Source organism: Lipophrys pholis (genome assembly GCF_963383615.2).
Source record: "Lipophrys pholis genome assembly, chromosome: 16".
Classification (NCBI taxonomy): Eukaryota; Metazoa; Chordata; class Actinopteri; order Blenniiformes; family Blenniidae; genus Lipophrys; species Lipophrys pholis.
The window spans coordinates 19,847,797-19,991,383 of record NC_137634.1 but is presented as its reverse complement, the minus strand read 5'-3'; the positions used below and the strand labels follow the sequence as shown (position 1 = coordinate 19,991,383).

Below are 143,587 nucleotides of genomic sequence, written 5' to 3'. Positions count from 1 at the left end.
GTCTTTTAGCCTCTGTCAGCACTCTGTGTGCGTGTGTGTGCATGCGTGTGTTTGTACAGACGCACAGAAATCGGAAAACGAGAAAGACAAACACAGACACTGAACCCCCCCCTGCACAGACAGGCTTTACATGAGAAACAGCAGCCCAGGTCTGTGTATAACCAGCAAGTCAGCAGATGACAAACACCCTTTTCGATCCTCTTTTTTTTTTTTTTTTGCTCAACTGCAATTTCCAGAGGCTCAAATGACAAAGACATGTTATCAGGAGCAAACATCTGGTTTTGCCTTGTCTTCCACAGTCAAAGGGCAGAAACAGGGATGCCGATTTCTCAACCAACTGCAGCACCGACACACCATGCTGATAAAACATGCTCCCAACCAGAGGTGGAAAAAGTAATGACATTGTTTATTTGTGTAGAAGTACAAATACTACAATTCAGCATCTTTACTTAAGTTATATTGAAAAAAAATAAAGTGATATTCTCTAATATTTGGCTTTATTGCAACAAATTTTCTTTTAAAAGCTTGTTTATGCACATACATATACACAGTTAGTGTATATTCCAGTGGAACCAAGGAATGATCCAGTTTTATGAATATAAGAAGTAAACAGTGCAGATATTCTTGTTCTAATGTAACGAGTAAAAACATTAAAGAATAAGAACTCACATACAGACGCCTGGAAAATGTACTTTATTAACGTAACAGAGTACAAATACTCAGTTATTTGTTATCCCCGCTTGCGAGCATCATCAAACTCACAGTTGTAATTTTTAATTTGGGGAATTTCTGAATTCTGCATCGTGACCTACTGAAGTGTCAACGTGCTGCAGCAAATTGGCTACTCGACTATTCACTTGTTTGGTGATGGTTTATGAGCTTAATGCGATGAAAATGTTAAGTAACCGCAATGTATGTTTGGGGATTTACCTGTGGTCTTTTTAACATTTGCTTATTGCCAAATAACAAAATGTACAGGTCAACAAAACAAAACATGCAAAGCATTTTAACTTGTGTTTGTCACCATGAGACGTAGTTTTCAGGTTCATCTGATTGCTGTGTTGCATTTGATGTGACAAATACATCCAAGTAGCCCTTTCCGTCATTATAACACCTTTCAACGAAATGAAGAATGCGATGAGTGTAGTACTGAATGTTAATGCATGATTCTTTCCAGAGAGTTGCACTTAATGACTTTAATATGAATTCGTGCTGTTTTTGTCTCTCGTCAAGCTGATTGTTTGTGGCAGACCGAAGCAGCCGGTGTGTCCAATGATCTGTGTGCAGCTGAGGGTGATGGAAATGCCATTAGCTGGTGAGTACTTGATCATTAACTAGTAAAGGACAAAGTCAAATCTGGACTTGATAATAGGGGCGGCTGAAAAGTAAAGTGATCACTACATTCTCTTCGAACCAGGCACAAATTCACCAATTTTCATGGCAATCGTCAAATGAGAAATGATCAAAAGGCTTGATTTTTTTATATATTTTTTTTTTTGACTTGAATCTGGCCACCACTTCCAATCTAGTAACTGTGATCCTGGCTCCTTTCAGCCTGCCGCCCAGCCAGACTCATCAGCCATGGAGAAGTGCCCAGAAGGTAAATGAAACCACTCCGGCTTTAGAGGCACAGTTCCTCAATTGCTTTCACACACACACACACACACACACACACACACACACACACACACACACACACACACACACACACACACACACACACACACACACACACACACACACACACACACACACACACACACACACACACACACACACACACACACACACACACATATGTACGTCTGTGCTCGGTGTTTAATCACACATTCAAACACAAGTCAGACCTTTGCCACGCTGATGCTTGTTTCCAAATTTTGTGCCTAAAATGAGGATGCAGATAAATGAAAACAAGCAGAGTTAAAATCCTTCTGTGTGTGTGTGTGTGTGTGTGTGTGTGTGTGTGTGTGTGTGTGTGTGTGTGTGTGTGTCACTGCAAGTAAATGAACGAACCAGGAACCCAAATGTGACATCACCATGGCAACAACAAGTTCACACTTCGCACGCTGCCACATATAGTACGAGTGACTCAACATACGGGGACGTGGTGAAAGACGATTACAACTTTTGGTGTTGATCCTTGTTCCTCCTTGACCCACTTTCTTCACAGCGAGGGGATCAATAACATTTTGGCTACACCGAGACGCTACATCCAGGCCCCAGTTTGAAATGAAGGTTACATTTTCTTTCATTAGTGGAGTTTCGCACAATTCTTTCTGAACTTTTTTTTTTTTTTTTTTTTTTTTGCAATGATGTGTGCTGTTCCCATTTTATGATCCCAGCTATCACGGGGGCAAAAGTGGATAATCCAGCAGTACTCATTTTCTCTGCCAGTTAAACTAATTATGTTAATGTTGGCAGTCTGCTCTCTGATTTTGCCTCTCCAAATAAAATTGATTTCACTCAGTTTGAATATTATGAAGCAAGTTAGATCTATTTTTTTAATCAATTGTCACATTTTCTTTAATACGGGTAGTTACATCATTGTCGGATAAAGCTGAGGACTGAAAATGAACCAGTCTCAATGTGTTTCCCAGAATCAAAATCTTGAATTTTGAAATGTGTGCTGACAGAGTTAAGCACATATTTGCTCAATCTTGTGTGCACATACAAGCACGCACAACACACACACACACACACACACACACACACACACACACACACACACACACACACACACACACACACACACACACACACACACACACACACACACACACACACACACACACACACACACACAGAAACTCAAAATCAGCCCCCCCAGCTGCTGCTCTGTTGTGATTTATTAGTGCTTTTGTACCCAGAGGAGTCATGAAATCAGCCTGGCTTTTGGTGACACACACACACACACACACACACACACACACACACACACACACACACACACACACACACACACACACACACACACACACACACACACACACACACACACACACACACACACACACACACAACACCGGCCCACTAACCCAGTCAGACCTTTTTGCCTTAATTAGCACCGGATCCCCAGGGGGCGCACACCAGGGTAAAGTACACTGGAAGGATGAATGATGTGAAAGATCTGAGACTATCAGAATAAAGGGGGGAAAAAACACCCAGGAGAATAGATGCTGTGCAAATAAAAACTTGGAAGAGTTGCTTTATTTTTTTAATCATATCTCAAATTCTACTTTTAAGAATGACAATTATCAAGTTAAGATGGATAAATATGACAAACCACCCCAACATCCCATCTCATATCTTTTAAATCTCCAAAGCTGCCCAAGCGTGTGATCGCACTTTCTTTTTTGTTGTGTTGGCAACACATGCAACCTCTTAATATTTCATGTGCCCAAAACCCAATTCACCCAGCTCCGACATAGTGTTTAACCTGCACTGCAACACTCCACATGTAAACATATGTATGTGAACAGATACATAATTCACCCAAGTACAGTTTGTGTCAGGTCGAGACCTTCTATTTCCTAAACACAATTTGTTTTAATATCGATTGGAATGCATTTTCAAGTTTGCACATAAATTATATGCAATTTCTTTTCTTTTTCTTTTTTTTACAAATGAGATTTTAGAATATAAATCACGGAGAGTGGAGTTGTGAACTTGTCTTATGCACATTTGCTCTCAGCAACCTCTGCGCACGCTTGCACTCACAAACACACTGGTGCACTCTGGGACGAATTGCACTATAATCATGCCTAAGGTGGAGGCGATTAATTTTTTAATGGATTCAATGTTTTATTCATCGTACCTATCCAGTCTTGGATATGGCAGAGCACACAGAAAACACACAGCCAGAGAAAGAACACATGGTAAAACTGGCTATTAGCAATTTCATACGCTTAGGCAAATTACACATCTCACTAGCTTTGAACACTGAGGAATTTCAGGCAGCAACGAGACACAGAAATATGGAGCCCATAAATAATTTCATAAATATGTATGTCATTTCCCTTTCTGCTCGGTGCTTTGTTTTTGGGGTTGCGCTGGGCATGGAGAGTCTGATTAAATGAAACAATGCATGTGAATTTGAGACCGCGAGAGTCTGAGAAAAGGGACAGTGGGAGGAGAGGGTGTTGTCTCCTGAGTCGGGCCAGTAAGACCGGTTATTCTGTCCTAGAAATCCATTTGCGGCACCAAAATCTCTGCCTGATCGTCCACCCACTGCGAGAGGAGCACAGGCAAGCGGGAGCACATATAGGACGATCAAACATTACTCCTTCCTCCTGCTGGTTTCGCCCTCCAGTGTATGCACAGGGTTTCACTTGAATACTTTTGTTTGTGGAACAAAACGAGGATTTAAAAGAAGAAAAAAAAGGAGGGCGAAGAAATTGGGGTCAGAAGCAAAAGTAGCGACATGTATAATGGCAGGCGGTGATAGAAAGTGAAACTTTTGTGCTCAGAATGGTTCCACTGATTTAAACAAAGTGCTAAGAAAATTTGCCTTTTTTTGGAAAGTACTATAATCATTATCATCATAAATGATCAAAGACCCGTTACCCGTATATTATTTCAGAGAATATAAAGAGAACTTAGCTTTGGTTCCCTTGATTAGGAATGGATGCAGAACATTAATGACAAGTGCCGAAAGAGGTGGCACATAAAATGATACAATTGACGAATAATTGTTTTATCTGGAAGTGTTTGGGTTTAATGTGCATAATCCACTGCTCATAAAGACATTCCTTATTGTCGTGCAAGTCTTCCCTTTTCATCGGCAAACCCTACAGTTCAAACATTATTTTATCTCCCTGAATGGTTCTATTATCAGACATCTGTGATCAATAGTTTTAATCGGATCACTTTAATCCAATCACCCTATAATCCTGCCAATACCTGCCCCCGTCTTCCTTCTCCTGTCGTCTGCACATCTTTTTTCTGTACGTATTTACGAATGCAGGACACTACAGGCTCTAATTTATCACTCTCTCCCTGCTGGACTTGAAGTGACAGATTTATTAGATAGCCATTTGCGGCAGCATGTAGCGCTGCCAGTTGAGGGTCGGTGAGACGGACGGAGTCAAAGCTGTTTGATGACCTCTCCGTGATAATGACCAATACAGGAGAGAAGGACACCGAGGAGGACAGCGAGGCAGATAAAGAGACGGGGAGAACCGAGTGGGAGGGAGATGAAGGGAGGAAGGTTGGGTGGTCAGTTATCTGGTGGATGAAAGGACGACTAACAGACACATCTCTCTCGTTGGACGGGCTGAGATGTAAATAAAAAAGAGATTTAAAATAGTATCTGTTAAGTAGAGCCGTCAAATAATTCTTGTCACGGTATTATTTGAATATGGGAGGACCTTGTTAATGCTCATGTCTGTCCTATAAATATGAGGCATGAGGTCCGAGTTGCTAAAGCAAGAGAAGCAGCTGCAATTTGATGTATATCTCTATCAATGCCTACTCTCATTTCTGTACTGTATTCCTTTCAGAAGGGCAGTGGTTAGCACGGGTCATCTTTCAACGGAGACGTTGCTGGTTCAATTCCTCATCTCTCCCTGTCCACATGTCAGAATTTCCTTTAGCAAGACTTTAAACCTCAAACTGTTCACATAGGTTGGACAGTGCGTCTCGCATGGCAGCCACATACATTGGTTTATTGGTTGAAAGAAGTTCCCTCTGGGATTGATTAAATAAGATCTATTCTATTCTATTCTATTCTATTCTATTCTATAGAAACTACATGCAGTTACGGCGGGGTGATTGCAAGCACTCGTCCACCAATGCTCGCAGACAGTGGATGAATAAGAGTGACATAAGCCATTGCTTTCGGCTCGGGGTGGGCAACATGTACAAGTTTTCGGAGGTTACGGCGGCAAAAAAACAAATTACAGCAAATAACTCTTTCATGAAAGAAGAAAAAATTGTACTTCCTTGCTGTTATGAATCTTTGCATTTTTGTTTTACAAATAAAACACCTGAAGCAAAACTTGTTAATGTACTGGCACTGATGGGCTGTATTTCTTTAGCGGAGCAGGCCAGCTGCTTCCTACTGTTTCCCGTCTTTAATTAAAGCTACGATAACTGTCTCCCGGGTGTCGCTACATTTAATTGTGTGACACTGGTTTATATTTTGACTTAAGACTGAAAACATTTTTTTTTTTTCTTGCTAAAATGCCCATTACGAGGCAATGTAGATACACACATATAACTGTATTATACTTTGGGGGATAAAATCTAAGAACGAGAATGGGATAGTGTAATGTAGAAACACGCCTCGTTATCCTCTCATGTAGCAAGACAAGATAAAATAGCAAGACTTTAGTTGGTTTACTTGTCTTCACGAAGTTGATTCTAGAATGTGATCTGATGCTCATCCAAGTCACAAGTTTAGATGAGAACAATGTTTTTGACTTAATACCACACAACTCACTCTCACTCACTTTTAGCTCCGGCATATATATATATATATTTTTTTTTTTATCATTTGTTTGGATCTTACGGCTGTGGAGTCGTTAAGAGTTGTGTGATAAATGAGTTCTTCCATGCTAAATGGTAAAAAGGCCTTGAACACTTGAACACTCAAAGTTAGACATGTGTTATGGGTTTAGGGTGTTGTTGTCTGTGTTCTTACCAATAAAACACACATTTGATATGAATCCATGTCGCTTCATTGTCTTTCTTTTGTGAGTGTGTGTGACCTGTGATGGCCTGGCGACCTGTATCCTTCCTTCACATATCACCAGTGGGAAGAGCTTCCATCATTAATCAGATCCTGAGACAAAACTGCAGGGCCAAACATTTTTACGTATGGTTCTCTCTCCCAACGCAGCCAGAGTGAAGGGTTTTATGCACCGTGGTCAACCATTTCTCTCTCCATTGCTCCGCACAGCGACAATGCGAGCATCCATTTTTCAACTCATTTGAGTTTGATCTGTTAGTGGGTGGATGGGTTGAGCAGGTTTGGTGAGCAGCAAACAGAAGCACTCGGTTTGGGTTATTGCATCCAAATTGAGGGTTTATTTCCCAGCAGCAGTGTGGATGCTTAACGACTCTGTTTAATAAGATATGACATTAAAATCAGTTAGGCACGTTGTGTTCAAGGATGCAGCTCACATTTCGAGAGCATGCCATGCAGGAAATTATAATATTTCAGATGCTCTTTGCAACCTCTGTACAACAAGCAGGAAACATGAGCGAGTGCCTCCGTGCAGTGATCTGCCAGTGTAATGTGAAGGCTCATTTATGCTCGACGTTATGATACAAACACAGAAAGCCCTACGTCGTACCCTGAGTTCATTTCGGCTGTTTCTATTTCCAGGAAGCGCTCGGATACAGATCAGGAGTACGATTAGTATTATACACAAGTGTTGAGATTAGAAGAGAGCAACGAACTGGGGAAGTTTTCAAAGAGCGGCCCTGTGACATCTTGAGGTGCTTAATGTCCTCGCAGACCACTGCCTCCACCTGCACATCAGCGGACATCGTTTTCAGGAACGGGAAAGCGTCCTACAAGGCACGCCATCGCAATCCTGTCTGTGATGTTTACACCGTTCAAAGTGCGCTTGTCTGTTTTTGTGAGTACACGGAGCATAAAAGAAAGCAGATGATATTAAAATTAGGGTTGTCTTTAAGTGTAAATCAATACCAAAAACTGCTTCTGATAGGATTGTGCCCAATCAAGCAACAGGAGATCCGAAAGCAGCAGCCAAAGATGTTCTGTTTTCTGAGGCTTTTCCATCTTTCCAAGGTTTTGGGGGGGGGGGGGGGGGTTCTCATCAGTTTTCTCACGACCTGATACGGCTGCATCGTGAAAGGACAGGACCGTGCTGGGAGGAGGTGGAGGAAGAAGAGAAAAGGTTTTTTTTTTACTTAATCTTCCTGACCTCAGTGGGCAGTACTTATGGCTGACATGGCCTGCGTTATTGGCGCACGGCTGTTAAATGATGAAGAAACGGGGCGGGGCCTCTGGGGCCACGGCCTATCGCGTGCCGAGGTGTGGCCCCCGCGGGGGCGTGGCCTCGGCGGGAAGGGTGGCGCTAGAGGCGGAAGCGTGTCTCGGCTGATCTCTCGCTGTCATTCGGCCACGGTCGGTTCCAGGAGAGACGGGCAGCCAAGACGGAGACGAAGAAGAAGAGGCAGCACACAGGGATCCGGCTGCGCTCCGGTTAAAGGACAGGGACAGCCAGCGAGAAAACACACTGGAAGACGCACGGACAATGCAACCGAGCGAGTAGGGCTTGTGACGTGCACCGCGGCCGGGTCGATCTCGCACTTTGCCAACGTTATAACAAAAGCGGTTTTGACGATCCGGCGCAGGTTCGAGGCAGCAGATAGAGAGCTGTGTCATTGAGCAGGCAGGACACGTCAGGAGGAGGCAGATAGAGAGCGAGTGAGAGAGAGAGAGAGAGAGAGAGAAAAGGAGAGAGCGAGAGAGAGAGAGAGAGAGAGAGAGAGAGGCTGACCGACCGCACTGTACGAGTCAGCTATTAAACCGCCGGAGAAAAGCTTCTGCCTGCTCGTCGCTCATTGTTTCAAGGACACCGGCTCGCTCTCAGCCCGACGCGGGGGTCTCGACAAAGACATCGCCGAGGTCGAAGGTGGTGATCAGAAGGTGAAAACGGTTCTTTTCTTTTTTTGTCTTTCCCAATTCCCCTCCGTGTCTCTCTGCCCAAAGGCTGCCCGGCTAGCCTAGCATCCGCTGCTAACGGCTAGCGAGCTAGCGATAGCAGCGGGTGGAAAAGTTAGCTGGCCAGCTAACGTCCTGCTTTATTTTAACCGCTGTGACAGTCGACGGTTTTTCAGTGTTGAAACACAGACGATTCGCGGTTAATCTTAACTATTGCTAAATGTCAATGAACGCAAACTTGATCCAGTTTGAGGGAGGACTCCGACGCAGACTGCTGACAGCTGTCAAACAAGGTCGACTGTTTAATTCCTCAATATGTTACGGCTTTTATTTTTTATTTTTTTTTTATTATTTCCAGCATTTCTTGATTGTTTCCAGTCGTGTTGTTTGATTAGAAATCCGGTCTTCGGTGTGTGGTCGTGTCAGTGGATTTTCGGGGATTCTCAGCGGTGTTTGTGGCTGTTCTGTGTGCTGCCAGCAGCTCAGCTGTAGACTTACAAGCTGACAACGTCACGGGGTTATAATTAGCTAAAGATGTAATGTTAACTGCCTGGCTTTTTTTTTTTTAGCTGCTCACACTAATAAGGATAGGTTGTTTTATTTTTCACCCCCCCCCCACCAAGAGGGAGCTCTGTCATGCCACATTTTCAGTGATTTTGATATGCACAGGATCATGGATGAAACAGAAGACCAACACAGTGTTTTAATTCGTCTTGATTTTCTAATTTTGAAACCTTTTATATCGTGTACTATTAAATGATGGTCCTCGTATAGGCTATGCCGGTAGAGAACAAACTTTAGGCCACATTGAGGCTTAAGATCGGGTGTATGAATGCATGAGTAGTTGCAGATTTTATAGCTTGCTAATTGGATTGCCTACTGAAGAACAAAAAAGGATGGTGTTCTTTTCTTCTGTGCATCTTTTTGTTCAAAATGTGAATGTCTCCTTTTCTGATCAACTGACATTGTACATCATGTGATCAATACTTTCAACAATCTATCACCCAGTTGTTTCTAATTCTCCTCATTCATAAGGCTAACTGCTAACTCAGTGCATACCATCCTCTGTGCTCTTCTCTCAATAGGACCAAACGATCACGGGATAGTATTTGTTTGTGGGGGGAGAAAACAAATGGGGGATTACGGGTTCGGAGTCCTAGTTCAAAACAATACTGGCAACAAGTCTGCATTCCCGGTCCGAATCCACCCGCATCTGCAGCCCCCTCACCACCACCAAAATGTGTCGCAGAGCCCTGCTGCTTTCATAAACAGCACCACAGCCGCAGGGAATGGCACCACGGGAGGCTCTCCGTGGCTCTTCCCTGCCTCTGCCACCCACAACAGCGTGCAAGACGAAATCCTGGGGGGCCCAGAAAAGCCCAAAGCACAGCAGCAACAGGAAATGCAAGAAACGCAAGAAAAGCAGCAGCAGTTGTCTCCCGGGAGTCACCAGGACGGTGGAAGTGGCGGTGGGATAATTTCAGAACTGGAAAAAGCCCGGTCAGAGGACGGCAAGGCGGAGAACGGCACATCCGAAAGCAGCAATGGAAAGGAGAAGCAGCTTCGTCTTGAGTCTCCTGTTCTCACGGGCTTTGATTACCAGGAGACATCTGGTCTCGGAGGAACGGGTCCGGTCCAGTCCAGTACAACCTCATCATCACTCACTGGCTTCAACAACTGGTCGGCTGCTATCCCGCCCGCACCGTCAACAATTATCAACGAGGACGTCAGCTTTTTCAACCCGGCCTCCGCCAACAACGGGCCCCTGCTGTTCCAGAACTTCTCGCACCATGTCAGTCCAGGGTTTGGTGGGAACTTCTCCCCCCAGATCGGGCCAGCAGCGGCCTTGTCCCAGCACCACCCGGCCCCTCCTCCACACCCCCACTTCCAACACCCCCATAGCCAACACCAGCAGCACCGTCGTTCCCCAGCCTCCCCTCACCCTCCGCCGCCCTTCCCGCATAGGAATCCGGCTTTTAGCCAGTTGCCACACTTGTCTAACAGCCTGAACAAGCCTCCGTCCCCCTGGGGTCCGGCTAGCTACCAGAGCCCCTCTCCTTCCCCCGGCTCTTCCACCTCCTGGAGTCCCGGAGGAGGCTACGGCAGTGGTGGCGGCGGCTGGGGAGGCTCTCAAGGCAGAGATTATCGCCGTGGGCTGAACGGCGGCATGACCCCCATCAACTCCATTTCGCCACTAAAGAAGACATTTCCCAACAATCACGTGGCGTCCCAGAAATACCCCCGGAACAGTCCCGCTGGCTTCAACCCCAAGTCCTGGATGGATGATGGAGTTGGCCGCAGTGACAACATCTTCCCCTTTCAGGTAAGTTTCTTTAAACATTTACGTAATGCTTGCTGTATTGTTTAATGTACACGTGATATTTTTTTTTAATGAGTTTTTTTTGTGGGTGTGTATTTGAACATTTTCAGCACAGGCTAGCAGTGTGAACATTGAGCATCTATGTGTCATTCATGTTAGTAGGTAAGATTATTATGGTGTGTGGTGTGGCAGCTATTTTTAGCCTTGGGGGAGGGACTAGATTAACAGAGAGCATTTGTTACTGTGTTATATCTGTCGTAGCGCTCGGTATATCCACAGCTGTATGTCCCTTGATGATGACTAATGTGGCTCTGTCACTGCAGTGGTGTGTGCCACGTTCACGAGATGGGGGGGAGGGGGGGGGGGGGGGGGTGTTGGAGGAGGGGAGGGGGTGGACGTATGGGAGTGGAGGCATCAGTGACGGAGAGAAAAAGATGGGCATGAGGATATGGAAATAGGAGAAGGGGGATAGAGAGAGGAGAACTAAGAATGACAAATTTTAACACACCAGCGAGCGAGAACGCATCGTCCCAGGATTTATTTTATTCCCATCGAAAAAACCACCAAGCACAAAAGCGTCAGTGGGAAATGTTGCAGATTGGCTCTTTTCTCCTTCCACATAACAGGATATCAATCTGTTTTAGTTTGTGAAACGGAGCCTGCTGATTTCTTTCAGGGTTACAGTTTTATTAATCGCCTGTGACACGGCTGCCATGTTCCAGCAACTGCTTTTTTAGAAAGGAGCGTATTCGTGGTGCAAGTCTCAAATCCAGCGCCACGCACTGTGAAGATGCCTCAGATAATTGTATTATCACATGTAGGAACCAGCTGTGATGGAAAGCAGTGGAGGGGAGCATGGAGATAAATTCATTTTATTGATCCCATGTGTGATTGATTGTGTTAGGCATTGTGAGCAGGCGGGGGAGGATGGAGAGAGGCTGCTGTGGACCCGGCTCAGCCTGATGACCTGATGAAAGGTTTCTTTAAGTACTGTGCATGTCCTTTGCCTCCTTACCTTTGGACAGTGTTCATTTATCTATGGACTATCTGCACTGTCAAATCAACCCACGGCACATTTACACTTGGTTGCTACTGGTTGCCAATGTCATTTGGTTAAAAATAGCTAGTGTTCAATTGTACTCACGATTTCTTGTCTTGAAGACCCGATTCGATTGCTTTGAGTTGTGTTCAGTGCTTCTGTTGTCTGTCAATAAAACTATTCCTATTTCCCCGGAAGCCAGTTCCACCTGATATTCTCCTCACCGTCGAATCAAAGTGCTGGGAACAGTAATTGGTTTGAAAATGGCTCATAATTTGGATTGTGGTGGTCTTTTTTTTTTTTTTTTGTTGTTTGCCTTGTATCGGTTAGTGACTCAGCACTCCACTGACAAAACACTTAAGACACTATAGCCGACATGTCTTGACATGTCTGGAGCATTTTTGTTCGATACGTAGCAGCAGAACAAAAGCAAGTACTTAAATCTGAAACAGCACTTCAGATGTTTTAGACAAAGGATCATTTTTGCAGGGAGTCACAGGGTTAGGTTCATAAACTACTCCAAAGCTTTTATTTTGTGCTCACTTGAATGGAAATCCTACAGCAAGATGTTGAGAATGGAACATACAATTGATCTAAAAGACAAGCGAAAAAGGAATAGTGTTTCTGCGTCCGTTTTGTGAGTTCTTGTCAGACTTGAGCTGAGGTGAGACTGACTGAAGCTGCAGTATGTTGTTTTCATCCTCGTGGCTAAATCACATCAACTAAAGTAGCATTGTCCACTTGCCCTCCCGATACTGCAAGGGCAGATGGAGGATGGGCGTAAAATTGTGTGTGTGTGTGTGTGTGTGTGTGTGTGTGTGTGTGTGTGTGTGTGTGTGTGTGTGTGTGTGTGTGTGTGTGTGTGTGTGTGTGTGTGTGTGTGTGTGTGTGTGTGTGTGTGTGTGTGTGTGTGTGTGTGTGTGTGTGTGTGTGTGTGTGTGTGTGTGTGTGTGTGTGTGTGTGTGTGTGTGTGTGTGTGTGTGTGTGTGTGTGTGTGTGTGTGTGTGTGTGAATACAACCCATTTTCAAATAAGAAACGGACAATATCCGTCTAGATTAGAGACAAATGATGAAGCTGGATGTCAAAGTATTAGGATGTACACTGCTGGATTTGTGTTAATTAAACCTGTATTTGTCTCTGTGTAACCCTCTCAAGCTTTTCACAGCTTGCTAAGAACTCCGCTCTCGACTTAAATTCCCTCTACGATGTACTTTTTTATTTTTAGGAGAACTACTCGTGGGCATAATTGCAAATGCTAGCTCAAGTTGAACATTTTCAGCTCCAGCAGGTTTGCTATTGCCTCACTTCTTGCTGCCAAATGTGAATCTACACTGCCTTACCCACAGTCACGTCTTCCACTGATGTCTGGAATAACGCTGTGTGCTGCACACTGAATCCAGCTAGAACCCAGCAATTCTGCTTGTAATGCAGAGATCTGCTTTCGAAGGAATTTTGGAAGTATATCAAATGCTGAAACGTATATCGCGCGTGTTCACAAACTATAGCTTTCCAGTTTCATTTATAAATTGAATTAAATGTGTGAACACATAGATCATGTGGCACTGTTGAAACCCGTTATTACACGACTGCAGCTATTGCACATGCAGCCAATTATCAGGGTTATTCATGTTTTGATTAAAGTCTTTGTTTGTCATTATTTTTTATACTTTAACCATCCACGATTGGATTCGTATGGAATATGAACATCGCCACATCTCACACAGCAGCTGGCTTTGGCCGTTTCTTTTGCTTTCATTCCCATTTTGTTACTGTTGCTGGAGAATTACTGCAGTTAGAATTATCTGTCAAGTCACTTTGTTTTTTGAAAACCACTGAAAACTGTTTTATCAGTGTCTATTGAGATTATGCTCAGCACAGATGACAGATTACGCCTGCTGCAGTACACAAGGCACAGTCAGATTTGTTAAATGGTGTAGTGTAGTTTGTGTAACTCTCAATTTAACAGAACCCAAGATGAACTTTTGCCACCCTTCCACTTCACTCCTCCCAGCTGCCTCGCATAGCTTCCATTTTCACACTAACACGACAGATGACGGATCAATGACTCCTGCTCTTCAATTGCAATTGTTCTGCTTTTTCTACAATTGATGTAACGGCTGTTGTTCAAGATGAGATTGGATTTGTAACTTGAAATGAAAAGGCAATAATTGACCTCTGGAAGGTAGCATTTTTTATCTCATCTGCACTCGGATGGGAAGTTATCATTGGCCTGCTTCGAAAAAGAAGATCCCCTGCATACATAAGCGTAGTTTCGGCCAATCTTGTGATCATTTTGTGCCACTAAATGCAACTGTGAGTCAATGAGCAAATGCAAAGCTGCCTTTTGAGAGTGCCGATGCCATTTGGCAAATAATTTATCCAAAATGGAGTACAGCGCCCTGGCACCCACAGGGAGATGATTTTCCAGTACCGTGGCTATTGCTGCAGCCGGGAGGGCCATTGCTGTATTAGAGCAGCTTTAGTACGGGAGATGGGCTCCCGTCCAAACACACTGCTGCTAACTGCTAGTGCTCGCTTCAGCTAATAGCATGCCTTTCACCAACATTTTTTTTATTTATTTTTTTAAGTTTAGAAAATACCAGGGGAGCCTCTGTTTTCTTTTTCCTCATTATGATTTGTTATCGTCTTGTTCCTCACCTGCAAATCTCAAGGTCAAGAGGCGTGCTGTTGTGTCAGGTGCAGAGGGCTGATTCAGATGGGTAAATTTGGCCTGTGACCAGGTCAAGCCATGCAGGGCCTGAAGGGAGTGTAAGCCAGAACAGGATATTGTCTCAGTGAGCCATCAGGGTAACTGTTGGTTACACTTCCCTCTTCACTGTTTGTGTTGCCTAGAAATGCTCCTGCTTTATGCGGTGCTGTTCTATGAGGGCGTATCGTTCTAGTCTACGCTGGATTTAATTATTGTTCGTGCAGATTAGGATTGGATTATGCAGCACATGCCTACTGAACACGGACGTATTTTCATAGCAGAATCTGACAAAATATATTTGAAATATAGGTTTTAAACATTAATGTGTAATTTTACATAAAACATTGAAATGAAGCAAAAGTAAGACCAGTCCTTATCCAGCTCAGCCAGAATTGTACATACTTTTTGTTTGTGGCTTATCAAAAAGTCAATCAACAATAGAATGTAATCCAAATGGTATATTTTGGGATCCATTACGCCTCTACCAGATACCAAAATCACGTCGTCATCTGAGATTAGCACTCTGAACTGAATTAGAACAGATTTATATAGCTGGTGATTCAGCTTATTTGACTGTTTAGCCTGTTTAGTCTGCGATGAAACGATTCAAAAATATTTCTTTGAAAGGAACAAGTAGCTGTCCTCTTCACGAATTACATACAACACTGAGCCATTAGGTTTTTGAAGTCCAAGGTTTCAGCCACGATTGCCCCTGGTCTTTTTGACAACGGCGTTAAATGAAAAGTGTTTTTGAGACTAATGAGCGTGGCTGAGCTACATTGGCAAGCGCATAACTCCGCTGCTCATACTGCCCCATTGTGCCCTTCTCGCACCCTTGACAGACACTCTGAAAGAGGGAGAGAGAGCATGTGTGTGCGTGCGTGCACACGTCCACGTGTGTAATCTCTAATTAGTGTCTGGCCTCTGTCTTGAGCACGTGTGTCTTCACGAAGAATGAAAAGGATGCAGAGTTTATGTGGAAGTGCCATTTTGTGTTAAAGCTAACTACTATAAAGGAGTCCGTTCAGTCTGAACCCAAAGCAGCAGATAGGATTGGAACTCCTGCCTCTATCGTTCACGTTAAACCCCCGTATGCACACATACTTCCACTTTTGAGTTGTCCAGCCAACACTGAGTAATTGGTTGTTTTTGACAGTTGGGGGTATTTAATGTCACAGTGGGCCTTTGAAATACTTGACCAGGAAGAAAGATAATCGCAGACATCAAAAGCTCAACCTGCTTCCCTTTCCTGCCCTCTTTTCTTCTCTTTTCAGAAGGCTTTCCCTCACCGCCTGTATTCGCCTGCTGCCATTTCCACCTTTCCCCCCCTTTGCTGTGGGCTTCCTCTCCCTTTTTGTTGTCTCAGAGAAGTGATTAGAAGGTCAGCCTCCACGCTGTTGAATGTGAAGGACTAGCCAAAACAGGCTCTACAATCTAACAATCACGGATTACACCTTCTCTGTCCTTCACACCATTGCTTTCTACACCCCTCTACCTTTCCAAAGCTTCCATTTTTCATTAACAGGCAGGTGACGGGGATGATTAATGTCAGAGTTAATCACCCACAGCAGGCTGTATTCAATCATTCTTCGCTACTCTACATGCCGTCAGAACTGGTTGGAGGTTGCTTTATTTTGTGCTGCCCAAGATTGAATCTTGCTTACAGTTTAGAGGCATTTTTGGTGTTTTATTGTTTAGTTTTTTCCACACAGTTTGTTAGAAATTTACAGGTGAGCCTCTTCTATTGCTGATGTGTGACGCCTGTTGACAGTCACTGGTGAGCTGGCACACTGGGCAGGGTTTTTCACAGAAACTGGACCCGAGGCACCAAAGCATTGCTGTTGGTGGTCTCTGCTCAGGATGCAACTGATGTTAGACTTTCCTTGCCGAACAAGTGTTATGGGAAACACTCCAGTGGTGCATGATGTTCAAAATCCTCCTTTGTATCGTTTTCATGTCTAGTCAAGCCTCGACATACATGTGTGTGTGTGTGTATATATATATATATATATATATATATATATATATATCAAGGTCATTTCAGATGTGTCTAATTTATGATAGTACTTTCTACCTGTTGATAATTCAATTATTTTAAGAGCCGTGCCGTCTTTTCGTAAATTTTAAGTGATGAGTGTTTAATCCCACTACAAGTAGATCAGGTCAGCACACAATTTTTAATTCAGGGTCATAAGCCGACAGATGGCAACGGGGCCAGGTTGAGGCTTTTTGCCCTTCTGCATATTAAAAGTCAACCTATCATTTTTATTGAGGAAAAAAAAGGTTTTACTTTTAACCAGTCTGGCTCACAGGGCTTTTATTTCTGCTTCCCTTTGCACCCCAGGCAACATTTCACCGTTGACTGCAAATAATCCAGCATGTTACTGCCATGTGTTTTATATTTATACCTATGGCCTTGGGTTATTGTGGGCAGCTTTCATAGATGTGCATGACACGGACTACCCTATAAATTGTGTATCTTGCTCGTAGCTAATGCGGTTGCGCGTATGTGCCCGCGCACGCCTCACAATCTGTCAGGGATAAGCACTTTGCTGGTCAGCTGGCCAGTTGTTGAGAGAGAAGGATGCACAAATCTGATGATTAATCGCAGTCTGCACCTCTTCAGGCTAACGCTTAGCAACTGCAGAGCAGCAGCGAGACCTCAGGCCCAACACACTCGGTTCGCTCCAGCCGCAAAATGAATTCCCGTTATCAGGAAGCCATATAATGGAATTACCCTGCAATACTACTCCACCTGAAGAAGATGGCATCCAACATGGCACCATAAAAACAACATATGTATTCATACTGGCAGCTTGCTATCTATATGAATATTCCCTGTAATATTTATCTGTGCCAGTAAAATATGGAGTATACCTCATGGTCATAACCGGTCCTGCACTTGTTTCTGCTCCACTTGTCTTTGAATGTTTGGTTTATTTGACCTGAAGCACCAGCCTAAGTCCACACATGATAGTGAAACGGATATGAGAAAATAGTAGACATAGTCTGGCCCATATCCCCACGTTGATATTTGTTTTGAGGGAGAGAGTGTGCTCTGGGTGTGTTCTCGTGCCACAACTTTCTGTTTCAGTAGGTTCCTTCAAGCTTGTGTGGGAAATCTACACCAGCCCAAACACTGGAAATCTTTTGGCCGCAGCCGGGAAGTTTGGCTTTTGGGCTAGCTGGCATGCCAGATATTCGACCACGCTCCCTGGTGGATCAGTCAAACTAGCTGTTGTATTTTGGGAGCCGCTGCAGAGTCCAGACAGTAAAAAGAGAGTTGCCTGCATGGCAGACCCTCGGTCATATGGTTCATTGACGTGTGCGTGTTTTTGTGAACCCAAGCATTTGACCCCTGTGAAGTTCATAGCAGCAGATCATGCTATGCTAAACCTTTTTTTCTTTTTTTCTTTTGGGCTGGTCGACTGCTATGCCTACAAGTTGATGTGAGGCGTTGACCTGGCTTCTGGAAGACTGTAAGAGAGCTCAGTATAGATGCATTTAGGACTGAAGGGTTGACTGACATGTCGGGTAATTCTTGTTGTGCCAGTCCTGTCCGTTATCAGTCAGGATAAGAGCAGAGCTGAGCACACCGTGTTTTTTTCAAATATCCAGAAGAGATACACGCTCTGTTTCCGCGATGTTTTCGAGTGACAACGCAAATCTTCCATTTCGTTTAGGGGGGTTCGTTTACACAACGGCGCTCGAAACCACTGAAAGTGCAACTTCTTGAAAACGAAAACCCCAAAATGCTGTTTTTTCTTTCGAGATGCCGTCGCGTAAACGGGGCCTGAAGTTGGCAAATAGCAGCACATTTATTAACTTCTGTACGTGTTGTGACTGTAAATTACTCACTCTGAATAATTGGTTTTCTGCTGCTGCGTTCCATTCATTTGCCTCCTTTTACTTTTGATTGATAATGAAGAGATTTCAAATATTCACTGTTGCTAAATTAAAGTGCTATTTAATTTTCTCTCCCTGGCCCTGGAAACCTGAGAAACGTGGCGGCCCGCCTATTTGTCTAGCAGGCTTGCAATTGAACTGTCTGCAGGGTTTGCATACACAGTTTTGGTTGTTTAAACTCTACATTGTCTTCAAGGTGTGGAAGTGTGCTCTCTCAAACATTTTGTCAAGTCCAACCAGTTGGAAGTAGTTTTCCAACTTTTAAACATAACTCAGTTTTTTGTTACACTCTAGAGAAATGCAGCCGCCTCATCTTTAGTCAATTCTTACATCTTATTAAGCTTTATTTATTAATTTTTTTAAATACATCTTCTTAAATGAACAAATAGCTCTGGTGTGGTGAAATGATCAAATTTCTCTGCAGTTTTTTGAGGTGATCAACTAGCTGATGGAGAAATTTGTTACATAAAGTTAAAAAAAAAAAAAAAAAGTCGGTGTAAGTCGTGATCAGCCAGTTTACAGAGAATAAACATGACTAAAGCCTTTACTCATAAGTTTCACCTTACTGAAAAAACAAAATGTCGCCAGAAGAGTCGACGACTTTGAGAAGTGTGATTTTGCTTGCGCGTGTATGAGCAATGACAAACTTTATAACTGTGTTTCTGCTTTCAAGGTAAATAAGTTGCAAAATATAGAGGAACAAGAAGAGAATAAGAGAGGGAGGTGGTCCAATATGAACTGACCTCAGAGGGTTCTATCCAAAACGTGTGTCTCTAACAAAAAAAAATATACAGCAACTGAGAGTAACAACCATTCCTAATGGACATGTCATGTTGTGACCAAGCAAGAGTACATTTGATAATGCAGATGGCAGCAACGCTCGTGGCCGAGAGATAAGTGATGCACACTGAAAGCTACAATCTTATCGGTACTAAAAACAGCATTAGCAGTTTTCTGTTTGCCTCTTGTGTGAAATCCAATGAGTCGACCTTGGGATTAAGACGCGTCGTGTCGTGGCCACGTCAGACATTCATAACAACTTTAACATGTTATCAAGAAGGTCACAGGTTTCATTTCGTGCTCCTCATTAGTGTTGGGTTATTTAGGACAGGGGGAAAGCAAAAAAAAAAAGAAGTTATCATCAGTTTGTTGACATGCTGTCGTCATAGGCTGTATAGTTTGTCAGACTGAGGTGGAGTCGAGAAAGAAACCTTATCAGCAAGGCACTCGGAGTATGTGTGTTTGTGAGAACGCGTTTTCACTGCGAGCATATTTTGTGATGCACATTGTGTGTGTGTGTACGCAAATAGATCCAGTGTGGCTGGTATGGCAAGGATGGCCTTATTTTCAGTGACAAAGCTGCCGCGCAGGAATTCACTTGGCTGCTACTTCATTCTTCTTCTCGACTTTCATTATGCTGCCCGACCGAATGAATGCGATTGTTGCTTTGTTGTTTTGTGACCTCTGCAAAAGGACTTGGTAGTTAACGCAAAGAAAAAAAAAAAAAAAAAGAAGTGAGGAAATGAGGTTTGTGGTTAGATTTTAACACAAAAGGAAATAAAAGCTGTTTTTACCAATCAAAAGAAATGAAGGATAGCATTTTTTTTTAACCCAAAAAATTGCTTCAGCAGCTTTATAAACATTTCAAGAAAACCCTCATCTCAGTCCTGGAATATTTTTAGTGATCAACGTTGTAACTCCGGAATGTTTAGCTCTAACTTATTGCATGTGTCAGTCACTATTTAAGCTTCCAAGTTTTCCACTAAGAGCCCATCATACTTCTCGAGGCCATCTGTCGTATCTTTTTTTCCGCATTTATCTCACCGAAAATAAAAAGTGAGAATGAAATAAAAACAAGTGAGGAGAAAGCATCTGGCTGCTCTTTTTGTTTTTTACGCGTCTCTTCGTGCCTCGAGCACAAGTGTTGGGACCATGCGCGAGTTGCTCATAGCAGCAAAACAATATATCTTCTTGTGTAAACCAGGATGAAAGCCGTCTCCTCCGCTTGTGTTTGCGTACTTGGTCGCCATCTTGGGTTAACTGGGCCAATGTTGAAGTTAAGAATGACTGTTTGTGTTCAGTTTAGGCTGCTTTAGCCGCTCTCTGACGAACTGATGAGATGTTTTGGGCTGTGACAGTTTAAACAAAGAAAATTGTGTGTATGACTGTATCTGGTTTACAAAAAAAAAAAAGAAAAAAAAAAAGGAAACTAACGTGTGTTTGTCTTCAATCTCTCTCTCTCTCTCTCCTTCAGGAACGCACCAGGTCATTTGACAGCTTCAACATGAACACACTGGAGAGCTCCCTGATCGACATCATGAGGGCGGAGCAGGATAACCTGAAAGGTGATGACGCTGGCTGTCAATCAGGAGCAGGAAACGCCTAACAGACAAGTAGAAATGCTACCGATTCGTTTGATCTGCTCTTAGTTTGTAGTTTTGGACAGCAAACTCAAAGGACGTGAGAGTCCAGTTCTCTCTAATGAATGTGTATATTTTCAGCAAACCAGTGAAGAGTGTGAGGTAGTAATGTGGAATTCTGACCGTGATCATCTCAGTGCTGCGGCATTTGACTAGCATGCATCACTTTAGTTAAAATCATGTCAGAATTCAGAAATTTGATGATAAAAGAGGAAATATTGTTGATTTCAGGCTGGAGAAGATGGCAAGTACTCAGCAACTGGCATCTATGACGCTGTTATACGACGTTTCACTGAAAAAATGAGTTTTTCATTCCAGAAAAGATTTGCGTTTACGCGGAAACGTTTTGATAGCAATGTCGGTTTACACCGGAATGGCAGAAACGCTGAAAACAATGTCGTTAGCATGCCAGGCCACGAGTTGGTCATGTTGGCTGTTTTTTGCAATGAAACTACACGCATGTACAGAGAATAATATGAGCAGTAATAATTGCGAGTACACAGACATCAGTATGGCCAGGCAATCGAGTTGGATTGCTTTTCCGGCCGAGTCTCAACTATAAAACTCCCACGCCCCAGGAGAATATGGACTGAGAGCCATGACACTCCGGAGGAAACATTGCTCTTATTGTCCATCTACTCGACATGTGCTATTTACAATGGCCGTGGAGCGCATGCACAATAACAGCGTTTCCACAGAGACTGACTTGGAGCATTTTCAAAAAGTTCCACTTTGGCAGTCTTTTTTAAAAAAAATTTCAAAAAGTTGCATTTTCAGTGGCTCCAAGTACACAAATGTCATCGTGTAAACGATCCCCAACATGTTGAACTCTATCGCATGATGAGATGTGCAATGCTCACATGTAGGGTTTGTGGAGAATCTCTTGCGTTCATCAAGTATCTCTCTTGAAAAAAGACAAACCAAATTAAGACAATCTTGTGAACATTCGAGCACATTCTGTTCTTAAATCGGCACCAATTCTCCAGCGTCACGACTATCTCATTCACCACACACACACACACACACACACACACACACACACACACACACACACACACACACACACACACACACACACACACACACACACACACACACACACACACACACACACACACACACACACACACACACACACACACACACACACACACACACACACGTCTTCTCAAGTTAACACCTCAGTTCTCACGTCTCAAGTTTCACGTCCTCCACAGGTCTCGTGAAGTCGTGTTTTTGTGTTGTAATCAACAATATTAGGAAAGGTCAGTGTGCGTAGCAGCCGGATCACACCTCTGTCTTCCTCATGCTTCTCTCTTCTTCCCACTTCAAGTTGTATGAAAAAAAAACAACCCCCACACGCACAAAAGTCTAATTCTTCGCTTTACAGAACATGGTTGGAGAGTGCCTGAGCGCGACGCAGTGAGAATGACCTCCTTTTCTTATCTATCAGTAGATGGAGATGCTGAGAGAGTGATGGTGGAGGCTTAGGCTTTGTGTTTAAGAGGGGATTTATGAGCGAGACGGACGGACTCCCACTGATTTGAACTGAAGTTGTTGGCTGTCATTAGTTTGTAATGATCGCTGCTGCACAGCTTCCCATTCTGAGCAATGATTGATGATGGGAGGTTGTTTCGTCGGGTATATTTGTGTTGAGTACAAATAATGGCTGCTGTTACCTGCAGTTGTGCATGGACTGATCAGAATGAACCAAACTGAATTAAACCTGAAATATTGAACAATAAGGAAAGTATTAGTTTATAGTGCGTAAGAAAATGTTAGTTATTTGTGGACGTACAGCCATCTGTTAATGGTCTTTGATGCTCTCTACAAAGTACTGATTGATGGTTGCTGTTTTTTTTTTTTTTTCTTTCTTTCCCCGCATTAATAGAAAGATGGTTTCGTGTCCAGAAAACCAATCATTGGACTGGACTTGAGCTATTTATTAACCAGGGAGCATGTGCCGTGTGTAATGGGCAGACTGGTGTCAGTCAGTATTAACCTGAATCCTGCAGGTAGTCTGTTTGCTTTATTGTCTGAGGGTGGAACTCACTGAAAAGACATCGAGTTGGCCAACAGAAGACATTGTGGTGAGAATTAGCTGTTGGCCAAGAGGGAGGAGCTGGTAGGAGCAGTTCTGGCAATGATCATTGTTTAAAAGGAAACACCTTTGATTTCTGAAGGCTTTAGCTAACTTTAAAGGATCTGGGAGAGGCACAGTGGGTGACGCTGTCTGACATATTTGTTAGGAGTTAAGCAGATCATGAGGCTCCATTGTAGATAACAGCTGCATTGTGCCTTTGTTGGGTTGGAACAATCCAGTGGGCCGAGCACCAGAAATTGATTAATTTTACTTTCTCTACCAGCTCAATAGGCTGCATGAGAGATCTCAGAATAGAAAATGTTTTTATTTTATCGTTTTCAAGGGATCAGAAAATATTAAAGGGAAACGTATTACATGCATCACTCAAGCAAAAACCGCTTGTTTAATCACATTAATTGTATACATGGCCTCGTGTTTCATAAATGGCAGCACTGTGTCGAACAGACGGGACTCTATATTCCAGTTTCCACTGCCACAACAACAAAATGAGGGCAAACTGTGGGCTTCCAACAATCCACTATCACCTTGTATTTATTTCAGCCTTGAACAAACTGGACTCAGCCGCATCCAGCTGTGATCTAATGCTCTGCTGTCCAACCTCACTACATCTTCCCTCCATAGTCAAAGAGGAAGACTGGACTTTTTCCTTATGAGGCACGTTTTGGTAACTCGGCTCCAGCCATCCTGGCACCAATTCCCACATCAATTTCATCCAACAGTTTGGCACTAGAAGACAAAACACTTTTTTTCAATAGATTTAAAACTTAATTTAATTAATTTTGGAACCACGCAAGATTTTGAAAATATGATGAAATAACTTGGAGTTACTGCAAATTTGACTAAATAGTTAATGTTCTGTCCACTGTTATCTGTATCTGACACAGATGCTTCATGAGGAATTTTATTATGCACATTCAACTTAAAATCATTTTGCATTTCATTTGTTGTCTAGCCTCATTACGTATTTACTTTTCCTATCGTCTGCTCATCACAGCTTTTTTCTTTCATCTGCATCCATTTTTTTAAAAAATTTTTTTAAGATTCCTTGACCTTTTTATGTTTTTAAACCCTTCAGCATAACATGGAATTGAATATTATACTACTTCTTCCTTGTCCAGTGCTGTGCCAGTACAGTCGTAGTGACTTAAGTGAGTGTGTTTCCCCTCACGGCAAAGTAAAAAGAAAAACATAATTACAGCAAATTTCTCATTGAGATGGCGCTCTTCTCCGGGCCAACTCCTATTGTCTTTTGTACTTGGGCACACGCACACACGCACGCACTCGCAAATATAACAAACGCAGACTGCAGGCATACATGAGCACATTTAGATGCACCAATTCCTCATTCCAGCTGAACATATTGAACAAAGTGAGGGCGATGAAGCAGGCGAACGGGCAAGACAAAATGTCTACAGTAGAAGTGGCTTTGAATCGCTTCCAGCATTGTCCTGACTGACAGAAAGGATCCCTCTGTTCAGCCATCGCAAACACACATGCACACCCCGCACCCCGCTGTGGTGTGTGTGCTCGTGCATGCATGGGCTTTAGCTGTTACTGTATGTGTGCATAGCCAGCAGCATGCAAATAAGGTTCACAGAGGGGGCGCACACACACACACACACACACACACACACACACACACACACACACACACACACACACACACTGCAGAGAAACGTGCACTCGGTGCTCCTACGTGCCGGCACACCCGCTCCTCCTGGACTAATAGAGGCTTTTAAAATCTAGCGTGACAAGGTCTTCTCAGGTGGAGTTTGATTTTGGTTGCTGCAACTCTAAAAAGGTGATATTACAGGGCTTAATTACAGAGGGAGGGGAAATTGTTGAATTCAGCAGTGTACTGTGGAGGATTTGTGTCCGTCTGGATAATCTGGCTTTGGTTGGAATGTCTGATTTTATTTTGATTGGACTCAAATGTTCCATTGAAGTGGATGTGTGCTAAGATGCATGGATGTCAACGTTGATATATTCTAGTAGTATAGCCATGGATGGACTCCTCTGGTTTCTGTCAGTGTTTGTGAGTGTTGGTTGTGTTTTCTCTGTGGGGCTCAACAGGCCAAGTATGGGGGAGGGGCTAGCAGATTTCCATGTGACCGAGGCACGGGAATGCACCAATCACAGGGCGGTCCGTACCCGCACAACAATGGCCGTACTATTTCAGCTCTTTCATCTTATTATCCCCTCTGCAAGCAAGCGGGCCTTGCATAACTTTGAGGCTTGTTTGGCATCATAACACATATTTGTGTGGGTGTGTGCGTGTGTCGTGTGATGCGTGCGAGATGGCCCTGGCAAATGGCTCAATGTAAAATGTATGATTTGAGGCTCAGAGAAACGGAGATGTGCAGACAGTGAAATGGAGGTCGATGAGAGGGGGGGGGGGGGGGGTTGTCCCACAGATGTAGCCTCTAATGAGATCTCACAGCCAAAAAAAATAAAAAAATTAGCCACAATAATGCTCTATACAGGAAAACCAACCTTTTCGTGTTTTCTATACAAGTAGTGCTCAATAGCAAGTTAATCCAGCATATGTGGCAATAATCCAAAGAGTCATTGTGTTGTTAGCCATTTGCCAAATTAACAATTACTAAATGATGGCATTAGTGGTGCTATCTTACTTCATACTGTTTATTCAGTGTCGCTTCCATTTGTTGATAAAGCCTCTCGTTACCGAAGGAAGCACAAAGTATCAGCTGCCTCTTTCTTCTTCCAGAAAATATTTTTGTATCGAGTCAGGACAGAACAATGGTCTCATAGATGCCCTGACCCCAGAGTGAAGTCAAAGCATCCATAAATATTCTGTATAATCCATATTTCTGCTCTGTGTCTTTCTGTGTAGGTCGCCTGGGGTTCCCCCACCAAGGAGGGGAAAATCCTCTTCCCCTTAATGGTACGTATGGTAATCTGTGCTCTATAATCAAATGTATATGAAGAAATGATGAACGATCAGAGGTTATGTCCAAATTCCAAATCTAATTTGTTAAACTGATATGTAGTCTTTGGTGTTGAAGGAAGAAACATCAGCTATAATCACACATTAGCCTGAGAAGATGTGTTCATGCAACATTTTAGATTCCTGCGTAAAGCACGCACTCGCTCAGGACGATTATGCTCATTTATCTTTCAGGTGGACAAATATAAGAATGATTCACTCACTTTTAGTGATATTAACGAAAGACAAAGATCTCCCCGTTAGCTCTCGGTGCTGGCCGCTCAAAGCGTAGCAGGTGTAGTGAAGTTGGCCGGTGCAAGGTGACCCTGAGTGTTAGTGTCTGGTGGCTGCGGAGCCTCCTGTTCCCTTTTGCCTGGCCGGGATCGAATCCGGGCACAAAGTTTAGTGCATCTGGTCTGTTCCCGCTTCGCAAACGCCAACATGGAACATCAAACGGCAGCTTCCACACTTGCCCACTTTAAAGTGCTTTTAACCAACAAGCATTTTGTCGGGTTCTTTCCTTTCATTTTTCTGTGTTCACACTGCTCACTCTCTTAAACTTCCAGATGAATGAGGAGGATCGTGTGGGGAGAGAAAGAGAGCGAGAGAGAGAGAAGTAATGGCTTTTGACACCAGACAATAAGTGCATGGGTAAAAGAGACGGAATATGAAAAATAGCTTTTGGTCTGCTTGATAAAATGTTTATTACACTCAAGTGTTGGCAGGTTACAGACGGGGGCTGTGATCTCAGAGGTATGTGTCATAGGCGAGCGTTTTTGAAGCCGTTTATTTTTTTCAATTCCAAGATATTTGTACCAGATCTTATTCTTCATAATGAGAGAATACTAAATATCATGGAGGGCAGTAGCCAGCGGAACAGCTTGGTTAAAAGCAGTGCCTCTGGTTACAGTTTCCGCGCATAAAAGGGAGAAATGTCGGCATATAAGAATAACAATGTGGTACGTACAAGCTGCCACAAAGACTGCTGTGAGGACGTGAATGAACGTTACTCACAGAGAATCAATCTGTCCTCATAGCGATTATGTGCAGGTAAAATGTTTTGTGCCGAAGGAAACAGAGAATTTGCTTTTGATTGTTTTCACATAATTATTTTCAGCTTAATTATCAAATGTATGTAGCAAATGAATAAAGAAAAAAACAACCTCTAGTGACATCAGATTCTGCAACCTGGCATTGATGCTTGAACTGTCATCCGTCACATTATCAGAAAAGGACGGTGCAGTAACATATTCTCTACTTTATATTGCATTTTCTCTTCTACCATGCTTGAACGAGTTAATCTATTTGATAGACAAACATAGAGCAGCAGCAGTTTTCACATTCGGCTACCTTCAGATTTGCTCTTGCCCTGTGCGGTTGTGATGTTATACGTTTGGCCTACTGGTCCTGGGTCAGAATGTGAAACAGGAGAGGCCGGTAGTTTCTCCTGAAGACTCTCGGGTCACATGGGGAGATCACGTGGTCGGGAGCTGTCATCAACCCTGAGACAGATGGTGCCAGCGGATAGGCCTAGGATAGACACCACCTCTCTCTCTCTCTCTCTCTCTCTCTCTCTCTCTCGCTCTCTCTCTCTATCATAAGAATACACAGACTGCATTTCTAATTTTCTTGATCTCTCCATTACTCTCATTTCTCTCCCCCCAACACGGCTTTTTATCCGCTCATGCCGCCATCTCTTTCAATCTTTCTCTCTCTCTCTCTCTCTGCCTCTCCCTCTTTCTTTCTGTCTCCCTCTCTCTCTCACACACATCTTTTTATAGCACTCTCGGCTCTCTTTCAATCTGCTTTCCTCCTCGGCTCACTCTCTCTTCCTCCCTCCCTCCCTCCCTCCCTCCCTCCCTCCCTCCTCTCCCTCTTCGTAGCTCTGTTTGACCTTCCACCCAGAGTTAATGTCCATCTGGGGTTGAAAGTCCACCGAGGGAGGCGAGGATTATTGCTTGTGTGCTCTGGTCGCTTCTTCATCCTCTCCATGTCCTTACAGTGTTAGCTCGATGCTTAAATCTCTCCAGTGTCCACATTTTTAATTCCTTCACTTCAGCTGTGTGCAGAGAGACATTATTTCCCATCCTAAGGTTCATACAGTGGCACTTTCTCTGCACTCGTTTCAGAAAAAAGAAAAAATACTGCCACAGGAAAGTTTGGATTAGTGTGACCGATTGGATCCATTCTGTCTTCATTTTGTTATTGCGACTGCATGGAGACTGATTTGGACCGTAATGATGCCTTGTAGAGTCTTATTCTGATTCATTGACTGCAGCAGTGGGTTTACCAGTCGATCTTACTGCATTATGGTTTCCTCTGATCACCTGTGGTGTGCCTTAAGGTTCCATCACTGGATGATTTCACCTTTTCCTTCTGCTTAGCATCAATCTGGGCCATAATTAGAAGGCGGGGTGTCTCCCTCAGCTCGTACCCCTGATGATGTTCACTCTTTATTTAGTAGTTTTCAGTCAGACTGAGTGAACCGAACATCCGATCAAATCAAATGAAGCTGCTGTCCTCGGCGCTCAGCATGAATCTGAGCATCTAATCTCAGCTGCAGGGATTCTTAACTTCATCACATTAAGCCCACCTTGAGGCTTTTTAACACTGTAATTCATCAGTGATTATCATGATCCAGTAATCCTCAAAGCAGTATATTTACCAGCAAACGGTTAAACTGTTATTTAGTTGAAAAACACACAATTTGCGGAATGGAGACACATTAGATAATAAATTGACAATTATGACAGTTTCAGACATTATATAAAGCTTTACCAGCCTTTTAGGAGTTGTGCTTTTATTTCCTTTGGATCTCATTGAATGATAGGAATTGGATCTTGTAATTGCTAATAATAATAATTCCTTATGACAGAAAAAGATGGTGAAATCTGACTTTATGCTATAAATTACAGTTGAAGTTGTGAACTTTTTTTTGGGGGGGGGGGGCTCATCCAAACACTTGACCTCTCTGTGATAAACTCTTTAGCTCTTTCACTGCTCCAGTTTAATATGCCTCATTTATGAACACCCTCTTTTTTTTTTTTTTTTTTCATTTGTCCTTATTCCACATGCAGCCAGGAATTATAGCAGGAGACGAGGTAAACAACCATAAATATATTATGTCTCGCTGTCAGCCCATTTCCCGCCCTAAAGGTCTTGATGTTCTGACTGATTTTGTCGTCTTCAGCTCAAGTATAGGCCGCCGGTTTGTTGTCACGTTAAGAGGCATATAAGTGTTAGACGAGTCGTTTCTTTTTGTGTAACTTACAGTGAAGTGACATGTTCGTCTGCATGATTGTCTTTGAGTGTCGCGCTTGTTTTAAGTTTGTGAAGTAATCTTATGCATCTTTTATCCCTTTTTTTTTTTTTTTGCTCTCTCGTTACGCCTCGCTCGACTTCATGCTGCTTTTCTCATTTTCGCATACATATTGCAAACTCAAGGCAGACAATATAAATTAGTGCTGCTTTTAGTGAAAATGTAACGAGGCAGCGAGACGCACAGAGTGCAGGACGTGAGTTACACACACTGCAACAGAAGCCAGGCACGTGGCCCGGCGTACTCGCACACAGCTCATATTGTAAGTTAAAGCTAACTGCCTCACATAAATCTTTATAAAGCGGCTCAGGCCCGGTTGTATGGGAACAGGAATGAGCCAGAGAGAGCTTAACCCATCGAACGAGCACGCACGAACACACACAAACAGACACACGCGCACACACACACACACAATGCAATTATTCCGACTTTCCCATTAAGATGATGGTCGTGCTTCTGTGATAGCTTGCATGCATGTTCCGTCCATAAACGTTACATTTTCTGCATGTGTGTGATCCAAGAGAACAGATTACGAGAAGGAATCGTGACTTTTGGATGTGACTCATAAAATGCAGCTTTCAAACTGCAGCATCTCTGTGATACTAACCGATATTAACACAAATATGTGGTTTTGTCTTTCTCTGGTTAAACAACTGCGATAAGGCTGTGTGCTGTGTTCAGGCAGTATCTTCATGATAGTCGGAAGTGATTAATGCATTTTACATCCAGCTCTTGTTACATATGGAGAGCCGCAGTGTGCTCAAATAGAATGACGTAATGCATTCCCTCATGAATCCTAAATGATACTAATCACAGGAGGAAAAAAAAAAGTAGATGACTCAGCATATTGAAAAAGGTGAACTTAGTGTGTAAATGAAGTGCTTCATTCTTCATCTTAGCGTTAATACTCCGACATGAATTATCTTCACAGCCGGTTCTCTTCCTGTGTCTCTCAGGTCACTCCTCTCTCTTCCCCATGGAGGACGGTTTCCCTGATGATGAGCGTGGCGACCAGGGCCTCGCCGGTTTGGGCTCTCCTCACTGCTTCCCGCACCAGAACGGGGAGCGCGTTGAACGCTACTCCCGCAAGGTCTTTGTCGGAGGACTGCCTCCGGATATCGACGAAGGTACATAGTAAAATAAACGTTCGTATTCACTCAAATAAAAGAGAACCTCGGCGAAAAGAAGATACTGTCTTCACATTGAGATAGTTTTTAACACCTGAGGCAGAGCTTCAGCTACAAATGTGCATCAGTGTTTCTTTAAACTTGTTTACTTCCAATAAGCCTCCGTTCTGTTTGCTTGTTTTCAGATGAGATAACAGCCAGTTTCCGGCGTTTTGGACACCTGTTCGTGGACTGGCCTCACAAAGCAGAGAGCAAATCTTATTTCCCTCCCAAAGGTATCTTCGGTTGCCATCTCTGCGTGGCCACACTCTTATTTTCCTGCACAATTGTGAAGCAGTACTTTGGTGTCTTCAGACTGACTTTAACACCTTTTTTTTTTGCGAAAAAAGGAAGCAAGCCTTTTCTCGGTCTGCTGCTAACTAAACGTTTCTATCCGTGCAATCTGGTTTTGTTCGCAGCCCATTATTGAAGCATTTGTTAACCATGTCTTGGCTGTTTGTCTGTTTGTAAAAGCTTTGTGCCCTGCTGCTGTGAATGCAGCGTGTCGTGATCACTCATACAGTCGCAGTAATCAGCGCGCAGAATTCCAGCACGGTTCTTTGTCGATACTTTTGTGGCCCCAGTGGAGTGAATAACTCTGCTGTTTTTTTTCTGTTTTTTGTGTGTGTGTGTGTGTCTGTGTGTGTGTGTGTAGGCTATGCCTTCCTGCTGTTCCAGGATGAGAGCTCAGTGCAGGCTTTGATCGATGCCTGCATCGAGGAGGACGGCAAGCTGTACCTCTGTGTGTCCAGCCCCACCATCAAAGACAAGCCGGTCAGTGGGCGCACACGCACACAAATGCCCCTGTGTGCTTAAATCTCTCACTGTTTGCACTGAACTCAGTGGTGGTGACTTTTACTTGACTTTACCAGCAGCTCAAATGAAGTTGCGGGTTGATTTCTGCAGCTGAAAGCAGCAGTTTTCCTTTTGTGTGTGTGACAGGTCCAGATCCGCCCGTGGAACCTCAATGACAGTGACTTCGTCATGGATGGATCTCAGCCTCTGGACCCCAGGAAAACCATCTTTGTGGGAGGAGTTCCTCGTCCGCTCCGTGCAGGTATCCCCTGCCTTTATGTTTGTCATTGCATACAAAACTCCCGTGTCCACCTGGTGGATTCCAAACACACGAGTGTTTCTAATGCAAACACACACGTTTGAAGTGTAGGCATTACATACAGGTGGTGCACCTGCGGGTCGTTTGTCAGAGCAGGTCGTGCTCCAGTCCCAAGGTTGGAGGTTTGATCCCCCGTGTCCTTGAGTGCTTTAGATTTCTTTACTAATGTCTTCAAATGTGTGAGATCTCAGGATAAACTACAGTTCTCACTGTGACTCTCTTGGAGACACAGTTTCAATCATATATCTATCTGATCGTGTTGGAATCTCTTGGTGCTTCAGTGACTTACGACACCGTCATGTGCTCCTCGGCGCTATCATGAGACTAGAGCGGCACAAGACAAAGACGTCTTTGAAGTGACATTTCTACTGTTTTACTTCTAACCTTTCATTTACAATACGTCATTTTAAATTAAAAACATGGACTGTCGGATCTTTAAAATGCCTTCTTTTTGTTTCCTTTATTGAAAAAAAAATACTAGAATTTCCAATGTTTTATAGCATAAACATTAAATACATAACATTATTTGCTTTCTACCTGATGTCTGAAATGCAAAACGCCCTTATTCTGTAAGACGCAGGAACACGATCCGCCTGTGGTCGTAGTAAAATTAGACCTGCTGGAGCTAAAGAGCCAGTGACCTACACTGGTTATATCAGGAAGTGCTCTCTGTAGCACAATGTGCCGTCCAGAATATTAAATTCCATTTATTCCTGATAGCAATGTTATATGCACCGTGCACCACTGGTAGCCATGTTTCAGACCTCTGTGCTGTAGTTGTGGTAATGACCAAGGTCACCAGGCCCTGCAGCGCTTTAAATATTTTATGACTCTCTCTCTCTCTCTCTGTAATAACAGGGTAAAACTGTCCAAGTTGAAATTCTACATAATAACAATACAGCTCTAAATAAATCTAGACTTTATGCAGTTTTATCCCCTTAATTTGTATATTTGTAACCCATAAAGACTGTGTTGGGGTTTATTGGAGCTTTTTTATTTATATTTGCCCTGTTTAACTTTGATAGGCTTTAATCAACACGTGTTGAAGGTTTAATCTCTCAGATCAACAACCATCATCAACTTTATGTGTGTTTTTTTTCGTGTCCCGGCGACATGAGCAAGAGGTTATATGCGCAAATGTTAGATTAAAAAAAACAACAAAAGTTGGTTATTGTGTGTCAAGTTATATTAGTGTTTTTATTTATTTTGGGTGGAGGTAATTGTGTGTTTCCGTCGTCTCTCCCCTCTGCAGTGGAGCTGGCCATGATCATGGACCGCCTGTACGGAGGAGTTTGCTACGCTGGCATCGACACAGACCCCGAGCTGAAGTACCCCAAGGGAGCAGGGCGGGTCGCCTTCTCTAATCAGCAGAGCTACATTGCTGCTATCAGTGCTCGCTTTGTACAGCTGCAGCATGGAGAAATCGATAAACGGGTGAGTGGAAAGAAAAGAGAGCTCACTGTCCCCCCCCCCCCCCCCCCCCCCCCACAATCTCTCCTTGAGGCCCCTTTCTTCATTAGACAACCCCCACAACCTTGCCCCTGGTTGTCTTCCGCTCAAACTTTGCAGCTTTTGTCCTGTTTCTTCAAGTTGCACAAAAGAGACACGAGGCCTTCGCAGTTCTGTGGCATCAGTAGTATGACAATACATACAGTTTAAGTTCAATTGTCAACATCTTCCGTTAAATTATTCACTATATTAGATTTCTATTGCTTTTTTTTTTTTTTTGCATCATTACCTGTTACAATGAAAAGTAAAAAAAAAAAAAAGGAACACAAAGCCATCTTTTAACAAACTGCAGATTGAATTCACTTTGGTGTGAATGGAGGAACATTATGAGAACGGCGTGAACAAAATTCCAAGCCCTGTAATCGGATGTTTCTCGGTGAAATGCACCTTGGGAGTCATAGTTAACTTCGCCTCTTAAATTTTTATGTTCTCAACCCCACAGCTCTGGAGTTTTTGTCTAAGAACCAGGCGTTTTATGGACGCTGCCGTTAATCATCTGCTCAAGTGATGATTTCCCCACTCTGGCTGCGAGTCGCAAAAACATTTTCTGTGGGAGCCATGAAAGGAAATTTTCAATTTGCAGTCCGAGAGGGCCTGAAATTCCTCCTCCCACTCCGCAACTCTGTTGACTGTTTTGTACCCGGCGGTTACTGCTGGAGACATTTTGTTACCGCGGGAAAGAAGCGCAGGTGTACTTTAGTGTTAACGCCGGACTGTTTCTTGTTGCAGTGAGTTGAGGGCGAGTCGGCGTTTAGATTACCAGGATTACCATGCTATTCAAAGTTTTACATCTGAGATCGAGCATAAAAACGGTGCAGAATAGTCGTGAAAACATAACATAGACTGCTGGAATAATAATAGTATATTTTCTCATTTGCATATGTAGACGGAGTCTCTGGCGACATTGAGCTCGTAGGTGAAACCTTTTCACTGAGCAGTGAGTGAAAGACGGAAGAAATGTTTCAAAATATACTGTTGGCCCGGAAAGGAAGTGAGAAAATTTCAGCACTCGGGCAACACTGGTGAAGTCAGTGGTGCTGTTTGACACAGCTTTGTGATCTGAATCCGACTTAAGAGGCGCCACCATGGTGCTGGCGGCTTTCAGACGATTGTGCAGCATAATGTGATCCCAACCACAATCTGAAAAGCAATGTGTCGACGGTTTTTGAAGTTGAAAGTAAGCTTTTGTGTCGCATCTGGAAATTCCTTGAATTTGTGAAAATTGCTCGTCCAAAGCCAGAAATCTATTTTTTTTTTTTTTTTTTTTTTTTCTTCCACAGCAAATATAACTGATTCTGAAAATATCAGCAATCATTTCTTATTTCTTTTTTTCCTCCACTCACTGATAAATATGTTGCTTCTGCTTTGACGGCGCTTTTATTGCCGAGTACCAGAAGCAGAGAATGTGTTGTTGGTTCGGGGTAACCGGATCCAAATCCAGCAGCAGGAAACGGGTCAGTCAGTGGGATGGAATTACAAATGGACACAGTAAACTCATTTATATCACAAACACCTTTTCCTGTCAATGTCTCATGCACTTGTAAATGGAAGTCTCTGCCAACACTGACCGGAGAGGTGATTATTCATGGAAACGAGCTAAAAAAAAGGACTTTTGAATTTCATTTTGATAAAGGAGAGGAACTATTTACCACAGCGGAAGTGCACATGAGCAGTAATAGCACTCCGTTAAAAAAAATAAAAATCAATGGTTTCTTTGGTCCTCTTGCGTGTCGAGCTTCATGTCCGACACCTCTCCCGTTAAATAATCGCTGCAAACATAAGACGGCGACACGAGTGGCGTGTGGGAGGAAAGTGGAAGAAGGAAAAAGCTTGACCACACCTTGTCCTGGAGGCGGAACGTAAATGAAAAGTAACCCGTCTCCTCCCCGTGTTGCAGGTGGAAGTGAAGCCATATGTGCTGGACGACCAGCTGTGTGACGAGTGCCAGGGAACCCGCTGCGGCGGGAAGTTCGCCCCGTTCTTCTGCGCCAACGTCACCTGCCTGCAGTACTACTGCGAGTACTGCTGGGCGGCCATCCACTCCCGCGCCGGCCGAGAGTTTCACAAGCCCCTGGTGAAGGAGGGCGGCGACCGGCCGCGTCACATCTCCTTCCGCTGGAACTGAGCGGAGGTCAGAGAGGGAGAGGCAACAGAGGAGCAGGAGGGCAGGTAGTGCAGGAGTCGCAAATCATTGTACAAATAAATGCACTTTTCTGTTGCTGGTTCCTTTTTGCTCTAATTTCACCGGACGTTTTTTTTCTTCTTTTTTTTTTTTTTTTTTTAAATTCTTTCTCGTTTTTATTTTTGAAAAGTTAATATATATCAATATTTTGAAGATAGAAAAGAAAAACTGGAACTATATCGAAATATTGTCCAGCAAGGAAAAAAAAAGATGTGTAACATAGTTTTATTTATGCGTTTTTGATTTTTTTTTTTTTTTAAATACTTTTTATTAGTTCTTGGAAAAAACAAAAGAAGAAAAACATATATAGGAAAGGTTGAGGTGTGATTCTGGTACTCTGCTGTTCAATTGGCATATTTTTTCTAAAGCGTGTATTTGATTTTGACGGACGAGGCCCCAAAACAACCTGTTTTCATTTGACACTCGGCTGACTTCTCTTGTAGCAGGGGCTGTTGTCTTTTCCTTTCTCCGGAGTCTGAAAACACTCGAGGCTCCAGAGCAAAATGTGCTTTTGAAAGAAAAAAAAAAAAAAGGTGTTGCTGAAGAAGAGTGCACTTATTTCCAGTTCAAAGAGTGAAGAAACAGTATATGAGACCCTTAGTAGTTAACCAAAGCTGAATCTCGATTAACAGAGAGGGCCCACCGCTGAACAAAAATGGATTCTTTTGCCCTTTCAGATCACAACAACAACAACAACAAAAGTCTGAACTTCTCTTTTTTTTATGATTTCTGAGACTGTACGGATACGTTAACGTTACTTGAAAATTGCCATTCGATTTTAGCAACACAGATTTGGGTTTTGATCTCCATTTTGACATGCAAAAACTAATACCTCAAACTCAGCTGCTAATGTGCCGAATACAGTTTAAAAAAAAAAAGAGAGAGAGAGAGAGAGAGAGAGCGAGTGTTCTCATTTCCTCAGAAGAAGAATCAGAGGGAAGTGAAGCAACATGCAGAGAGAGAGAGAGAGAGAGAGAGAGAGAGAGAGAGCGACGTGACCGGCACAGTTTTGTACTCACTTGCTTCATCACCTCCTTATTTTTGTAATGAACCCAGGGTTGTGCGAGGGGACAGAGCGGAGCGTCGGACTTTATGGGAATGTATGGCATAGGGAGGCTACGGGAGAGACAAAAGCTATTAATTCAGCCCCCACCCCCCAATCCCCAACCCCCCAACCCCCCAACACCCCTCCCCACACTTCCCCTCCTCAATGCTGCCTGTGAAGCTAGCAGCTCGCGGAGCGGCTGACGGGCCTCCGTGGCGGCTCCACACCCTGCCGCAGGTCTCTGCGCTTCATCAGGCGCCTTTACTGCAGTTTTTCACCACCAAACCAGGAAAAGCCTGTCTTGTTTTGTTTGTTTTGTTTGTTTTGTTTAGCTTTTTTTTTTTTTTTTTTAACATGCATTTGTGCAATTTTCCCAAGTCTTTAATAATTCTAATTAAAAAAAAGAAAGAAAGAAAGAAAGTTCTACCTTGCATCCAAGAGTCAGCTCCAGTTGATGAATAAAGCAATTAAAGTTTATCTGCTTTGCGAAGTCGTTGAGTCGTGGAGGGATCTGTCCTTTCAGCGAACCCTCCATCCCTTTTCCTCCTGCCAAGCTAATCCAACTCAGCATCCAGTGTTTTTGAAGCATAACTGAAGATAGTCTCTGCAGCGTGCTCTACTACTGCACTCTTGTGACTCGCATGCAGTCTGCTCTCCGCCGCGAGGGCGCAGGTCCAGTCGTGCTTCTGGGAACCAAAGAGTGCCGTGCAGTAGTGGGTCATCCTGTAGCTCGTTTTCTCGTCTAGCTTTGTTGTATCGTTTTCTCAGTTTGGAAGGTTTTTTTTGTTTGTTTTTTCTCTCTCCATATATATATATATATATATATTTTACCCAAGCTGTCACTTCTACTCACATTTTGTTTAACTGTCGAGCCCTGGTGGAATCCAACAAACCAAAGATTGGCCTTGAACATGATCTTTACAGTACCTGCAGTTCACCATCCGAACCACCAGGGGAACACACACACACACACACACACACACACACACACACACACACACACACACACACACACACACACACACACACACACACACACACACTCCCCTCAAAAGCCCTGTCACTTCTTTTTTTTTTTTTTTTTTTTCAAATCTCACACAGGTCTGCGTGTTTTGGGGAAATTAACACAAAGTGCACGTTCCCACAGCAAAAGTAAAACTAATCCTCGTTTTGTTTTCACTCACTCAGCGGTAACCTTACTAGCCGAGCATTTAAATGTCAGGGAGTTAGGACAGAAACTTGATTACACCCACACTAACACACACACACAGACACAGTCAGACACGCACACACACACACACACACTAGTGAGAATCCTCATATCGGCGCGGTGTCCTTGCACCAGTTTTGCACCCTGGACATTAGTTTTGTGGGTGTGTTGGGTGAGCATTTTAGAAGTTAAAACACTTTGTGAAGAATTTGCTGTCAAATGAGATGAAAAAAAAAAAAAAAAGATTATTTTATACATGGCCTGCTGATTTTTGGTACAGTGTTTTCTAGCTAAATTATTTTGTCATGCACATATAAACATTTATTATGCACTACTTTTCTAAATATTTTTTCTTTTTCCAACAGTCATTTTAGGCACATTTTTCACAAATGGGGAAACTCCTTTTTGCAATACCTCAATTTTTCACATTGTGAAAGGTAGCTTTTGTACTTTTGTTACTGAGAGATCTGCATATATGGAAATGTTCATTTTAAGAAAAAAAAAGAAAAAAAAGTTGAGTGATTTCAATATATATTATTTTCAATTATGCTTTTTATACATTTCAGTGCTGAGGAATCTTTACAACTAAAAGTGTGCACTTGTGTTGATGCGACTTCAGATCTGCAGAGGAGAGAGAGAGAGAGAGACCAAAGTGTATCGCTCTCTTGGTCTCAGCTTTTCGTACATTTAGATGTTTCCAGTCAATCTGGTCAATAACAGCATGGCGAGAAAAAAAAAAAAGAGAAAACAAACAAAAAAAAAAAACCCTACAAAAAAAAAAAAAACACACGTAAAGAGTTGTAATTTGAAATCGATGTTAATGTCTCTAAACATGGCTATACTAGTTGGAAATGGTAACTTCTGTCTTGGTTTCCTCTCCATAGATGGAGCATAACTTATTATAAGGAGAATGCAGAAATTCGGTTCACGCTTAACGCTGAATCTCGTATCACAAGAATGGATGTTTGGTGTTTCGATATTTTAATATTTGAAAAAGAAAAAAAAAAAAAAGTATATATATACATATATATATATATATATATATTCTTGAACTTGCCAACTAGCACCTATCGTAATCCTTAGCATGCATGACGAGAATAATAAAAAAAAAAAAAAGAAAACATGACAAGTACATGAATTAGCTATTAAAATTAATTGTTGTGGTGTGCACCAAATGTTTCTCAACTATTAAGTTAAGGAAACCGCCCCCCACCACCCACCCCCCCAACCCCTCCCCCCCCCACTTATATCCTCGTCCACCCCCCAACGTGTTAACCCCACCCACCCCACCCCACCCCCCCTCGTCCATCCGCAGACCTCTGCAGGATGCACATGACAGAGAGATAAAAGAAAACGTTCACATTGATTTGGCCGTCGCAGGACTTTGAGCGTCCTCCTCCAGACACACTGTTTTAAAAGAGCTGCGAGCCGGTCGCCGCCGTCTGTGGAGGCGCTCTAAACGTAGACCTTATCCGGAGGAAAGGGGAGCTTAAAAGACTTGAATGTGGTAAATGTTGCAAGTTAACTTCAAGTTGTTATGTGCAATACTTCTTTTGAACCTTTTTCCAGATAAAGACTCTTTGCAATGTAATTCTTTAATGCCATTTTTAATTGCAGACATTTAATTAAAGAAGATGTTAATATGTTTTTCACAGTCATTTTCTACTGTTATTGTAATCCTTTTCATGCTGGTGTTTGTAAAAAAGAAAAGAAATCAAACTATTTGTACTAATATAAATAATTGAAGTTATTTTTAAAACATTAAAAGGTTTTGTGCTCATTTGCTTATTTTTGTTTATTTTAAGCTACTGTGATTGATTGCATTGTAATTATTAGGTCAACAATGTATTTAGCTGTTTATTGGTATATTTTTAATTGGAATGTATAATTGATTTTTATAATTTTGATCAGATTTTTGTTATATTTTTGAGGTGAAGCTTTTAATATGTTAAAGTGTCTAGTTTTTACTAATTGCTATATTGTGCTCCACAATATATGGTTCACATTTTCTGAAGGAAAATAAATATTTAAATATTTGTCTGTTAATGATGTTACTTAATGGCAAGATTTCAATAGTTTTTAACTGTGTATGGGAAGGTTGTTGTATTTATTAATAGCATTTTTTACTTAAGATATCACCTTAATTTTTATTGTCATTTCACTTTATAAGTTCCTATTTTTGTATTTTCCTTTCTAATTAAGTTATGTAATACGGATATGTCCATATTTCTAGGAGTTGGTCTGTAGAAGTGCTAGTGAAACGAAAAAGAAAAATCTAATGTTATTTAATTGTTTGCAGCCAACTATTTATAACAGTATGCATAATTTTTAAATATTTGTAATGTGAAATGTTGAATGAAATAAATCTTAACTGTGATGAACGAAGGGACTGCTCGTGGTTATTTCATGAGGGGGGCGAATCCTGCAGCTCTGCCCTCTTTGTCTTCACAGACGGTTTGAGTCGGTGACTAATCGCGCTCAAGTTTCATCTTGTCCTGCGGGGTTGCAAAAAAAACAACAAAAAAACCGGGCCCTTTTAAGAAACGGTCACAAACTTGTACTTTTTAACGGTTGACGGTTTCCAAAAGTGTGTTAGCAGCGTCAGAGCGGGTTCACCACGGCGCCTCTGGAAATGAAAACAATCAGGAAGTCGGTTAATTTTTCACATTTAAACAGGGAAAAAAAAAAGTGAACGGTGATCAACACTGGCTGGTTAAAAGGTGAAATATCTGCTCTTATGGGGTCGATTTGTCGAGTGGTTTGTACAGGGGAAGAAGAAAAAAAGGTTGAATTTAATTGGCGACTCGTATGTAAAAGAAAGTGTGCGCGTCTTCACACAGGCTGGGAAACACTGAAAACGTTCTGCTGGAATGACGAGCGTTCCATTTTTAAGATAAAACAAGAGGTTCACACTCAGCAAAAAGATTTTAAGCTGCTTCTGTGCGACACGACTGTTGAGTGAAAGTATAAATACAGGTGATGGTCTACTTTTTGTTTGAATTACAAACATGTCTCACCTCATGTCCCCGGTGTGAGCCCCAGGAAACCGCTCTGCTCAGAGTTTGCATGTTCTTTCTGTGCTTTTTCTTTTTTTTTTTTTTTAAACAAGGTATTCTAGTTTCTTTTCAGAGTTTACACACACACACACACACACACACACACACACACACACACACACACACACACACACACACACACACACACACACACACTTCAGAGTCACCAATAAGCCTCCAGTATGTCTTCTGCTTCCACCCAGTCAGGTGGGATCTGTAGTGGTGTTCTCGGGAAGCGGCTACTGCAGGAAAAACTGGTTTGATTTCACACCACCAGGTTTCCAGTAACACGTTGTGTTGTTTGGTGACTGACTGGCAGCTTGTCCCGTGCAGCCTGCCTTTCAGCCAGGGTCAGCTGGGATAAGCTCCGGCCCACGTGACCCCGGGATTAATATGATGCTATAAACCGAAGCCAACAATACGCAGATAAGTTAAATCGCTGGTAGAAACTTCACTCAGTCTTTTGAATCCCTTCGCTTCATCTCGTTTGAGTGTAAAACTTTTGCACAGTCTTATTTATGAACCTCTGATCAGGTCATGCAGTTTTTCCTGGGATTCAAAGAAACCCTTGAACCACACTTTACGGCGCAGCACCGCCACCTGCTGGCTGCTTCCCGCACTGAACAGTAAGTGGACCTAGGTGGAGACGATGATCAAATCCAATCAACGTTTCAGGGGATGCTGAGGAGTTGGTTTCCAGCTGGTTTCCACTCTACTGCACACTTGAGTTAAAGATCCAAATAAAGACCAGTTGGTCAAAAAGCTATTTTGCTTGTTAAAAAAAAAAAAAAATCTCTGATGAGGAATGACACACATGAGTCTCAGTGCACAGCTGCAGCTCTCTCTGGGCCACACTGATATTAGAGGAAATAACCTTTACCATATTACAATATTTATTTCAACACAATCTCAGTTTATAGAAGTGGCTGTTCATCTTACAGCAGGAAACAAATGATCAGCACAAACATTGATATAGTTTTACCATGTAGATAAGTCAAACGAGACTGATGATGAGAACATATTGTGCTGCACGTTACATCTCAGTCGGATCTACTCTGTAGCATTCTTTCATACTCCTAATATAGATTTTTTATTTTTTTTTACATGGAATATTTGCAGTAATATTGGATGCAGTTGACTCTAATCGGACACTTCTGCACAGCCTCTAATCACCCCGAACGCCAAGAAATCATGTGTGTTTATCTTCACCAGAGGTTTCACGCATTTTCAGTCATAAAATTGATGAATCGCTCTTTACACACACACACACACACACACACACACACACACACACACACACACACACACACACACACACACACACACACACACACACACACACACACACACACACACACACACACACACACTACTGTAACACAGCAGGGGAGTTTGGCTGTGTGTCATTAAGAAAACCGCCAGGGGGCGATAGAGGATCAAAATGAAGTCTGAGACGGTTTGCTCCGCTATGTAGGTACTGTAAGAAATTGGAAATGTTTGCTTGATGATGATGATAGTAATAATAATAACAACAACAACAATAATAATAATAATAGTAATAATAATAATAATAATAATAATAATAATAATAATAATAATAATAATAATAATAATAATAATGACAGGAAATAGAGAAAGGGTCATGGGCTTGAGTCCAGGCATGATTTTAACTTTAATTGGTGATCTTCGATTATATAATACCTATAAGACATCCAACAAAGTCGAAACAACAACAATAAATACAACTTTTTATTTCCGAGCTTTGAATTCAACGCTCCACCATGAGGGAGGCCAAGAGGTCATACTGGGAGCAAAATAAAGAAAACACAAAACATCTAAACGTAACATTTTCTTTATGTAAAAGGAATCCATAATGTCAAACTTCAGTATAGCTGACCCTGGGAAAATACTGACTATATATGAAAGTGTTAGTTAGTTAGTTAGTTAGTTAGTTAGTTAGTTAGTTATTTAGTTATTTAGCTAGTTATAGTTTCATCACTGAAAGTTTGGGAAAACTCAGAAATTAGAAGTTAGAATGATCAAAGTCGCGCTCCTGAATCTGAATAGAATCAAATGAAATGTGTTAATGAGGAGCAGCAGAGGAGGAGGAGTCGCAGTACTTTGGATCCCTGAAAGACGCGCAAAGCGGACACGTCTCCCCCTAGTGGCTGCAGCGGTGAAGGACAGGCTGGAGGAGAGGGGCTGGGCTGAAAAAACAAACCTCCATCCAGACCTCCTCCACAGTCCGTCCCCGGCGGTTCAGCGTTGCTCTCCCGCAGGCAGCCTCTCTTTCTCTTTCTCCTCCTCCGCCGCCGCCGCTCCGCCGCCTCCTCCTCCGCCGCGCCGCACCGTTCCGCGCCGCTCCGCCGCGCTGCCTCCACCTGCTCCGCCTCCGTCCACGCGCACTGCCGCAGCAGCACCCGGAGCCGGCGGACGGACAAGGACGATCAGCTGTGAGTACCTGCTTTTTATCTGCTCCTCCACCGGAGAAAGAAAAAAGACAACATCTGTTAGTTTTTATAAGTCCAGTATGTGTATAGGATGTTTTTCTTTTCTTTATTCAGTACAAATATGCTTCTTATTGAATCTTCACCATAATAACCAATTGAACATTTTCCGTTTTCTAAAGCTGAAATCCAGTTCGTCCAGTGTTCAATCTGCGTTATCTAAACATATAGCTTGAGCCTGAGCTGAGAGGCTGTGTGGGAAAAAAAACAACCAAAAAAACAATAACATAATTTTCTAATATCTCCTCCATCCAGGAGCAGTCTTCTGGGAAATAAGGGAATATATATATATATAAAGGGCGAAGATGGTGAAACTCGGGAGTAATCTCCAAGACAAAGGGGCCAAACCTGTGAGTGTGGAGGACGGCTTTCAGAATGTGCCCCTCATCACTCCCCTGGATGTTGGCAACCTCCAGAGCCAAGCACCTGACAAGGTGAGAGACTGCCCTACCAACTGTGTGTGTGTGTGTGTGTGTGTGTGTGTGTGTGTGTGTGTGTGTGTGTGTGTGTGTGTGTGTGTGTGTGTGTGTGTGTGTGTGTGTGAAATGATAAGTGAGTGTTTTCCTGTTTGTTTCTGCATCTGTTGTTATTAACTCCCTGTTGTTGACCTCTGCCATCCTCAAACCCTCTTATGCTGAACCCCCCCCCCCCCCCCCCCCCCCCCACCTCCGCCCCATCCACCCGCCCACCCGTTCATTCATTCACTCACTCATTCATTTCAGCTGTCTGCCAGCCACGTCCTTTGTTTTCCAGCTGAGATTAGGGGGCAGATTTGGTGCCAGACAGACTGTCATTTATCATCATGACATCCCATAGTAACTGCACTGCTGCTGGTTAATCCAGTTACCATGGTGGCGGCGTGGAGCCCCTCGGTGTGCATGTGGGTTTGGGACGGAGAGCCGCACTGATTGCACATTATAAAAATGAATGGAGCCAGACAATGGGCAAGCTTCCTCCACATCGGAGCGCTTTATTATGCGTTTGGTGTGTTTTCCCGCACGTATTCCCACCTCGTCCGGCCGATCGATTCAATCTACTGTAAACTGTACAGAGAAACTACACTACACTACGCCTTATTGATTCGTTTGATCAATATTTTACATTGTCTCATCAGTGAACATTATGACTTAATTATTAATGCCGTTGGTTTCATGAACTTCCGTATGAATGAATCTGCAGCTGCTTTCAGCTTTAAAGGGGTCCTATTATCCAGATTTTCAACACTTTAACATGGATCACATTGATCCAAAAACGTTGTATTCAAAGTTTATTTCCCCAAATCCAGCTTTTCCTTGATTCTCAGCCATTTGAATAGTGGATCATAGGAGCTGCATTCAGAATCTGCTGTGTCTGTGTGAGCTGGACTGGCTCCGCCCACACATGCCCATCTTGGGAAGAGGAGGAAGTACTTCCTCTCGTGGCGTCATGTGCCAGAGCCGAGCTGCCTAATTGTGGGAGGGTCGAGGGGGAGGGTCTACCTTGATTGTTATTGGCTAAACCCCCAATGACACTATATAGGGTTCGATTTCTGATTGGCTGGTTGGAGCAACACACTTTTTAAAAATGAAACAAGCCAGAGAAAGAGATGACAGATTTTCTCTACTGCTGGGGCGTCGTTCCAGGAAGGGGGACGATTGTTACTGTTGGAAAACCATTAGAAAGGAAATTTTACATAATATGACACCTAAAATATTTTATCATAACTTCTTGTTTCTTCTCAAATTTTAATGGTAAATTGGTGAGAATACAGAATACCCGATAATAACGTGATGCTAAGCACTGAGACAGGAGCTGTTGTTATGTTTTGCTCAGGCTTTAGAAAATGTTCTCTTCACCCCAGTGAGAGTCTCTGATTGATGATTTTAATTAGAAATGATGAGGGGAACAAGGTCAGGGAAACGGACATATACAACTGGTGGGGGTGACTGTGTGATCATTCTTTTAAATATAGAGGCCCAATGATACGTCATAGTCAGGGTACTTTCTTGCACATAAACCAATATTGTATGATAATGGTGCTCATTAGTGTGCAAACAAGATTATTATTTTCTGGAAGAAATAGTAAAATAAGTGTGATTTCGGTCAGTTTAATGACTTTTTACACATTTAAATTACATTACACCGGGTCGATGGTACATATTCTATATTTACCATAAAACATTGGATTAAAAACCCTAAAGAGATTAATCAAGTGTGAGAAAACAACACTAATGTATTGTCTTGTGTGTATTTCGCTTGAGCAAGTCAACCGAAGAAAACAACTGAGAGTGAGGACGTCTGTAAGACGATCTGGCAAGTTTTCCATAGGTTGAACCTTATTCCTGCTCATCCCACAAATGCATGTTCATCAGAAATGTTGCATCACTAAAAAGGAAAATAAACAGGCTTTAAAGAAATAGATGTTTTCCCAACTTACTGAGGTAGAATTAATCAACAAAAGACAAATGTCCTCAGACTTTGTGCTAAATGTAGTTTATCAGCCTGCTGTCACACACATTTAGTAAAGACCGGTGAAATAGTGCCATAATAACCTTTAAATTTAAACTGTAAAGTTTTTCCGTTATGTGGAGCAGAGTGTACGCGATGAAAATGTGTATATTTCCACCAAACCAAACCGTTACAGCCAAAAATGACTGCAATCTCAACATAAAGCCAATTTTAATAAAACACTCAGGCGCAAAATACAGTGAAATGTCCCCAATAACCTCTCTTATAGCTGTTGCATTATGCATGTTTTTACTACCTCTCCCTGACAGCGTGGCTCTGAGGCTGGTTTACCCACAACGAGGTAGCTGGCTTTTATGGCGTCATAAAATTTGTTTAAAAAAAAAAAGGATGTTTTCTATGAAATAGTTACCATTAAGTTTGGTGGGCTGGATTGGAGCCGGTTTTAGCTCACAGGCCTTATGTTTGGCACACTTGGTGTAGTGCGGAAACTACCCCAAAAAAACCCCCCCCAAGCAAATAAAAACAAAAAAAGACCCCCCCCCCCCCCCCCTCGCTGTAAACTCTGGAGGCCAGAGTGACGTCATACACATGATGTTAACTAGCGAGACACGTTAAGGCAGAAACTAACAGCTGCACGCCGAATGTGCTGAAATGTAGTGTGGAAATTAATCGTTGCCCCTGAGCTTCGTTTCATCTCCCTGATAGCATCTCCTGACAGCAACAATAAATCAGCACCGCTGCTGCTCTTCTGTCATTTTGGTGCGAAGGCTGTAAATTGAAATGAAAACTGTCCCGATTCCCAGATCACGCCACGGCGAGCCACCACTGCCAACCGAGCGCTTCCTCTTCTCCTCCGTTCAACCCGACAAGAGTAAACACTGACTAATTAAATGCCGAGCAGATAGGACATACGGGTGTGTAAAGGCAGTGACGTTTAAACAGTCTTAAAGCGCATGTGTCTGTTGAAAGTAAATGGAGCTGCAGCCTGTTTCCATTCGAATGACTTTCCTTGGGATCAAACAGCAGACATGATGAAAAACCCGCTGGCCGGTGGAGATGTTGCAGTATTACCAGCTAGAGAGCCGGATACTCTCCTCAGGTGAACCACAGACCTGAAACAGATACTTGTAAATATGCAACAGGAAGCAGTTTGGTCTAGACAAGGAAGTATTATTGCAAATACTTGTACAAAGCTTCCTCTTTTTTTTTTCCTTTTTTTTTTTAGTGATACATCACTCTAAAGAAATAAAGATGTCATTTCTTTGGGACCTTTTAAGTGTCGGCAAATTTCAGAGGACAAAAGACTTTCATTGTGGCCTTTAAAAAGCAATTTATACCATCTTACAAGAGCGAGAGCAAGTGTCACGTTTTTCATAAAGGGGGTATCCAATTCATGATCGGGGGCTGTTAAGAGTCGTCTCTGATAGAGGCTTCAGTCCCGAATGCTGCTTAAAGTGAAAAATCCATTTGCAGACAGAAACAAGCGGCACGGCCTGAACTCGCATTGCGTATTCTGCTGAGGGAGGCGCAGTCGCTTTTCATTTTACATACCTGATAACCGGGGTGACTTGTCATTCACTGCAGTCGCACACACACACACACACACACACACACACACACACACACACACACACACACACACACACACACACACACACACACACACACACACACACACACACACACACACACACACACACACACACACACTTGCACTTTTCACGGTGGGGCTTGCGTGCAAACGAGGAGCATGTAGGTGCAATACGAGAGCGTGAATGTGTGTGTGTGTGTGTGTGTGTGTGTGTGTGTGTGTGTGTGTGTGTGTGTGTGTGTGTGTGTGTGTGTGTGTGTGTGTGTGTGTGTGCAAAAGTGACAAGTCGTTTCTGTCAGCAGCCCTCCACTTGGGTGACACGACATTCATAGAGCTGTCAGTCATTTGGCCCGGATTAAAATCAGACCGAATGGAGTCAAGAACGTTGCTGCGTCCTGCAGTCAAAGCTACCATTGTGTCGAGATTATAGCGCGTGGTTATACTTATTACCTGAGCGCCGAGACTGACACAGAGAATAACCCGAGGTGAGTGCGAGTTATTGCTGCCACATGAAAAGAAAAGAGGTGAGAAAGAAAAAGGGCTTGCTGTATTGTTCTCTGGACTGCTGGTGGATTTCTACATGCCTCAGAGGCCACGTCCTCTTACTGCTGTCTGCTGCTTTTGTATTAAGTCCCTGACAATTCATGCAGATTTCAGATGCAGTTCCCTCACAAAACGTCATTTGTTATTTTCGTCTTTGAGCTGTGTTTTAGACGGAATTATTTGAATCATTATAATCTTCTTGCCAAAACAACCGGGGTCATTTATCGGCTCTGCGGACGGTGTGGGAGTCGTAAAAGGTCAATTTGCTGCTTAAGTCTGTGGATTTGTTTGGGAGCTGTGAGAATTTGCCTTCCTGATAAGTGATGCATGAACACGACGCAGGCCAAGAAGTAATGAATCTGTAATTGCACATTAGAACGGAGGAGATTTTAATGAAGGCCAGCACATTCTGTATAAAAACACTCGGGCCTCCACCCTGCACTGTACAGTGTGTACGAGGCCACAATCCGTTCTTTTCAAATCACTACTGTCAGACATTTTGTTTTCTTTTGGGTGAATCGGCTCCAGCGCCCTAGTTTAACAAGCGAGACCAGGAGTGGGCCGGACCGTTAAGATAATGCCATAACAACCTTTACATTTCTTTTCCTGGTTGTGGCGCAGAGCGTACGTGATGAAGATGTCTATATTTTCACAAAACCAAACGATTACTACCGAAGATGACTACAATGATGACCTAAAACCACTTTTAATGATTCTATCTGGTGCAAAATACAGTGAAATGTCTATAAAACCGCTCCTATAGCTGTTGCATTATGGGTGTTTTTACAAACTCACCCTGACAGCATGGCTTTGACGCTAATGCTAGTTAGCTTACATGACAGCATCATCGATATTGCATTGTGTCCGCTGCTCTTCAGAAATGTGTTAAAAAAAAATATCAATGTTTTTCATGAAATTTTTCCAATTTGTGTTTGGAGCAGTTTCTTGCGGGGCGGTTTTGGCCCACTAACTTTATGCTTGACACCCCTGGTCCAAAGTATACAGTCAAAAATCCCTTTTGGATGTGTTTTTGAAATATATTTTAAAATCATTACTTCATTATCACTAGAAATCAGATGTGGTACTTGCTAAAATATACAACAGAGTCTGTTAAGGTGTAATACTACCTACAATCACTTTAAAGCCTCAAATGTTCTATAAATAAGAGAAATGTCCCACTAGATATTTATTTATTTATTATAGGAGAGCAGGCTCTTTCAGCTTTCAAGTGGCTCCTCAGATTTTAGTTTTGTTGATTTAATTCATCCATAAAAAATGTTGAACCTTAAATTGAGCGTCAAAAAACAAATCTTTTTGTCTGACTAGCAGATAATCCACGATCTGATTCGATGTCCAGTAATATTGGAAAATGTTGTTAAACCATTTCTCCTAATTCCTTATAAATTGTCTTTTGTTTTGCTGGGGTCAGAGTCGCTCCGGCGCTTCTCCCTGCTCCTCCCTGCTCCTCATTGATCATGAGTTATTTGTGACGCAGTATTGAAAGTGACAGCTTAAGTTCAAGACAGGAAGTGAATATTGATGTAATTTGCCTCATGAGCAATTTGCATTGCCATAAAGTGGAGATACACAGGTGAACAAGGGTTTATTGAAGTTTTCATTTTGCATTTAAAGTGTCTCTTTTTTACTTGTTGCCATTTTATTTATTTTTTGGTATTGATTGCGCCTCATGTTTAAATGGTCCATTTGTGCATTAGGAGGTGGTCGCGTGTCACCGTAGAGTTCAGTCTGCCCTCAAGTTTTGTGATTTTGTGTTTACTCTTCTTCCCTCTCTGAACTGTGTGACTGCTGCTCCTTCCTTTCTGGACGGATTTAAGACAGATTAGATGTCAGTGTGGAACCAAGTGGTGTCGTGAGACTGGGAAAAGCTGGGTCTGCTCGATAACACACACACACACACACACACACACACACACACACACACACACACACACACACACACACACACACACACACACACACACACACACACACACACACACACACACACACACACACACACACAAACAGTGTACTTTTCCTTGACCTTGTGTGGGCAGTGGCGGCTCGCTGTGAATACAAAAGTGACGTGTCACTCTTGTTTGTAAGTCTCATTCATTTACTCGTCTGGCCGTCGCACATCATTTTCAACATTTACTGTTGAGTTCTGACCTCGCTTACATCTAGTTTGCAAATATCTTCACCAATTGTTTCTGTCCTGATGCATGTGATGGATAAAGTAGAGAGTCGGGCTGTTTTGGTTCCTGGTTCCAGATGTTGATTTTCTCCATTATCCTGGATCCTGAGAGTGCGCTGGCTAATAGCTGCTCCGTACACAAGGCGAGTTAGTGGACTCACAGAAACACTGCGGGCAACAACAACAGTGACTCCAGTGAAGCAGATAACTTCAGTAAGGGAACCAAACTGCAGGGTTTGGTGGTAGCTTTCTGAAGATTACAACGTTATGAATGAACTTTCATGTTGTGATTTTAGAAATCATCGTCACGCCGTCTGAAGCCAGATGTGTTCGCTTTAAAAATGGAGCGATTATAGTGATTTAAGGCAATGGTTTTTTTGTATTTTTTTCCCCCTATGCAGAAAGTGTTCACTGTTAATCAGCTTTTGTCAGACCGGCGTCGTTCTCCGCGTCCTTTAAAGCTAAACGGAGGTTTACTGGGTCACGTGAAGTCGACTCGTACCCCAGATCTTTGGCTCGGTTCTGAGCAGCTTTACAAATATGACCCCAGCTGTTTTCACCCTGATCCTTCCTGATGACTGCGTGACCTCGGAGGCTACAGGGTTACCCGGGGATATTTGCAGGGGTGAGGTGAAGTCCGCGTGGGTTTGCGGTAAAGTCCGTACACACACACACACACACACACACACACACACACACACACACACACACACACACACACACACACACACACACACACACACACACACACACACACACAAAACAGTGCAGAGGCATTAGAAAAAGGTATTAGAGTTGATTCCATCTGGGCGGGGACGCCGCGCTGCCTCGGCTGGCTCGCCAATATCTTGATTGGATTGCTGGTAGTTTGAGAGAGAAAAAAAAGAAAACAACAACAAGAGGAGGGTGAAAGAAGAGAGTGACTCACAGAGAGACACATGAATCTCCTCTGTCATTTCTCCAAGAACAAAGGGCCGACACAAAGACCTGCTTCAAAGGCTGTAAGAGAATCATTCTCTCACTGAGCACAATGCGTCTCGTTCAACATCCTCAGCCTTTTTATATTTCTCTCTCTCTCTCTCTCTCTCTCTCTCTCTCTCTCTCTCTGTGTGTCTCTGTCTCTCTCTCTATATGTCTCTCACTTTCATTCTTCACGGCTGTGTTTTCTTCTCACAAATTACTTTCAGAGTGGGAATCCTCGGCCAACAGCCAAGTTTAATTAGACAAATCACAACAAATTACAAATAAACTCACATTTATCTGGACGACTGCGTACACAGACTTTATTGATTGTGTCTGTTTTGATCAAAAGGTGTAAGGAGGAGGTGTAAATCGTCTCACCCTGTTGTCGTGGTGAGAGGCATTTCCTCAGCTGGCTGGCCGTGACTTTTATTTGCGAGATTTATTTATTAAGATATTTTCTGTGTCGTACCGCTTCTTAGGTCTTCCTGAATTTCTTCTGTTACACTTATTTTTCCCACAGCTTTGCTGTAATTCTCTGATATATTTGATAACCCCTCCATCAACACATGGACCTGATGCACTTTAAACTCTCATTTGAGTTCTCCTGTTTGTGTATGATTTCACTCATGGTGTTATTCTTAGTTTATTACCTGCAAAACGCATGCAAACTGAAAGTGAAAACTATCTGTGCAACGATATAATTACCACGCTTCATGCACGATCTTAGAAAATCTTTCGGTATATGAGCAATGACTTCTGAAAACAGAAGCTTCATGAACTGTTTTCCATTTCTTTTCTCAGACCTTAATACAAATAACAAGCATGTCACATTTTCCCCTCATTTTCAAGCTTTTTTTTTGTTTCCTTTTTCTTTCTTGTGAAGGAAAAAAACAGTAATTAATGTGTTCTTTTAAATTGATGAGGAAACAAGAGTGGAATCAATCACACAGTTTTATTGATAATTACCTTCAGGCAGAATACATGGAATAAAACGAGATCTCGGGCTCAAGCACCAGTCTGTCCGAGAGGATCAGGCTTCGATGATGATGGGCGCCGAGTGCCCAAAAACATTGGTTTATAAGCATCTCTTTCACCCCTCCCTGCACATATGGTGTGGATGCCACATGTTGTTTTTACCGAAACTGAACACATATCTATTGTTCTGTCACGAGAAGTTTTTAATATCACAATCGTACATTCTTCAGATGGTCAGGATGTCGGCTATGACATTTGTCTCAACCTGGAGTGCAAGGCTTCACACCTTCCCGACTTTAAGCTAGCGACTCTTGGTTCACTCCCTTCTCCAGCTGGCTTTCCACTAGCGAAGATTCCCTCACTCCCTTCTCCAGCATGGCGTTATCTGCCTGGGAACCAAGGTCAATGGTCTGCTATTCCTAAAACTCAACAGTTCAATTGTTCTGCCTCACACACCGGATCATTCTCCCATATATGGTCATGTTATTAACAGTTCTGAGCAGAAGTGAGACAAGCTGATTATACTGGTATGCAAGCTAGTGCGTTGATAACTCATAACACCTAGTTCTTCCTTTACTAGTCATTTTTTAAGCTGTTTTAGCATTTTTCCACATTAATGGTGGTTTTATCTATCGTTCCCATTTTAGTTATTTTTTAAAGCCTTTGTTTTTTAGCCACGAGTTAAGTGTCCTTATAAAAATGACTGGTGTGTAAATAAGTTAGAAATAAGATAAAACATTAATTTAGGTATAATTTTCTGAAAGCTTTAGGAAGCCACTAGAGAACCACATGTGGCTTCAGAGACACAGGTTGAAGACCCCTGATCTAAAATAGCAATCAATTTACACCAAAGTGAAAAAAACAACAAAATCTTCAACCCTAAAACCCAAAGATATTCAAAGAGCCATCGGGGAGGGAAAATAAAAATAGACAGTCTGTTTAAACAGTGGCTTTAGGCCCTGTTTACATCACATATTATATAAAACCAGTAAACTTTCATGACATTTTGGCTGCTTTATCTACACAACACAGTTTTTTTTTGTTGTTTATTTTTAACTCCGCCATCGTCTGGATCAGTGGAAACTAATTTCTTGCACCCGATACTGTACAGGTCTATATGAATAACAACTAAAAGACACTTGAATGCTTCCTTTGTATTGGGCTCTGTGTGCAAAACACACAGCCAACTAGTGGCCTGGCATGCAAACTACATTTTTTTTAAGGCTTTTTATCAAAACACTGCCAACTGCATGATCATTCACTTCATTCTTGGAGTCTCCACCCCCAAAAAGAACAAACTAATGCAACATTCATCTTCTACAAGGATAATGGATGAAATATTATCAGAAATTTAAATACCAATTAAAGGTTTTCTATGTAATTATATTGTAAATTTTTTCTTTATGTGTCTTCAGTCTTCTAGATGTGAATATCTTCTTAATTTCTTTGACCTGATAAGACAGGTTGCTCTCCAATCTCTACATTCTGTCAGACAAACTCATATATAAATAATGAGTCAATCAAGGATCAGAGAGAAGAAGTAGAGAAGAGTACAGGGAAAATCCTGCATGATCTCTGTCATCATATATATAAATGCGACTGCGGTAAAGCCTCGTGATTATATTTCAGTCCTGCTCCGCAGAATTCAAAACGATAATAGAGATGGAGCTATATCTCGGATGTCGGGGGAAATGCAAATAACTGCTCTTACTTAAATGCACTATAAGAAAAGCAGCAGCTCCAGCCTGCAGAGACCCACAGTGGGTATCCGGTGGAGCCCAGTGATTGTTGCTTAATAAAGCTCTGCAAAGCTTTTTTTTTTTTAATCATTAATACAAATTGCAACAATAAGCAAAAGCGCAGATTTTTTATTTTTTTTATTGTGATGAAGCAACTCTTAGAGAGAGATTATTTCAGTTTTAGAGCCTGCGGCTTTACTCTTTTGTTATTTTTAGATGCAGCAGGCAGCTGTTTTCTGTTAAATTATCTCTAAAAACTCCAATGCACCAAATACCAGAAGTGATGTGCAACAGCAGGCTGAACAAAGTGGCGGATTTAGCAGCCGAATATCTGCCTTATTTTGTGTTTGTGTATGTTGAACTCCCCACGTGGCTTCAAATATGTGAAGTGCTGCTCCTTGTCTGCACCATTCATAACAAAGTACCTGGAAAAGGAGAGCTTCAATATCTGCTGTAATGACAAATCTTGTAAATGTTGGTTAAAAATGTGACTGCAATTACTCTGTTTTGTGGAAAGGTCTAAAGCCTTTCTTTTTTATTTATTTATTTATTTTTTAGCTGCAAATGTTTGGAGCTCAATTCATTCTCAAGCATCCCAAAGTATACAGCCAGAGCTCTGACCAAACACATTTACCAACGTTATTTGTCATTTTTTAAAGAACGACTTGCAAACAGCTTATTGTAATCGCAATCAACCAACAAGTAAACATTTAAAAAGCAGCTTATTACCCGCTAAGCAAAATTATTATACAACCACAAGTACTGCTCGGGTGCCTTCTCTCAGTTTGTGTCTTATGTTTTGCAGAATTAGCCTCTGAAACTTTCGCCAACTCAACCAACACGGCGATGATCGTAATAACAGGTCTGAGGAATGACAGACTTGGTGGAAGACGGGCAGTGAAAAAAGACGTTCTGACAGCTTTTCCACAGGGAATTTCAAATCTGGAAGGGGGAGAAAAAAAAACCCCTGTGATTTGAGATGGAAAGATGGAGAGACACAAACGGGTAGTGGCAGGCTGAGTTTGACGAGCTGAAACGGTCTTTTCCAAAATGTACTTTTACGCCCGTCATGTGTCATTTATCCACTTCTTCGTTCGGTCAGAAAGAGACGGGAAAGACTGGGAGAGTTTGAAAAAGACTTGAAAGAAATTAATGAGTAGCGTTGACAAAACAATGAGTGGCAGCTGTTAGATTACAACAAACTGTGGAGCTGTGTCACAGAGATTATATAAGATATATACTGATTCTACATGAATAATTTAATATGTATCAAACAAATATCAAAAGACATAAAAGCAAAGTATTCCACAATTTGATCTTAAGTGAATGGACCAGTAAATAATAGCATAATAATCTATAAGTACTAAATCAAAGTATTAATATAGCATTAAAAAGTTCACATTTGATGAATTATCCTTTTTCAACACATTACAAACCTGAAATCAGAATAAAAGAACAGAAATTTCAACAATATGACGCCTCAGTTCACCGTGTGCTTTACTATGGAAGAGTGTAAGAGCAACTCATGAGAATTAAAAACATGATAGGAGGTAGATTATTTATTTTTTCCATCAACAACCAGTTTGGACAGTAGGATATGGGATTATCCGGTGAGTCTAGTCAGGATAAAGTAACTATAGAAGATAAGTGGCTGTTTAATAAAATGAGTTTGACTAATAAATGTGAAGAAAAAACAGAACTGATTTCCATAATATTTCTCCTTTTAGTTGTAAATGACTGAATTCACAAAGATTTCAAGTTCAGTAAATTGTGTCAAGAGAGGGTTTAAGATAATACGTGTATAGAAAAGGGCTCCTTAAAGCGTCAATGACAAAATGTACTTTTCAGTCTTCAGTCACATCTTGTGTCGGCACAATTACTAAAATCTTATAAAATATCTCTCTGCTCAGCCAACAAATGATATTTGACTGATTTCTTGAGCAAGGGCGACCGAAAGCAACGAGCAAATAACCTAAGGTGGATGTTCATCTGGTCTGTGCTATCACTCTGCGGCGGCTGCTATTTTAGCATTCCTGACCAGCTTCAACCTCAGTTTAGTGTGATGTCTGATTTAATGCTGAAGGTTCTCCTACTGTTGACCAGGACATCATGGAGGGTGAGGGTCATTGTTCAGGATGGACCTCAGTTTGGATCAGATCCTCCCCTCTGAGAGCAAAGACCAAAAAGTTGTTTCAAAGGGCCATGCCATATGGTCCACATATGCGCGTTACAGTTTATGCAAATTGGCCTGATTGTTGTAGAGCGACTTGACATTGAGCACTCTCCTTCTTGACCTAGACGTCCCCTGCACTCCTGCAAAGACAAAAAGCAATTTGCACACGACGGCTAATATTCCTGAAATGCCTCTAAAGGAATCAAGAGAGAAAAAAATAATAAAGGCTGCTGTAGAATAATAAGAAACCGAGCTGTCAACATGGCTGCTCAAAGCTATCATTGATGTGACTTCTTCTTACATAAGGTATGGTTAAATAAGAGCTGGCTGTTCATAAATCAATGGTTTCCCAGGTTGAATTTAAAGCCGTCTAATCAACTGAGGCGTCACTCTGTCGGGAGATTTCTATGAGCTGCTTATAGCTGAAGGGCTGCGTAAATGAGGCGACATTGATTGATGACTCCTTCATTAGGTGATATGAAATAAAGGAATGGGAGGTGGAGGAGCAGAAAGAGTAATGAAGCAACTTAAAGCGCCGGTGCGCTTGAACCCGGCGGCCCCGAGCGTGTTCTTGTGAAATGAGCTACAGAATGAGTAAGTTGGAGCAGAATTGAGACATTAGTTAAGACTGCGGTGGAGCCTGACGTCTGAAAGCCGTCGGGTACGGGAGCCCCGGGGGTCCAATCGAAGGCATTGTGTTTTCTACACCCACCGAGGCCTTCGGCTCTCAGATAAGAGCTTCGTGGAGCCGACTGACAGCTTTGTTATTCAGATAGTGGAGCCAGTTTGTGTGCACAGCAGTTCCTGGCTTTGTCTGGGAGTGACGGAGAGCTGCTCGCAGGCAGCACAATTAGCCACAAGGACACCGAGACATTGTTTCCTGCCTTTTCTTTTCTTCCCCTCCTCCCTCCATCCTTCTCTCGTCTGCCTTGTCATTTGTCCACCTTTCTCTGCCCCGTCCTCTGGTGAGCGTTCGGTGCACAGCGGATGCACAAAACAGCGGGGACACTTTGTCTTTTCAGTAATTGCCGTGATGAAGTGAAACCTGGTAAAAGTGCCTCTCTGGTTCATTTAAGCCTCGGCCACCAGGGAACGGAGGAAAGCCAAATCAGTAAAATGGGGGTTGTGCAAATGTGGCCACGAGTCAGTGCTGAGAGGAGGACAAAGAGCAGTCCGATATTTTATTGGTTCATTACAGATATTGGAGGAAAAACAAAGCATATTAAAGCAGTGTCCGTTCATCTAGAGACTGTGGGTCCACACTTCTTACATCTATTTTTAGATACTTTATTGATCCCCTTGGAGAAAAGACAGTGGTTTGCTGGGGGTCCAGAGCTTTGTTGAGGGACCTTCAGTCTTAACCTTTGAACACAAGCTCACTTCTTCAACCTCTTCTTCATCTCATTCATGATACTATCAATAAGATTACACTAATATCACAATATTCGGTCAGTGACTAACTGCGACACGTGAAATAACAGCTTTGGCTAGAACAGCTGGTTCCCAACCTTTTATCTTCAGGGACCCAAGAACCGTTTCAAACTTTTATTCACCGGTTTTTCACCAGCGTTGCTTCAATGAAGCAATATTCTATGTAATTCTCTCGGTACACTCTTTGTTTCCCCCTTTTGACCGATTCATCTCTTCAGCCTGACACGCTGCCATTTTGTTTCTCCCACTGCTTACTTTGCGAGCTTACGTTTGTTTGTATTGCAGACAGGATGTTCACCATGGCCATATCCTTGCAATAGTAAATATCATTTTTTTTATTGTGTTTTACTGCTCACACTTCTGTTTTTAGATTTTTACGTCTATTTATGAACAGCACGTTGGTTTAGCTGTGGTTGTTTTAAAAGTGCTTTATAGATAGTCATTTAAAAGAATATATATTTTGAAATAAATGATACATTCTTAATAGAAAAGCTTAACTTTAGTAATGCTGTGACATAGATTAATCATATGCTGAATCACCTATTTTTAGTCCATAAAAAATGTTATAAGCCTTAAAAGGAATCTTCTGCGCCCCCTGTGGGGGTCGAACCCCCCTAATTGGGAATCACTGGGCCAGGAGACACAGAGTGTTATTGAACAACAATGTCCTCTACCGCCATGTCTGTCAATTTGTGTTGCTTTTAAGGACACTTATATCAACACATGAAAATATACTTTGATTGTAACTTTAAACTGACTGACCATGTGGCAGATTTCACCAGCTTCACAACCTCAAACTGGGAGACCTCATATGTCACTTTCACCCTCCATCTACTTGGGGTTTGGTGTCTTGACTAAAAACCACCCAAGATGGGATTTGAACCACTGATTTTGTGATTAGAGGACAAGCTCAGCTGCCTACTAATATGCTTTGTGTGTGTCCCCCCCCCCCCCCAAGAAAAAAATGCTTCTAATTGTGGTTTAAGTCTCAAAATAAACTCAAACAATAATGTTTAGGACTTTCTAAATTACTGGATTTCTTTTGGTTTTCATCATATCAAAAATATTGAGTCAGAGTTGAGATTAGTGGTAGAATCCCATCCATTTTCCTCGCCCCGAATCACTGACTCCCACAACACAACTGAAAGTTTAATAGAAAAGTGGAGGAGTTTGGGACTTTGGCTGGGTGTTTGTGACGTTTTAGTGGTGTCAGACTGACAGGACGGCAGGACTCTGCTGCTTTGGCCCTTTTTTTTTAGTTCTCAGTGTCAAAACAAAGCACAAAGTTTTCTCTTCAGTTCTTAGGTTGTGGATCTTGGTATCTTTTCTTTATTGTATTTTCTTCGGATACAGTAGAGCGAACAGGCATCTCGGTCTGCACGGAGGTTCCTGGTGGTAATAAGTGTTCCGTCTGATTTATGTTCTGAAACTGAGATTTGATCCAAGCCAGAATAACAAGTCCATGTTTTTCCTCATAATGCAATGTGACTACAGTGGATCTGACAGTTGTACTATAGTATGTGTGTGTGCACCTTGTGTTTGCAGTATTGGATTTCCCTGTAGCTTACATTACTTTTCTTCCATGCGACACGGTTTACACGGTATCGAGCTCTGCGATCACGTCAGTCTTCCTTATTCAAAAGGGCTTTTCATCACATTTGTACTTCAGTAGAATTCATAGTGAAAGTATGTGCTTTCAGTGTTGTACAACTTTATTCCCAGATGGCTCACAGTGCCTCAGACTATGTGTATTTAGCCTTTTCCTTTTGAGGATTCATGAGTACACATTTATTCTGTATGTACAGAAGGCACAGTCTGTAAAATCTATAAATAAAAGATTTTACTCAGGAGGTAAAGAACTCTGTTTGTCCAAGATAAGGGGTTTTAATTCAGCCAGGATACCTTGGAGGAGCTTATAAGATGGGCCCCATTAATCTCGCACATGGAGTAAACATTGCAACGTACAACACTCTATATATTATCAAGGGTATAGAAAACACTAAGGACAAAACTTCTCGTTGTATCGTACTTTCATACATATGTGAAGGCAGCATGCACTTTGGACAGGTCACCAGTCCAACAGGCCACCGCTGCCCCAGTGGTAGTGAGTAAATAAAATCTTTGGTATTTTAGTGGCATCCACACCATTGAAATCTGGTTGATGTGGTTGATATAGATAAAGTAACATAGAATTATATCTTACAAGCTGAAGTGACCCATCAGAAGTAAGTCAGATCCAATCAGGGTCCATATGTTAAATTAACCTTTCTAAATCATGTTGGACTCAAGGTGGCAGTAACATGAATGACACAACATATTTACATTTAGGTGATGCTACAATACAGTTTTAACCATTTGGTAGAAGTACTTGACATAGTTTTACTATTGTCACCCAGCATGTGTTTTTTGTTTTAGTGGATGCATCGGAAATTAAAAACTAGTATAAAAATCCTGCAGTTCATGTTGTAAAACTTGCTGTGGTCACCAGAATCGGAATAGATTACCATTATATATTACCACTGCTGCAAATCTACTATTTTCAATTCAATTCATTTGATCACTTATTAAACATGGCTCAATGATTCCCACCTAGAGCTCTAACCTTCACCGTGCACATTAAATATTTGGATTTCCTCTCCTCTCTCAGGTGGTGGTGAAGACTCGCACGGAGTACCAGACAGAGAAGAAGCGGCTGAAGGTTCCCAAGGTGGAGGAGTTCACCATCAGCTTCACCGACGGGGTATCTGAGAGACTTAAGGTAAGAAACATGGAATGAAAATAACAGTAATAACGCTTTTCCCAGTGGGAGATTTGCCATCACTTCTCTAATTATCTGCTAGATATTGACTCATCTGACATTTACCCCCCCCCCCCCCCCCCCCCCCCCCGATGTGAGCGGTTTGAACTCTCACTTACCCTGAGAGATGCACCTGTCCTTGACTCATAGGGCTAAATACACAAATACCCTGCGACACGGACTCGCTCAAACAAATGAAACAATGAGAAATAATGTGACCTTCTCATGCAGACATGAACATTGTGCTCTCAGTCTTTTCACAGGCGTAATCATGCAAATGCATGCAGGCAAACCGGCTCCCGTGATGGAAAGAAACAGTAGATTCCTCAGTAATAACCTCTTGTTTCCCATTTTATGTGGCTGTGCAGCGGTGATTAAGTGTCACTTTTTTTATTGTGTGCTCGTAAGTTCCGTCACAATATTTTATTACTTGTCATTATCATTTAGGTCTTTGGGGAGATGTCCCATTTAGATGTGTTCATTTATTCTCATTTCTTTAATATAACATGTGTATTAATTATACTTTATGCAGAATGATATAATGAAACGAATGTGACATTATAAACTTTTTTAAGATTTTTGCATTTTACATTACGACTCAATATCAAGTTATTGATGAAACAGTGTGATTCAAAAATGTTACTATAAAAATGTTAGTATAATGAGGGAAAGTTCTGCATGGCTGCAATGCACTGAGATAAACAAGCTTTTTTTTTTTTTTTATTCTGAGAGCTACATCAAGGCTACTGAGTGAGAACCTTCAAGAAAAATGAGTTTTAAAACACGTTGATATTATTTTTTAAAACGTGCAACGCAGGTCACCAGGTGACTTCCAGCACCACTTTTCTACCCTCGTTGTAGATGATACTCAGCTTTTTTTTACCTTTTCTTGATAGACCGAATTACCACTGCAGTGTACCGGAGGTGACTCTTAGCAACCCTGGAAAAATATACACTCCAATAGAAATGATTGCCTATTAAAACGTTGCTGATAAAGTAGAATTAATGACATAAAACCTATCTTTACTGTGTATTCTACTTATCTTTTTCCTCCTGTACATATTCATAACTACATTAAGAGAAGAAAACCACTAAACGCTACTCCACCACTATTTAAAATGTAGGAATGCCATTTCCTAATATGTAAATTGCTTAATTTTGTATTCAGCTGCAGATTAAGCTTTTTTTTTTACCTTTATATTTAACTGAGAACACTTAATCTTCATCTAAATAGCATTTTTCTCTGGATTGTGGCCTGCAGGATGCAATTTGCACTGCTTAAGTAGAGCTCAAGTCATCATTTAGTCATATTATTTTTAATGATCCATTATTTAAATAAAACACAAATTAGTGTGATGAAGACAAACTGACATTTTTAAACAAGGTACAGTGCATAAATGTACAAATGTGACAGTTGCAGGCTGGACTGCCTTGAATCAGCAAATGTTGTTTTGTATGTAGAACCATCAAGAACAACACGTTTTTATGTATAACTCAATTAGGGATACACAAATAGCGCTTTATTTAGAGTACGAATACTAACATTTAGGTACTTGGTGATACTTAATATCGAGCATGTATTAAACGCCTTAAAGCCTAATTCATACCCCATACGCAAACAATGTGCGAAGGCTATACGTAGTTGCAAACTACCTCCGCACGGCGTCTGCATAGACGCTACTGAGGATCTTACTGAGGAAGTATGAGTATCGGTATCTGTGCATCCCGAGAAGAAATACTCCAAAGATGACTTATTGATGTGGCGCGGAGCATCTGCGATGTGAGGAAGCGAGTTTAGAGGTAATAACACGAGTTGGACCATTAATAAGCGAGGGGTCTGATGTGTTTTGGGGGTGCAGGTGAGATCCCAGCGTTAAGCATCAAAAGCACCGTCATCGCCGCGGCGCTCTGCTCACTCTGCTGCAAGAGGAGGCCACTGAGAACTCGCGTTGTCATGGCAGCAAAGAAAACCTCCCTCCATGGCAACCCCGAACGAGAGCGACGAGGAAAAAAAAAAAAAAAAAAAAAGCGCACAGGCAGAGGAGTGCAAATGTTTAAGTGTAGGTGTGTAAAAGAAGAGGGTTAACGCCACACCGAGAGGCCTTTCAGAGGAGGAGGGACCAGAGTCAGATGTGAAGGATTTATATGGATATTTTCCAACAAGGAAGTGTGAAAAAGAGAGACTTCTGCAGAATCACGATCAGAGGTAGTGACTTCCTGCAGTTTGGGTTAGTGAGAGAAAAGAAGAGAGAAAAGGACAGAGACAGAGTGCAACAAAGAAGCAGACAAACAAGCTGGCATCAGGCAGCGAGCTGGTTTACTCAGATTACTACGGATAACGATTGTCAGAGATCCTGAACGAAAGTACAAAGAGACAACAGAGAGGAGAAAGCACAGATAGAAGTGTAACAGGTACAGTTTGCTCCTAAGATCTTACAGTTTGTTGGGAATGGATGCCAACAGCCATTACCGATAATATGGTTCAATGATATATTGATTATGGGAAACTGGACTCTGAATGAATGTTGACTAATGTATGTGTCCTGTGAAGTTGGTAGGGGGTGGGGGTGGGTGTCTGTGGGGGGGTGTATCTATCAAGATCGGGGGGAGAATCATGGGGCGGGAAAATGGGGGGTGGGGTATGAGGCTCCTGGGGGTGGAGAGTTGACTATCCTCCGACCGGGCCTGTTCGGGCCTGCGCTTTTCCTGGTCTGGGGTCGGGACTGTTCCGGGGCGCGGCGGCTGGGGCCATCTCTGCCTTGCCGGGTTGAGGGAGGTGTAGCAGTGGGTGGGCCGGCTCCTGACGGTGCAGCGGGCTTTCCCGGGCCCGGGGGCCCTGCTCCGGCCTTTTCTCGGCTTGGCGGCTTGGGTCGGGGCCTGGGGCCTGGGGCCCTGTGCCCTGTGCCCTTTATCCTTCTCCCGTGGGGTCCTCTTGCTTGGGGGGGATTCCTCTCTGCATTCTCCATCTGGTGCTTTCTGGGCGGGGGCGTGGCTCTCTGGGGTGGTTCACTGGGGCCTCCCCAGGCCTTGGGGGCTGATGTCCCCCGGGGTGGTGATGTCCGGGCCCGATGACCTCGGGCCCCGGGGTGTCGCTACGGGTCCCCCTACAACAGTTCCAGCCACACCCAGTGGACAAACCACACACACACACACGCACGCACGCACGCACGCACGCACGCACGCACGCACGCACGCACGCACGCACGCACGCACGCACGCACGCACGCACGCACGCACGCACGCACGCACGCACACTTCCACTCCTCATAGAAGGTGCTTCTGAAGTTGCTTGTTCTCTGTCATCATTTGCTCAAACTCTAAAAATCATGTTCCTCTTTTGTTGTTGCCTCTTTGTTAATTCATGTTCCTGCTTCATGTTGCTGTCTAGATAGAGCTGCTCAGGCTGGTTTAATCTAGAAAATCACGTTACTGTCTAGACAGAGCTGCTCAGGCTGGTTTAATCTAATAACAGTTGTAAAGTATTTGGATCAGTGTGATAACTGCAAATAATATATGTAGCACAACAAGGGTATTGTATGTTATCCCCTCCCCCCTCCCCCTCAACTTCTCTTCTCTTTTCTCTCTTCTCTGTCTCTTTGTGCGTTCCCCCCCGGTCGTGTACGGCAGCCATGCCAACTTCTAATAAAGGCAGCAACAGGAGGAGACTCCAGGTCTCTCCCTGTTGCAAGAGCAAAAACTGTTCTGACTCCGAAGGCTCTCAATCACATCATATTGTTGGCCCAAGCTGCCGAACAGGACAAGGGAGAAAGAAAAAAAGAAGAAAAAAAAAGAAGTTGGCAATGTGAGTCTCACACTTTTTGTTTAACTTATGATGGACTGTCCAGGCTGTACCTCGTCTTCACCCTTCAAGTATGACTGGTTTGTTGGATAAAACATTTTATAGAACAGGCATGGATGGATGGATGTATTAATGGATGGATGGATGGATGGATGGATTTGTAGAATCTGGCCTGTTAGTTAAGTAGCATTGATCATTGATGGGATATGTGGTTCCACTGGGTAGATATATTCCTGCCATCCACGGAAAATAGCTCCCTGGATACAGGACACAAGAAGAGGTTATGAAAACTGAATGAGTCTCATTTACATTCACAGACTGTTACACTGAAGCGTTGCTGCCAAGGTTAAGTAGAAAACCGGTCCTGTGCAGCGCTCCAAAGCTGTGAAATGACAAGGGTTTCTTGGAAATGGCAGCACTCATGGACATGAATGTGAAGATTTTCTTACTTTAAGAAAATACTGGTTTAGTCCATCATTATTTCTGAGTCTGGCTCACCTCCGGTGTTCTTTATTGATTCCAACTTCAACCATGTAAAGAACTGGGTGACATCTTTTAAAAGCTATATTTGAAACTCGGCAGGTTAAAAAAGGTCAGGAGTGGGCGATGTGGATGAAACATTGTTTGTCGTGACCTGTTAAATCAAGATATCTGTTTCTCTGTGTCTGGCCTGTGATGGACTGGTGTAACCCGCCTTCACCCACCGTCGACTGTGATCAGGTTCAGCCCCCGAAGGCCCTAAAGTCTGTATAGAAAATTGAAAGACGCTTATGTAGATATTACAATCCTGGTTCATAGAGTGAGTGACATTGCACATCTTACTTCTCCCAATGTGAAACACAACACATGCTTGTATATGCTACATATAACGGTTCCCCATCCATTTATATTTAATAGATTGATATTGTCAATATGTAGGATACACATTTATGAATGTGTATCCTACATATTACAACTAGAGAAATGAATGCTATTTAAAGTTATTGTAAATGTGTCAAACTAATTTTAGTCCTGGGGCCACATAAAGTCCAATTTCATCTTGAGTGGGTTGGATCGGTAAAATAGTGGTTTAGTAACCTTTAAATTTGAACTTTTAAGTCTTTCGTTGTTGTGGCACAGAGTATACTTTAAAAAAAAGTCTATGTTTTTGCAAAATCAAACAGTTTGTACAGAACATTCCTACAATATACAGGTGATACAACATTAACACAATTTTAATGATACTTTCTGGCGCAAAATACAGTGAAATGTCCCCAAAACTCCTATAATCATTGTATTTGGGAGCTATTAAATGTTAAAAAGTGTTTTGTTGTTTTGCGGGCTGGTTTTGTCCCACGGGCCTTATGCTATGGAGATATAATAAAGGTGAATCCGCCTATATCTACTTAAAGATTTATTATCCTAGTAGTATTTCCAAATATAGCTGTTAAGTTGCAGCACTAACTGGGGTTATTGATGGCACTGTTGGTCCATTCTTAATGTTTAATATGTGACAGTTTGCTGAGCAAAGCCTTTGATCGTCCGCAGCTAAACTCCAGCATGTCACAGCGAGTATTTACTATGAGTGCTTCAGTTCAGCCACGGAGAGCGAGCGGCACTCTAAACCTTCCCATGATACATCGGACAGGTGTTTAAGGCTCACAGGATATATGGAAGGGGGGATGAATGTGCACGTGTACGTTGAGTGCGTCTTGTTGAGATTCCGCCGCTTATCGGGGCTGTTGTGAAAACGACGCGACAGACTCTGTAGCCGTCGCAGGCTTGCCACATCACATCAGCTTTTGTTCGGCAGAAATGCATTTCAAGTCCGTGTGATTTTGTGCGATGTCGGTTAGTTTTGGCTGCTCGGCTGAATTCGCTCGCTCGCTTGCTGCTTGACTGACAGAGCTGATTCTGCAGCCGCACGCACGCACACACACAGACGCGCACACGCACACACACAGACGCACACACGCATGCTGTGCAGAGCAAACATTTCTGGATGAAAAGCTTGCACATCTCTTCTCTCTTCAAAGCTTTGCAGATTGTGTTGATGGATGAAGAGCTCAGAGTGTAAAATGCTCTCTAATCTGCCCTCCCTCTCTGCCTTGTTGCCGCTTTCCACTCTCCATCCTGCTCCGGGTCTCTTCTCTTTTCATATTTCTGCTTGCAAGGTGGATTCTTTCTTTCTTTTCAGGGTTTGTTTGGGGAAATTTGCAATACAGCTGCACTTGTAGCTGACATGTTGCTTTTCAGACATTTAGGCTTCTGCACACGGCGACGTGCACAGCTGTGACACTGTCCTCGTGAACAGCGAGTGATGCTCGAACTGGTGAGGCACAGAAACAGCAACACGGATGAAAGGAAGAAATACAAGACATGCCTATATTTCAGTTTGTGTGATGGTTTCATCTTTCTTCACCCGCCTCTCTGCCTCTATTATCCCTCCTCTCTCTGTTTCCCAGAGATGCCTCCCCTCAGACCAGGCTCATGTGTCATCGCTTCCGATGTCCCTCTCTTCCCTCCCTCCTACGTTTGTTCTCCATCTACCTGATTGCTCCCAGCCGGTCTGAACTGCAGTGTATTCCCTGTAGTTTTTTTTGTGTTCCATGTACGAGGGCACGCTCCCCACCTCATTAGCTTTCTGAAACAAAGATGGAGTCCAAGCTCCTGAATTTCACTTCTTTTACATAGAGCCGTTGAAACAAAGAGAAAGACCAGCCCGGATTCACCGTTTAATGTTCATTAGTAACTTTCAAAGCAGCTAAAACCTTTTTTTCCTTTTGGATTAACATTCTTTTTAAGTATTCACTGTTCTTTTCTTTTGATTTTCTTTCCTTTGTAGTTGGATCCTTCCACTCATCCTCTAAACTGCTTGGACGGGTTTGTCGTCCACCACAGGACAGACACGCAGGGACACACTCACATTCACACTTACAGGCAATTTTAAAATCACCAATTAATCCTCAAATGTATGATTTGGACTGTGGGAGGAAATCAGAGGAAAACAAGGGGAACTTCTCACAGTGAGGCCACCAACCCTCGACTAGAACCGTTAATATTTAGCAGGAATTCAAAGATGTTTTTTGAGTTTTAAAACTCAATTTATTTTAGTACCTCTCGTCCAAAAACTACAACTTGACTTTTGACTTGTTTGAACTGGGGAAAGTTGTTTTCCAGTCTTGGCCTAATGTGTAAAATATATCAAGAGTAGTATATATCAAGAATATATCAAGGTGAAAGTAGATGCAATGTTTGATATCTCCTCCTTATGGCAACGTAGAGAAAAACTTGATAATTGACTCAAGCTCCATTATTTCTACAAAAAGGAAAACCAACAACAGATAAAATACTGAAAGTGTTTTAATAAAAGCCAGAGCCGTACCGTGTCCATATGAACGTGAACCAGAACATTTTGGATTTTGTGCATTTAGCAACTTTCCATCTTCTGCACTGTGGCGGAACCACTGAAATCCCTCTCATCCAATCTGGATTTAAAACGCAGGCAAAGAGCCACGTTGAACTGAATCAGCTGTTTTTTCCTCTATCTTATTCTGGAAGTTCTTTCCCTGCATACTGCCTAAGACAAGACAGCGTGTAGTTGCCTCGACACAGATGGAACCCTGCAAACCCAACGTCTGGAGCGTTTCACTCTGTTGTGGGTCTGAATCCAGCAGAAGATCTGCACCATAGCGCTCAGCTGCAGAGTTCCTCGTTAGAGGAGGCTGTGAAGATTCCAACATTTGGAAAAGGAGGGAAGGATGGAGACTTGCAGGTGTTGAGATTGATGACGGGGAGGTTGAATTTGTGTTGTCCCGCTTGCTTTCTGGCTCGCTCGCTCTTCAGAGAACGCGGCGTTCGCTGGCCGGCTCTCGCCCCCACGCACACACACTTCAAACCCACACGCAGGAGGGACACACTCACGCCAACACAACAAACCTCATTACGCACACACACACACACACACACACACACACACACACACACACACACACACACACACACACACACACACACACACACACACACACACACACACACACACACACACACACACACACACACACAGGTATTGAAAAACGAGCACATGACAGTGCCATGAGTGCCAAAGCTGAATAACACGCTCGCTGCCAGGAGAAGTTAGCAGGCCTGTGCAGGTAGCGGCACAATCGCCCAAAACAATTATCCTATTATTACTTCCATTTTGCCTTCAGATAAAAGCTTTGCTGCAGCCCGCCGCCTCCACAGTGGACCTTCACTGTGCGTCAGGTTGGAGGTAATTACTGCTGCTTTTTGAAACCTTGCACAGCCTCCTGTTTCACATATCGCTGCTCTGTGGTATTTTGTTTTTTATAGATGACTCAGAGTGCACTGATTGTAGGGAGTGTTTGTAGCCTTCGCCTAGTTTCAGTTAACACCCCCCCCCCCCCCCCCCCCCCCCCCCCCCACACACACACACACACACACAGATTCATCCTTAGTACTGGTGTAATACACTGAGTTCTGTGTGCTGTTTGAGGAGGAGTTTATCAAAGGGAGTTTTATTTTCCATCTTGAAATGAGAGAAAATCAACTATTTAGCTCGCGTTATGAAAACCAGATACATTTATGTGTTTGCAGTTGACTCCCCTTGTGAGCGTCTGCTTCTCAAGATATATACATTCGGAACCACTTCACGTTAAAAGCAAATTGCTTTTATTGACTCAGTGTGAAATGCAACTGTTTTGTAAAAGGAGTGTTGTTGTTTCACAATGTCGTTCCCCTAAAATTTCACGCCCTTGTGGATTTGCTGTGATTCGCTTCAGCAAGAATAATGAAAATCAAAGAGAACCGGGTGAAACATTCTACTAGTAAGACAAAATTGAGGTAAAGATTTTAATAAAACAGGGAAAGCTTTATCCTTAAAGAAAATCTGTAAAATTTTCAATAAACTCCACCTTGCTTTCTTTTTCAAAACCCCTATAGATTTGTTTGTATTGAAGACATTTACTGAATGAAAAGTCATCACGCCAGTGGCACCATTTGAAATGTCATCACATGACAAAACCTATCCAGAACATTTTGCACAACAGTGGTGGTCGACTTACACCAGAAGAAGATGAATATTAAGTCATTGCTCCAACCTACACAGCAACAAGTACACGGACATTGTTATGAACAGACGGCGAAGTTGGATTGTTATTACTGTGACTGTCAACTATAAAACTACCGAGTCCCATGAGAATATGGACCTGGGAGTCATGACACTCTGGAGGCTGCCATTGTTGTTATTATCATCGACTGAGCATGTGAAGAAGAAAAGTTGGATTTTCCTCCATTTCCATGAAGACAGAGTTGGAGCACTTTTTCAAAAAGTTCCGCCATGTGAGCCATTTTCAAAAAGTTGCATTTTCAGAGCACAGTTTTCACTTGAAAACCTTGTGTAAATGGGGCCCGGAGCTATTTTGTATCATGTTTCCTGAAAACGTTCACATGTCTCAGAATTTAATGCAACATTATTTGAACTGATGTTTTAGTGAACATAATGAAAGTAATGACAAGAGCACCATTTGCAGAGACTTTATGTAATTTTAAGGAGCCAGTGTTCAGTGAGTTCTGTTTTTGCCGCGACTAGTATTTACGTGCAACAAAATGACACGAACCGCAATTCTTAGAACCATATCAGGGAAATCACATCTTATTTTCAGTCGCAGAAAGCTCATGATATCCAGGACAGATAATCAAACTGTTCTATCCTTGTGAATCACCGTTATTTCTATTCAGATACTCAGTTCATTAGAGCGGTTCCTAAAATCTACTGTTAAAATAAGATTTTCAAGGCTTCTGATTTTGTAAGAGGGGGCGTGCTCATCATTGCTGGGCTTCACTGTAGTATTTCCCTGCTGCACAGATTCCCTGCAAGTATTTGTTTTCCATTCATTTCGATGCATGAAATGCGCCAGCGACTTCGGTGAGTTTTCAGCTAAATCCTGTTCAGAAGCCTTTCTTCCAGTAGAAACAACACAGAATAGAAATGTAGGAATTTCATCCACAGTCCCGGTCGTCATGATTTTGCCACTCCAAAAAAACAACAACAACAACAAAAAAAAAAGCTCTCATCTGTGATTCCAGAAACTCTTAACAACATATCAGCAAATACTACAACATGGTTCAGAAATTTACACCCTATTTACAACGCTATGCTGTTGGGGGTCGGGTAAAACTTAATCTATTTCGTTCCGGGAGAATATGAAGAAATAGGCTGAGGAAAATGCATTAGGTGAATATATTTATGAACTGACAACCAAAGGGGGATAAGTGCCTCGGGGCTCTCCAGCTTCTCCTCTCAGCTTCTTTTTTTCCACACATTTTTTTTTTTTTTAACAAATCCTGTGCAGACTGCAGTGTAGTAATGGACTTGCATATTATTGTCGGCGGCTGTAGGTTTGCCAGAGGCAGCTTTAAAGAAATTGTTAAGAACGGTGGAAGTTAACCTGCTGGAGGATTCATGCTGGTCGCCTTTGGCTCTCGCAAAACATCCCTCTGCTTCTCTTAGTCCTTCAGGGGAAATATTATTGTTTGCATTTAGTACATTTCTTCATGAATTCATGAGAATCACTGAGTGTGTGACTAAATGGTTTGGCCAAAGAGTAATTGAAATAAATGCACTCTTTGTAATAACATGCACACTATAATGTTTTAGCCGCTTTGCTTTGGCACCTTTTGGGTTCGCGTCGCGAAAATGTCGAAAAATTGTGACTTAAGGCTTGATCACATTCAAGATTCAAGATTAGTTTTATTGTAATTCAGCAAAAACATCAGGGATCCATAAGAAGAAGTTAATATGAGTGCCATAATGTAAAGTTTCAGGAGACACATGCAGCCCAATTTCATCTTGAGTGGGCCAGATTGGTAAAATAATGCCATAATAACCTTTAAAGTTAAACTTTATTTAGATATTTTACACGGTACATGTGATGAAAATGTCAATATTTTTGCAAACCCAAACAATTACTCCTGAACATTACTACATGATTTGCATAAATTCAATTTTAATTCAACTTTCTGGTGCAAAATACAGTAGAACGTGCAAGAAACTGCTCTTATAGCTGTTTGTACAAACTCACCCTGACAGCTTGGTTTTGTGCAACAAGTTGGCTGCTTTTCAAGCTGATAGTTCAGCTCAGTCTCAGTCTCATTGTTGTATTTTGTCCCGGACTCTTAAGAAATTTGTTGAAATAATCAATGTTTTATTTGAAATTTTTCAAGTCTGTTGCGGGCCGGTTCTGGCCCTCTGGCCTTATGTCTGATGCACATATCGGACACACTGAGGATCGAGTCTGACAGATGTATGCCATTAGTTAATCTGTGGATCTTATTGTATGATATTTGTGAGCTTCTTATGTGAAGTGATATTTTCAAAATCTCTACTGTTGCTGTTATTTTCCCACAGCCTTGACTTTGTGACTCATCATCTCTTATGCTGTGTTTTTTTTCCCTTTTTTATTTCAAGCCAAATTCAGAATTATTTGCTGTAGTATTTTGAAATAACTTTCCCTGCTAACATGTGGTATCTTATTTCATTCTGAGCTTGTAGGGGCTCATTGCTCCATCCAGTCACTCCGTGGTGAACACAAACAAACGAACACAGAAATGATGCAATTTCCAGAAGATCATTCTATCTGCATGAGCGTGCAGTTGAGAATTTCTTAGTAAATTGGAGCCTGAGAATCATGAATAAATCTCAAACGCATGTTTTGAGATGTCGGGTCCACACAACCCCACTTATCCTTCTGGATAGTTCTTCATATTCATCCCTCTCCTGCCCTCCCATCGGGTTCACACTCTTGTGCTGCATTTCACCTCCTTTCACCCGCTGCTTCTCTGTAGCCGCCCGTCTCCATCGTGTCACGACAAGGCAACAATTCGCAGCGACGTGCTTGCGCTCTCTCGTAAAACTCTCCGGTGGGAAGCATTTTACAGCTCCCGTAACACACAAACACACTCACAGTGGCGACGACTGCCAGCTCCTGTTGGCAGATGCTCACAGACATCTTATTGTTCAAAAACTGGCTTCCGATAAAATGAAACAGCCAGATGTGATCCCTCGATCCTCGAGCTGTGACGTTGCGCGCGCATGTGAAGGCTGCATGGTTTGCGCTGCAGACTGTCATTGTTGAATTATGAATATGTTCGGGCTGCGGTGTTACGTTTAGACCTCAGCAGGATGAAATGGCTGCATCGGCTTTTATGTGAGTGAGAAAATTAGTTATCAGTGTAGAACAGGCAGGAAGACGACGCAGCTCACAGGCTGAAAACAGCCACATGGTGTGAATCTAAGGCTCCAACAATGTTGTGTGAAAAAAAACTTTAATCGTGTTTCGGGGTCTGTTTATAGGTGCTTAAATGTACTGATAAATGCAACTTTTTGAAAACGCTCCGACTCCGTTTCCATGGAAACTGGGGAAAATGCAACTTTTCTGAAATGCTGCAACTGTGCATGTGCACCATAGACGTGGTAAACAGTTCTTCTGCACATGCGAGTAGATGGACAATAACAACAATGGCGTCCTCCACAGTGTCATGACTCCCATAGTCTGTTGGGATTTGACAGTTTTATGGTTGAGTCACCCGTGATAGCAATCTAAATTCATCGTCTGTCCATAAGAAAGTCCGCGTACTCCCACTGTTGATGTTTATAGCGTATGGTTGACTGCGCACGTGTGCGTATGTGTGTGTGGTTTTATTACAAAAACAAACAACAGCCCCTACTAGTGGCCCTATATGAGCGCTACATGATTTTCCTTGTTTCTGCCATTTCATTGTGAACGATATCGTTTTCAAAACGGGAAAAATGCAAGAACGATGTGGGTTCACTTGAAATCTTGCGTAAACGGGGCCTAAGCCAGCAAACAACTAAATGTTGCTACGTCCTCACGCTACACCCAACCATGAACACAGACCCGTTGCCTGAAAGGCCTCAGAGTCACATCAAGCCTGAGTCGTTTGTCACTGCAAAGAGGTCCAACGTGTCAGTTTCCATATGAGAGTGACAAACAGGTAGACGAGCGGACGACTCAAAGTCGCCGCGGCCTGAGCGAAAGGTGGACGGACTGACAACAACAGAGGCTGCTGACTGAGTGATATGCGAGATGACTTAGGAGGCCAGATGGCTTCTGTTCTGCTCTACTCATTTCAGATCCCACATCAAGTGGCGGCACAAAGGGCGACGCACTTCAATCACCGTCTTCCTGTCAATATCAGCAGGAGTGGGAACACGTACACACAAGTCATTTCTCAGTCGACACATACCATGAACATTTGAATGCAGCTAACTTCATGTCCGTAAAGGTCAAGACAAGGAGAAAACCCAATTTGTGATCACAGGAAATGAATCCTGAATCCATCTGAGATTGTCTGTTCTCTCTTGTTTTTATGCAAAGATGCAGAGGTGGACTCAGGTTGATAGACTGAATAACTCGTGTTTTGCCAAGAGTAAAAAGTATATATGAGTCTGACAGATGGTCAATATAAGCCCATGTGATCTGACACCAGTAAATCTCCTCACTCTCATTCAGATGCAGCTCCGCCAAAGACTTTTGTTTTAAACCGAACTCGATGCACCGTCTCCAACATGGCATACTCGAACCCTACTGCCACTACATCGTAGTTTAAGCAACCGATTGTCTCAGTGGTTGGCTGGAAAACAGTCTCTGAACATAATTACAATTCATGGCTTTTCTTCCAATAGCTGGCTGAATATACAGTATCTTTATAACATCTCAGCATATTTCACTGAAATCTGGTTAGAAAATTAGGCCATTGCCCCAGGACAAAGTAATTAGTGTCTGGTGCTGATACAGTGGTTTTTAAAATAATTTTTTTTATAGCATTTCATCATTCTGCAAGATGAGACAATCATTTTTGAAACAATAACTGGGACAGGCAAAGGGTGAAGGTCTGCAGATCTGCATCTGAACTTATACTTTGTAAAATACATTGAAATCCGTCACACAAAAACAGTTGCAGGCGGTAAAATCCTGAAAATCGATTTCCATTTGAGGAATTTACACTAGTTTTAATTTCTATACACACACACACACACACACACACACACACACACACACACACACACACACACACACACACACACACACACACACACACACACACACACACACACACAATTATATCTATGGGTAATTTAGATTCACAACTGAACCCCAAACACATTTGTACTAACCACTACTAGATTCATATAATTGGCAGTGCAAATGAGAGTTCATATATGTTGTTAAAATACAGAGTGCACTTCACTGCTGCTGCTCCAGGTTATGATATCTTGTTTTTAATGTCTACATTCATGAGAAGAAGAGTGCTTTCTAGTAGCCACTGTGTATATTTAGCCTTACAAGGTGTTCAGTTGGTGCAAATATAGTAATACCCAGAGGAGTTTATAAACTGCAGGCACTTTTTCATCACCGGTACTTTATTATCCAAAGCTCCTACTTTGGCAAATTTGTTTTCTGATATTGTCTGTGTTGACCACAGAGGCCAAGATGGCTGGATGTATTGCCAAAGAAATACTCAGACGTGGAAGCTGCTTGTTTTGCCATGATGACGCTTGTCAAGTTTGGAGGACATGCAGTATTAACAGAGGTCTCTTACATGATACATGGGATTAAAATGTAATTTATTATGATTATGAATTCAAGGCCAGCGGGGCTCAGGAGAAAGAAGGAATTTCTGCAGCATCTCGGCTGCTGGGCTGCCGGGCTTTGTGCCCCGCTGCAGAAAGAGGGGAACAGTCTGTGCTCATTCTGCTGCGGCGGATCGACTTGAAAGATAGATAAGAAGAGGAAAATCCCAGCTTTGATGTTTCATGTCGAAAATGATCAAGTGGAGGAAGAAAGTGAGCGGTCATTGTCCTCAGACAGAGTCCTTCACTTTGCCGCTGTTGTTCTGACACTCTGAGCCATGGGAGCAATTAGGAGACAGACCGTCTGTGTCCGACCTGCCGCTTCGTGTTGTTTCCTCCCTCTTTAACACCGACCCTTGAAAGTGGTTCACCTCGTTCTTCCACGAGAGGCGCAGACACCAGTGATTTTATCAGGTCAGGGACACTAATAGTTCTCTTAATAAGAATACAAAGAAAACTTAACATGCTTGAAAATGAGTATGAAGAAGCATACGCTTATTAAATCACCCCCACCCCCCTCCAGAACATTTTTTTTTTTTTACTTCAAACAATCGCATCCTCATAAACTTAAATAACCATAAGCAAAGCAAATATGATCCTTATGGCCTTTTCTTGCAGTACATACAGTGAATGTTGTGAAGATTTGTACGTTCTATCCTAATTCTCTGCACAGTAATTTAACTATGGTGATAAGAGTGAAAAGTAGAGAATGTGGAGTACATTGTGGTCCAGAAAGTGTTGAGTATTGAAATACTTCATGTTTGTTTTGTTTGGGTTTAACATAAGATTTCATCCAGTTTTACACCGAGTCATGTGATTTCATGGGTTCTTACAATGTCAGCCCCATCTATCTATATTACTGCATTAGTAGTACTTTGACAATTCCCAAAAAGCATATGTTTGGTTTTGTTTAGGTTCACTGATGATTTATTCCGAATTTATTCCAATTCTTTAATTTACACATTTCTGCAGTTATTGTTCTTAGTAGCTCCTTTAAATCCCCTGATCTAAGGAATATTTGCATCATCTGCAAATGAAACCTACTTTAAAATGTTAGAAACTTTGCAGATGTAATTTATATAGAGGATGAAGCGTTTGGGACCCAGTTCTGATCCCTGGGGGACACCACAAGCAAGTAAAGTTTCCCAGCATCACAAACCATCCCCAATGTAAAACTATTCCCCTGATCCCATAGCATTCCAGTTTGTTGATTAACATGTTATGATTGATTGTGCTGAAAGCTTTTCTTTTAGCTTTTAGCTTTTTGCTTTTTGTTTCATTGAATATTCCAATTGTGTACACTTTGTGATGTAGAGCGTTTGTGATTTCCTCATTTGAGTCAATTAAAGCCAATGAAATTGACCTGTCGGACAGTAAATTTGTGTTTGCAGTTTTGCACATCCTTTTAAAGCAACACAGATCTCATGATTGTCATGAACTTTGTGAGATTCATGCTGCACCTTTTGTTTTGCGGAGAACTGCTGCATTATCTTTGCAGCTCTGATCAGAGCAGGAGGCATTTTCTCTATTTCCCTGTAAAGCCTTTCTCTCGACGGCAAACCCTCGCACTCTCCTCTCCCTGCTGAACGTTATCCCACACTCAAATCTCTCTCTCTACTCGCTCCGAGTACAGAAATCCTCTTTATCTGTCCCCTCAACTTCTTTTTCTCATATTTCTTCGGTAAATTCTTTTGTCTCCTGTGATCATCCCGATGTAATAGTAGGGCTGTCAGGACCCAGTGGTACTGAAGTATGGATTTCTATTCAAACTTCTGAAAGTTGACTCATCCAGTACCTCACATTGGCTTTTCTATGTTTTTGGAATTTTCAAGGTGTCACAAATTTATCAGACCACTGTGAGTATTGTGACAGAATAAATATCTTGATGGTTTGATGACCTGTCTGTCCTCTGTGACCCTCGTCTGAATAAAGCAGGGATAAAAGATTAATATGATTGGATATGATAGCAAAATCCAATATCATGGATCCTTATTGTTATGTAATGTTTAATAGGATAATGTTTATTAAAATATCCCCCAAAACATTTGCACACACAAAATTGCACTCTGGTTTTTATTTGTGTTTTTTTTATAACTTGTCCTGCGTTGAAATGTCTAATATTTGATGCCACTATGATCAACTCATCAATGTTCACGTTTTACAAGCATCCCTGTAAAAAAAATAATAATTAAAAAAATCACATATTTTTAAGAGTACATTCAATATTACAGGTGTTTTGATAATACCAGAAGATAAAACGAGTTGTGCATAAGTAATTATGTATAAAAGTCATTATACTGCTCTGGGAACACTTAACATAAATTTTCCAAAAGACTTGCAGTGTGCGAGTCTAAGCCTCAGGTGGGCCCGTCTATTGAGAGCGTGCATAGTTTTAGGCAGCGAGCTGTCCAGCCGTCATTTGGACGGTAAATTCTTGAAAAAGACGTCTGAAAAAATAGTGCACATCTTGCTCAAAGCCGTCTAAAATATGTGTGCAGTAGAACCTCGGACGAGGGGCTCTGATAAGAGCATTCAAATTGTTTGCTCTACTTACGTTTCACATCACACCCAGGTTTCAAACATAAGGCCCGTGGGCCAAAACCGGCCTGCAAATGCCTCCAATCCGTCCCAAAAAACCACCAAGCAAGGTTGTTACAGGATTTATAGTTTTTTTTTTGACATTTTACTGTATTTTGCACCAGAATGTTTCATTCAAATTGACTTTATATTGTGATTGTAGTCATTTTCAGCACTAATTGTTTGATCTTGCAAAATTATAGACATTTTAATCACGTACACTGTGAGCCACAACAAAGTAAAACTTGTATATTTAAAGGTTATTATAGCAATATTTTACCACTCCAGCCCACTCAAGAGGAAACTGGAGTGTATGTGGACCCTGAAGTAAAATATTATTTAGAATTTATTTTGTCTACATCTTCGTATATATTATATACACATGTATATATATGTATATATATTGTATATTTATCTTTATATTGGTCCAGTTATGTGCTTTTATATAAGTATATTTCTTCAACAACATATTTGGTGTTTGGTTTGTTCAATATCAACTGGTCCTACAATTTATAACATGTCACAATGTAGTATTTAGTAGTCCACAATATATTAGAATGCACCATTTAAGGTCTATTTTTCCCACATTTTTTGAGGGGAAGGACCCCAATTAGTGAAGCTTGTTCTTTCTTTGCGTGCTCCACATCTTTGGAAAAGGGAGGGTGCTCTTCTATTAGGCGCTGCTCTTCTATTGGGAACTATACGGTAATAATACTGATAAAAAGCAACCAGTCACTTAAAGGAAAAAACTAAACATGGAAATTACTTAATGAAACCAAAATTCAATGACGTAAATAGATAAAAGTTTGCGACAAAGGCAGCTTATATCAGTTATAAACCCATTGCTGACACACACGCACACACAGTGTACATTGTGAACATATGCAGGAACATAAAAAGTTCCCAGGAGACAGAGCTGAGGAGACATTAGAGTAATGAACCTTGTCGAGCGATGTAAACAGCTGTTTAGCTGTGTGTGTGTGTGTGTGTGTGTGTGTGTGTGTGTGTGTGTGTGTGTGTGTGTGTGTGTGTGTGTGTGTGTGTGTGTGTGTGTGTGTGTGTGTGTGTGCGGAGGAGGAGGAGGAGGAGCCCTATCATTAATAATATCTCCTCTCTCGCAGCAGCTTCATCAAGCTGAGTAAGAGGTGATTAGCAGATCTAATCCAGATGTTTGGTGTCTCCTTAGAGACTTTTTACTGGTCCATGATTAGTATCTGTGTTCTCACTTTATTGGTGGGGACATTAAGACACCCCCCCACCATGTATAGTTTTTACTGTTTATCTTACACGTATTTAGTAATGCAGGTCAGAGGAGATTCAACACTCGTATGAACTCCATTGTGTTTCTGAAATAGAGGGTTTTTCTCTTGCGTGTGTATTTTTTTCCCTTTGTTTTTTTATTTTTATTTTCTATTTGTGTCGTCATTTATGCTACCTGCTATTTGATTTGGAGTCTATCCTCTAAGCGCACATTCTCCTCTGAGCTGCGTCTTGAACTAATGTGACAGTAAGCCTCCACAAAATCTTTGAAGTTTTGTCTCCATAGAGACCTCGCCTAATTGGGAGACATTAGCATAATTACCACACATCTCCTGCCCAACTTTCTCTGTCTCTCTCCCTCTCTCTCTCTCTCTCTCTCTCTCTCCCGCTCTCTCGCTTCTCAGAGCAAGAAATAGTAATTCACAATATTGTTTCTGAAGACACGTCTACACAATCCTTTTCGTATTTCCTGCTCCTCAGCTTAACAAAAACATCCTTGCTCTGCTTTCTGCTCCACCAAACAATACATTTCATCAATCCAAACCTCAGCTGCGCGAGCATTCAGAGCACTTTGATCAGATTTTACAGTCCCCCCCCCCGCTACCTGTTTGTTTGGTATTGATCGTGAAATTCTTTCATCAGTTTACAAAGCGCTCCATGCTCTCGCTTCAGACTACTTGACTGAAATGTTTTCACTTCATGAACCCGCACGACCCCTCAGATCCTCGGGCTCTTTGCTTCTTATCGCGCTCGAAAAACATTCGCTGACGCCGCTTTTTAGTCACTTTGCTCCGAACTGGCTCATGATGTTGATGTTTTTTAATGTACACTTGAAACTCTTTAGCGGAACCTCTGTGGTCTGGCTTTTATGGAGTGCTTTGTAATTATTTTTCCTGAATGTTTACCAGTTTAAATAATCAATTTCTATAAATGTTTTTCACCAATATTACATTTTTTGTTTCATTATATTCCCTAACTTTGAAAATGTACATTAATCTCACTGTCTAATGAACTCTTACTATACTATACTATACTATACTATACTATACTATACTATACTGTTGAGACTTGAATTGCTTCAGTGATAAATAAATTCCTTGTTGCATAATTCTGCACTCATAACAGGATCTCATCCCAGTTTTTTCACCCTAAAATTTAAATTTTCTATCAACTCCTCTTATCGGTTTCATGCACGCCTGTTGAAAGGTGTAAAGCAGCATCGTCACAAGTCATCAATACCTTATCTAATCCTTGAAATTCCGCAAAAGCAACACCTGTATGTGTCGTAACAATTTAATCTGTTTTGTGATTTTTATACGGGTTTTGGAAGAAATGTGAGGAAAAGTAGAAATGACCAAATACAGCAATTGTGTTCCACGCGCGATGTCATTTTCACATGGCGTCGGGATTTTACAAGTAGCTCCTGAGACCCTATCTGCGTTACTCAAAAGCTTTGACATTGTTGAGCGCAGTAGCCCCCCCCCCGCTGTGCCTGAAAAGACTCCTCAGCATCTCTCGCTGTGCTTTTTCTGGAGGGAGAGGCTGCAGAGGACGTTCAAGTGCAAAATGATTGTAACAAAACGTTCACCCCTGGATGCTCACTGTCAGGAGAGGGCACGGTTTGTTTGTTCAGCCCAGACGGCGTTTTAGCTTTTAATCACAACTGTTCTCCACCTTGTGCAACTGTAAATCTTTCTTAATCTGAGAGTTTGGCGATGCAAAACTCTGATGTCACTTCACTGAATTAATTGTGTTCTGTGCATTCGACTGACCTTTCTTGGAAATACTGGATTTATAATAAAATCCCCTCACGGCATGGACTCTGCATAAATAACCCCGGTGCTTGTGTTCCTGTGGTTGTTTTTGAACATTGTGGCTTGTTCTCCTGACCGGATGAGTCCACTAAGCTGAACAGAAATCAGACCCAAATGTTTTGTGTTTTCTCAGGCTGGCACTTCAACCGTTTGTGTTTCCACCCGTGACGCGATGCATCTCGACAGTGTAGTGTTTGTATTTTGTTGCCACACCACTGTAGCCGCGCCTCGTCTCAACCGGATAACCGGTTCTCAGGAGCTCAAATCCCCCTATGCGGTCTCCTTGACATCCCCCCTGCCCCGTCTCAGATACTCGGCTCCCCAAACAATGTCTGCTGCTGTGAGGGTTTTCTTTGTTCCACTGAGTGAGTTCGTCTTTGAAAGAAGAAACAATGCAGCAGCTTAGGAGCAACTACTGCAAAAAACAAACAAACAAACAAACAAACACAAACAAACAAACATCTGTGAAATTGGAGTACATCTCTGTTCAAAAAGAATACAATCACAAGACAAAATAGCTCTAAAAATACACGTTCAGCTCCAGACTGAACCTGAAACACCACAATGCGTTTCTGTTGAGCACAGCTCCTCCAGAGCATTTCAGAGGGAAATGACGTGTTCTTTTCCTCCGGAGTCTCATCAGGGAACTTTGGTGACATTTCAGCGTGCTCTGCTACGTAAACAAGATGTGATGATCACACCGAACGCGGCGCAGTGTCAACGGGTAATTTTCTGTACTGTAAGCGCGGACTCTAATTGAATCATAAATGCAGCGTAAGGGTTCAAAATCATGATCTCGAGCAAAAGAGCAACAAGAGTACTTGAGTTTATATTTAACCCAAGCCTTGAAGCCTTAATACAGAACTCCTCTGAATTCTTTGGCTACCATGAAACGTTCATATTCCATGTGCAATAACAGAGGAGGTACGAGAGCCGTATTTAGCTCAAGGACACTTGGGGATCAAACCTGTGACCTTTCAGTTATCAGCTGTATTTTCTAAACCACTTGCCCTAACAGGTACTCTGTCACCCACTTCATTAATTCCATCCTTACAAAACTGCCCTAAGAGGATGAGAGAATATTTCATCTACATTTTTATGTAGCCGGCTGATCCCCGACTGAAACGCTGACATGTGTGATGAATAGACGAGGTGGGTTTAGTGTCACCATTAAACACTTCTGCATGTCTGCAGGTTAAATTGGTGGTGGCACGTTTCCGGAGGCAACCAAAGCATTTCCAATGTTTTATTTCTCTCTTTTTTTAATTTCTTTTTTGCTATGGGAATGTTTTAGAAATGCTCACAAGATGAGTCCAAAATGAAACATGACACTGGTCTTAATGTTTAAGCCGAGACAACAAAGCAGTCCACTTTCTGCTACCTTATAAACTTTTATTTTTTTTTAGACACGTGTTGATATATTTTTCAGCAGTTCAATTCAGCAGCTTAGTCCAGCTACAAGCACAGAACAACAGTATCGAACAGTAATTTCACTTACTGCTCATTAGGACTTGAACGATCATTCAAATCTACTGGAAACTGAATCACTTGGCCACCTGACCATCATCAGCATTTATCATTTCCCAGTTTCAAACTTTATCATTTCAGCTTTTTCTTTAAAAATAGTTTTGCTGCTTGTTTGATCAGTAATGACAAGAGTAGACGTCACTAATCAAGAGTAAGACATTCATTTTTATTGAAGAGTCTGAAATCTAAAACTGCATCTTTGCCCAACCATTAGTAAAAATCCATCGTCCATCCATCCACAGTTTCAGATCTGCAGCAGGAAACGGCTCTGGAAAGCTCAGACGAGCCGCAGGGAGCTAAAAATCTGGAAAGGCTCAGTGTTAGTGTACATTAGAAATTCTGGCAGTTTAATCATAAATTATCATCTAATCCATCTATCAATCTATTCTATCTTTATGTTGGCTAAACTGAGATTAAGAGGCTATTTTTGTCTTTTATTTTGAAGCAGCTCCTTTGTGAGATCCCAGCAAAAATCTGAAAATGAGCTTTTAAGGAGGTTTTTCTACAAACAGCATCTTCTACTTTTGAACGTTGACTGTGTTCGACATCCTGGCCTTTATGCTTTTTTTATTTTTTTTTGGGGGGGGGGGGGGGGGGGGGGGGTGAGGGGGCAGGCTTTCGCTCTGCACTTGCTCAACTTGTCACCAAGTTTATTAATTTCATTAATCAACAAACTTGGCTAACGGCGTTTCAGATATTGCAGCCATAATAAACCCAATCATATTAGAGCTTTACTCATTTGGTATTAATAGCTCTTTTTAATGAATGCAGCCACAAGTGAAGCACAAAAAAAAAAATTCCACAACAGAGCAGAAAAATGAGTGAAAGTGGTCGACGGAGCTCCTTTGTTGTGCTCTTAAGGGGGATGACTGAGGAGTAATAGGGTAATGGGAAGATGAATGAATAGTCGTGTGTGCCTCCTTCGAAGGTGTATTGATTGATGCTTCAGCTGATATCCCATTGTGTTTTCGGTCCTCCAGCCTTCCTGCCTGCTTGCCTGCCTGCCTGCCGGTCTGTCTGTCCTCGCCACTTGCCACCATTGTAGAGAACCAGACACTCCATCTGTCCCTGCTCCTCCATCACTCGCTCCCTGTCTGCTTTTCGCTGGCTGTTTTATTGCCTTTGTCATCTCCTCCTTTATTTCTCACTCTGTCACTCTGTTATCTGTTTTTATCATCCCCCCCCCCCCCCCCCTTCCTGTCACACACCCACCTCTCTCCATGCTCAGACGCACTCCTACATATTGTCCTCAGTTCCTGGAGTGAGTGTGAGGAGGTGTCTGCTCCCCCATATGGCCTGTCAACTTACACCCGCCAGAGTGTGGGTGGTGTGTTGCATTCTAACACAGCGCCGTGTTGAGGAAAAAAAACAAAAAAAGACAAAATCATATGTCAAATGGTGGTGAAACAGGCTGTGAGGAGTCATATCCATTTAGAAAGCCGCCTTTGAACTTGTGATGCTCCGTGCAGCCATAAATAATTGACGTGGAGTGTATTTTGCAGAAAACATCACACACACACTTCCAGGGTGAGAGCGAGTGATGACGCTGATATGAGAGATGGGGATAGAAGTAAACAATAGGTAAACTGCTTAATCTGCGGGCAGAGATGAGAATTCTGGTGGAGCAGATCCTAATGGATCTTTTATAATCTGGTTTGATTGTTTGTCTTAGTCCATAGTACATATCCGTCTGCAGCTGCCTGTTTGTCTCATGCAGCAAATACGAGGCAGCAGGATCAAATGCAGGAAAACAGTAATGTGGTTTCCAGATAGGGAACGTAGAAATGTTGGTCGGTTTAAATGTGCTTGGCAGAAAAAAGAAATGAGATAAACGCAAATATTTTTACAGCTGTTTGAGGCAGCGAAATTGTCAAATGATCAACATCCATCTTCTGTACCGCTGCAGCTGATCCCAGCTGACTGCGCAGGAAACAACCGGGGCAATCTACACACAGAACACACAGACAAGAACAACCTCACACTCTCCAGTCTGATAATGAGTTTGATAAGTTTGATGCTATAAATCATTTAGAAAAACTAAAATTAAGAGCATACATGGCTTTTCTTATGCGGAAAAATTCGGTATTAAGTCCTTCAGTTGTCTTGGATTCTTTAGTTTCTTTCTTTAGTCCATTTGAGTTTAGTTTTATTTCCCTAAAAAATGTTTTTTATTTATTTGATTTGATTTTATGGATATAATTGAATGGATTCTTGAATTAAACTGGAATAAAAATTCTGAATGAGTTTCATCACCTTAAAGGTTAAATGATGTCATTTGTTTTTTTTTGTTTTTTTTTGAGATTTCACCTTGTTGAGTTTCGTTTGTGGGTATACTACTGATAAATGCATTGACAATATATTTATCAGTATTACTTTTCTAAGGGAAAACTGTATGAGTCATCAGGAAGCCAAGCAGCTAAGAAGCTTCAGTGTCAAGCAACAGGTTTTCTTGTGATACCGAAGTTTCGTTGATAACCACCACATCACATATTTATTTGCGTCATGAACATTTGCAATATCTATATAGAAATAGATTGAACTGCAGTAAATGATGTTTCTGTACACTGTGCATTCAATCTCTGCATGTCAACATATTATAATCAACATGTTAAAGAAGATACAAAACCTACCCTTATTTGGAAATACAAATCCTGACACCTGACATATCAACATCATGTACTGTGTGTTTGTCATATCATGATTGCAATACTCTGCAACATTATCACATACCAGGAGTTCAGGTGATATTATGCAGCTACTGCAGTGCCACTGGAAACTTCGGAAATCCCAGAAAAAAGGATGAATTTAACAGCAACAGAGAAAGTCTTAAGTCGGAATACCAAGATTCACCATTTTCAGCTTCCCAGTGTTGAATATATTGAACTTCCTCTTCCTTTTAGGGTAATTTGGTTGTTGTTTATACAACAATGTGTCAATGTTTGGCCTTTTCATTTTCAGAAAGGTTTCGCGTTTACACGGTCAGTTGCTTTTTTGCCCGTTTCCACCGAGACAGTGTGTTTTCAAAAAGTTCCACCTTGACAGCCATTTTCATAAGGTTGTGTTTTCAGTGATTCCGAGCTCAGTCGTCATGGAAACGGACTCCCAAAATGCAACAAATGTTTTCCGTTTTCACTTGAAAAAATGGATGCTAAGTGACTTTGTAGAGTGAAAAGTGTACCTGAATTCATTTGTTTGGAAATTTTTCTACAAGTTTCCCCAAGTTATATATGTTTCAAATATTTGGTTTAATCTCGATAAATGGTGCCACAGTCCAAGGACTTATGAAAAATAATGGGTTTAGTAAAAGAAAAGGTGCAGTTTTGAAGTTTATTATTACTATTATTATTATTTTTAGCTTTCCTGGGCGGGTTTGTTGAGGCGAGTGCAGTCACACGGTCGATCCAACGTTTACTCATGAAACCAGCCGGCTGTTGCTCCTGCTACCTGCATCCAGCACCGACGGGCGTCTGTCTGTTATCTGTGAGCAGCAGGAGCAGGGTGGTGATCGTGCTGCTGGTGATAGCGGTGTCGGATGACACACACTGACAAAACACTGAAAAATGGGATGAGTGGGAGGAAGTTGCTCGCTGGGAGATATCTTAGCTCTGTTGTCTTCTTTTGTATTTTTCTTTTTTTCTTTTTTATAAAGTGTCATTGTTTATACTCGACGCGTCTGCAACGTTCGATGTACATGACAGCTTTATAGCATCACGGAGGAATGTTGCTGCTGTGGGAGTCTACATCACGGAGGTCTTCATCCCCTGACGACCTCCTGAGGTTTACCGCTGAGTTCAGATTATAAATGATGGAGAAAGGTCAGGATAGATTTCTAATGGATTTATACGCCGCATGGCCGTGGCTGCATCAACAGGGATTTCACAGTGATCACGCCTCTCACTAAGAGCCGGGTATGTTCCGTATGAACTGTTTGTGCTGAATGTACAATTAAAGAGTGATTGCACATTAACACAGCAATACTCCCCATGTCGGGGTTAATCCCACTAATCTGCTTCATGTATGGTCCATGTCGAGGCCTCGTTTTAAGACCCATTAAAGAGCGACCGGATCGTTTTTCTCTGCAGGAATCCGTCTCTGTCGGTAAATAATCTGCGGAGTGACGACTTCAGGCAAATACTGTCATTCAGATGCACATGCTGGGATGTTTTGAGGGTTATTTTCCTTTTCAGATGCACACAAAAGTGCAAATCTCCTCAGTTATTAGCGACTCAAGTCGGGTGTCTAAGCAAAGTCCACAAGCATGAAAACAGTCACATTGCTCTGTTCGTGATGCGAAGGGCTTTACTGTAATCCCTCTTCTTAATAGGCCGTTTCATGTGCACCACTATTCAACTATGCAGAAGGGGGTGGGGGGGTGGGGGGGTGGGGGTGGGTGGGGTGTTGGGTTCTTAATCAGTCATCCCACGTCAGATGGGGCTCCAGAGGGGCGGGTCACTCTGACTTTAAATTTTTAATGTTTGGCTCTGTGTGATGTGGGACATGTAATTTACCGAGGGTGTCACAAGCGACCAAGGCCGCGAGTCGTGTCCCCTAGCTGACACCGAGTAAACAGTCACTTAGCTTTCGTGTCCCTGTCCACCCCCATAACACTGATGGAGACTGATGATCACACCCGCGTGTAATTGCTCTGACAGGTCGCTGTGACAGATCGTATGGAGGGCAGTAAATCGGCAGGAGCAGGCTTTAACACCAGCAGGAGAGAGGACAATGTAAATAAAAGATACTGAAGATGCTTCAGCTCTTTCGCCGACTCGTGAAACTTTTCACTTTTTTGAGGAGTGACACGCAGCGCTCACTACACACATACCTACAGCTATCCTTTGCTCCCCATTTGCATAATTCTAATTAAATGCTCACTCAGATGGACCAAATCAGAGTGTCAAGTAGAAAGTAGGAGGAAACAATTCCTTTTATATGTTAATTTGCTTTACGCCAACATTGTCTGGCCTGCCAGGGAAAATGAATATTTCACACCTCAAACTACACATTTGCATGGGCAGGTGGAATTAAGTGCATTATTTCTATCATTTTAGATTTGCTCTGCTTGTGGCTGATATTAGGCATTTTTCCACGCTGCATAATGATTCAATTATCACACTAGTGCACTTTCAGGCGCAGGCTGATAACAATTTCATAGTTTCCTGTTTTGAAAACTGACCAGAACATTCTATTTGGTCGCAGTCTGTTTAGAAACTGAATAAATTGAGTTCAGGCGCAAAAGTTGAAAAGCTTCATTTGAATCGAACGCTGCTGCTGTCAGAGAAGCACAGCTCGCAAACCAGCACGCCGTCTCCTTATTGACCGAGAGGAATAAAGAACATTTTTCTTCCGTCTGCTTTTGACAGTAAACAGCTGGAAACGTCCAGGAATGAAATGAAACAGCAGCAGGTTTCTGGTGTTTGACTTAAGTGCACTGAGAAACAATGCGGTTCCTGAGGTAGAAGGAATCCTGATTGATTCACGCAACCAAGACATGAACCCAAATCTATTTTATTTCACCCGACATGGCGAAGAAAGTGCATGTGACATTTGTTCAGAAAATGTCATGTGATCAGCATCGATTCTACTTTTATTAATGGAATATACTGGAGCAAGATTAGAATTACATAAACAGCTTTACTCATTTTGAAAGGTTTGATTACTAATTTGCTTCCAATGAGAGTTTTTTTTTTTAACGTCAACATGTGAAACAGCAAAAACGGATTAACGATACGTGAAAATATTACTTTGGGAATTTGCCAAATTTGCCAAGAGCATCATAATGTTCCACTAAAAGTCCCCACGCAGCTCTGTAATAATAAAGTTATTTGCTTTAGGAGGTCGCTGCACATGAAACTTCACCATCTGCCGAAGAGGACACGATATCTTTCAGGATTACTTGAAGATCTGGTGACAAGCCTGAAGTGGCGTCAGTGAGATTTCTGCTTCTGCTTTAGCAGAACGTTTGCATTTGTAATGAGCAGCATGCACATATTTTTTACCGTGGCTAATTCGAAGTTTACAATTACAGCAAGCCTTACGTAAGAAACACACGGGTGTTGCAGTGAGAAATGAAACAGGTCCACATAATAAACTCATAAATTCGGCTGAATTCTTTTTGAAAGTATTTTACGTTCTCACACTAGTATTAAACAGACTAAATCCCACATCAAAAATGAATAATGCTCTGACGGCTTTCTTTTGTGTAGCGTCCTGGTGTATTTTGGTTGCATGGCCATTTTTCTTTTATTCCCTGCGTGTGTGATTTGAACAATTTTATAAGTTCCCTGCCGGCTGCGGTGTAACGCCATGAATCTCACAACTCCGGGCCCGACAGGAAGTTTGCTGTGTGTATGATGTACGCGAGTCGCACAGCAATCAGATGTCACGAGCGTGCGCCCTTCCATCCACGGAAGAGAAGCTCACAAAACATAACCAGAGCCCTCGCCTCTGTAGGATTTATGTGTTGAAGAGAGAAATCCCCAAAAAGGTTTGATTTACATCCCAAACATTCTTTTGGCACGTTTTGCCAGTGTAGCTGCAGAGCATCGATTTGGGTTTAGTGTTGCTCTGATCAGCACGTCGCTTCACACTGCAATCCTGTTGGGTAGTTAGTTGACGTAGGTCGCAGGAGCAGTCACCATCGCCCCAAATTTCCATGACAACGGCCACAGTGCGACGTTGGACCACCGATTTAGAGCAGAGTCCAAAGAAATATCCAAGATTCTCTCACCATTGTTATCTTTTGTCTGGAACAGTAGCGAGCATAAGACAGTCAACAATGTTCTCCTGATTTGTCTCAGTATCATTATTTCAAGTAACCTAAATAAAGAAAGTTACTCGACAGCTGAACGAGAACTACTCCTTATATGGCGCCGATTTAGCTCAGTTTTATATTTATATAAGGCGAGCTGCACTCTGAGGAAACGAGGTAGTTTTCCAACGGCAACTTGAGTCATTCATCACATAACTCGGCAGGAACACCTTGCCTTGAGGAGTTGTTGACCTCAGCCGGGAGCATCTTACCATTTATTATGACCACACACACACACACGCACGCACGCACACACACATGCACACACACACGCACACACTCCATCTCTCTCACCGTCTAATCCCACTCCCGCCTCACATATATAAAGCATGTGCCCTCACTCCTCCTTATTGCCCCGCCGCTCACATCGACCACTGTTTGTCCTCCCTGCAGGTGACAATTCTGATCATCCTGGCCTTGGCCTTCCTCGCCTGCATCGTGTTCCTGGTGGTTTATAAAGCCTTCACCTACGACCATGCCTGCCCGGATGGATTCATTTATAAGGTGAGACCTGTGCGGCCTGTATTTCATTTTCCAACACGTTTGTCCCCTGCCAGAGGCCATCAGGTGGTCCAGGGGGCAACTAGAGTGTAGAGCAGGTCGTCGCAGCGCGTTCTGGCCTGGAGCTTGTCAGTTAGAGTTTTGATGAATCCATCCGCTATGTTCAGCCCTGACACACTGATAAACACCACAACTTAATATTAGTCCATTTGCTGTACGAGCATCTCCAGCAGTTTTTTAAAAATTATTCAATTTCACAATTATTCACACTTTAAATGGGACGATGCGTACTTGCCACAGGTAAATGAGGAACCTCATAAACCCAGTGACTTATCAGTACCAGCAAAGCAAAGTGGCAGAAATCCATGTAATTCAGTAGGAAACCTGCAGAAGGGTTAGACATCACTTTAGCTAAATGAGTTTGCTTCGGTGATTCACTTCTTTCAGGTGGCGGTGTTTTCTAGAAAGAAAGGAAAGAAAACCTTCTGCTACCTTTCAGTTTCTTTGTAATGTTTATTTGAATGATGTCAGACTAATAGTAGTTCAGCGTTCACAGACAACCCAGTTTCATCTCGAGTGGGCCGGACTAGTGAACTAGTGCCATAATAACCTTTAAATTTAAACTTTGAAACTTGTCTTTGTTGTGATGTGGGGTATAGGTGAGGAAAATATTTTTCCAAATGTGCACAATTACTACAATCTCAACATAAAGCCAATTTTAATGATGAATGATGAAGTTCGGGTGAAAAATACAGAGAAATGTCACTTCTCCTATCGCCGTTGCATTATGCAAGTTTTGAAAACTCACCCTGACAGCTTGGCTTTGAGGCCAGTTTGTTATCTTTCACGGCAGCATCACCGATATCTCAGCTTGGGTCTCAGTGTTGCGTCGTGTCCTCAAATTTGTCAATGCTTTCTATGAAATTTTTACAGTTTGCTTGGTGGTTTGGCCGTATTGGAGCCTCTGGTTTTGTCTTATATTTGACACCCGTGCTTCAGAGATCAACACTTTCAGAATGATAAGAGGCCGAAGTTTTACCTGCGTGCTCTCGTACTTCCTCTCGTACTTCAGCATAATTATTAATTGTTGACTCTAAGCAGGATCAAAATGAAGGTTTCGTGTTCTTTGGATTTTTTTCTTTACATGTGAACGATCTGATGGAAACAGTATTTCAGATCATAAGAGGAATATGTTCAGTAAATACTTAAATATTATAGATGCTGCTCCGCCGACAGGAAGAACTGGGCGTCGTTCTCATAACTCAAGACGAGGTGTCATCAGACAGCAGTAAGACTGTTAAAGGTTACATTGTCAGATTGCAGATTTTGTTAGATTAACATTTAAAATCCAAAAGATTTCTACTTGAAAAGCATCAAAGCCTCAGGCTGAAAATTTGGCACTTTTCTCTCTGCTGAGCGAACGATTAATTCCTCATTTGAATAATGTCACACTGCTTTGCTTTGCAAGTATTCACCTTGAGCAAGGCACCGAATCCCCTCTGCCCTTCACCAATTCCCTCTGCGCCTCTTCGTCTGTCTGAATAAAGGATTAAAAGGTGACGACACTCTCCCGTGAGAGAAGAGAAAAACACTCCCACTTTACTGTGAGGTCATGTTATCGGAAGAATCCAAATCTGAAGGGAAATCATCGATCAGTGATATCGATGATTTGTTATGGCGTTCCTCGTAATTAAGTTTGATTTTATGCTCTTGTATCTGAACACCAAAGCAACAGACTCCAGTGAGTCTGCTCTCTTATGACAATAGCTCTGCTGGCTATTAAATGGAAATTATACAAATTAGACCTACTGCCTATTTTGCGATAATTACGGCATTATGATTGACTCTGGATCGTTCAGGCTGAGGTCGCTCCGCCGTCACAGGAAATGGCTCGGCACAGCTGTTCTGATACGACAGTTCAAAATGTACTGCATTGTAGTTTGAAGTTGTACGTGAAGATACAGGGAGATATACTTTCTCCTTCTATAAGTTTCACCACACTATGTGGGAGGTCGCCTCGTCTTCACGCTGGAATAATTGCAGTTTCAGGCCCACAGCCTGCATACACACACACACACACACACACACACACACACACACACACAAACACAGGCGCGCTACTGCACACAAGATCGTATACGCATACACAGCCGAGCGCTCACCTTCTATACAGACAAAATGCTAAAATAGTCTCCCCGTAACAGTATTATCCCCTGTGAGTCCTCGTCTTCTCTTCTGGTTCCCCCACAAAGCTGCAGCTCCAGGTTCAGAACCCTAAATATCAATACTGTTTTTATTAAGTGAAAACAACCTTGACAAACACATTATTTCTTTGTGTTGGAGGTTCAGCCTATACAATGCTTTGGAAATATACATCTTTTCAGTATTATATTGCAACATCAATAGATTTTCTGATAACAAGAAATAACTAAGCATGTTGCTTCACAGACCGGTGGTGAATTAAGTAATACTTCTATTTTTTTTAAGAGAATGGCAGGACTGATTAAATATAGTTTATAGTGATTTAGTTATTTTTTTTACATTAGTGCAGTTTCAGTGCACACACAGCAATAAAAAACTGAACTACAACAGTTAGGAAGAAATAATGTAGTAATATATGTTATGATTCACATTATAACTGTGTTTTATAACAGAAACTACTGAGGTCTTTTTGGTTTGTAGAGCAGGTCTGTGGAGATACTTAACATGACTGACTCTGTTTTTGTTGTGTTCTGTTTTTAAACTCTTGTGGCTGATTGTTGACACCAGTACCGGTGTTTGCTGACAAGTGAAACACCCACACATTTTTTTATTTTTTTATTTTCTTTACACCTGTTTCTATAAAATTATGTAACAGAACATCTCGTTGTGACAGAAATGTAAAGCCTGGGAGACGCCATCTGGAATTTTGGCAATTTTACAGACTTCACAGACTGTGTTTAAAAAAACCCAACAACTCACAGCTCAGGGTACAGAGATTATACCTGTGCATGAAAAAGAGGAAGCACAGATATATTACATAACACATTTTTTTTTCAGTTTGGGGCATTACTACCTAAATCAGTGGTGTTTAACACATTTTACTTCAGGGGCCACCCACAGCGCAACTCGATCTCAAGTGGACCAGCAATTAACAGCATTATAATGTAGAAATATCTAGAACTCTAAATCTATCTCAAAGTGCAACACAGTATTAATATATCATTAAGAAATTCACATTTAATGAACGATCCTTTAACAACACATGACAAACGAGGAAATTTCAATAGAAGAACAGCAATTTCAATAATATTCTGCCTCAGATCACCACGTGCTTTACAACTTACAGATCACAGTGGGTTAGTATTAAAATATTTACATATTCAAAGGCATAAAACATTTAGCCACATGTAGCTGGAGCTCAAAATTATAGTCGCCGAGCTCATAATGTGGTCAGAATAACTTGTGACATTCTCGAAATTATTATTAATGTTGACACATTTATACATTTGTGTAGTAATCCTGACTCACCACATAAAGCAAGCTAAAGTGCGCCCCTGGTGGTGAAATAGATTGCAATTAATGTCATAATTTAGCACAGCTGGCAGAGTTCATCCCCTTAGCTATATTCAAAGCAGAGCAAGAAAAAGTACTTTACAAAAAGTTTCTTCATGTGTGTGTCTGTGTGTGTATATGTGTGTGTCTGTGTGTGCTCCTGTGTGTGTGTGATGTTTTTTTTCCTACCCCTTTACCCATCATCTCAGTAAATCAACCCCAAACTGCTTCAAACCATCACATTGACCTCTCTGCTCTCCGTCTCTCGCTTTCACAGCACAAGCGGTGTATCCCCGCGTCACTCGAGGCCTACTACGCCGCCCAGGACGCCAACTCGAGGGGCCGATTCTACACAGTGATCAGCCACTACAGCATGGCCAAGCAGACCACCTCGCACTCTGTCTCCCCCTGGCTGCCCGGAGGGGCGGGGGGCCACGACAACAAGCCCCCCAGCAGCGAGGGCCACTGAGTTAGCTGGAGGGTGAAAGGATGTAAACACACACACACATACACACACACACACACACACACGCACGCAGGCAGATGTAGACGCAGACACAAACATGTAGGTGAATATCTAGAATTTTAGACAAAAGAAACGCAAGTTGACATCAATAGTGAGGATCTAGAGTGGAAACTTGCATGCAGACATTAAAACACACACTCAAGCACATGCTCGATTATATCTTAACTCCCTTGTCTGCTCATTTATGTGCTCGCTCTGTTATCGAGGGGCGTCTGATCGTTGGCGGTCTTGGGATTGCCATCGATACACACTGACACATATCAACACACACATCTGCTCTCCTGATATCATGTTTACTCCCTCCCTCTAATTTATTGTTCATCGACCGTCATGATATATTTTATTTTTTACTGTACTGTATGGATGTTTTGTATGTGATTACCAGGTAACTCTTTGTACAAAGGCATGAGTCAATGCTGAATTTCAAGCTTCTTCTTTGTGAGATTCTCCGGAGTTTGGAGTCATTTTCTTTTTTTAGGTGTGTATAATGTAGTTACTGTATTTTTCATTCCCATCCATTTTTAGATCGCTACAGGTACAGATGACTTCACACACATCAGTCTAACGCTAATGCATTTTTACAGATTAAGAAATCCCTCTTGGGTCGTCTGAGGTTGAAGATTTCCATTTTGGCTGTTTGATAGTTCACATGCCATGACATTTTCAGTGTGTTGTGCCATACATCTGAAATCCTCGACTCCCCTGTTGGCCCAAGCTGTACATACCGTCGTGCATTCAGGCTAGTTTTGTGTGTTTGCAATGTGGTAGCTTTTAGTAGGAACGTTTCTCTTCTCTTCGATTTTGTTTTTGTTTTTTGTTTTTTTAAACAGGCCTTCATGTGAAATACTTACATATCGCTTCAGCTGCCAGTCTTGTAGCTCCATGAAACACAATGTTACAAATGGGAAAGGAGACGTTGTGTGTATCACTGTCTCTTGCCAGAACACCTTACTTTCCACTGTGTACTGTTCTGTTCATAGATGGGCTTCAGCTGCGGCTCAGTTTTGTCCCCTTGCACTGTTATTTTTTTAAATTTTGTAACGTTGGATCTGTTGTCGAGAGCGCTTTTAATGAGATATTGTGACGTCGTTAGTTGATATGTAGCGATACCTTGTGTAATTTATCAGTGTGCATCCTTGTCCCTCTTCTCTTGGTTCGAATTGAAAATAAAACAAGCTGTGACCTGTGCTTTGTGTGTCTGTCAGTCTCGCCTACCGCTGCGTATGTTTAGTGCTCACACGGTGCTTAATGTAGGCCCGAGGCAGAGAAACATGAATGACAGCGACAGCAGCGTTATATTATTCCGATGATTCAGACACTACAGAAGATATGTATGCCGCCGTCCCCGCGTCAAATCCTCCCGAGCTGTTCGGGGTACATTTGTAATGGTACACCCCTGTGATTGACAGCGAAAAACATAGCGGGGAAATACCCACGCCTTCATTGGCGACTGGCTTTATTAATCAGATGCGGAGTCCTCTGTGAGTGGCAGATAAGCTCCCTGTTTTTCTCATACTCAAAGAGCAACATGAATAGCCGGCTTTCCTAATTAGAGCCAAGCATTTTAATGAAATCATCAGCTAAGTGTGTGTGTGTGTGTGTGTGTGTGTGTGTGTGTGTGTGTGTGTGTGTGTGTGTGTGTGTGTGTTGAATTCAATAGAGTGAAAACGACAGAAAGCAGGCAAGAACAAAAAACAAAATTACAGCATATTACATTAAATATTTATCATTTTTAAACTGTTGCCAGTCACATCTAAATAACTCTTATGCTCTTCTTATATTGTTCTAATACTCTGGAGCCGTGATGGATGATGGGAAATCCAGTTATTTCAGAGGAATCGGTTCTTTTATAGATGATTTTTCATTTTTACGTGCTGTCAAATAGCCACACTTTGAACTCCCCAATAAATAAATATCAACAAAATGGCTTGTTAACTGCTGATGCAGAATGACAGTTAACAGTATGAGTTATTGATACTGAAGGTGATTAAATAACATCGATAAAAGTTGAATTCCCAAAATGTTGTTTTTGTTTCATAACCAAATAGCTTGAATTGAGATAATGTTTCATCTAAAGTAAATATAACCTTTTTTTGTTGACTTTTCAAACCCTGTGCTTCTTGTTTTACACAAGTAAAGTAACTGAATCAGAACTTTTACCAAACTCCTGTTCTACCCACGTATCTCTACATAAGTGAAGAACATGAGTAGTTTTTCTCTATATGAGTCAGTAATAGTTGTCATTGGACGAAAAGCCACAGTTTCTATCAAACAAGACATTCCACTTGTTAAATTTTCAGTTCTAAAAGACCAAAAACAGCTGCTAAGACCAAAAATTACAAATTTTCTCTGACTGATCATCATCTCCACAATCATCTGACTAAAATGATTATAACTGGACATTGTACAGTGTTTCCTAAATCAGAATCAGAAACTTTATTGTCATTGACAACGAAACTTTGTCGCTGCAATCAGACTTCTTCAAGCAGCAGATAAATAGGAAGAAGGTGAGATTTGTATAACAATTGTATAAAACAAATCTTAGATAAATAAATAAAAACGGGCACATAAAATCGCAACAACTATGCTGTATATGATCATTTTACATAAACTATGAGTTTAAATCACTGCTAATGGGTTGAATAAATACAAAGAAATAGATACAAATCCAAATAATATCACTCCATAATCTCACTGTTCACAATGTTGATGGTAATACATTCGAGTATTTTGTGAAACTATTTAACCACTTTGAATTTGATCAAAGATATTCCAATAAAGTGTGGACATGGTTTTTATGAGCACTGCAAATGATTGCATTCTAGTTTAGTTTTATTTCTCACATTGTCTCAACTATTGTGTGACTTTGATTGTATATTAATAACATTATATATTATTATATCCACTTCAAAGCAATGATTTTCCCTTATAGCAGCAACGGCTCAATAACCTAAAAAAATATGTTTATGAAGAAATGATTTGACAAAAACAAACAATGAGACAAGCTGATGTCTGACCTATCGCTCTGGAGATCTTTTTGCTGATTTAAACACACACATCAGGGATATCTCATCCAATAAAATCTACAGCTTTATGCAAAATACTGTTGACAATCAAAACATGACCTTTTAGGTTTGTGTCTTTCTGGAAAATAAATGAAACAAAACCTGAGATCAGTCTGATTTTGGATGAAATGAAACAACGTGAATGTGTTCATTTCCAGTTATTTTTGTATTCACAGCACTGGTATACACGGCAGATTTAGAAATACAAGTTTAACATTAACTTCAATGAAGATTTTCCTTCTTTGTAGGAAACAAAAACCTTTGACAAAACCACAATAGATGTTTTTATTCTTGATGTTTGTCGTTTCATATTTCATAAAAAAAACAAAAAAAAACAACCCAGATTGCACATCAGAGGCTGCATGAAGTGAACAGATGGCTGCTTATGCAGAGCTTACACAATGCTAACACAACCTTGACATGGTCTGAATGAAGGGTCGGCTGCAGGGGTGCGGCTGGTGAGTTCATACATACAGGTGAAGGTACAGAGTCATCTGACTTTGTTTTAATGTGGCAACAAGAAGACACAAAGACCTCTGACTGATCTAACTGAAGAATTGCTTGTACATTGCCAATGCTGTGTTCAGTTATCTTTTAAAGGTTCCACATAATCTTACATGCGAGTTTTGTAGCTCACTGATTATCAGAAAAAGGCCATAATATAAGAACTGTTTCTTCTCACACTGTGGAGCTGTACAGTCGCTGCCAGGCTTATTAGACCATTCATTTAAAAGACCTCTGGCCCTAATTACTTATGAGAGACAATTGGCAATCAGATATGGGATGAACTGCAGTTTAATCCTCTCTGTCTCTCTAATTATGACAGAAAATAGCTTTTAGTGCTATAATTCATGCTAAATTCCTTCCAGTGCAGGATATTAGCTACTGATGTGAAGAAGGACTGATTGTAGTGGACAGGTCATCTGTGTTTTCTGAAAGAAGAGATGCATGTTGAGGAACAAGGGGCGGGAAGGGAGTGGAGGAGAAGAAAGACGGGCACCGATGGAAATGAAGTCCGACACGTGGAAATGAACAGCCATATATGTATTTTCTGCCGTTACTGTATTTGCACATTTGAAAACATTTCACATCTGAAACTACTCAAGAGAACTACTCGTTTCAGCATCATATTGAATCTATTAAACAATTTGAATAGCATTTGAATAGTCAGAAAAGGAGATTACCTTTTATTTCAACTGCAAAATCTCAAATCAAGCTCAACTTTTACCAACAACAACACATTGCGACAAACTTGTATTAAAGCCGAGCTTGCAGAGTGGCTGCAGTGCGGTGAACGTAAAGAGCAAGTCTGGATGATTTACTGGCATCAAATGGCAAGCCTGCATATTGCGGCTAATAAAACCCTTCGCGATCTTTACCACACTACACATAATATATCTATATATTTTTAAAACCGAATCCCAAATAGATTTCAAAGTTTTCTTTTTAAAAAACTCAACATATTTCAGTATGAAGTAATGATAACCGGATGAGGCATGACATATCATCTAGCCACAGTCATCCCAGGCACAGGCGCACCACAGGGGTGTGTACTCGGCCCCCTCTGATACCCCCCTATTCAAATGTCAATCCATCCACCCCAGCAAAACATTTAAGGACTCATACAAAACAAGAACAAAACTATCTAAGAAATGCAGGATTTGATGACATTGTGTTCTGACTCTAAACTAGAAAAAAACAACACAAAGACAATATGAATGATACTAAACTCAGTTTCAGTTTCATCTGTGATTTATCTCATAACCATACGAGACTATACATAGGAGAACAGGAAGGACCTGCAGCAGGTGGTAAGGAAGTAAACTTCAATAACTTGTTTTTATTGCTTTAACAGTGAAGGTCTTTCAACAATTAGCCAAATTTACGAGCGGCAGGCAACAGGCAAAGAGCTCGCACGCCACTCAAAGTATTTTGCCTGAGGACATGTGGACGGACAGGTCGAGGGATCACAAGCATAAATCATTGGGATTAAAGGACAACTTTCTCCATCACCCGAGACACGGCTGAAAAAGACTTGTTCAGTCCAGCCAGTGGGACTGAAACCTCCCGTTGAGTCTTCAGTATTCAGTTTGTACAGCGGGACTGAGTGAGGGTGAAATGTGACCACTTCAGCTTTGTCTACATTTTCACCAGCCTGGTTCCTCATTTCCAAATTGATCTCCGATGTGTTGATGCCTTTAATCAGAGCTGCGCCATGGACGATGTAGTTATGAGGCGTAATATTATGTTTACTGCTTTTTAAGAGCCGTCTTCCCCGAACAGCTATCTTCTCAGTTAAATATACTGGAAGATTACTGCAGTTTTTATCGGTTGCACTTTATGGATTTATTTATTTAAATTATTAAGTGTTTTCAAATCCTCAGTCAAATATATTCATGGTGTGTTTTGACTGTCATTCACACGACCTCAAAGGTACACATATATATTGGCATGGGTGTAATTTGTGCTCTATACCTCCATCTTTCCCTTCGGCTCTCTCCCCTGCTGTCAGAGAAAGGCTGCCTCACAGCAGTCGACCTCTCAGAGGTGGAGGAGGAAAACAGAAGGACGAGATGGAGAGAAGTAGTGGAGGAGTGGGGCAGACCCACAGGGAATTACACGAGGAGGAGGAAGAGGAGGAGGAGGAAGATGAGGAGGAGGGGAGTCAGGTAAATGGTGGCAAAGCAGCCAAGAGGAGTTTCATCAAAGCAGACAGATCCTGACAGGGTGTCATTCAGACTTCAGATTTGATTCCTCTCACTCTGCTGCTGGGTTTTTAGTGTCATTAAACACACTTAAACATCTGATGAGGAAGAGAAGGAGAAAAACATTGTATTTCACTCTGTAAGTCTTGGTTTTAGGCATGTATGTGGAATTGTCAGATGCATTTTTGCGCAAAAGATGGAAAATGTATATCAATACAAACCCTCCTCTCTGACACAATTAGATATCAACACAACCGTATCCATTAAAGTCATTATATGGATTAATCAGACTGAAGATTCCCCAAACAGGTTTTTCGCATTAGCCCATAGATAATCGTGATCCATCTATTCAGCTGGACCAAATCTCATCTGAGATACACCCTGGAAAGGTCACCAGTTCATCACAACCACACACACTCATAACACATTCAAACATAAAGGCATGGTAATTAGCTATCAGAGATCTGCATAATTTAAAAATGCAATTAGATAAATCAACAGCCCATACAGTCCAGGAAAAACGAGATCATATGTTAAGTTCTATTCAGAACCCTCTTGGAGTAAACAACTCATTCTGTGTTGAAGCTGCCTTTGTCTCTCTCTCTCTCTCTCTCTCTCTCTCTCTCTCTCTCTCTCTCTCTCTCTCTCTCTCTCTCGCTCTCTATGAGTGAGACTGAGTGAGTGTGAAATGTGCACACTTCAGCTTTGTCTACATTTTCACCAGCCTGGTTCCTCATTTCCAAACTCTATATATATATATATATATATATATATATATATATATATATATATATATATATATATATAGGGCCATCTTAAAGCACCATTACAGACCAACATAGAAGCAAACATAGAAGAAAAAACTCTAAACCTACAGCTGCTTGACTAGAAAAAGGTCCAGGGTGGCCTGAACCAGCTATAATGATAAGCTTTATTAAACAGGAAAGTTTGAAGTCTGATTGTAAATGTAGAGACTGTGCCAGCCTCCAGATCTGAAACTTAAAGCTTCCACATGAGAGGAGCCTGATAGCTGAAGGCTCTGCTTCTCAATCTACTTAATACTTCTACTCTAAGCAGCACCATGAGAATGAATTGTTCTTGTGGGATCATGTGGAACTCACAGCTCTTTAATGTATGATGGAGTCTAATTGTTACCGGTGTTGTGAATTCTACTCTAAATTCTACAACAAGCCAAAGAAGAGAGACAACTATTGCACTTACAAGTTATCCTCAGCACATCTTACATATTTGATAATAAAAACCATTGACCTGTGGAACAATCAAAAACATGTCATGATATGGAAAGTTTATGCAGAATACTGTATCAAAAGGAAAAATTTAATTTGATTCAAGTGCAGCAGGGAAGGAAAAGGTGGGGGAATGAAGCTGGGGAAGGAAGTTGCCCAATATGTACCTTGGATCCAATGTCTATCAGGTCAGCCTTCCTAAGGTTTTCTGACTGAGGGGGGAGTCAACACTAGAGTCAAATGGCTCCCTTATCAAGACCAAGTAACCCTCCCTGCATAATGGCTACCAACTACATTTCGCTGTACTACTTTACGTGAGAAAAGGAGAATACCTCAAAAACCTGCTGTCTGTGGAGAATGTGGCATCATCAAGCTGTGAACTGCTTGGAAAGCATGTATGTTGAAAACTCCCAACAATATGTTGTACTTAAGAGAGCATAAAATATTCTGCACAATCCACATTTTGTACAGAACGTGACGCGTTCCTCCACATGTGATAAGTATCGTCCTTTATCATTTACAGTGGACCTACTTGTGGGAGAGTGTCAAAAAAGAACTTTCAAGTACTAAAACATTACAAGGAAATCATTTATTGTATGGCCACTGACAAAATAGTGAAAAAATAAATGACAAAATGATATAAGTGACAAAATAAATTACTTTGTACATCTAAAGTAACTTGAAATGTATGCTGTGGTGACAATTGAGAAACTACATTAATAAATAATCACGAAATGTTTCAATACAAATGCATCTAAATGTGTGTCTTCGAATGTGTGTATAGATAAGCATTTCTTTACATAGGGAATCAATGGAATTTGATGTAATGAGCCCTTAAAATGATGAGTAATCATGAGTGCGTATGTGTGTAGCAGTTTTTTTAATCTACAGCACAGCAACAAGTACACACGTGAGCCTTGATCTGCTGTTTGTACATCTTTAGTATATTAAAATACATGTTGCCGTAACAACAGACTTAATTAGTTCAATAAATAACCATTAAGTGTTTAAATATGAATACGTGTCCCCACGTGTCTGAGTGTCTGAGTACTTTGCTCTGGCCTGGTTTCCCCTGCCAATTTAGGAGGATGTCAGTTTAATCCACGAACCCTGGATGCTGCCGGGCACTCCTGCTGAGCTCACTACATATAATATTCAAAATACCAACCACAGTTCAATTATTTAGTAAGAAATGTCTGGGTCAAAGGATGTGAGTCTCTCTCTCTCTCTCTCTCTCTCTCTCTCTCTCTCTCTCTCTCTCTCTCTCTCTCTCTCTCTCTCAGTTGCTACAGACTTATTAACATACCGGCTGTTTGCACATTTGTTGCTGCATGAAGCAAATGAAATGTCCCCAACATGTTGTTCTTACTACCTTAAATGACGCCGCTGACTCGTTCCAGACTGGGTTATTTATGCTCATAAGCTAATAAACATATGTACACGCAGTTTAATGTGAATACGTGTAAACTGTCATGCTTGAACACACGCAGACAGATATGAACCCATTCAGACACTTGACAAGTCAAACCACACACACACACACACACACACACACACACACACACACACACACACACACACACACACACACACACACACACACACACACACAGACAGACAGACAGACAGACACACACACACACACACACACACACACACACACACACACACACACACACACACACGCTCTGATCTCTGTGCAGTCTGTGCAGCTTATTTACGACACAGCGCTCTCTGCTTGCCAGTCCCAGTGAAACTGGGGCAATGGGATAATCCCTGGTCAGATGTCAGTCATATTTAGGAATGGATGCCAACACTGTGTGCACAGCAAACAGCAAATTGTGCTCCGCGAGAGCAGGGATTACTAAGAGATGACGTTAAATACCAGCCCGGAGTCATTGCATATGCACTCGCTGGCTGCAAATGTGTTAATTTTATGACTCATATTATTTAGTTTCTTCGGTGAGCTGCAGACAGAAACACTGGAAGGAGGCCGTTTCACTGCAGGAATGACACAAACACATTTTGCTCTGATCGTTGCACAATCGGATCCAACAAGGGAGGAAATCAGGAAACTATAGCTCAGAGGGTAGCAAAGAGTGTCCAATGAACCAGATTAGGATTGTATGTTATCGAGCTGATTTAGACTGGCTTTTCTATGGAAATGCTTTAATTAACTGCAAAATTATCAACCAGTGTCGTGGCTTTCAGGAATGATCTGGACTTAAGATTTGCACACTGGATTTAATCAGACTATTTTGACATAATTTAAATTGAAAGCATAAAAAAACCTAATTGATATTCTTTAGCAAAACAAAATAAAACAAAAAAAGAAAAAAAAATATAGATATCTTCAAACATCAATAGCTTTTTCAATAGCTCCATTCCTTATATTTAATAAATTTGACATCAACATACATCTGTTACATAGTACAGTAAATGGATTATCAGAGAACAGTACACCATAAACATTAGCACTTGGAGTACACGCACATTCATGTGGACAGACAGTGGCTCTGAGCGCCGTTGTTGTGCGTAAACGGACGACCAAATCGTAACGCAACTTTTCTGTTTTCACCTTAAAAGGCCCTGTAAGCAAAGCCTTAGTTAAAAGGGTCATATCATGCATCCAATAGGCATCCAAGAAACCCCAGAAGTGAAGAAAGTCTGTCATCTCTTTCCCTGGCTTGTTTCAGTGTTTAAAAAGCGTGTGCTCTTAACAAGCGAATCAGAACTCAAACCCTATATAGTGTCATCGGGGATTCAGCCAATCCCAATCAAAGTAGGCTCTCTCTTTGACCTTCCCACAATTTGGCAGCTCTGTTCTGGCACATTAACTGTCTAACATGAAAATAACAGTGATATAGACTGCCTGTGTATCGATCTCGGTAGAAAGTCCGGGTATAGTGGTTTTCCTACCGGACTACCTCCACTTTTGTCCTCTCCTGTCCCTCCATTGAAGCTCTGTCTCCCTGAAGACTCTTTCTGGTGTGCAGGTCCAGTTCCCTGTGTGTCCACAAAAGGTCGGATCCAGTTGCACAAAGTGATTCACCATCATATTTCCCGCAGGTGACTGCTGTCGTCACATGGCTGTGATCAGATCCGGGATGTCATGTACTGATTGCCGATCTGAGCTTTGTTCAAGCTTCAACACGTCAATCAAATATGTGTTTCATGATGTTTCATGCTAAGAAGAGGAGGCTGTGAGCACCTTTCACTGCTGTTACCGCTGAACACCGCTTCCAGAGTGACAATAAAGAACTATCATCCAAGGGTGTCTACGGTCGGTCCTGGAGGGCCGCCATCCTCCATGGTCCAAGTCTCTCCCAGTTGCAACACACTTGATTGCAATGAGGTGCTCGTTATTGGGCGTTTTCACAAGCTTGGTGATGACATCATCATCTGATCGTTGATAAACACAAACTGCTATCTGTAAGCCAATATGGATTCAGATCACAAAGATCCACCTCGCCTGCATTATTAGAAACAATAGAAGAAATCTCCATCGACAAAAAGAAATGTGCTGTAGGAGTGTTCATAGACCTAAAAAAAGCATTCAACACAATAAATCATGAAATTTTAATCAATAAACTGGAGCATTATGGTATCAGGGGTGTGGTTCTACAATTGATGAAAAGCTATCGACGCAACAGACAGCATTTTGTGAAAATGGGGGATTTCCAGTCTTCATGCTTGGACATTGTTTCTGGTGTCCCCCAGGGGTCTGTGTTGGGACCTAAACTATTTATCATTTATATAAATGACATATGTAAAATCTCTGAAATACTTCATTTTGTTTTGTTTGCTGATGACACAAATATTTTCTGTACAAGAACGAATTTAGAACAGCTCAGTAATGAAATCACATCAGAATTAAACTAATTAAAAAAGTGGATTGCCATAAAGAAGCTATCACTAAACGTGGATAAAACAAAATGTATGGCGTTTGAGAATTATAAGGGGAAGACCGATGTAAAGTTATGATAGAGAGTAGTGGCTGATGGTGGTAATTGTCGTATGGCTTCACCCCTGCCACGCCCAAAAACGACGTCACGACTGAGAGTCATCATATAGTTGCGTTGAGGACCAGACTAAGGTGCACATCTGATCACAGCCATAAGATATAACACATAACGCCATCTGCTGTAACAGGAAGTGGGCAGATGTGAACAAAACCTTGACATGTGACATATTCCGATGTGCGAGGGGGTGCGAGGGGGTGCGAGGGGGTGCGAGGGGGTGCGACTCGTGCGAGGACCCGTTCAATGCTGCTTGCCGCTTTAAAGAACACTTTTTTCTTCAAGCCCTTTTCTATCAAAAGAGCCCAACATGAAGTAGATTGGAGTTTCTCCTTGGGACGAGTTCGCTTTTGAAAATATGTACATTTGGGCAAAATTCACAAAAATTTGCCATTTTCTTCCAAATATCTGACTTCTGTTGAGTTTTCAGTATTGCTGTAAGATAGTTTTTTGTTCATCTTGGCCTGTTACATATGTGTGGGGATTTTCGTAGCTCTCGGCGAAACAGGATTCTGAGGCAACCCTTTTTTCAATTTTGCAGGTGGCGCCGTTGAGCCATTTCGCAAGTCACATGTGTAACTCCCCCTAAATCATCATGTTGTTCGCCAGACCTGACGAGTGCGCAAAGTTTCACAAAAAGTTATATGTGTTAAATCCCTCAAAAATCCGATTTATCTTGACGAAGTGAGTTGGCAAATAATCTGAGGGAATCCAATAGGGTCCTCTCACTCTCAGTGCTCGGACCCTAATGATACTTTCTGATGCAAAATACAGTGAAATTCCTAAAAACGTCTCCTCCCATAACGTTGTAAAAAAGTCCATGGGTTCTTTGCAGTTTCCAAAAAATTTGCTCAGTCGTTTCCTGGACCGGATTGGAGCCTCTCGCTGGTCAGTTTTGGCCCACAAGCCCTATATTTCACACCTCTGCTTTAAAATGTCTTTTGTACGAATTTGTAGTGACTTGAAACGGTCGCAGAGCTTGTCCGCAGTGGTTATTACAGTTTAATGCTTATACGTCTCGCGTTTGAAACTAAACATCGTGTCACTTCCCACGAGACAGAAGATTATTTCTATTTATATTCAGGGAATGAGAAAAAAAATGACAAAACATGTTAGAATTGTGTCACAATAATAAAGAGATTTCCATCTCGGCAGGCGGGGACGAGAAAAAAATGTGACAGATAAGACAAACATTTCATGGTTTTAGTGCGTTCACACCGACAAGAGACAAATCACTTACATTTACAGAAGATGAAACACCTGATTATTTTATTCTATTTATATTTATGCATCATATCATCAGATGTCATCCATTAAAAATGAGTCATGCTCCATAACACACTTTTCACCGTTGACTTCTTATGTGGGTGGAAACGACTACAACAGCATTAATAGCTCACGTTTCGACTGCTGTGGCCTCCGAAGATATCAGATCACTTCTACAGTATCTTGGCATTTCGTCATGTGAATATTTGATTCATAAATTTTTTACACTGTTTGTTTTTGTTAAGTAAGGCTAATTTATTTAGTTATTTGTGAGAAAATGTCAGAATCAATTTAAGTAGAAAAGCTGGAATTCACAAGTTGTTGTTTTTTTCTATTGTTTTTTTTTTTTTTTTTTTATGTTTGTGGCGGTTGGCCAAATCTCATATGACAAATACAATAAAGGGAAAGTGTTAGTAATATTTTTTTGGCAGTCAGTTCTACATTATGTTCATTTGGCGCATATTGTTCAACAGCTTGCCTTGAAACATGAACCATATGGTACAGTGACTTCCACAGTAATGTGGCTATTTGTGAAAATTCCAGCAGCCTTCAGGTTTTTACTAATTCCTTCTCACAATGTGGCATTGATATTGATGCTACTCCATGACACTGCTGCATCACTGAAATCCCTTGTGGTGGAACGATTTCTACAAATCGTTTAGTTTTATACTTGTTATTGGCCGTAATGGATTGTCACATGGCCACACGTTTGACCCCCTTTCTCTACTCTAACACACAAACAGAAGACAGTACTTCCCCAACACCATGCAAAACATATAGAAATGAATTTACTCAAAATACAAGCAAGACGTGTCATTTTTTGCTCCATTATCGTATAATAAATACTCAATTACTAACTGCAATTCAGATGCAATAGACTAAACAATTTTTCTCTATTCTTCTCATACTTGAAGTACTGTTGTCCGTCTCACAGTCCTGAGCCTGATTCCTGTAGTTAATCACCGTAATACAACTAAGCATCTTACATTTCTGAATAAAAACAAAAAGAAATACAAAATAAGGGGGTGAAATCGCACACATTCTCACCTACTCGTAGACCTGACTTGTATACCTGCAGAAGTTCACCACATTAACTCCTACGCAAATACTGGGTCTTTCTCGTGTTACGTGAAATGTCACGGAGTCGAGGGCAGACAATCTCACAGAGGTCGAGACATTTCAGAAACTAATACTTCCCCTCACTTCTTCTGAAACGAGAGAGGAAGCCTCTTCTCTCTCCCCCTGAAAATGTCAGAACACTGGTGGATGTGCGCGGCCGTGGCCTCGTGCAAAAAAACATCCGCTAATACGTGTTAACTGAGGTGTGTCCCCTTTGTTAGAAGAGATTAACAATCTCTCTTAATTCACAACATTCAACACATCATGTGTTTTTGTGTTCATCTTTTCACCATTGTCAGTGACGTGTGGAATCTTAAGGTCAGCATGTGCACACCTTGTGGCGTTTACTGACGGCAAACATGAATCTAAGAACTGGAGCACTCGGGGTACATCTTGAATCACACACACACACACACACACACACACACACACACACACACACACACACACACACACACACACACACACACACACACACACACACACACACACACTGAGCTGAGGACTCTGGTGTCTGCCTGACATCCCGGGGCTGCCATAGTTGGCAGATTTTAAACCGGATGGGTGCATCCAAGGAGAAAGTGCACAGCAAACAGTCCTGCACTGACACATCTGACACTGAGGGAGAGATACGTCGGAAATCTCTGACCCATATATGCATTTGTAGTGTTTATTCTTTGAAATTGTTCTTGTCTTTAAGTTGATTTCATACTTCATTGACGATTATAACAGCTAAATATTATATCAAGTATGTGCAACTGATAATCTGTGAGGTTGAAACTGCTTTAATTTGAGAGCAAACATCATGAATTGTCAATCGAGGTGAATCTCATGAGGTGATTATTAGGCTTTTCCTTTAGATTATTCTTAACAGGTAAATTGTGCATAAAAATGTGTGCAAGACTTTATTTATGCATTAATGGCACTAGCATTAGGTTCATCTTTTCCAGAATACTGTTGCAGTTAAAGTTAAAGTTGTTTCTTTGGTTGTTGTTGTTTTCTTGTTCTTTTCATATAGAGCACCAGTTACAACAAGGCCTCAAGCTGTGATACACTGCATTGAATGCTTTGAAATAAACCTGATATCAGTATATCGTTTGTCTTCATAAAAAGCTGTCAATGAGTTCTGCCAATAAGTACTTAGAGGACTATATATTCTTCAAATTATGCCAGTTTTTACATTTCTGGAAAAAGCTGGTAGATTTTGTAGGTAACGATTGTTTTTATTTGTACTACAGCCTAATGAAAAATGGGTAAAAGTAGACACTGTCTACAGTCGTGAAAAAAACGTATCTACGTTCAAGATTTAAAGGAAAGCAGCTGTATTGCACCAACAATGTCACTGAGGGTGCTGGCCTCATTTATACAGTGTTTTCAAGTGAGAATGGAAAATGAAGCTGATTCAAGAAGAAAGTCGGGAAAACATGGTGGATTTGTGAACCTTTGGACCTGCGGCTCGTCGATCAGCATTTCTACCCTCATCTCACCATCTGGGCGGTGACCCAGAGAATGGGTTTCTCTGTCGGGGAGTTACTTTTTGTCTGTGTGATGATTGAGGATTTCCGATTCGATCTTCTGCTCCCTCGCTCAGGGGAAAAAGCCAGTTGAAGTGATTTTGAGAAAGTGGTGTGGGCTCAGTATTTCAGAAAGTGTTTAAGGATCAACTGAGTGGAGGAGATCAAGACTTTATACCTCGGATGCTGAGCCTTGGACGGAGGTCTGAGCCTGGATATGTGACCCGGCGATCCCTCAAAGAACTGTTTGACGTTTACGGTGGATATGTGACTTTTCACTGTGAGGTATGCAAGTTGACTAATGTCCTCACAGCACACATGCTTATTTTCTCTTTGACATTAAGTAGCATTTTGTGGTTGAATGCCAAACTAATGTTTTTATACAAAAATATATTGTTCTACTTTTCAAGTATATAAACATAGTGACTGAAAATGGCAGGGTGGCTGAAGTTATATCTATGTTTTTTATGCTTTTCCTCGTAATTGCTTTGATTTTTAATGTCTTTATGTTTCTAACTTTCTTGACCACTGTACATGTTTGCAAATGTGAAGTCCTCTGAATGTTTGTGTTTTTCCCTGAAATAAATTGCTCTCATGATCACTGCAGATTAGTTATTTTAGTCCGAAGGTCAAAGAGGAATCTGAGAGGCGACTGTGTTTTTTCATTCACTGAAACTGTGACACATAAACGCAGGTCCAATCACTTCTTGTTTTAAATCTTCTTCACAAACATTTTTATTTTAGCTCAGCTTTTAGACATTGGTGCTTATCTTCTTGACTGCTTTACTAGTTTTTGTTTCAATTCTTTCAAGAGTTTTAATTTGTGTGTTATTTGTTCTCAGGTCTGTGCACAGCTCCCTGGTTAGCTGTGATGTTTTTAAAGTGCTTTATAAATAATGTTTACTTGAACTGAAACCATCTAATTTTAATATTCTTGTTGTTTTCCTCTCTGGTACTGATGCCTGCGCTTTTGATAGTCTTGCATAAGGTGTGTTATATGGCAAATGAACTGTTTATATGGCAACTTTCCATGTTTCTCAAAACAATCATTGTCTTTTTTCTATAAATTTTAACCTAAAATATCAATAATTTGATGGTTATTGTAGAAAACATGTCTTTCCCTACTTATTCAATATCATTTCACAAATCCCGACACAAATTAATGATCATGGAATATTTTCAATAATGATGTCAGTGTCACATTGGGATGGTATCTTAATATAAAAGTAAATACAGCTTAATAAGAATATGGAGGTACATTTAATGTAATTGTGTCCATTGCGCTACTCTCAACAGACACAGGGGCTCAGAAACATTTAGAGGAATAATCCTTTTATAAACCAAAAATCTGTAATCAGTCTTAGTCCATTTCAAGGCTTTTAATTAAACATTCATGTTTATTTTCTCTATAGGTCAAAATGAGTTGGAAGACCAATCCCAAGTCGCTCTAAGATGGTGAATCAGCACCTTGTGTGTGTACGAGAGAGCACGAGGGTATAGGAGATGCAAATTGTAAAAAAAAATAATCTGTCAAATTAAAGAGGGCTCTATATGCACGTACGGACCCTTTTAATTTGAGACACTCCCCTGCTGTGTGCTGACATCCACTGCAGCTCCGGCTCATGTGCCTTCCAGGAATTTACAGTTAATCACCTAAAAAAAAGAAAAAAGAAAAAAGAATGACACACTGTGGCACTTTTCCAGACAATACATTAGAGTGTGATTATTACGTCAAGTCTGTGTCAGTGCGCACACGGAGCAAAGGAGAGCATTTAAATATCCCCACTAATCTGTTTATGGCTTTTCTGAGGAGGAAATGTGGTCTAAGAAGAATCCTCTCTCACATCCTGCTTATGTTTAAAGACGGCCACCGGCTCTTTCTAGAAATGGTAATTGCACTGCTGATAAAACTAATCTCCCTTGAACAACCTATCCAAATGTGGGGAATTATATGTCTGAAGAAGTGTGTTTTTAGGGTGATGGCTCGTGGGGTATAGTTAGCAATGAAAAAGTGTGTTTTTATCCTGGAAACAAGAACCATCTAGACACACTTGTTTCTCCTTTCACGACAACATTTTCAGTACTTTTTTCAACCTTGTTTCACAGTTTTGACCTTCACGCATTTCTGCACCGACACTGTAATGCAAACGGTGTATTATTGTGGATGCTGACAATATATTTACAATAACAGCTTGTGGCATTAAAATATAATGATGCACAGATATTTGAATCACTTAACCTTTGGAAATCATTAAAACACAAGTCAGAGTAACGTATTTTTGCTTTTTCAAAAGGGGTTTTATTGAAGCACGAAACAGGCCCAAGATTCAGCAAAGCATTTCAAAGCATGTGAATAATTAGAAATGTCTGTTGAAAAGACATCCGTCTCTTTCATTCCAGAGAATAAAATGCCTTTTGCCCATCTCTATATACTTTACTATACCAGCTTCCCTGTCACTCTGGCTCTTGTTTGCATCTGTGTGGTTCAGTGTTTCATCCCTGCTGTCACATCAGCTCCACATGTCCTGTTCTATAACATCAAAACACCTTGAATAATAGTCCTGAATGATGTGCTCCCAATTATCATATGAAAGGCTGATTTTGAGAGATGAATTTCATCAAAGAAAGGGTTTGGAAAACCATATACACAGCTCAATACACACACACACACACACACACACACACACACACACACACACACACACACACACACACACACACACACACACACACACACACACACACACACACACACACACACAGAAAAATGACTCTGATTAAGAAGAGAACGGTGGACACATTTGGGGGGAGCACGGTGGGATGGATTCAGGCAGCATGAATGGTGGAGGAGCTGCGAGAAACATTATTGCATCATGAAGAGTCCTTCACTTGGATACAGGATCTCCTCCAGTGTCTGACTCATCAACAACAGCAGCAGAACACACCCGGGAGCAACTGAAACCAGCCCCGCTCTGTTTCTGAAAAGAGAGAATTATGCATGTTGTCTTGCAATTTTACCCGTCCAGAATTGGATCCTGTCTTCAAACTTTGCTTCAAGGAACTTCAAGGATCACCCATTGTGATCAGTGAGATTATGAAAATCAGGCCGGCGACAACTAATAAAGTGATGAATGAAACTGCACAACACCTCCAATCCAGGGGGCAATAAGAGGAAGTAATACAACAATGAAATAAAAATGAGGGAGAAGTTGGAAATCACATTTCACACACTGTAAACATGGAGGAAGTGGGTTTGTTACTTTTGAATAGTGCCTTAAACAATGTAAATAGCTCCATTGGGACAATAGCTAGAAAAGGAGCCTCAGTGAGCAAGATGGATCCAAAGATCCCAAAATGATCAAAGCACACTGGTGATACACTAAGAAAGACAGTCAGCACATAGCTGCACAAAGCACAGTTTTAATATGGCAGGTGAAATACATATGAAAAATACTCATACAGTGAGATATAGTCAACACAACTCACACCCAAAGTTTCTGTTCCTTTAAATCAAGAGCCAAACACAGGGATTGTTTCCAGGTTAAAAAGATTCACCCTAGAAGCGCTTCAGAGCCACGTTCCAGCGATGAAGACATCCAGAGTTTCTGTGATGGTTCCTGGTACTTGAATAAAAGTTTTGATGGTGTTCCTGGAGTTCTTGGAGAAAATTCCCACATTTGAGATCTTCTGATTGAGGCCAGACTGATGTTTGCTCCTCATTAACAAGGTCACTGTGCACTTCTGTAACCAAGAACTTTAAACTCATCTCTGGGTCCATAGAGGAGGGGCAAATACAGATAATTTGCAACAAGTAGAAAAGATGAAGCCACAAATGAAGTTTTCCGCTGTTACTATGAACTTTAAGAAGTCTACTTCTAATGTAACTACGGCCACTGCTTATAACTGATCAAACCTATAATGTAATATAACTTATTCAAACGGTCTGCCAATCAGGTGACTATGCAGATACTGGTATTTCATTCTGAGATAATTTGTTTAATAGAAAGTAGGCGCAATATATATGAAATAGAAAGTAAACACTAATCGAGCCTCAGAGTCTCATCAAAAAATTTTACTAAAATGAGTTTTCCTGATTGAAACGACATATCCTGCTGTTGGTGGTATTTTCATTTTCATTCTTTTCTTTTTTCAACATCAGAAACTGGACCAGCTTCTGGGGCAATCGTACAGAAAAAATACAATTATATCATATATTGCGGCATGATATGAATATTCACACTCCAACCACTTATCAACAACACACATGCACACAGGAAGCAATATACTAAAACTCATTTTCTCTGCATTACTTGACATACTTATCAGGTACAGTAATTGTGTGTAAAGTGTGATTTGTGATGACAATGCTGCCTTTGCAATTATGACAAAAAAATAGAAGATGAGAAAAAGGATTTTATAAAGCGCTAAATGTTTGGAACCATGTTTCAAACCAACGTGATTTGACTTGATTCACTTTGGTCGACCGGTCACAATAAAAACCCAGGTGTCTGTGCAGAAGCAGTTCGTCTCCTAATTTAAATCCCGCATGCCCTCCAAAAATCAAACCTTGATTATACATTGCTTGAAAAACATTTTATTTGTTGCCTGAATATGATTTGACTGAAAACTCTGGTGATGCGGTCCCTTTTTCTCTGTTGCTTCTGTCCCATTTCTTCACTTTGCTCTCCTCATACATGCCATTGCATGTTGTTGCACCATTCGAATACCTACGCTTTGGATCAATCAGCCTTCTTTCCCACATCTCTGGTACCTTCCTGCATGCAATATGCAGACTGCAGCCAACTTAGTTGTGTGGCTCTTCCATTTTTACATTTACCTTTTCAACAAAGAAACAGCAACTTTCCAGACCCCAAGACGTATTATTTTGGTCATACCATTGTCTTGTTTAATTAAAAATGTTATATTTATTAGAAGCACATTGTATGGATAACTAAAAATTCTAATTACACACACATCGTGAAGGTATCTAAATATTCATCTGGTGCAATATAAATATACAGGTAGCGAGAGAGACATGTATGAAACTGTCAGTCTGCTTCGGGACAAGTGTCTGTTTCTAGAATCAATGGGTTATACGAGTGGGCTGAACCCCGAGGCTGCCAGGATGTAAAACACACCGCCATCGTAGAGGTCGGCATGCAGCAGACACACGTCACTTCTGCATCCTGAGACGCCCGTCCAATTCATGATGCGATATCCAGTTAGCCGTTGTCGTGGCTTAGTGCCTTTCTGCCTTTCTGTGCATGTTCTCTTTGTGCATGATAAGGTTTTCTTTGGTTTCCTCCCAAAGTTCATATCAATGTTTCAGGTTAATCAGTGACTCCAAATATCTCAGAGGTATTAGTGTGTGATTGTCCGTCTCTGTGTTTGCCCCGTGTGCAGCTGGAGTCCAGCACCTCTATAGGAAGGCAACTTGCGTAGTAACCTTTCAATTAATTATATTTGTTTCTCACTTGGAGGCTTTTATTTTTAATGTACAAAAGCTGTATTATTGTACAGCTGCTGTGACACATTGGCAGAGCTGGAAGCGCTGTGTGTGTGGATTGACACCGCAACTGATTCAGGTTCCACTTACACGACAAATCTTTCATGGTGTTTTGTGGGTTTTGGGTGTTTAGGAGTAAATAGGACAAGTGTGAAGAGGAGTTTGATGAAATAGTAACATCTCCTGCCTGGAAACAAACAGCGTTATATAAATCTGAGTGAAGCGGCATCGCTTCCATTCCAACATACGACGGAAGTAACAAGTAACTAGTAAATGTGTTTGTAGTGGTGTGATGTCTTGGGATGTTACATTAAGGTGTAATTACAATGTTTAGTATTTTCAATACTGTTAAAATGCCATTTTCACGAGCGTACGTATCTCGGAGCTTTGACGCAGCTCTGGAAATACACAGAGGAACAAATAGACAAGTGACAGGCTCTTGATACATTTGACATGAGGTAATTTAAATTCACTGTGTGTAACAAGCAGATTGAATGTAGAACAACCGACAGAGGCACAGAGGCAGTTTGCTGATTTAAAGGAAAAGAAATCTGTCACATAAATCCCGTCAACTCTTCCCACTGAACGCCGCAGAGCCCGTGGAGACCGGCAGACTCTGCTTTCATGCTTGTGATGCAGAGCCGAATCGCACTGATGGGAGGAAGACCTCATCATGTATTCAATAACCTCTTTCAGAGAACTTTCCAGAATTGAGCCTGACAGCAATTTATCAGTGAGTCATTGATCACGATGTTTTTTGAAGTCTGGTCGCTGCATGCCGGGCAGTAAACATTCCAGGGTTACCAAATCACCCTCCACACCAAAACACCACAAACAACACCCAGTTATTTTCACCTTCAAAACAGGAAAAGCCATTACTTCTTCACAACACGAGAGATAATTCTTCCAACGCATAATTTGGTTTGCCAAATTCTGTTTATGGAATTTGAAATCACAAAGTAGAAAAAATAAACTCAGTAACAAAGCTCAACTGTTCCTTTGAAGGGATCTGGAAAGTTGAGCACTTCTTTCAAAATGAGTTAATTTGGATCTCATGGAGACACTGAGTGTTAATGACCCCCAAAAAACAGAGGTTCTGTTTCAATGGATGAAATCAGCACAATTATCTAAAGCTGCGGTTGTAAATGGCATAATTAGGAAGAAGTGTTGAAAACCTTCTGACCTCTATTCTGTGTTTCATGCCCCCCCCACCCCCCTCTATTCTCTTCCTCTCTCAGACACGGAGGTGAAAATGTATGATAATAGGAAATCATAATTATTGGCCCTGGGTATTAAATCCTGTCTGGCAGTTCGTAGTTTGCATTATTCCATCAGCCTTTTCTGTGAAGCCTCTGATCTCTGTGAAACTGCTGAAGAAAGAAATGGATTGGTTCCAGTCCTGTGACATAGGCAGTGTGGTTGATGGGGCGTGGGGGTGCAGAACATTTCATGCATTTTGCTTCATTGTTCTAAAGTGTGTAACCACTGAAAAGATGTTTATTGGTGATGCTAAACATTAACATAGGGCAGCGGTGTGAAACTCATTTTACTTCGGGAGCAACGCACAGCGCAGTTTGATCTTAAGTGAGCCGGAAAAGTAAATTATAGCATTATATTATAGAAATAAATAGAATGCTAAATCTGTGTCTTTGTTTTGGTGCAAGAAAGTATATGTCATTAGGAAGTTCCCATTTAATGAACCATCCTTTTACAACACATGACTAACAAACAATAAAGCTGACTTGACGTGACAAACCTATAATTTGAATAAAATAACTGCAAATTCAACAACATTCTGTCTCAGTTCATCAAGTTCTTTACAACATACGGATCACAGTGGAATTTTATGACACTATTTACATCTTCAGTGGCATGAAACGTTGTACCACATGTAGCTGGACCTCAAAAATGCATTTAGTTCATACTACGATCAGAATAATACGTCAAATTCTAGAAATTATTGTTAATGGAGACACATTTCAACATCTGTGTAGAAATCCTGATCACCTGAACTGACCACATAACCAAAGTGCGCCCCTAGTGGTCAAATAAATACATTGCAGTTATTGTCCCTAGCCTTTGGTAAACATGACATCCTCACATTGATAAATTTAAGCTGAAAATAAGAAAAATAATTATTTAAAATAAGCACATAAACTATATATTCTTGAATGAGTGCTCTGGAAAGGGTTAATGCCAGATGGGCTTACAGTTTTTTTTTTGGTTTTTTAAAATAAAGGTTTATCCAACATATGGTCGGCGAGAGTTTGACCCTTTCTCGGCTGATTATAGATGAATACAGATTACATCCAGGGCGTCACAGAGAAATACTGAGGGACAGACAATTACACACATGACTAATGTACAATCACTAAATAACCTTTTAATGAAATAAATATAATAATGATAAAAATCTAAGACTGTGGGAGGCAATCACACCAAGAAAAAGTCCTAACCACTACTCCGCCGTGCAGCCCCTGTCTTTATTATCACCGAGCTTGGAAATATATAGTCTCCTCACATTTTATTTCATGGGGGACAATTGCCTCTTTATACGTCCCTTCATAAGTGAGTGTGATGAACAGGATGAAACATCTGAGTAGTTTATAGAAGTCAGGCTGAAATGGTTTGGATATGAGCTGAGGAGGATAAAGGATGTTGCAGACGGATGAAGTGAAGGAGGACACGCAGTTGGTATGATGTGATGTGGCGACCCCGGAAGAAGAAGTGACATTTCAGTAACTCCACAAACTATCCGATATAATCATTTAAAAGACGAGGCAAAAGTTTTCCAAATAATCTGAGTTGATCTACCAATGCAATGAAACTGATACTCTCAGAGTGATAAAAGTAGACGATGGCAGTAAAATACTCCCGTTGGAATTGAAGGCATTGCCCTCGCAATGGATTAGATTACATTAAATCCACTTTAAGGTGGTAATAAACCTCCTGAACAAATCTGAACTAATCCCAGTTGTGTGAGTTACCCCTGCCGATCATGTTATTACCTGTTGGAGACTTTCCGAAAGCTTCTCGCTGCACACGACCTGCTGATGCAGCCAAAATACACACAGAGAACAGACACACTCCTCTGCTGTCTCTTGATTAGCTCAAAAGAAATAGATATATCAACCTCCACTGAGCAGAGGAAGAATTAAAGAGACAGACATGAAGAAGGTGTGATTAATAACTGTAAACTATACGATAACAATCTTTGGAGTCATAACAGCTCAGTGGTTCATGAAGGTGACTGAACTTGTACAACAGTCTGCCAACAGGAAGCGCACAGTATCCGCCAGGCTATTTGTAACCAATTATAATTCCTGAACCATGCACGCCCCCTGACTCTGCTGCAACCTGCCCAAATTATGCATGCAGGTTCTCAGTCAAGTGTGGCTCCAAGCCACTGAATCCTCAGTCCAGGACGACACTGCAAGCAGCCATAATAACCACAGCTCAGATCACACTCAGTTTACCACCAAATTACAGCTGTCAGCGTTTAAGGTTGAAGTTATAAACTTGGTAAATATTTTGCTTCATTAAAACACTAAGTTTTTTTTTGCAGTACCATGTAACATTCACACTTTGCAAGTCTGCCTCGCACACATTTTGAGCCTCAATAGTTCTCAATAAATAAAAGCTGAATACATACATTTTCGGAATCCTATTAAATATTCTGTCAGCTCCCTCTTTCGAAGGATGTGGTTCAAGGTGATTTCGAAGCACAAGGAGAAGTGCTTCTCATTCCCTTCCTTCAAGCGAGGACAGACATACACCGCAAATTTTGCAATCACATCATTTATTTATATGCTACACTGTTGAGCATGGACTTGATTACTCTACTGAATCAAAGTGTGGCTTGTGGATTGTGACCTCAGCTAATTATCAACAATATCATCCCGTATGTCATCAATGGATGCCAGCGGTGTTGCCAAGCAAAAAAATCAATAAATAAGCCAGCCAACGTCTGGGTCTTGTTAAAAGTAGCATTTTACGTATACATCAAGAAACGTGAAAATACAACAACACACAGAACGAAATTGCACTTGGGGTACAGTGGGGCAGGTTCAATCCCCTCTCTGTACATATGTGAAAGTGTCCTTGAGCAAGACATTGACTCGGGTGATTAAAGCGAGGCTGTCTTATTTTTTGTGAATACTGAATTGTGACTCCAGGGGATTGTGGACTTAACCTCCATTTGCCCCCCGCATCAAGCCTCTGTGCTGCACATCAGGGCAAATTTGGTCCATTTGATCTTCCCTATAATTAAGAAAAGTCTGAACTTCCTCACTTCACAACATTGTCACTGTTAAATGAATTTCCACTGGAGATTACTGGACTCACCCTCTGGGAAAGTCAGAAGTCAAACACTGCTTTTCATTGTTATTACAGTAAAAAAGCTTTATGTCTTATCGGCTGCTGTTCTGGTCAAGTTGGTGATCAGATTAAACATAACTAAAATTTGGGGAACTTGGATCTTCATTGAGGGAAAAACAAACAAGTTGACAACAACTCAGTTTATTTTGTGATTTCAGACTCAAGATTTTAAGATCTCAGAATGATGTACGGAAGCGAATTGTTGCAGTGAATCTCACCCTCAGAGACGCCGAGTGCTGCGATGTTGTTTTTAAAAAGTGTGGGTGTGATAATTACAAGCTGCCAAACAAAGCCTGCTGCTGAACGTGAACTGCGACTTAAATTGCCTGTTACTTTCCTGCTGTTTCATGCAGAGCCCACATAATAAACACCTTGGAAGACACCCACCTACTTTCTTTCACCCACTGTTCTTCCCTCACTTTTTCTCCTCTTCCTGCCTTCCAAGTCTGTCGACATCTCTGTATCTCCTCGCTCGGTAATTACCACTCCGCTGGAGCCAGCTGTTTAAAACGGCACCGCTTATCATCACCTCCATGCTGCAGGGGCAGCCAGCCAGTCTCCAAACAAACATGAATGAATTCAGAAAATTCCCCTATGAAGGGCCGGCTCGTCATTTTCTGATGGTACCATGTTTTCTATCTGTGCATGAAGAAAAACATCCAGAGCTGTGGAAGATGTTGGTCCTGGATGAACCTTCATTACTATCAGCGAATGAGGACTAAAGGCCGATTCGTACTCCATAAGGACAATAAGAAAGTGCGGGAGTGCGGGGTCCCGCCGAACAAAATGATGTCATTTCCTTCGGCCAGAGGGAGCTGGCCGAAGAAATTTGGTTCGGCTGTGCTAACCGCCCTGGCCGAACTATGTGGGTGCCACACTGCTGAAACGTCAGCACTGCCGTGTGCTGCGCATGTTGTTCCAGCAGTTGTTCCAGCTCGCTAATGACTATCAGTCATATTTTAATCATATTTAGCTTGTGACGTTGGCATTGTATGAGTCCTGCAGCTCGTTAAAATGTTGGACGGTGGGCTTACGTGATGCACCTGAACGCATCACTCAGCTCCCGCGGTTAAAACCAGACCAACGTTGCGCTCGAACAAGAACTCTCTCTGTTATCACTGAAACAGTCCAGAGAAATGTATTTCTGAAACCATAAGAGGCGAGAAATAAGCTGTGCAGATGAAAAGTTAAAACGCCGCTTCACAGACGTGTGGCTGCTGTGAGGGGGCATGGCCTGCGAGTTCGACAGCTTCTCCTTGGAGTTTGAAGTGACCTGCCGAAAAAAGCTGGCTGACGTCACTGCCGGATTTTCCTCTTGTTCTTATGGCTTCAAAAAGGCTGTGTGCAGGGGCCTTAACAGTACGTTTACGGGACGATTTTTTCAGTTGAAAATGGAAAACTTGAGTTCCGAGGGTCTGTTTACACGACAGCAGTGCTTGGAGTCACTGAAAGAGCAAACCTTTTGAAAACACTGAAAACTCCGTGTAAACGGGGGAAAACGCAACTTTCTGAAAAGGCGTGTGCCTCGTCTCTGTTGAGACGGTCGAATTGCTGCTACTGGTCGTACACACCACGGCCATAGTAACAGTTCTTCTGCTCATAAGTGAGTTGGACAACAACAACAACAATGGTGGCATCCAGAGTGTCATGACTCTCAGTCCCTAGTCTCCTGGGACTTAGTAGTTTGATAGTAGAGGGTCACTGTAATAGCAATCCAATTGGGTCATCTGTCCATATAAATGTCCATGTACTTGCTATCTAAGCTAGTGTATGTGGTTTTATTACAAATACAAACAACAGCACCCACTAGTGGCCCAACATGGAAACTCCATAGTGTTTTAGCAATTCTGTCATTTCCGTGTAAACAGACATTGTTTTCAAACCGTTGCTGTGTAAATAAGGCCTCAAAATACGCTTCACTTTCCTTTCATTCAAATCACCACAATTAGATGAGAGTATAACAATTTAATAACTATTTGGATGGGGATTCATTGCAGCTCCAAAGACAGAAAATGTTGGTAAAAGAGACAAAAGAGACGAACTTTAAATACTGACCTCATCTATTGCAGGATTGAATGTGTTTATCCACTAATGGGACGCATCCAGGTTTACTTCTGACAGTTGAGCAAAAGTAAACACAATTTATGAAGCGCTTTTGTCCCCATGAATATGGAATAGAGGGTGAGTGTACCAAAATGGTAAAAGGACACATTTGTGTTTTTAATGAATGCGTTTGTATAATGCATCATCTTGGCTGGCAGCTCATGACTTTTATTCGCAGACTAAACAATCTTCTGTGTCATATCCCTTTTAAAACCGTACTCTATTTCAAGAATTTCTCCTCTTCATGCCACCTCAGATTTATTTGTTGTAACGCCTCGATATGTTTGATAACTTTCTCCACAAACACGTCCCACTCAAGGGTATCATATTGCATTTTGTGCGTGTGCTGCATCCAAACGGAAATAATAACATACAAAAACCCTCATGTCACCTTTAAACAGGAATATTCACATGAAGGTTTTGCAATCTATGTTTGTGACCATGCAATTTAGCAGGCGTAACACAGGATCTTAGTAAATCGCAGCCATAATGTTCACTTGAACTTGTGAAAACTGGATTCAATCAGAAAAAAAATGTAAAAACTCATTTTGCTTCATCTATCTTCTCTGGCCAGGAGACGTCAGGTTCATGTCAGGCAGGTTTCCAGTTCATCCACTTCCAACATGAGGCAACAGACAGTCATCCACACACACATTCACACATATACAAACATGTGTGTGGGGTATCTGTAGAAAAACCACTGAAGCACTCAAAATGAAACTCCAGGAAAAGACATCAGCCGGGATCTTTTTCTTGTGAGGTAGAAACAGAGCTAACAACTGGTCACAGCGCCAATCACAGTTTTTATTCCTCATCCCAGGTGAATGGGTGATGGAGTGTGCTTGAATGTAACATATTCCCGCTGTGAGGAGAGAGAAATAAACACTACATTACCATGTGGCTGACGTATTAAAGGATATATACAAGCAGATCTGGAAACATGGGATGGTGCTGGATTTGCTCACGTGAATTGCTGCTGGAGCTCTTTTTCAGGCAAAACGTGGGGCAGTCTTTCATTGGCTCAAAGCTTTGTTCAGCTGGATGGCATTTAGCACCACAGCCGAAGAGTTAAAGCACTCCTTTGTGCATGTAGCTGCACCAGTTCATCAAAGACAGTGTGGGAGACGTTAAATGACTAATCTCCTCCAGGGTGTCCACACTCTCACTCCCTTGACTCGGGCAGCTTGTCGAGGCTCAATGATCAGTATTCTTTATTGTCTGCACCGTTTGTAGGCGGGAGTGCTGTGGAATATGAGCTTCTTTTTTTTTTTTTCCAAGTCAAATTTCTGAAGGGAGATGAAGTCAAACTGTCTAAATCCTACATCATCTGTCCTCAGACTCTGGACAATGTTTCAAACTGCTGGGTTTCACCACATACAGAAAAGCTTTTTCCGAAGGCACAAAAGTGACATAGGGCTTAATGGTGTTGTGATACAAAATAAAAAAAGAACAGCGGGAGCATGTCCCAAATTGCACCGTGAAAATAACACCGCAGTATCGCTGGGAGGCAGCCAATTTACCTCAATTGAGCCCGAATCTGTGTTTTTGAGTTTTTCGCAGAGGGCATACCTTTAAAAATAATTAAAGCATTCAAGCTACTTTCGCCGTTTGATGCAATAAAACAAAAGATACGACCTGATTTCTCTACTGACAGAATTCAAATGAGCTCACCTGCACATATTAAAGCCTGTGCATTGAAGGGCATTATGAAGAAATGACCCCTATTTCATATGTTTCATTCACTTTATCATAAGGCACAAGGTTTGTTTCAGTTCTGCTGTGTTTGATATCCTCCACCTGGCTATCACAACATGGAAGATATATAATGACCCCGTGACACTGAGGTAGTAATAACTGTGCCCTCAATAAAACAGAATTAATGAAAGAAGAATATACATTCAGTCAGCAAACTGGATTGTGTTTGATCGGAATGAATAAAAAGACCCTGTATGCAAATTCAGATTCCTAAAATCTGAATTGGGTGCAACTGTTTTTATTGTGTCAGTGGTTGAGAAGTGGGAAGAAATAAAACAACTCGCACCGATTGAAACATGAGTAAAGGTGACATGCTACCTGCTTATGTAAGCAACCCATCGTTCACTGAGTCCAGGAGCATGTTTGACTCCTCATCACTCCGAAAAGCATGAAACCGAAAAGCAAACCACCAATGAGATGATCTTTAAAAAAAAAAAAAAAAAAAAAAAGCGTACCAAACAATTTAAATGACTTTCATTGATTGTTTCTGAAGCAGGTTTCTGAAGTCCTGGTATGGTGGTTGGGGCTTCTTGTGTAGGTAAAGTGTGTATTTCACACCGAGGTTGTGATTACTCCGTCTCAATCTGCTTTCAAAGGGATCGACAACAAGCAGCAGAGTGTGGAGTTCAAAATGAAAGTCCCCCGTGCATCCAGCTGGAACGCAGGAAACATTGATCCCCTTAATCAGGAAGAGAGAAAGAGAGAAAGAAAGAGAGAAAGAAAGAAAGAAAGAGAGAAAGAAAGAATGAAAGCATTTTAACAGCGAAGGAGGTTTTATTAGGTGTGTTTTGTGTTTTCCTCACCATGTTTCTACGTTGTTACTGAACTTAAGTAGATTTCTTTACGTCGGTACTCGAGCGTTTACTTTTCTGAATTTTACTTTTTACATTTGAACACAAATATCTGCTCTTTCTCCTCCTTACACTCTTCACACTGTTTTGTTAAATGTTTTCATGTGGATAGCTCGGAGAGAAGGTGAAAACTAATCAGGTCTGGACTTGTACTGGACTTTATACTATACTTTATGTAGTACTTTATACTGGAAATATCCTGAAATAAACAGCTGTGCTTTGAGTGAAATGTGACTTGTAATGTGTTCATCGCATGTTCAGCTCTTTAACATCCATGTAAGCTGGCCTTGTGAACATCGACATATTATTAGTCCATTTAGGGTCGAAAAAATAAAAGAGGATGTAAACAAAAAATCATTTAAATTGTATATGAATGTGTCATCCTGCCTTAACACACAAAGACTGAAGCGATTCTAAACCTGGTTAAGAGCTTTTTATTTTATAAAAGTAAAAAGGATTACGGTATGTTATGAGACAAAGCATTAGTGATCATTTAAATCGAGAGCTGCGTTATAACATTTAGACACATTTGCGCTCATTTGTTGGTGTTAAGATGCTTTTCGAAAATAGCAGGTCACTGTTTATCTTTGTACATTACTGCATTTACATTTTGTCATGAATTAGTCATGGGTTCCTGTAATTGCTCCAAGTTTTTTGGGGGAAATAAAATCAGGTCACTTCTCTAAAAACGAGATAACGGGACCACAAACAGGAAGTTTGTCCCCTGAGAGGGGAGACGCTGGTCTGCATGTGCTCCTGAGTGTGACGCTGATGTTCACTCACAAAAACGTTCGTTGAGTAAAGACCAAATGTAAAGTTGAAACTATTTAAAAAAAACTTAAACTTAACTTAAACTTAAAGCTGCAGCTGATTCTGTGAAAAGACTCGTGTCTTTCTTAAAAATGGAACGATTGAGGAAAGCATACAGTATGAGAAAGATTACATCAAAAAAAGTACGATTAAATCTAAAGATGATCCATAAAATGTTAATTCCTCCCTGCAGCATTATTTCAAGGATTTTTCATGGCCGACTACATCGACTTTCTGTATATTACATCGTATCAGAGTATCTGCGGCATCAGCTCGTGGAGCTTCGTTCACATTTGAATGCACTAAGAGTTTGCCATCAACCAAATACCCAGTGCCTGAGGATAAATGTGCATTTAAATCTATGACACAGTTTCTGTGCTTGTACTTTGAGGTGAATTAACCTTTATTACTGGAGGCAGACAGTTACGTTGGGAGGATTTTACAAAGTGAGTCACATGTTCATTCATTCATTCATTCGTTCATTCGTTCATTCGTTCATTCGTTCCTTCGTTCCTTCGTTCCTTCGTTCATTCATTCATTCATTCATTCATTCATTCATTCATTCATTCATTCATACAACAGTAGATCAGGGGTATCTAACATCAGGCCTGTGGGCCAAAACTGGCCTGTGGGAGAATCCATCCCAGCCATACCACCAAGAAAAGTGTAGACATTTTCATAGAAAACGTAGATATTTTTAGTGTCTTAAAAGTAGCGGACACAACACAGCACCGAGACCCGAGCCAAGACATCAGTGAAGCTGACATTTTACAACGGAAGGTTTCATTAGTTTTTAAATGATTACTGTCACAACCAATAACCTAATACCAATAATAATATTAACATGATCATTTTGGTCGGTCTGAATGTAATAACGCCAACAATGTAATAACTTGCGACTAATGTAATAAAATAGTAGATTCTTTACAACCAAGTGTTGCAGCTTGTGCATCATCAGTGAATAAATATGATGACTGTCATGTGCACTGTACCTTTTCTATTCAAACTGCTAAACCTGCAAAGAGAAGGCTTTTATTTCAAAGCAATGCAGCCCTATTTATGTATTATTGAATAATTCGATTGCTTTTAAAATGATCTTATTAGTGCTACTTTGAACCTGAAAAAATACAAAATTGTATTACTATAATAGATCATATATTATATGACACTATTGGAAAGTTATTACATTATTAGCCATTATTACATTGTTGGTCGTTATAGGAACAAAGCATGTGTTAGGGTTTCTTACACAGCAGCTTAAAGTGTCTTTATTGGTAGTGTCTGGGACAATGTCCAATTTAATGTGACTTTAATATTTGTAGTTTGCTCTATCTGGATAAATGATGCTATTGTAGTTGGCTGAGATAAAGAGGTGACGAGTGGTGGTCATGCTCAATCAGTCTGCCTTCAGCCAATCCCAGACCCTGACCCTGTGTTACATTTTGGGGAGTTTTCACCCCACTCTCGCTTTGTCTTTTGAAGGACTTGGCATCAATGGAAGAGGGTGCAGATATTTCTTGGTAAACGTGAATCACTAACAAACATTTCAAATGCAAACACTTCAGCCTTAACCAACACACCGATTCCAAAATAATAGAAGCAATTAAAGTCATGTCACATGCTCCGATGTTGCGATCTGTGGGACGCATTTCACTTCGAACACGACACGACGCTCAAAATATTGCACTCTACAGTGTAAGCTAAAACCTCTCAATGCACCAATAATGAGAAGTCTCTGCACTCTGGATGTGGAGTTGCTGACACAAAGCTTCGGAGTGATACATGGCTTATGAGTGTGTGACTAATAGAAATAGAGGGATAATCCCTCTCACTGCTTGGGTCTGCATCTGACTGGCTTTGGAGACAGGGAACCAGAGAGGCTGATACCCGGCCTTTCATCCTCAGGAAGATGGACGGTGAGGAGGAAGGAGGAAGAAAAGAGGAGAGGGCAAAGAAATGATGGAAAACACAGTCCCAGGCAATCAGTTGGTAATGTAATCACCATGGTAACAACCAGGAAGACACGACACAGGCCCGCCTTGTGCCTTATTTACTAGCCGCTTACAAGTTAGAGAAAGACGAATGGTAATGTAGTGACAAGTCTGCAAATCATAGTGGATGCTACTGTACTGTATATATAATGTGTGTGTGTGTGTGTGTGTGTGTGTGTGTGTGTGTGTGTGTGTGTGTGTGTGTGTGTGTGTGTGTGTGTGTGTGTGTGTGTGTGTGTGTGTGTGTGTGTGTGTGTGTGTGTGTGTGTGTGTGTGTAGAAGAAATAGGAAAATCTGAGCCTTAACTTGTTGTGGCTCAGATTATCTAGTTACTTTTTTACTTTAGCGACAATATAAATTCAGCATATCTAAACATACAGGTATATGACATTGTTGGGATGGGCACAACTGAATATCCATCCATCCATCCATCCATCCATCCATCCATCCATCCATCCATCCATCCATCCATCCATCCATCCATCCATCCAGCTTGTTTTTTTATGTTTCGCTGCATTAATCCGGTGGACTAGGAGCAAAACATGCTTTGAAAGGCTTGAAGTTAAAAACAGAACAAAAAAACAACACGTGTAATGGAAATGGAGGGGAAGCAGATAAAAGAGTGAGCACAGGTAAAAAAAAAGATATGGATAGCACCAAGGCACTAAATGCAGCGTTAATGCAGAGTTAATCACTTGAGTTTCACTCTCAGTCTGTGAGATGGTTGAAAGCGAATTTACTTGAAGTTTTGTGGCCCATTTTACTGGAGAAGCACCTTTACTATCACTACTTTACAAAACCAAACTGATATCACATATTCTACACATGCACAGGTTGTTGTTGTTTTTTAATCTCCTGCTCCTTTATTTATTTTTACCGTGTTAATCTAAAGACCTGCAGTTGAAATGTTTGGTTCACTGTCATCAGTCTTATTCCTTCACTTTCTAACTGCAGCAAACAGCTTACGAACACACCTCGAGTGTGTTGTTTTGCTGCACTGTGACCCTCAGAAGATCATTTGGAAATAGTTTCTTCCACAGAAAAACTTCCTCAATGTCAGAGTCTACTGATCTTGGTTTTGTGATGTACTTTAAGATCTTATACATCCTTGTGTTGATCAGTTAAAGGCAGCTGCGACTGTTGTTGTTGTACGCAGTGCTGCATTCGAAAACGTCTTAATTTTTGAACGACAGTAACTTTTGGTGAAAATGGGCTCAGGAATATGTTCTTTTTTTGTTTGTTTTTTCGAACTAATGACAGCCATTTCAGCAGCAAACATGGTTCCCCAGGCAGCAAAACAGTACACTTGGTGATTTTAAATGGTTTGTTGCCATTGTCTTGTCATTGTTCTCCATTATATTACATTTTTGAGGATAGAACTGAATCATTTCGATGTGTGGTCTGTCTCAGCCGTGGATTTGCAGAATCCAGGCACTTTGCTAATTTTGCTTTTTGTGCAACAGCTTTTCTCAACACCTAAACCTGCAGAGAATAACAAATGTTTTCCGTTTGAAATGGCATCATTTAGTCTGCAATACCACAAACAGCTGCTTTCCTTTCAAAATTAATAATAATGAAATTAGCGAGGGGCTGTGAGGTTCTCGTTTTGGTGACTCACTGCAATAATTTGTTGACTGTTTTTTTTTTGTAATTACTCAACAGCTTGTCACAAATCTGTCCGACTGAAAATATTCTGTAAAATACACAGCACTTTTTGAAAACAATGTTAGAAATTGCATCATATCAAAGAGCAATTGTACAAATAAAACCAGGTTTTGAATCAACGCTGCAGTGCAAAGGAGTAGAGTACAGACGTACGCAAACGTATTAAATGCGTCTCTCTCAGATGTGATTTAACAATATTTAAGCTGTTGTCTCCCGAGAAGTGCAGATTTCTTTCCAGTTGACTAAATTGATTACTGATAATGTTCTCATTGACTCTAAGGCCTTGCTTATACGACAAAAGTGAAATTGGAGAATGTTTATTGTGTTTTGGGGTGTCTGTTTACACCACAACGGCACCAATTCAGTGTTTTCATGAAGGAAATTCGTCTTGAAGTAAAAATGAATCTAACAATATTATTCATTGCAGTATTCACGTGAAGCGGCTTGTGGATTTCCGTATGTCTGTAGATTAAAACAGCTGTTTGTTGCTGCTTCTTCTCATTGTAATTAGTTCATAAATTCCAGCATCCAAATTACAGAGCATCTTCCTCCGAGTGACGGTAACTCAGTCGTTAGATGGACGCAACTGAAGCCTGCAGCTTATCTCATGTGTCACGGCAACACGGCAGTATGTCACTGTGTGTTCTTTAATAAGACATGATTCATTTAGAAAGGCAATTAACAGTAATCTAAGAGTAACGCGCCCACATGCTCTTGCGGCGTGATTAAACAAAGCGAGATTAAACAAAGTTCCAAGTTTGTTGCAAAGGAACCCTTTGCTTAAAGGTCCACCAATGCAGGTGCTTATTATAATCTTCTTGTGGCTAAAACCTGTGCATTAAATCTCAATATCAGCTATTCCACATTTATAAATGCACCATTTTTTCACCCCCCCCCCCCCCCCCCCCCCCCCCCCCCCCCCCCCCCCCAATTTGTTTTTGAGGCTTGATATCAGAGCACAATATTTCGTGTTTATCCGTCAGTATTAGAATACAAACCATAATTCTGGCCAAAGACAACAAAATTGGATGGTTCAGAAAAAAAATGACGAATTGAGGAACGATAGTGACAGGAGTGGAGTACATCATTTAAATACAGAGGAAGAGAGGGAAGGAGCGGTGTTGTCACTGATAGTTTAAAATCTCATCAGTCTTTCCAGAAGCATCTGTCGGTGTAACTATTGCTTTGACAGCAATAATGGCATCATGTCACGAGTCCTTAACGTAGAAAACTGCATTCATGAAGGAGGTTGGAGAAAATGTCATTTTTTTGACACTTAAAAAGAGGAGGGGGAAAGCCATTTTTCTGTGAGCACAATGACTACTCTCTGTGTTAATCTGAAAGGATGTCAAGATGCCTTCGGTTGCATTTAACGCAAACTAACAAGTGTTTATTTCCAGTGCCAGTATTTCTTATTGCATTGGTATTTATGCTGCACAAACTGGACATGTAAATGATATAACTCCATGTCACAGCAGACAAACCTCCTTTCTCCATGATGAAATTAAGAATTTTATTTTTTTTTCTTCCATTTACTGTTTAAGTTTTAAAACCCTGACGTCGAGCCACTGTCAAACTATTATACCGAGAAAAGCCAAACAATCCGTTTTAAAAGATTAGAAAGAAAAAGATAAAAAGGGGTTTTTGTTTCAAAATTTTAGAGCTAATTCCACTGAGCCATTTAACATACAAACCGAGTTCACTTTCGTTTGCTGCTGCCTATCTCCATCAGATCTCCTTTCAAAAATGAGATTAAGAATCTCCCCGAAAAAAATGAATAGGGACTAATGTCTCTAAAAGTCTCTGTTGTTGTCTTTACATCTGAAGACTGGGAAAACACCACAATACTTCTGGACATTTTAATCAAGCTGCCAATTAGCTGGGAGTCATCGAATTAGCTGAAAAACATCCGCAGTGAGCACGTTGACGGTTCATCTCCAAACAGCAGCTGACAGCTTTGACATGCACGAGCGTGCATCAAGATTTTCAGTAGTGATAAACAAGCTCAAGTGGCTCGGTTCATTCCAAGCGCCTGGAAAATTAGCGGTGCCGGACATGCACACTTGGCTGCACATGTTAATTCTCCCCCAGAGCCGAGCAGGTCTATGCAGCATGTAAACGATGTGCTAAATAAACCTGCATTACTTTTTAATGTTTAACGGCTTTAGTTGGAAAACAGATGGGAGCTTTGGGATATTTTGATGGTTAAGGCCCCAAATGGACTTAGATTCCAGGTAAAAAGCTAAATTGCGTGCACATGCGTACATGTGTTTTGGAAGGTGATCAGCTAAGGAACACGCCTCATGTGCACGCGGACGTATTCAATTCATGGTTTTGTGTGCATCAGAATGATCGCATTAATTTGCTTGCGAAGTTGGATGGAGATTTGAGATTCGACAAACACAAAATAAAATGTGAGGTTGTCAAATATGTCGGTGCAGCCAAGCAAATACATCTGAATTTGGCTGAAAAAATAACAAAAGAATGATAATGACTCACAAGGTTAATCTTTGGGAAAACGAAGAGCAGAAAAAGCGATACAGAAAGGATTTCAATATTTGGAAAAATTTCACGACACAGAACGTATCATATAAATTCTGCAACAAAAAAGTCATGGGGAGCCAGGTGAAAAAATGCCAAACCAAACAGCAGCCTTTTCTCTGAATGCTGAGTCGACTGTAAATCACATCATACATTATCTCATGACCATAAACCCCTCACAGTTTCATCGGGTACGCTGCCCCAATATTTTATAATAATGAAGGCAAAACCACAATATCGATAAGCGTTATTTCCTGCTGTCTGTCTCAATCACCAGTTAGATCAGCGTCCACATTCTGCACATTCTTTTATACGCGCAAACCACCAGTCAGTCAGGCCTTTAAAGCTTCAGTTTCACTGAAACACAGTCATCAAAACCATGTTTTACATTAGTTTATTGAGTTTGCAGATGTGTCTGAAAAAGAACATTTAAGTCCAGAATTAGACTTTGTGTGAACAATTTGACATACAGTACAACTAAAAACACACTAGTACCAAAGGTTTATTCCATAATTACAAACATCAAACTGTCAAAGCATCTGGGCCAACTGGACCACCACCTCTAAATCCTTAGATTTTACATATCTAATCCAAACTAATAGTGTCCTATTGGTTAATTAAGCATGACGTCAATGATCGGAAGCCTTATACTTAAATCAACCGTCTTTTGCCTCCCTCTCATTTGTCATATTTTCTGTTTTCCTATTTGGAGTCAACAAGCGTTCTTAACAAGACAGAAATGTGTGTGTGTGCGCACGTCCAGCAGCAGTGAGGGAGCTGGGTGATTAATCATTTTCTACCCACATTGGTTAAGTCACACTGTAAGTACACACACGCAACTGTGTGTTTTCTGGTGTATGTGTATGTGTGTAACCTACTGTATATCTGCAGTAATTATCGGACACGTACACACACACACACACACACACACACACACACACACACACACACACACACACACGCACGCACGCACGCACGCACACACACACACACACACACACACACACACACACACACACACACACACACACACACACACACACACACACACACACACACACACACACTGCAGCAAGAGGAGAAAGAGTAAACTCTGAAGTACGTGGTCAGGGTATGAATAACCACCGGACTGTTTCAGGACCCGACTCTGCGGCAGTGGTGCTCCCTTTGCACACACACAACAGCTGATACACTTGATTTAAGCTTGGACACGACACATTAACGGCTTTGAAACCCGAACCTGGACGCCACTGACCTTTGGCTCATTCCATTCACATAAGTGAACAAACTCCCATGAGCTGCATGAAATTCCGGGGCTTAGAGTTCGATATAAATCACAGAATGCGTACAATACCTGGGAAGAACATTCATGACATGACATCGGGGGACTAACTTTAAATTTTCAACCAGTTTCTGCTCCTTTCTTCATCTCGCACCGGCCTCCATCTCCCATCGTCCTCTGTCTCCTCGACTGGTACATCAACCATTTCTATATATCTTCCTTCACTTCATCCGTCCTCCTGCACGGCAGCTCCATCTCCATCTCCTCCGTCCAACATGTGTACTATGTCTCCTCTTTTAACCCGTCGATTTAGTCGCCATACTTGGTTAACTAGTAAAAATATATGAAGTATGCCTATAAATGACTTCCAACCTGGAACTGACATACACTACATGCTTTATTTGTCTTGCTTTTGATCCTTTTCTACTTTACTGACTTAAAGAATATGAAAAACAATTTCTTTATTTGCTCGCCTGTCCATCACAGGGCAAACACACAACTGCACATGTTCTCATTCACACCTACTGTCGATTTAAAGGCAACACTTCTAATTCGAACACATGTTTATGGAATATGGGAGTACAGAGAACCCCACCCCCCATCCTCCACCCATATATGTGAATCACTATGGACACACACTTCTACATTTACACCCGCAGGTGTAATAGCCACTAACTGATCTAATAAACACGCCTTTGCATTGTGTGAGGAAGAGTGGCAAAAACAAAAAAGGGACACGCAAACGTCCCACTGTTTGAGCCGTCAAAGTTTGAGCCCGAAATCATCTCACCCTGAGGCAGCAGTGCCAACCACTGCAGTACCGTGTCATGTAGATGCAGAGAGAAATGATGGGAATGAAAGATCACTCCATTACTACTCCACCACCTGAAACATGGACAGTCTGTGATCCTCTTCTCTGGCCTTCAGAAGAAGCACAGCGACATCTGCTGGCTGTTTGTATTCACACACAAATCAAGGCCCCGCTCAGTGAGTTTGCTCTGAGTTTAAAAAACATTGTTCGTGGACTTTTAAACAATTATTCATATTTACTGCTTTGCTTCGCCGTGACATGTCTGTGCGACCGTTACTCCTCACTGAGCACTTTGTTTAGTGATTTCACCTGGACAATTAATTTATTTGTGTGCGGTGCAGAGTATACATGATGAAAATATTTCCAGAAAACTAAACATACACAGAAAGTGACCACAATCTCAACATGAAGCCAGTTCTAATGAAACCAAATACAGCAAAATGTCTTAACCTTAGACTAATATTTATTCAAGTCTGTATGTTACTGGATTGTTTATATAGTGTATCTATTACTCTCTGATTTTAGGTGTTTTTTTCAAATGTCATTTACTGTTTTACCATATTTTGATGAACCTCATTTTATCCCATCATTTTAGATATGGTTTCATCCCCCTGTTCAATTTGATTTAATTGTATTAAGCTGTATATTTGTGTGTTTAGTATTCATATGTGTATATATGCAGTCATCCATATAAATATTTAAGTGTGTATGTTTGCTTTTAAAAGTTCTTTCAGCTCATAGAGGGGATAAAATGCATGAAACACAAAATGTATAATCTTTTTTGAGTATTTTGTATAACTTCGTTCTCATATCTTCTCTCTGCCTGTGTTTCGCTTCACTTAATGCCCCCTTGATTTGTTCAAACACCACTTGACCAACATGTGCCTCCTCATTATTGAGGCATGAGGTTTTTTCTGTAAATATGTTTAATTCATCTTGACATTCACCATCACTGGTTATTCTGTACGAGCATCAACATAAAACCATTTTTTTCCTCGAATGTTCCTGGAAAGTGTTTGATATTTATTAGTGTTTGCAGCCGTGTTAAACTGGTTTTGCCCCAAGAAACCTAAAAACTTATGGCAACACAAAGCTGCAACAATTGATTTTTCAGAGGATTTCCCAGAAAGATCATCACAATCTTTGGAAATATATTGACGTGAGAAAAACTTTTGAAGAGATGTTGAACGTCATGCACACTTTATTAGACCCCCTGCACTCGACAGAACAGAAGACTACTCATAGTATATTGCAGGGATTCGATGTGAACTATCCAGCAATAGATATATTATTTCCAAGAACAGGAAGACTTTTGTTATTCAGCCCATTTATATAATTTCCCCACCAAATGAGATGGTCTTTTGAACATAAGAGTTTAATCCTTTTATCACCAGAAAAGCCAAACTCAGATTTACAAGCTCAGTTCTAATAAAAAAAGAGGAGCTCTGTTAATAGATACATAATAATGTGCAAATCTCATGAAGAAAAATAAGACTGGAAAAGAAATGAGAACAAGTGAAAAACAACTGGGAAGAATTTGACAGTTTAGAATTTTGTTTTTTCCAAACAAATGCGACAAATTGCTCAACTTTGTGCTTCATTTGGCAAATCTGCCGACGGATCTGAAACTGGCTCGCCAACAACGTTTCGTTTCGGACTAATGTTTTCAAAAGCCCGTCTCCATTCAGGGCACATGATTTCTGCCGCCTTCAGGGTGCAACTTTTAACAAATTCGGCTGTCCACTTAAACTGACAGACCGGGCAAGGAGAGCATCGGACAGAGAAGCAGCGGAGAGGCCCATGGTAACTCTGGAGGAGCTCAGGTATCTGTTCACAGGACAACTCTCAGTCTGCACTCCACAAATCAGTCTGCAGTTTTGCACAAGCCACGATGGAGACACAGCAAACACCTGGAGGAAGGTGCTCTGGTCAGCTTAGACCAAAAATGAACTGCACTGCACATTAACCTGGCCTGAACACACCATCACAAACATGGTGGTAGCAGCATCATGCTGTGGGGATGCTTTTCTTCAGAAGGGACAGGATGGCCGCTCAGTTGATGGGAAGATAGATGGAGACTAATACAGGGAAATCGAGGAAAAAAACCTGAGACTTTGTTCACCTTCAAGCAGGACAACAGGTCAAAACATCCAGCCCGAGCTGCAATGGAAAAGGCCTCAGGCCTTAATGGATACTCTGGTGGACTGGTTAATGGCCTACTGGTTTTCATGTGTTTTACCGGTGAAGTGTCCATTTATCCATCCATCTCACTTTACACTTTTGTAAAGTGTTTGATTTTGTATTGACTGATTTGAAGGATCATTCTCGTTTATTGTTCCAAAGGATGTGACCTACAGTCAAAATGTTGGAAATTTGTGAACAAAAATATTATCCAAATGTGTTGTGAGCATCTAAAGTCGTCAGAAGAGGGCGCCCTTGCACAAGATAATTCAATGAGGAGGACAACCAAGCGCTCATGCAAACTGAACTTGAGTTGGGGGCCTTTGTTGGTACCGTCATCTCATTGAAGGGCGACTTCAGTGTTGGAGTAGTAGAAAAAAACGTTTTGTTTTCAAATATTGTATAAAACTACGAATAGCAGCTGGAAATCTCCTTTTTCATTCCTAAATATCAAAAATTCCAATGAACAGACATGTGACAGCATTATATGGTTATAGTTCCTTCATACTTGCAACAATATAAACAATGGATACACATTATTCCAGGGGTGTTAAACATAAGGCACGTGGGCCAAAATTGACCCACAAGAGGCTCAAAAGCGAGCAAATAAGCATTAGCTTCAAAATCATGCTGTCAGAGTGAGTTTGTAAAAAAACAAATATATGTGTAGTACAACAGTTTTGTTGACATTTTACTGTATTTTGCACCAGAAGGTTTCATGGCATTTTGTCCAGACTCTAGTAATAATTAGTGATTATTGTTTGGTTTTGTCACAATATCTCCATTTTCATCACATATTCTAAAACACTTAAAAGTTTAAATTCTAAGGTTATTATGGAACTATTGTACTGGTCCGGCTCACTTGAGGTTCAAGTGAGCCGTATGTGGCCCCTAAAATAAAATATGTTTAAAACCCCAGTATTAGTCTGTAGGAATGAAATAGGATTCTAGGTTTAAAATGAAGCCATGTGTTGGAAGTTTGAGACAACTGTTCTAAAGTGGAAACTTTGGCCCACTTGTTGTTTTTCAGTGTTCGTACAACTTTCACAAACTTACTGATAAATTACAAAATTTTTACTTTATTTTATTTGAAAATGACAAATATGGCACTTCTATCGTAATGACAATCCATGTCACCTCCTATTATAACATCAACTGGGTGCATTTCCCTGAAAAAACAAAAAAACAAAAAGAACAACTGAGTAAACTGTTGAAACAACGTCCCACCCAAAATGTTAGTGGTGCAGGGGCGTGTGTCAGACACAGTGTTACTGTGTGTCAACCTTTTAAAACAGTGTAACGTGAAACTAGCCAATTTGGTTTCAAGGTTTAAAGCTGACCTTTGAAAATGAGTTAATCAAAAGGATCTGCACATGCAATAATATATATATATATATATATATATATATATATATATATATATATATATATATATATATATATATATATATATATATATATATATATATATATATATATATATATATATATATATATATATATATATATATATATATATATATATATATATATATATAAATAAAAACAGAGAACACATAGATGAAACCTTTGAAGAAAATAAAAAAAAAGGTTAATTTTCTTTAAAAATTGTCATAATGCCAGGATAATGAAATAACCACCTGTTTTAATCCACTATAACATCCCTGTATACACACATCTCTACCGTTAAAACCACAGCATGAAGATGAAACACTCTCAGAAATATGTTGAAGTTGACATGTTGATCCCTTCAAAAACAGTTGTTAAATTCCCAAAGGGAGAAGTGTTTTTGTTGTTGCTCTCATCCACTTTCCATCCATTGATATTCCTGCATGGCTCTCACGGAAGAACATAGAGGGGCAATTTATGAATGATGAAAAGGATCCTTAAAGTCTCATTTATAGCTCACAAAGAGCCTGCAGATTATCATGAAGCGGCCTCATTCAAGCGGCTGGCCGCGGGTATTTTTAGGGCTCTTTGACGTCACATGAGGACAGAAAATGTCACTGTAGTGGACATATCTCAGTCTGTATCAACTGCTACTCTCCTCCATGAGAACGGCAGCGCATCAAACAGTCAATTTGTTTCCTTTAACGCTAATTTTTTCCAGCTGCAACATAAATCCTTCATTTAGCAATCTGAGGGAAAATGTTTGTGTCAGAGCTGAGAAACAGGAAACACAAACATTTGGGAACTTTGTGCTTGTATATATGATTTCTTCTAATCCAACAATGGTAGATTAGAAGAAATACATGAAGGAAAAAAATTGTTTTATAGTATTTATTGTGATGGTATTAGCAGTTAATCTCCTAATCCCAGCTAATGCACCTGATTGATGAATTTACAATATTTTTTTTGTGTGTGTGAATATCTCATTGTATTGACAGATAGTAATACTTGTAATTGGTCAATTTCATACCATTTTATAAGTTATTTAATCTGAACAAATGTATGTCATGCAGTATCTGTATTATAATTTTGAGGACTTTGACGTTTTAAAATAATAATAACTAAGTTCGTGCCCCATGAGGGGTTAAAAACTAGTTTTGTTGTCCTCCAGCCGTCGTACACACACACACCCTCCCCTATATTATAGATCAACCTCTCGAGACAGTTTTAATGGGGATAAGTGCTGAGGGGGTTAAGTGACAGGCTTGCAAAAATCACAAAACAGGTTCTTCCATTTGAAAACTGAGTCACAGCGTTTATTAGTGAAACCATCATAATGGAGACAGGTCGAGTTTCCTTGTTGTGTCAGAGGCCCTAAATTACACAAAGACAACAAACTGGCCTGCTGTTGGCAGCAGCTGTGAAGAGGAACATGAGGACCGTCTCCAACAGCGCTCTGTCTCCGTCTTTTTGATTCACGCTCCATCTCCGTCTCATCTCTGCTGGAAATTTGATCTGCTCCCTCGATGCATTTAGCTCAGAACGCTAATGCAATATGATGACAGATAGGACGAGACGGAGGGACGTTACCACAGTGGTTTGCTGATAATAAAAGAGGCCTGTGAATAAAACATGATGTAGGCGAGACAACAAAACTGGATGATTCATATATCATTATGTGTTGCCGTTTGCCCACCTCTTCTTCAGTACCTTTGCACCACATACATGACTTTCCGGTGTTTTCTTATATTCTCTTTTCTTACAATGTTTGGAGGCAAACAGCGTTCAATCTGTTTCGAAATGATGACATGTGTGTAAACACTTTGAATACCAGAACTACTAAAAGGCCTTTTAATCATGACTGTGGTCATTTTTATGGCATTAGACCTAAAGTCATGAGGGATGTTTTCCCCCTGGAGGGCGGCGGCTCTGTGGCTTCACACCAGCCTGTAACAGAGCTCTGTACTCTTCTTGTTTATGTGAAGATGTATTTACAACAGGGATAATAGGGATGGATGGTTCGGGGCGCTGGCTCAACACTGTGGTGGCGTCTTAAGAGACCCCTTATGAAAAACGACGCTATATGTCAGCTTAATGTCGAATCTCAGACTTGATGATTATTACATGCATGTAAAAGATGAAAGCTGCTGTTGTAAAACTTATGTCGTAGTACTTTGATTTATGACCTAACGAGGACAAGTCTCGTTAAAAAGACAACGTTCTAAATATAATACAAGTACTAAACAAGTTTAACATAGTTGTTGATCGCCAAATTAAACAATTTGAGCTTAGTTTCAAACAGGAAAAAACAACACAATGAGGACGAAGCTCTTTTTACTTGATTGCTCCATGTCAACAAAATTTGTTTTTCAGGTGGAATGAAGACAAGACGTCAATACTGGCTCATTGGAAGTGCTTTAACTCTCATTTGTTAACACCCATCACATCTGAACCACACATAATGGACATCTGAGTTTGACATGTGACCTCAGGTTAACATAAAACACAAGGTGTTACAACATAAAGGGAGGACAAACCACAGGCTTTGAAGAACGATCCGGGCTCTTTGTGTGAAAGACGATAGGGTTTTAAAGTCCTAATAAGTTCCTAATTTAGTGGCCACAGACACACACACACACACACACACACACACACACACACACACACACACACACACACACACACACACACACACACACACACACACACACACACACACACACACAAAAACAAAAACGTCAATAGCAGCTTCCCATTATTAGGAAATTATAGGTTTGAGTAAAATCTAGCTCAGTAAGTTGGAGAATGTGGAGAGACCTTCATTAATCAAATCAGCTCCGTGTTGATGACACGGTGCCGGCAGCAGATGGGCTCAACACGACGTCTGATTGAGGAGACGAGCGGCAGTTACTATAGACACACTGATTTCCTGCTTCTGTGAAAGCATCTGGTATAAACAATTGAGATCCAGATCGAGCCGCAATTTAAGTTACTGTAGCAAAAGTACATGGCAGAAAATAGTCAATACAATAAACACTATGGTGTCCAATCTGTGAATACTGGGTGGTAATTCAACTGTGATTCACATTCGAAGGGAGAAAAACTAAAAACACAAACACTCCTCGCTTTAATGTGCTCGCTAAAAGTGCACGACTGAAAACACACGATTCTGTTAGTCATTTTCAACCATTGGCACACTTCCATGCCACACAGGGTGCTACTTCAACACATGTACGGGAAGATTTAGAGCAGAGGCATCATAAGGCTGAACAGCCAATCGTGACACTTTAGCTCTGCTTGACCGGCCCTCAGAGCGTCACTGGGAAATCCTCAATCAAATGAAAATGACTTATTTTTGGATTTGTTACATCTACAATGGTCATGTTTTTCATGTTATTAGCCATTATTACTTTATTGGTTGGATCTTGGCATGCAGAGCTACAAAATAGTTTTTTTTACAATAAAAAAAAAGACAATGAAGACATATAGTTTTTATTCACTTAATTACTGAACTCAAAATTGAAGAAAAATGTAATCATGATTTGCAGACGGACACTAACAAAAACTCTGAGGCAAAAGTGACAAAGAGCAACAATAGCTCAAAATGATTGTGAGTGGTTTCATTACAAAAACAAGCACCAGCACCCACTAGTGGCCCTACAGTAAAATGCTAAAACGTTTCTGAATCAAAAACATTTCACTTGGAATGTTGTGTAAACGGGGCCTGAACTGACCCAGCCAAATATATTTATATCTATAGATATTCTGCATCTTGGAAACAATTCTTGATGGATTCCAGTAAAAGATTGAACACTTGAGATTCTGTTCGCTCGTGTACTAAAAGTGCTCCATATAAAAGTATCAACCAGCAGTGGGTGGATGTTTGATAAGAGACATACTGTCAAGGGAGGGAAGCACGAATATTCACAACATCTGCAGTTCACTTTCAAATAGTAGCAAAGGGCTGAAAGGAGGAAAACAGCCACTGTGGTCGTGGCGTTCGCGCAAATGCGAACGTGACACTTTGATTCTATTAATTTGCCGTCAATGAAGCTGACGCTGCGGATTGTAGAGTTTGTTTGCAGAACAACACTTCTGCATGGATGAGCCCACACACAACACACACACACACACACACACACACACACACACACACACACACACACACACACACACACACACACACACACACACACACACACACACACACACACACACACACACACACACACACACACAGAGGCTCCTGCGCGTCTGTCTGACATTCCTCCCCATTGACAGTCGACAGATTTAAGCTGACATGAAGTGTGGATTTCACTGCTGCCGTGTAACTGACATCCTGCTGCTTGTCAACCTTTTTTTTTTCCTTTTTTCTTTTTTCATTGCTCCTTCAATCAGAACATCGGTGACTCACTTCCACTCCAACAACACGAATCACATGAAGCAAAGCCTGGGAAAATTATTCAGCAGATTTTCCCTTTACGCGTTTTTGCATGCTTGAGGAGCGGAACGACATCCCTCGCTGACACTAGGACTTGGTGGGGAGGGAATAACAAGATTAGGAAACACAATAATTGATGGCAATAAAATCATTTTAGATCCAAAAACAAATATATAAATATCAGCAATAAAAAGTACTTTCTCAGAAAAAACACCACAGTGTTGTTGACTTGAATACTAAATACTTCAGTACTCCAGCAAAGGAAGACGTGCTTTTAGTTATATAATATCGCCGAGGCTCATGATTCATTTTCTGGTTACTCATGGTGATCACAAACAGCAAACACCTCTTTGCAAACTACACACGAGCAGCCAATCAACACATGCTTCTTCTTTTTTCTTCTTTTTTTAAAGTCAGTCATTAGTCACTGACTGAACAATATTGGAACAGAGATTAAATTACATTATCAGCGTCTTTGCACTGGCTCCCACTAACATTTGAGATCAATTTTAAACGTATTCTCAGCTGTTAAGTTAGAAATGGACGAGCTCCTCCGTGAACCGATGAACGGCAAGATGTTCAAGGTGCTGCCTTCAGCTCAGAAACTCCCTCCTCACAGATAACCTCAACTTATATCCTTTTATATGGCTTTCTTTATGATTTCACTTGAATTTGATCTTGTGTTACTAGGATTTCACCCCGTCATCAGGCTCTTACTGTCTGCTATTCTTTAATATCTTCATGGCTGTCTATCCAGTTTTCATACATTTATGTTAGTGTATTTGAATACTGTTTGATTTGCGTTTGAGGGGGTATATTTGTGGGGTTTTTTTCTTTGTAAAGAATCTTGAGCTGCTTTTTGTGTCATGAAAGGTGATCATTAGCTTATAATGAGGCCAATTATTCTAAACTCATCAAGCGAGAGACGAAATGCCAAAATACAGAAGCACTTTTGATTAGTTGAGCGAGTCTTCCGGTGCTTGGATGCTGTATCTCATGTAAGTATAGAACATGTCATCATGTCTTGGTGTCTTTCACTTTCATTCATTTCACTATGTATCATGAATCTTCTTCTCTTCCGACATCAAACCATGTTGTGTGTTAAGTCGGTTCATAACAAGCAATGAAACCCTGACACGTTCCTCTTACATCAGCTTAATTTTGCTCTCACACTGTGTTTACAGTGCGGGCCGTCACGCTCTAACATTACAATGAAGAGCAGTATTAGAGAAATGAATTGGTTCCAGTGAATGTCTTGTGCTTATGAGGCATGGGAATGGTGGCCTCTAAAAAAAAGATAGAAAAAAATGAAAAAGACCAGCTATTACGAGTTAACAGTAGAGGAGAACGCAGATCCATGAATCTCATTGAGAAAGAAAAACAAAAGGTATTGAAACAATTTTGGTAATTTTAAGGTAGCAGAGATCGTAACTGTCGAGATAAGAGAAGGCCTGCTATTTGTGTGTCAGGGCAAATAACATGCCATAAATTATAGCTCTGTGTCATATAGCGTCTTGTAGTGAGAAAGCTATAGTTTATCCAAGCAAAGCTTACTTAATCAAGCTGATGAGAATATAATTTTCCCCAATTTTTATTTCTGGTTAAACCACCTGAACGTGATCACATTAGATCCCTGGAGTTAAATAATGATCAGGCGGCGCTGGGCTTTGAGATATCAGTTGTGGCATTGTTGTTAATGGACACTTTGGAAATGTCTCACTGCGGACAAAAGGCAGGACTTAAAAGACCATTATGACCGGTCAAAGGCCTTGTAATTATATAGTATTAGTCAGCTTGGCCAGATGTCAGGCCTGAATAATGAAAGGTATTGCTGTCTCCTGGCCAACCTGTGTGGCAGTGTGTTATTTCTGCACACCGAGGTGAATGATACTTTTCTTATATAACACCTGGATGGAATTGTTTGTTCTTTAAGCTGGGCTCTCTCAACACATTCAGATTTATAGAAAGATTTCTTAAAACGACTATAAAGTTCAATCGATAATCAAATTAAACAGGTTAATAATGGAGTTCAAAAATGAAGGAAAAGGGACATTTAAACGTCGCCTTTTTTGTTTTTACGGTTGTGGTTAGTGGGGCTGATCACATTTAAATTAGGGAACAAGTGTAAAGGATGTCATAAAACCCACCATTTCTGAAATTCCTGGTTTGGAAGAAAAAAAGGAAACTATATGGAGTAAAATGAAACTAATCCATGAACCAACCACTGGTGAGACGGCAGGCTGAGCCTCAGGTATTTCATGCGCTTCACAACTTCAAATTAAGAAGCAATTATATTCTCTCCTGGGTCATTACTAATCCTGCTGAGGTAATGGAGCCGCACCTACAGCCTTAATTGCAGGGATTACAACCCAAAAGGCACAATTTCTTTAACTGGTGCTGTCAGAAACAAAATCTTAACAGAAGGAACTTTAATACCTAATTTGCTAATGCTGAGAAAACCTCGAGTGAAAAGAAACTATTTATAATCTCTCGCTGCGCTAATGCTTGTCTGTCAAGCTCTTGCCCCTTTCTTTCACTCACCTTTGTTTCCCCGTTTAAATGAAGTAACACTCCAGCTCAAGTCACAAGTAAATTCTTTTTTAAAAATCGCAGGATCCCCGGAGCTGAAATACCACCAAGGCCGCAGTGATTCAAGCAGAGACGGACGGGATGATTACCCACTGTTAGCATTAGCACATGCTTGTAATACTTGCGGCTTTTGTGGCTTCAGGATTTGTGCAACTCTGTGAATGCACACAACTGGGGCACATCGGTAACACACAGAGAGCCGGGAGACTCGATGCCACTTTAAAGGTTGTTTTCATCCTGTGCAAACACACGAAAATACATTTCTAATACATCAGTGCGGCCTCTTTCGTGGCAGATCGTTAAACCTAAAGCGGGAGGAATAAGAGAGAGGTGAGAGTTGAAGAGTGCGGGGCAGAGGAACATCCCCTTCAAATTAAGCAGTATTAGCCCAGACCTTGTTAAAGGAGAAAACATTCCCTGTTGTCACCATAATGTCTGCATGGGGTGGAGAGTAAACCTAACTCAATTTTCAACTGCTTCTCTCATTATAGCCCGTCAAGTCCAAGTGCTTGTGACTTGCACTGGTCTGTGATTACAATTTATTGATTTGTTTGCTAATGGTTTCCCCTAAACAGGGCTGATTGAGAAAAACCTGCAGAAATGCTCACGAGGCTGCTCCGGAAGTGAACATGTGAGCTTGTAGTTGCTGCATTTAAAGGATTTTTTAATAGCGTTGCAAATTATTGTGCCTGGGGAACTGAAAACAGGTATGTAAGCATGTGCTAGAGGTAATTTCACATTCATGTTTGTGCAGAGCCAACAATTCAAAAGGGGGTTGTTTCAGCAGTTAAATCATTATCTGGGAGATAAAGATAAATAATGTGTCCTCAGACACAAAACACGGGTAGGTGTCAGTGTAATGTGGGATTCTGGTGCCATGCGTGGGTCAGCATGTTCCCGGACCTTTAAATCACCATTAGCGTTGGTGTAATTATGGCTCTCCGGGACGCCATTCTACCCTCTAATACCCAGGGGGCTCTACGGCGGCGCCACTTGTTGCGCAAACATGCACAGAGAGTGAGCTGCGAGGAGGGAAACACTGAGAGGGGTTGGAAGAAGGGGGGTGGAGGGGGAGCCAGGCTGCCCTCCGGCAATTTGGAGGTTAATCTTCTAAACGTCGGCTGACAAAGCAATATCGCTGAGTGAGTGTGCGTGCAAGTGAGGGGTGGTGACCGGGGATGTGGGAGGTGGTAGGTTAGGGTGGCGAAGCAAATGACAGAGGGGGAGTCACTGCACTTCAGACAGTTTGGCCAAGATTTAAAATGGTGTTTTCCTTAAATGAAAACAAGATTTTTTGTTTTTTTTTTACC

The 143,587-nt window shown here is 41.3% G+C and overlaps 2 protein-coding genes across 5 annotated transcripts; both read left to right on the top strand.

Moving 5' to 3' along the window:
- The first annotated feature begins 8,029 nt into the window (after positions 1–8,029).
- cpeb4b (cytoplasmic polyadenylation element binding protein 4b) lies at positions 8,030–36,809 on the top strand. 3 transcript variants are annotated; one of them, XM_080483086.1, is made up of 11 exons: positions 8,030–8,620; positions 9,721–10,958; positions 20,866–20,956; positions 25,990–26,040; positions 29,160–29,183; positions 30,358–30,528; positions 30,714–30,803; positions 31,223–31,341; positions 31,510–31,624; positions 32,934–33,115; positions 35,088–36,809. In XM_080483086.1, exons 2-11 carry the CDS (start codon positions 9,768–9,770, stop codon positions 35,313–35,315), a joined length of 2,262 nt encoding a protein of 753 aa, XP_080339212.1. In that variant the 5' UTR covers positions 8,030–8,620; positions 9,721–9,767; the 3' UTR covers positions 35,316–36,809. The 3 variants fall into 3 exon arrangements, with proteins under 3 accessions (XP_080339212.1, XP_080339213.1, XP_080339214.1); XM_080483087.1 differs by lacking the exon at positions 29,160–29,183 and having other exon boundaries at positions 8,070–8,620; XM_080483088.1 differs by lacking the exons at positions 9,721–10,958; positions 29,160–29,183 and having other exon boundaries at positions 8,453–8,620.
- Positions 36,810–42,856: 6,047 nt separating this feature from the next.
- On the top strand, positions 42,857–94,238 carry nsg2 (neuronal vesicle trafficking associated 2). Of its 2 annotated transcripts, none has more exons than XM_080482754.1 (5): positions 42,857–43,136; positions 43,446–43,624; positions 59,895–60,005; positions 88,883–88,993; positions 92,802–94,238. In XM_080482754.1, exons 2-5 carry the CDS (start codon positions 43,496–43,498, stop codon positions 92,991–92,993), a joined length of 543 nt encoding a protein of 180 aa, XP_080338880.1. In that variant the 5' UTR covers positions 42,857–43,136; positions 43,446–43,495; the 3' UTR covers positions 92,994–94,238. The 2 variants fall into 2 exon arrangements, with proteins under 2 accessions (XP_080338880.1, XP_080338881.1); XM_080482755.1 differs by having other exon boundaries at positions 42,911–43,136; positions 43,452–43,624.
- The last annotated feature ends 49,349 nt before the right edge of the window (positions 94,239–143,587 follow it).

Coding starts and splice junctions, on each gene's coding strand:
- cpeb4b (XM_080483086.1), top strand. CDS start 9,768: ATGGGGGATTACGGGTTCGGAGTCCTAGTTCAAAACAATACTGGCAAC. Junction 30,529..30,713: donor GCCTCCGGATATCGACGAAG/GTACATAGTAAA, acceptor GCTTGTTTTCAG/ATGAGATAACAGCCAGTTTC. Junction 31,342..31,509: donor CCACCATCAAAGACAAGCCG/GTCAGTGGGCGC, acceptor TGTGTGTGACAG/GTCCAGATCCGCCCGTGGAA.
- nsg2 (XM_080482754.1), top strand. CDS start 43,496: ATGGTGAAACTCGGGAGTAATCTCCAAGACAAAGGGGCCAAACCTGTG. Junction 60,006..88,882: donor GGGTATCTGAGAGACTTAAG/GTAAGAAACATG, acceptor TCCTCCCTGCAG/GTGACAATTCTGATCATCCT. Junction 88,994..92,801: donor CGGATGGATTCATTTATAAG/GTGAGACCTGTG, acceptor TCGCTTTCACAG/CACAAGCGGTGTATCCCCGC.